We start from the raw sequence: 115,305 nt of genomic DNA, 5'->3' as shown, positions 1-115,305 counted from the left end.
GCCTATGATGTAGCAGGACATGCTATAGATTTAATGCAGGAGAGGTAAAGTATCTTGACTAACAGTAACAGATAGGGAGACCTTACCTCAAAGACACATTCCAGTAATGTGGAGTCCACAGGGAAAGCATCCAGGAAAGTAAAGAGAACTGGAGAAGAAAGATGTGAAGTGGGACACGGGTTCAGCTGCCAGTCAGATAAATAGGAGGGGGAGGACACAGCCAGGCAGGGGAGGGACAAGTATCTCATGGGTCACTACTGAAATCACCATCCAAGGGTGATAGAATCAGAAGATAGTGTGCCATAATGTGTTTAACCCCTAGGTTGACCCTTTTTACCTAGCAAAGGACATTGAGCCCCAAGATAAAACTTTCCACCCAGCAGAGGACACTGAGCATCTGAAATCACTCTTTCCATCCAAAACAAGACATTGAACCTGAGAGACCTTACCCTCCACCTAGTATAGGTCACGGTGCCAATGTGACCCCTTCCACTCAGTACAGCAAACTGAGACTCTCGGGTGATCCCTTCTACCTGACACCAGATACTAAACCTCACAGGTGACTTCCTTGACCCAGCACAGGACACTAAGTTTCTCAAGTCACACCTTCCTCCCAGTTCAGGACACCAAGCCTCAAAGAATAGAAAGGTGTTGTACCTCTGAAGTGAACCATGGGCTGGTTCAATGTTAATCTTATAGAGGGGAGGTATAGAGGTGCTGGTTATTTGGTGTTTGGTGGGGGGGAAGGGGGTATGAACTTTACCGTCTTGTTTCTCTGAGCATGCAGCTGTCAGGCACAAGTCATCTTCTTAATGGTCAAGTTATGTTTGGGCTGTCAGAGGCCACAAGGGATAGAACAGGGGGCAGAGCACGAATGGGGGCACTGGACCCATGAGAGAGGAATAAATTTGCTGCTGAGAGCAAAGTAACTCCTGAGCACTGGCTTTTAGTCAGAACACAAGGGATCTCGGGAGTGGAGGGACGTGTGGCTCTCTACAGTACAGGTTAATGGATATTACTGGACAAGAAGCGCTCAGCCATTGCATTTTAACCCTTCATCATCCAAAACCCCTGAATCCCCACTGTAATGTAGTCAATGAGATTCAATGAGAGACTCCTTTAAAACTATGATAAGACAAACAGAAAAAAAAAAAAAAGAAAATCTATTCTTAAACCCTGACTGTGTGAACAAGGTCTAAGTGAGCAAGTGGCTCCATAGAGGAGTGCTGAAACTGTCTGCTGCTGATCATTGAGCCATCCGGAGGAGCACTGCAGCCATGACACACTGATCAATCAGCCACAGAGTAAGAGTCTCACTTTAGTCACTCATCAATAAAAATGACCATTGTCTACTATAGTGCCAGCCATGGTGAGTGTGCACTGGACCGTATGAAACAGGCTCAGGAGCTAAATCCCATCCATGCACAGTGGGTGTTACAAGTATACTGTACTATAATTCGCTCTGTCACCAAATCGTTCCACAACCCCTGCAATTGTATCCTGAAAGAAAAGATTTTTATTAATTTTGTAGAAGTACTAGACATAACAATCCTATAATTCCTGGACAATCCCTTTACTGCTTTACAGTACTTCATATAGTACATTAATAGGTACTAATTAAAATATATGTTTATACAGGAAAACTAAAAAAAATATATCATACATATGTGTTGATGGAAAAACAAAACAGTCATGCTCACATTAAGTTAATGGCAAAGAGAAGTGAAGAGGGAAGAATTGTTTTGTTGAGGTTTGTGTATAGGGTTGACAGTGGTTGTACTGTACTGCAGAGTATGTATGGGGGTGACTCTAGCTGCAATGTACTGCAAGGGTTGGCAGTTGCTAGCCCAACTGTAACGTACTACAGAAAGTTGACTCTGAATTTACTGTACAGTACTGATCTGCAAAATGCATGGGGATGAACCCCAGCTGTTCTGTACTGTCCTGCAACGTGTATATGGGAGGTAACCTTATACTACACTGTGGGATCTATATAGGGAAGGGGGGGGGGGTGACCCCAAGCTGGCTGCTCTGCTGCAGATTGTATATCGGGGTAATCTTGGCGGTTTTGCACTACAAGGTGTGTATGTTGGTAACCCTGCCTGTTATATACTTTATGGTGTGTAGTGGTGACCCCCATCTGTTCTCTACTGCAGAGTGAATATTTAGGTAACTCCACCTGTACTGTACGGCCGGGTATAAATGGTATTACCCTCAAGGCCAGAGCCTCACGTTGCGAACATGCATCGTTTTGGCTTTTTTTAATGATTCATTGTGTGGAGCCTTAGCCTAAGGTTGTATATGTGGGTGGTCCTGACACAAGTGTACTGCGAGGTATATATGGGGGCCCTCCAGCTGTATAGTAATGCAGAGCGTGTGTGTGTGTGTGTGTGTGTGTATGTGTGTGTGTGTGTGGGGGGGGTGACCCCAGCTGTACTATGCTATGGACAGTGTATTCAGAGGACATTACACAGCTCTGCAGAGATGTTATGGTACTCCTTCCTCCAAATACACCTGCAGACTGTGAGCGCAGACAGGCAAGACTGACAACTGGTAACTGAAGCCGCCAGTTCCTGCAGGTGGAGAGTGAAGCACATCCTGCAGCCACAGAGGACAGAGCTGCTGCCTGTCAGCACCGAGCATGCCTGGGGGGGAACCACTGACAGATCTAAAGCTGAGTAGGATGAAGCCTCATACCTCACCTTCTCTGACTGTTCTCCACAGTGTCTCGACACTGAGCAACGATTTTAGACATTTCTGTCAATCGGCTCCAGAATCCACCTGATTATTTTCTTGCTATATTCACCTACAAACAACTGTCCTTCCGAACAACCAAACTGAAGAAATCCTTGATCAACTTCTCAAAGTAACCTGGAGTAAACCTTGGAGATATCAGTGGAGGACTGAACTGCAGCACCCAGTATCAGGCTACTGCTGCCAAGCCACATAAGATCTTGTAAGGCACAACATGTATGAATATATATATATATATATATATATATATATATATATATGTTATAGAGATAGAAATTACATAGATCAGCTCCTGAATAATTCATTAGTCTGCAATAAACCCCCATGCATTTGTTAGTCTGCAATATGCCAAGGCAGGGTAGGGATTACAATAACAAAAACAGCCATACTCACCTGTCCTAGGCGCAGTCCTCTTGTTGGTCTTCTGTTTCCATGCTCTGTTCTGTTCACTGGCCTCAGCACTCACATGGGGGTAGTCAGGTATGTCATTGCTACAGAGGTTTCCAGTTCCCCTTCAGTGATGACGTACCCAACCGGTGGGCTCCCGTGGCACTGAACACTCATTGTACTTCCTATTCATCGTATCACATCTCATCAAGGCTATGCCTTTGTATAATATACTGGGTATATTTTAAAAACTGTGAACCAAAAGAAATATAACGAACCAAGCGTGGCCGCGCTAATTAGGCATATCAGACCTTGTGGATTTAACAGTCAGTTACCTTTTCTTACGCCTTTATGATACGTAATCAGGTTTTAGCCACCGAATTTGTAGGGCAGCGTCTTTGGCTTACGACTCTTGGGTCGAACGGTATAAATGCAACTTATTCTGAGGGATATACCCTCAAAATGGAGGAACCAGTTGCGCGCTCTTTTCGGTGAAATGAAATGCTGGTACGCTGATGTAATAACAACTTGATTTATTTAAGATAACGCGTTTCGGGGTCCTTTGGTACTCCACAGACACCACCCCTTCATCAGATCTTTAGAAGTGTATACACTTCTGATCGCCGAACACTAAAGATCTGATGAAGGGGTGGTGCCTGTGGAGTACCAAAGACCCCGAAACGCGTTATCTTAAATAAATCAAGTTGTTGTTACATCAGCGTACCAGAATTCCATTCCACCGAACGGAGCGCGCAACTGGTTCCTCCATTTTGAGGGTATATCCCTCAGAATAAGTTGCATTTATATTTTAAAAACTACACAGATTATTTTTATACCCTCTAGATACACCAGGTAGTTGAGAGACATCTAGATTTCCAGTCAGACCAACCAGTATCCTTCCTCTCTCTGCCCCATTTTCTCAATCGCACTGCAGGAGCACCAAACTCCAGTTATCTTGTAACATCTTGCTGCTTGAGGTCTGCTGCTATTGGGCATATATCCCTGGCTAACACAGCTGAGGTTCTATTCACGTCTATGTTCGGGACGCAGCTGACAATGTAAGAAGTTGTGCAGGAAAACCCCAGCTGAGCTTTTGCACCAAGGCTGTGAGTCTTTAGTTATAGCCCTGGCTCTTACCTCAGTATATGATGGTGTTAGGACAAGTAGTTGTCACCCAAAGACGCATTCAGTTAACAGTCATCTGAAGTGTATGGCCAGTTTCAGGCACATGCCCTAGCCTTATCCTTGCACATCCCTGTTCCCCCTCCAGAACATGCAGAGGAGTGGAGTGCACAATCTTGTAGTCCCTGCTGCATTCCTCAGGATCATTAGCTGCACTTAATGTTTTCATCACATACTAATTATGATTTGTTAATAACAACACACGAGCCCAAAGTGAGTAGATAAGATCGCAGGATGTTATCTCATCGGAAAATCTCTCACTGAATATGAGACAACTGCCCAACTGCTCACAGATTTCCAACTGCAGGTGACGTTCTGCAATGTATATATGAAAACCTGACGAGGAGGGATTCCAAGCAGCAATCACCATGGCCAGTCCTTAACCCTTTAAGGACACAGCCAGTTTTGGCTTTAGGACACCTTGATTTCATTATTATGATCTGAAAGCCTTAACCTGATTTATAGATTTTTTATGTTTATTATTTTATACATCTTCTAAAAGCCATCTATTTTTATTGCTGACACAGCTAGTTGATTTTTGCAAGCCGAGCTGTAGTTTTTATTGCCACCATTCTGTGGTATAGACATCGTTTTAACCACTTGTTTCAAGTTATTGGTAGCAGGGTAACCAATAATGCATAAGGGGATATATATATATATAATGCCGTATAAGGCCACATACCCATGAGGAGGCCCCAATGAGGATGATACACGTCGGGAACGGAGTATACAGTATACTTCTTTCTATATTAATTGCAGTATTCATGGTGAATATTGATGTTTATTTCTTTCTGTTGTTCATTACCATATGTCACATACTTTATTTGTCTGTTGTCCATGTAGAACTGTTATTTCTTTTCACTTTGTTTCTTTTTTTTCACAGATTTTATAGTAAAATACATAAATATTATAGGGCCAGGGATAGAGGATACTTTCTGGGATTTTGCACATTATAACACTGCACTTTGGTAAACCTTTTTTCTATATTTATATATCCTACCTATGAAAGGTTTTCATGTTTTTAACTTTGTGTGCTAAATAAAGTTTTGTTATATTTTTGCAATAGAGGAATGAATGCCTCATTTTAGCCTCAACTGTTTTGCTTTTCAAAAATTGAATTCTTGTATAGCATTGACTTGATGTACCCAGAAAGTTATTAATGTGGTGGCCACTATATAAACCTAGTAGTCCGCACACACTTACTTGGCTATTTTCAGACTAATAAAACCTTGGTCTCCTCTTGCTCTGGGAAGCCCAGAGCATCGGTTATTGAAGGCCATAGTATAGCCCTCACAACGCGGCTCAAGAGAGACGGAAAAGATAGAGAGGTTGCTGTTTATTAAAACACAGATTCTTACTGCCTGTTTAGCGAGTGGGCGCTACTACTAGAGAGACATTGAGGCCCACACCTCCCTAGCTAAAACCCTGCGGAATCAACTTCTTCCACTCCCCAAACAATCTGAGACTCTACTGGTACCCTTCACCATTTTACTGATGCTATCACTACGGTGTTCCAAGACTACTTCACTAAACTGTATAATCTCCCATGGTGAGATCAGACCACCCCCAACTTAGCATCTGAATACCAAAAAACATGTCACCTACCTATGCTGCCCCCTTCAGTGTTCGATTCCGATAATGCTTCAATCTCAGATGATGAGTTCATGAGCATCCTGAAGAACCTTCCTAAAAGTAAAGCACCTTGCGCTGATGACGTCACCTACCTTTATTACAAGAGTTTCCAAGCTGACCTTCTACCTTACATGCGACGCCTCTTTAACTAATTTCTCGACGGCGCCCGTCCATCAAACAATGCTCCACTCACACATAACTCTGGTCCCTAAGCCCAACAAAGATCATCAAGAGTACTCTAATTTCTGTGCCATAGCCCTCCTAAATTCTGACTTTAAACTCGTCACAAAAGTTTTGTCTATGAGGGTGCATTCACACTGAGTATACGCTAAGCTCTTTCTGAACGTAAAACACGTTCAGAATGAGCGCATACAAAGCAGATCCCATTCATTCCTATGGGAGCCGGCATACGTGCGCTCTCCATTGAAATGAATAGGCTGCTTTTTTCCCTATTCCTTTCAATGTGATAAGTGCAGAAATGCCAGGTATACCGTCTTGAGTTCCCTCTGGTTAGAAGATCCTACTTCCAGGCTACTCCAACGACCTTGCACAGTCCTCTTGTCCACATGGGCTCTCCATCCCGATTGGGATGCATCTGTTGTCAACAGAGTCCAAACTGGCTGGACTAAGGACCTTCTTTCTTTCAGGAGTATCCACCTTCTGACGGAAAGACAGGTACTGGGAGAAAGGCAGATCCTCTTGTGGAGTCCTCCTAGAGACCTGTTCCAGGTCTTCAATACTTCCGTCTGGAGCGGATGGAATGCCATAAAGCCTAAGGGATCACCCTGGCTGAGGAAGACATTAGGCCTAGGACTCTCCTGGCGGTTCTGATAGATACATGCCGCGTTTTGTTTAGAAAAAGGGCGGCCGCCTCTATTCTCAGCCTCCTTGGGGCGGATAATGAGATCTGCAGAGCCACTGAGTCCAAACAGAAACCCTAGAACCTTCCTCTGGGTGCATGGTACTACCTCGGATTTCTCCCATATGATTAGCCAGCCTAGCCTCTGAAGGAAGGAGATGGCTATCTGTGGACGTTATTGGAGGACTGGAGCTGACTGAGCTTTTATGAGCCAGTCATTAAAATAGGGAACTATGAACAGACCTTAAAGTCTGAGGGTGGCAGCGACGGGAGCCACCACCTTGGTGAAGGTGTGAGGAGCGGAAGAGATGCCGAACGGTAGGTCGGCAAACTGGTAATACTTCTGTGACCGGAAACTTGGATGGCAATCCTGAGGTATTTTCTGTGTGGTCGAAAGATGGGTACGTGCAAGTATGATCATTCCCCAGTCTTCAAATCCTACTGAAGGAGGAACTCTCTCCAGGGCTTCTTTCTGGATATAGTGGAGGAAGGAGCTCTCCAGGATGGAATAACGAGCAACAGGCAGAGGTTGAGTTGCGACAAGTCGGTTGATCGGAGGATGGAAAAACTCGACAAAGTAGCCACGTTATACTACTTGCACCAAGGGTCTTGAATAACAGTCATGACACACGGTCAGGAAATGGGAGAGATGACCCCCAACAGGGACTCCGGTCACAGGGAGTGAGACCCCGTAAAAAAATTTGATATCTTCCTTGGATCCTCCTAAGAGCGTCCACGTCCAGGCCTCTCAAGAAAAATTTTGTGCGCCTCTGTGACTGGGATCTGGGGCCAGTAGATCCACGTCCTTTACCAGAGGCCTCCCATCTGCCTCTGGAGGCTTGGGGCAGGGACTTGCCCTTAGTATCTACGAGACTCTCCATCAAATCGTCCAGTCCGCGTTCAAGGGTCTTCCTGGCTCAAACGGTAGCGCGCATAGTGTAAATTTTGATGAGGTGACAGCCCTCCAGGGCTTAAGTCAGAGGGGTCTCCTTGCCGCAGTGAGGGCCATGTTCTTAGCGGCTATTTTCAATTGTTGACGGGAGGCTTCGCCCATGAAGTCAGCAGCCATAAACTGGGAGGACATTGAGGACAATATGTCGTCCCTAGGGACCCAGGAATCAATAACCCATTCTAGCTGGGCAAGACTGGGAACATAGGCTATCCGCTACAGTAGTAGAGGCTATGGCCACAGATGCCGGAGCTGAGGACGCGGAAATAGCATTCTCTCAGGGTCCCACATACGTCGGTCCAGAAGGTCTTGTAAGTTGGAACCATCATCAAGAGGGACCACCGTACATCGAGAGAGCTTCGCGACTGCCAAATCCACCTTAGGAGGCGGACCCAAAGGATCTAGCTGTGATGAGGCTATGGGGTACAGGGTCTTGACCTCTGACAGTCCTCTATTCAGAAATAGGGACTGGAATTAAGATGAGCTCTCTCAGGATGTTTCCACTCAGTCTCCATGAGCTTTGCCAAAGCTGCATCCACTTGTAAAGGCCCTCTGCTCCCCAGAGGTGGACGGGGAGGCTTCCCCATCAACATCCTGGTCGCCTGACCGGATGGACTTCAGCAGCCTTCCCATCTTTTCCATGGGGAATATAGGTCTGCCGGTACTGGAGCTTCATCATCAGATGAGATTGTCTGATCATCCACACGTAGATGCTCCAGAGATGGAAGGGATGAGCGCCTATCCGTGCGCAATTTTTTTATTTTTTGGAGATATGGGATTTAGAACCCCTATATCCTTGAGAATCCTCCATGAATTCTTTTACCTCAGGAGGAGTGCCTCTGCAGGAGCGACAGCAGAATCAATGCAAATATAAAAACCCCATACAGTTTTTTTTTCTTGATTATCAGGCTAAAGTGAACTCATCCTACCATCAGGAAGAGGTACTTCGCAGACAGCGCAGCCATATGCCTCCTCTTGGAGGAAGACTCCCGTCTTCTGTGGTCACCCGGAGGAGGGGTAGATGACTTAAGTGGAGCCGCTAGCCCACTCAACTCAGGAAAAAAGACAATTAACCACCGGACCACAGGTTAACCAAGACCTTCTAGACTTACGGGACTGCGGCACTTCAGCGCTAGTACACTTCTGTGAGAATACACAGGAATCAATTCTCACCACCTGGGTTGGTTACAAATGCAATTTTCCAGCTACAGGTATCCAACCTAGAGAGAAAAACTAGGTAGCCCCACCGGAATCTAGTAAGGCAGTGCTTCCAGCGCAAACTGCCCTTTAATTAGATCCAGGGTTGGAGGGGGTGTGGCCTACCACTGCATCAGGCCCTCAAACTTAATAACAAACCCTCCCCAGAGGGTTTTAATAATGGTGGTAAAAAAAACCCCAAAACACCGCTCGCCTCTAAGGGAGCTTACAGAGGTTTTTTTTTTTTTTGTTTTTTTTTTAAAGGGACATACTCACTATCAAGAGTAGTCTTTCTTTGAGCACCTTCAGCATACCTCGCCTGGGGCTGTGAGAGTTGCTGGAAATCAGCGATCCTCAAACTCACTGTCATAAGATTAGCTGCTGTTCACATAAGCTGTGATTTAAGGCAGTGGCAGAGGCTCAGCCGAACAGCCGAGCGAGACCACAGAGCCTGATGAGGGAAGAGAAACTCCCCTCACCCCAGCTGTGACTGCAGCCTGGGTAAGCGCACACAGGCGCTGACAAACACCACAGAATGGGAGTTGACAGAGTGCCCATAGCAATAGACATTAATGCTTTAGTTTCTGCACTAAACACAGAGAAAAGCTGAAAGCGGCCCACAATGTCCACCGCTGCAACTGCAGCCCAGGTAAGTGTGCACAGGCGCTGACAAACACAACATAACGGGAGTTGACAGACTGCCCACAGCAATAGATATTAGTGCAACCTGCACCAAAACAAAAGGAAAAGCTGAAAGAGGATTCAGCTTACCTTACTGCTGGCAATGAATCAGACTGCAACAGCTGAAAATATGACTGCAATATAAACCTAAATCTTTCTTCAGAAAGAAAGAAAAAGAAGGTTTGCAAACACCTTCTTCCAAACCATACAGGAGACCACAGAGACCTCCTCCACTTGTCCAACCATCACAGGACACGCGGGGGAGAAGGTTCCAGTACCCTCTTATAGGGCCTAGTCATGCATATTAATTAATTGCTGATTAAAAATTCCGCCTGTCCTACAAGCACGCAGGGGCAGAAATACCCCATATTGTGCTGCTGGTATGATGACAGGGAATACATGGTTAAGTAGGCTGAAGCCCTGGGCATCCAAATCTCACCCAGTCAGTGGCAGATTATTTGTTCCAAGGAGGCTAAGTCCTCTACATTTCGTGAGACCCAATATAAAAAGCATTGGTATCACACTCCAGCTCTGCTCCATAACCATAACCAAAGTATTCCCCTTACTTGCTGGCAGTGTCTAACTATGTCGGGTACACTGTTTCATATTTTTTGGGAATGCCCCTTAATTCATCCCTTTTGGGTGGAAGTCAAAGCCCTTAGTGATGCCCTTTTTATTCAGTGTCCCCTTACACCCTCTTATCTATCTACGCAATTTGTCCCCTAGACACCTGGCTGAAAAAACATTCAAGCTATTTCTATACCTATGCACTGCCGCTAAAACACCCATTGGAAGAATGTGCTCTCGCCTACAGGTACCGCCTTTCTGGCTATTTGGTCACATTGGGATGCTTAATGTATATTAAGAGGTCTCTGACACCTATCCTCCCCTCCTCTTCCCCTTTGTGAAGGATACCGCCTCACCAAAGCCACTTTGGTACACCTGGTGATCACCCTTCTTCCTTACTTTCCACTCACACCCTGTGAGTGTGTCTGAGCCTTATAGGATAATACAAAACTATAATGATGTCCGTGTGCTTGCCGTGCGGACATGATTCGTGCGGGCAGTGTGCGGCATTATAGTGTATGGGGTCCGTGTGCTTCTACAGCACAGCGCTTGCAATTGTGTTTGTATTCCGTTCGGGGAGTCTCCATACACTCTCCTCGACGGAATACAAAAGCAGATGTGAACCAACCCTAAGGGAAAACTGGCCAGGTAATAGCTCACCAAGGCCAAATACATACAGTAATTGTAAAATACATAGCTGGGAGTCTCTTATCCTCACACCCTTGTTCTATGTTGTTTCCCCTATGTCTTTAGTTTTTCATGAACATTCATATACTGATTTATATCTGTACTTGCTTCGTGATGGCACATCAAGTCATTTCGTTGTATTTTTTAACAGTTTTTCTTGTTTACTCTTTTATTAAGTTTGACAAATTTAATAAAAATTACAACTTAAAAAAACCTTCTACCGTATCCTTGCGGAAAATTATATGTCTGTATAGCCATTCTTTTCAGGCAGTACTATAATATAGAGCTCACTGCAGCCCGATTGTGATGAGATGCAAATAGATCCATTGAACTGAATGAGACTACACACTGAGTGGGAAAACTAATAGCATGTCCTATTCTGGTCTATTTTTCCTGACCAGAATTGCACATTTCCATGTGCAGTCCAAGATTTCTTTGGATTGTACACCGAGTTTCTGAATGTGTCAGCATATAATATAACACATTATTTATCTTGTAGGATAAATACATGGATAAAAAAGGTGTCAGAATTATCGCACACTTTGATTCTCCCTCGCTTTCTGCTCCAGCGAGAACCAGACAATCTCACTTGGGCTTTGCACTTTCCATTGCAGAGCAGGGTTATGCAAACCCCTCAACCTCTGGAGGACAAAACAAATGCTTCTGACCCAAATATGCTCTGCAAAAAAGGAGGTGCATGTACCCTCAGGGAGTCCATCTGCACAATTTGTAGGCTCCCTGCCATCTTCCAACATAGATCTGCAAACGTTTTCTACTGCAGCTTCACAAGCTTCTGTCCCAGTCCTCTGTGTTTCTTTGACTGCCAGCTCTGCTCCCTTTGCTGCATACCAGCAAGTGTGGGCAGGCCTCTGACATAATCAAGCTGCCATTGTTCCAAACCACGGCCAGCTCTTCTTCAAACCAAGTGGGACACACTGTGCCGGATGCCTGTGATGGACCTCTCAGGACTGTCCACATTTTCTGCCTGCAGATACCTGTGTCACTAAAGCCATTAAGGAACAAAACTTTCAAAAGATTAGACAACTAATATCTTAAAATATTTAATTTTTTTCAGATCCTGGCCCACAATGTTTGCATCTTCCATGACGGGGCCTTCTCATACTCCATAGTCTCAAGCTGCCCCTGATCACAAGGGTGTTCGTATTAGACACCATTCTGTATCACCAACACTGAGAGCCAGCACAGCTAAAATAAGAACTTATCGTGCCTACCCTCTGCAGTCACCCATCAAAATGCACCAACCTTCAATGTTGCAATTTTATTAAGTCTGGCCCTGCTCTTACAACCCAGATGTAATGGTTATCAGCATATACCTCACCTCTCTGCTTCCCTCCTTGTTTCAGAGAACCCTAAGCCAAAGCTCGCCCCCTACTACAATTTATTAAATGCATCATCATTTTCTGTTATGTCAGATGGAATTAATGCTTGCACTCCAGTTTGTTATCCATCCTGGGGGGTGCATCGTCACTTGCTGGACATTTAACAGAACTGGACTTCACTTTTAGCAATTGCCTTTCCTGGGTACAAGCATTGTCTCATGGTATTTAGTTGCCTCCAGGACATACAGTACGGTCACATCAGGCAACTACAGCAAATAATTTATGCAATAGTTTTGTCTCCTGTATTGTGATGGTTTGACTATTTGTGTTTGATATGCATATATGCAGAATAAAACCTTTGAAAACACCCCGTTTTGGGATGGTGTCAAATGGATCATTTTGCAAATTAGTGAGACGTCTCATCAACTGGGCCCTGCTCTGTTTTTGCTTCACCACTGCGAGTCTCCTGTGCGAACCTATAAGCGCTCACTACTCCATTTCCTGATCCTCGCGGCACGAGCTTCCATTCTTCAAATTTGGGAGTGGAACCTCCTCCTCTTCCTCTGGATTTTGAAGGTCAATGAGATTATGCATATGGGAAGGTGAGGCCTTTAACAAAACTTGGTTTTACTGGCTGGAATTTCAACGTTTGCAGAGTATCAGAGGCTCCTGGGTTCTGGACCCCCTCCAGGGCTTAAATGGTGGACTATGAGTTCTAACCATGGTCCCCCACCACTGGCGTTAGTATTACCAGTGTCTTTGCATCTACATCTGACCTCACATTGAATATCAGGTCCTTCTACTATGGGCCTGACACGTGATGTCCTCCAGACCCTTCTCTGAGTCCACATCTGGTATATTAACCTGTTCACCCTCCCAGTACTCTCCCTGATGTTTTTTTTTTTGCCGTATGAATCAAATAACGTGGCGTATACGATCCAGGCTCCCATTGAAATCAATGGGAGCTTTTACGGCGCCAGGTCACGCGGCACGTTACTCCGTGTGTGGACCCTAAGGTTTGTTTTCAAAGAGCTCACACGCAGGAGGCCATTGTAAATGCCGCCGAACCCGACATAATCCTGTTTTATGTTACATAAATACAACCATGTTCCCCAAACTATTATCCGATCAGGTAACCTCATGTGTACCAGGTTTAGCATGCAAATTTGTTCTAGAACACAGGACAGAACTTATTAGACAGTGTTTAATATGATAAAAAAAAGTCACATACAAAAAGAGGTAACAAATGACATACAGTAACATGCAACAGTTTCTTAAAATAAAAGGAAATAAACAAGACACATAACTAGGATTTTATGGTAACTTGAAAATGTTCAGCTTGATATGACAATTCTAAGATAATAAAATCTCAATGAGATGTAGAAAATTGAGCAATAAAATTTTTTGGGGAAGACAGTATAGCTTTTGGTTCATATTATGTAATGCACAAGATTATATTTGTAGCTTTATAGTATTATGAGATGGTGGAAAGAACTGTCAGCACAGATTTTAAAAAAATACAATAAAAAATCTTGTTACCAATACAATAGATAATACAAAAAATGGTATAGCGCCATGAATCTTAAGTAACATTTCTTCACATCAGATGGCTTCCAAAACATGTAGTTTCTTCAATATTTACTCATCCATATTGGGCTTCACTATCTCCCTCACATGCTGCACACTATGCGCAACCATGGTTGCAAATATGCAGAAGTGCACCAAGTGAACCAAGGTTCGAACATCAATAACATAACATACAACATTAATAAGTCCTTTTCGTTTGGAATATTTATTTAATATTCAGTTGAAAGATTATTTGCAGCATACATGGAAGACTTACCTCAAGTATATGCCTTTTTGATAATGCGGAGGGCTGGCAGAAACACACAGTGGCACAAACTATGTAACCACAGTCTACATTTCCATAACCACACCATTTAGTTTCATGACCATGCTCACAAAAATAACATTTTCAGATAGATACGCCACTACTGCTTCAGATGATATAGCCCTGGCACTTTTGTAGTGTATGACTTTTTTAATATATGGTGCCTGGCAGAGCATCTTTGTGTGCTAAAGGAGTAGAAGATTGCCCCCAGTCTGCACGCTGCCTGCTGTCTTGGTAGAAAACTCCATGTACTACAGCAATGTCTCGGGGCTTCATGGCACTCACTTATGGCTGTGTGCTGTACAGAGAATGATGTTAGATGCTAAGTGTCTGAGGCAAACCATTTATTAGATGTAGACAGAGTGGACTCAGATGAGCAGGCCATCCTCTCTCTCAGACTTTCCTAAGTCCCATTCTGTGAGCAATTCTGAAGAGACTTCAGTGTACAGCAAGTCCCAATCCCACCGCACATCATCCTGCAGAGAAGAACCAGATTACCCCACTATGTCCATCACCTATCAAACTGTCCCAACTCCCCTTAGGGCACTCACCTCTCGAACGTCCACCTCTGGAGACAAGACTTTGGTTAGAAGTTTCAGGTCAATGTCTCCATCCTGGGAAAGCAGAAGAGTTCTAATTATTACAGAAGGAATGTCATGTGCCCCTTACTATAATGGGAAGCCACCAATACAATAACCCCTTCCCGACATCTGCTGTAATAGTACGGCGGATGTCGGGTCTTTAAAATGATGGCTGCTCTGCTGCAGTGTGACCAGGGTTTTTATTTGATCCAGGGTTTTTATACTGACTGCCAGATTTGGAGTCGGGAAGGCATTTTTTCCTCTGAAATAGGGTAATTGGCATGAGCCCCATGGGGTATTTTTGCCTTCTCCTGGATCAACACTGTAGGGATTGTAGGGTTATAAGTTGGACTTGATGGACTAATGTGTTTATCCAACCTCATCAACTATGTAACTATGTATGTGACTACCATAGCTACTAGGACTCCACTGTAGTCTACAGAGGAGACCAGCACTAATGCAAGCAAGGACCACCCCCCAAGGCTTGTCATAGGAATATTACTATTGGGGCTGGTGTCTGGCCAAACTCAATAGTAACACTGCGTAACTCTCAATACAGTGGAACTTGCAATCAAATTAATTTTTATTCAAAAATTTTAATAAAAAGTGACCAAAACAATAGACATTCTCCAAAATGGTATCATTAAAAAGTACAATTGGGCCTGCAAAGAAAGACAACCTACGCATCTCCATGCATGGAAATATAAAAAAGGCGTCCCCTGTGCTGTCCGAAAGCTTACCAGCAACGCCTCCATCTTCTTCTTCCGACCGCCTCTTCGCCACATCATCAGCCGCATTTTTAGCCAAAAGAGCCAACTGCAAACGTCTGTTGGCCATTTTCCTGTAGCCAAACGGACGCCCATGTAAGAGACCACAGGAAAATCGCCAACAAATGGGCAGTCAGCTCTTTCGGCTGAAAAAGAGGCAATCAGGAGAAGAAGATGGAGGCACCGCTGAAGAGTCTTCAGAGAGCACAGGGAACACCCCCTATACTTTTTGAGCAATGAGGAACACCACCTGTACTTTCTGAAAACTCATTTACATAAGGAAGAAATAAGAGATTTCTCAGGAATGGCATCGCGAGATCAGAATAATAAAGGTAGAAGAAGAATAGCCTCTTAAGGCTATTCTGACATGTTCTTAGTTCAAAAAGGAATTCTAATGATAGAATCCCTTTAATCCCTAATAATGCTATGCTGGATAATATAACCACCCTAATAATTTAACCTTAGTGCCCATAAACGTGTAGCAAATCTCTTGTGCTAGGGACTACTCTCTTTTCAGCCCATTAGAATGCTAGGAGAGGGCACAGAACCATCTCAACACCTTATAATCTTGCACAACTAAGGGTAATTGCTTGTGAAGAACTGACTGGCACCTCAAGAGAGCACTTCACAAAAGGGGTCAGCAGAGGGCATTATCAATCACGTCTCACCAGGGTCTGGAAGGCTGCATGTCTCATCAGGTCATTATCCAGGTCTCTGTATGTCATTACTCGGTTCACCTGAACGCTGCAAAGCAAAATAAATGCATATGAGTTAATGGCTACTATGTGAGAAAAGAGGAAGGTAACGTCAGAGTTACTCACCTGGGGGGTGACGCTACCTGAAGTGCCAAATCCTCTTCCTGTACATCTTCCAGATCTGGGATCACAGGAATATCTGGAAGGATTAGATAGAATCCACTAACTGTCAGAAACACAGTGGCATCTGACCCCCTTAAGACAGACATCAGAGTATGCAGGTGAATCTCCTACGTCCCAGCCTTGTGCTACACACTGGGAGTTATATCTGCATTCACCACCCCCACCACTCTGATTCTTTATTCACCATTCCTCTGACACCCACCACCATTTTCATGCACCCACTCACCTCCTGCTTCATCAGAATCATCCAGACTCCGCTGCCTCAGGCGACTGCTGCAGACATAGAGATGACATGCAATCACAAGAGGTTTGTGGTTTAAAGGGTTTTTTCCTAAGTGTTTTAGCTGTCGTCTCTATCCACCACTACACAGTTTCAATAAAAAGTTGGTAGGTGGGCTTAGTCATTGAGATGGACAGCTCAGGTTAGCAGTGCTCAAAGACTGAAATGTACACTAATATTACACTTACCTGATAAAGTAATTTTTCAGCCCTTAATGGGGCTCAGCATCAAAATGCACTTTAAAGAGCTGACAGAGAGTCCATTAGCTGCAGCGCTGCCCATAGACTTCTATGGATTGGCTATCATCTAACACTGTTAGGCTACAAGTTTAAATATGATCTTGGAAATGGAAATATCCCGTTTTCATCATTACTGATTTTCCTCGAGGATGCACTTTCTCGTATATACCTGTATTTGTTCTAGCAACTATGAGAAAGGCCTGGGATGGCTAGAATATTCTCTACCAAATTGCCTTATAAATTACACAAGACCTATGTTAATTACTTTGTAAAGGAATATAAAATCCTTTTATTATTGTGTTTTGACAACGTGGTTCCAGTGTAACAAACAATAACTGTGGGAGAACATACACCACTACATAACATATCTATGAAGTATGGACATGTAACAATGTACACTCACTCTTCCACATCGTCCGTGGTGCGCTTCCCAGATCTGCAGAACAGAAGAATAAGCACGATGATCAAAACTTAACCATAACACATGAAACATGAGAGACAAACAATGCACACAAAATTTAGATTGGGATCAGTGCAAGCCAGGTAGACATGACTGGGATCAGTGCACACCAGTGACATGTGACTTGGATTAGTAGATGGCAGTGACTTATGATTTATTACGCTAGGTTCACACCTGCGTTCTACTCTCCATTCTGTGCTTTCTGTCTTCTGCATGCCAGAAGACGGAAAGCACAGACCGGGTCCGGCCGTGAGCGGCGGTGAGCGTTTTATGCTCTCCGCCGCGAAACCGGATTTTTTAATCCGGACACAGAGTACTGCATGTCCGACTTTGTGTCCGGATTAAAAAAAAAACGGTTTCGCGGCGGAGAGCATTTAGGGAAGTTCGCTTGTGGACCCCTCGAACGGAGATGTAATCCACATAAAAAAGCAGTTACCTTAGGATGCCCGCGGACCCCATAGACTATAATGGGGTCCACCTGGTTTCTGCCCCAAAAGGGCAAAAAATGCGGAGAGGGGAATGGAATCCCCGAACATAGCACAAATGCTAGTGTGAACCGAGCCATACATGTACATCGGAGCAGACCATGGGCAAGGCAGCCACTCACTTTGATGTCCCAGATGACTCATCAGCCCATCCCCCCTGCCGCAGTGGTTTTGGGGGACCCTGAAACAAGAGAATGACAAATATGAAAAGCAGAATTAGACATACCATTTTGGTTTAGACAATTATATGAAAAATAAGACACAATCTAGGAGGCCTTAAGGAAGCGCAACTGCAATCGAAACGGACGTTACCTGCTTATTTTCCCCACAACCTACTTTGTGACCATGTTGGAACTAATTGCTAAATAAAAGAAGCCTTTTTACGGATGGTGAGCGCAGTCTTTGATTCTTTATTCTGTGACATTTGTGGACTGTGGATTCAGCTGAGCACCACTATATGTAGACAGTGAGATCCTACTCTTTCTTCTTAATGAGAGTGATCAGCAATTTTGTTCTTTTTTTGTTTAATCTACAGGATGCAATTGTTACTGGTTTCACCTTTTCCTAATTAACAATGAATAATATGTGCACAAATAATCTGCAGTAACAGTCTGAATACACCCCCAAACTAGTGTTCCCCTACTCTGAATGTTCATTTTAGTCATTAGTATTATACAATGTGTCTTTCAGTGCGCCTATGGAGGCCGTGGTGCTCACCTCTCTGGATGACGTACCCCGTGGAATGTCACTGTCTTCCTGTTGAATGTCCTGAGATGCCCGGGCACGACGTCCCATCTTTATTCCCTGGTGACAGAGAGGTCAGGTGACATACTGGAAGTTAGTGATTGATATGTGATGATGTAACAACATTTACAATGGGTCAGTGTGTGGCTGGGGTGTGATCAGACAGCACTTAGTGGGACGCAGCGAGGGTAATGTGGTGACAGCATTTAGCGTGGACAAAAGACAACTGAGTGTGATGTGTTAGTAAGGGGGTAAGGAGCGAGGGTTTGGGTTGTTGACAGCAGTTAGTAGGGAGCAGTGAAGGGTAGGGTTATGATGCGGTAACAGCAGTTAGTGGTGGAGGTCAGTGTGTGTGTGGGGGTGTGTGATCTATTGAGGACAAATAGTGGGGGACAGTGAGATTATTGAGTGTGGTGTGGTAGCATTTGGTGGGAGCAGTGAGAAATGCAATAGTGAGAGGCTGGTGTGATGGGGTGACTGCAGTTAGTGGGGGCAGTAAGAGGGTGGTGTGATGGGGTGACTGCAGTTAGTGGGGGCAGTAAGAGGGTGGTGTGATGGGGTGACTGCAGTTAGTGGGGGCAGTAAGAGGGTGGTGTGATGGGGTGACTGCAGTTAGTGGGGGCAGTAAGAGGGTGGTGTGATGGGGTGACTGCAGTTAGTGGGGGCAGTAAGAGGGTGGTGTGATGGGGTGACTGCAGTTAGTGGGGGCAGTAAGAGGGTGGTGTGATGGGGTGACTGCAGTTAGTGGGGGCAGTAAGAGGGTGGTGTGATGGGGTGACTGCAGTTAGTGGGGGCGGTAAGAGGGTGGTGTGATGGGGTGACTGCAGTTAGTGGGGGCAATAAGAGGCTGGTGTGATGGGGTGACTGCAGTTAGTGGGGGCAGTAAGAGGCTGGTGTGATGGGGTGACTGCAGTTAGTGGGGGCGGTAAGAGGGTGGTGTGATGGGGTGACTGCAGTTAGTGGGGGCAATAAGAGGCTGGTGTGATGGGGTGACTGCAGTTAGTGGGGGCAGTAAGAGGCTGGTGTGATGGGGTGACTGCAGTTAGTGGGGGCAATAAGAGGGTGGTGTGATGGGGTGACTGCAGTTAGTGGGGGTAATAAGAGGGTGGTGTGATGGGGTGACTGCAGTTAGTGGGGGCAGTAAGAGGGTGGTGTGATGGGGTGACTGCAGTTAGTGGGGGCAATAAGAGGCTGGTGTGATGGGGTGACTGCAGTTAGTGGGGGCAGTAAGAGGCTGGTGTGATGGGGTGACTGCAGTTAGTGGGGGCAATAAGAGGGTGGTGTGATGGGGTGACTGCAGTTAGTGGGGGTAATAAGAGGGTGGTGTGATGGGGTGACTGCAGTTAGTGGGGGCAGTAAGAGGGTGGTGTGATGGGGTGACTGCAGTTAGTGAGGGCAATAAGAGGGTGGTGTGATGGGGTGACTGCAGTTAGTGGGGGTAATAAGAGGGTGGTGTGATGGGGTGACTGCAGTTAGTGGGGGCAATAAGAGGCTGGTGTGATGGGGTGACTGCAGTTAGTGGGGGCAATAAGAGGCTGGTGTGATGGGGTGACTGCAGTTAGTGGGGGCAGTAAGAGGGTGGTGTGTAGTTAGTAGGAGGCAGTGGGGGATTGTGTGTCATGGGGTGACTGTAGTTAGTTGGGCAGTAAGACGTTGGTGTGATAGGGTTGCTGTAGTTAGTGGGGGCAATAAGAGGCTGGTGTGATGGGGTGACTGCAGTTAGTGGGGGCGGTAAGAGGCTGGTGTGATGGAGTGACTGCAGTTAGTGGGGGCAGTAAGAGGGTGGTGTGATGGGGTGGCTGCAGTTAGTGGGGGCAATAAGAGGCTGGTGTGATGGAGTGACTGCAGTTAGTGGGGGCAGTAAGAGGCTGGTGTGATGGAGTGACTGCAGTTAGTGGGGGCAGTAAGAGGGTGGTGTCATGGGGTGACTGCAGTTAGTGGGGGCGGTAAGAGGGTGGTGTGATGGGGTGGCTGCAGTTAGTGGGGGCAGTAAGAGGGTGGTGTGATGGGGTGGCTGCAGTTAGTGGGGGCAGTAAGAGGCTGGTGTGATGGGGTGGCTGCAGTTAGTGGGGGCAGTAAGAGGGTGGTGTGATGGGGTGACTGCAGTTAGTGGGGGCAGTAAGAGGGTGGTGTGATGGGGTGACTGCAGTTAGTGGGGGCAGTAAGAGGGTGGTGTGATGGGGTGGCTGCAGTTAGTGGGGGCAGTAAGAGGGTGGTGTGATGGGGTGACTGCAGTTAGTGGGGGCAGTGAGAGGCTGGTGTGATGGGGTGACTGCAGTTAGTGGGGGCAGTAAGAGGGTGGTGTGATGGGGTGACTGCAGTTAGTGGGGGCAGTAAGAGGGTGGTGTGATGGGGTGACTGCAGTTAGTGGGGGCAATAAGAGGGTGGTGTGATGGAGTGACTGCAGTTAGTGGGGGCAGTAAGAGGGTGGTGTGATGGGGTGACTGCAGTTAGTGGGGGCAGTAAGAGGGTGGTGTGTAGTTAGTAGGAGGCAGTGGGGGATTGTGTGTCATGGGGTGACTGTAGTTAGTTGGGCAGTAAGACGTTGGTGTGATGGGGTTGCTGTAGTTAGTGGGGGCAGTTAGGGCTGTGATGTGGTGATAGCAGTTAATAGGGAGTAGGGGTCATCGGGTGACCGCTGTTAGTAGGGGGGCAAAGATTGGGTTGCCTGCAGTAAAGTGGGGGCAGTGAGGGGTTGGGGTGTGATGTAGTGACGACAGTCAGTAAGCCGTCGGACTGTTACCGTGGATCTCCGGGCCTCCCCCAGCTCCAGCACGTCCTCCATCTTTTCTCCGGTAAACCAAGTTTGTTGGTAACCATAACAACAGCAGGATCCGAGTGGAAAAAACTCAGCAACGTAGCACGCCCACTTCCGGTTGCTCCAACGGTTCCTGGGACGGGAGCGCCCTCTAGTGTGTAGACACATTCGCAGTAGTCACACTCCAGTCCGCAAGCTGCCGCTGTTGGCCTCAGTGCCCGGTGTGGGTCCTGGGACTCCTGGGCATCGTGTTTCGGCCATTGCCGGGTTGGTCTATTGAGTTCTTGTGCTCTCACTTTCCCAATCCTGAAGTCGCCACAGTGGTGGCAAGATGTGAATGGGTCCTAGAGCACCAGAACCTGCGCTTGGTACAGCAGGCGGCATGTACAGTAGCTGAGGTCTGAAGCTCCAAGTGCTCACAACTGTCCGACTGCTGCGACAGCAGATCCCAGAGCTAGTCGGTCATTGCTGAACGATTCCAGGGATGAGTTATTAAGGTCCATTCACACTCAGCAGATTTATTGCAGGATTTCTGTGACTATAACAGGTTTGCACATACAAATAGGGATTTTACTACAGCAAGCACGTGGATTTCTGCAGCCTCCAGAGAATAGGTGTGAAGAGTGTCCAATGTACTGTGCCATAACAGTATTAGTGCTGTAGGTGCATCGCCCAGGTACTTCATTAGTATGGCGCACATTCCTAACACTATAGGGCAGAGTAGTATACCTGTCTTAACCCCTTCATGCCACAGCCAAATTTTGTTTTTGCATTTCCATTTTTTCCTCCCCCATTCCAAGAGACATTTTTTTTTCAGTTCACAGTCACATGATGGCTTAGTTTTTGCAAAATAAATTCTACTTTGTAATGGCGCCATATCAATATCTTGTGCAATGTACTAAGAAGCTGGAAAAAAAAAATCAGAATGAGATGTAATGATGAAAAAAAAAACGCATTTACTCCACAATTTCTTATGGGTATAACTTTTATGTGATTCACTATGTGGTAAAAATGATATATTACCTGCATTGTGCGAGTCAGTACGAACACGGCGATACCAAATGGATATAGCATTTGTAATGGTTTGATACCGTTTAAAAAATTGAAAACTTTTCAAATTAGAAAGAATGTTTGTGTTGCCATATTGTGATTCCTGTAGCTTTCTTATATTTATGTGTATGGAGCTGATTAAGGCATCTTTTAATGCAGGACAAGATGGCCTGACTTTTCTCTAGGACCCAGGGATCTAAGATGTTTTTTCCCTAGAATTATAGAAAAAAATTGGACAAACGGCCACCCACTGGAATGCCATCTCTTGGAGGAGACTAAAGATGATAGCCAGAATTCAGGTTTTCAGACTTTCTTGTCATCTCTAGAAAACCATTGCTTAGGATTCCCTCTTTGGAATCTGGAGTGTTCTTGAAACTGACCCCGTCCGTGACTGTGGAGGTCTTTGGGGAGACTGGCCTCTACGTCGCTGTCTGTCAGTCCTTCCATGATGTCCAATTCCTGGCCAAACAAAACCGCCATCCAGGGTTTTAGCCACAAAGGCTGGCAGGCAGCAGTAGTCAGGGCCATACACTTGGCCGACAGCTTTACTTGATGAAGAGACGATTCATTAAGAAAATCAGCTTTCAGAGAGATACCTTTCAAAGAGGCCAACAAGTCGTCCCAAGAGACACCCAAAGCTATAGCCCTTCTTAGAGAAGGGAGGTCAGCTTATTTTCTTGAGACTTCACTAGATGCAATGCCAAATGAGCATTGTGCTGAGGAAGCCGTATATGCTCTTTCTAGGGAACACTCATTTCCTCTGTGGACTTTCTGTCCCATTTATACCTATATGGAAAACACCAGCATTTTTGAAATCACCATTTTTCTGCTGCATAAGTTTTTCTGCAACAGATTGTAAGCCCTCGCGGGCAGGGCCCTCTACCCCACTGTGCCAGTTGGTCATTGTTAGTATTATATCTACCTGTATATTCTGCGTACTGTATGTAACCCCCAAATGTAAAGCACTATGGAATTAATGGTGCTATATAAACAATAATAATAACCCTATCCACTTTGCAGATACTGTAAAACTCAGTGTTTTTTGCTGCAGAGTCATCAGCATGGACATAACACTGTGTTTTCGTTATGTGGGGACACAGCCTGAGACCCCACTCACCGTGTAAAAAAATATGCAGTGTGCCCTGACATAATTGAGCGGGTAAACGTATGTGTTTATGTATTTGTCTTTACAATTACATAGGGAGGTTGGTACATCCTTATTGAGGAGGGGTTAATTGTTCAACTATTTAAGAATTTAGTAAGCAGAAATACACCCCTTGTACTGCTGTTGGGACTAAGGGAAAACAGATTAACATCATAACCTTCACTTCACTAGTAAACTGGCAGTCACATGCTTCATAGTAAGAACAGCCCACTCTGGTTATTGCAAGCTGAAAATGTAATGGTACAATTGGGGTGCAGATCTTGAAATAGAGGGCACAATGGAGGTGGATGAAGTCACAGGTACAGTACAGATGGTTTACTTTTAAAACCCCTATACCTTACACTGCAATGGAATTTGCAGGGAATGAAAATTTGGGGGAATTTAAAAAGCCTATCATATTTTTTGATGGTCTTGATCCCTGTGCTGCCAGAGAATTAGCCTGATTTATAACAAGGAACAGGGCTTGGCATAAATCAGACTCATTGTACACTGGGACAGCATAGGCTGGTATAGGTTTTGTGCATCATTTACGCCAAAAAACTAGCATAAATGATGATAATTCTGGTGAGGCCCTCTGTATGCGCTCACTACTGCTCCTTGGTGAAAATAGTGAGGGCAGCATAAAGCAGCACGTGACAATTTTTACTTAAATTCTGTTTAAAGTCACAAACCTGAGGCTTGAATTTTTATTTTATTTTTTTTTTTTTTTACCTTACAAACGAGAAGATGGGGCTTATTAAATCTGCCCCTGTGTGTGAACACACGTCTGTGGTATAATTCAGGAATGCAGTCAGCAAGCAGTTCAGTCTCTGTTTTCATAATGAAAAGTGCAGGTCATTTTTCCTGTGTGTAATGGTTGCTAATACGCCTTTGGAATGTGGGGAGGGGCTCTATTCCATCCCAAGCAATGTTTTTTTTTCTGTGTGGGGTGGGCCTCATTTATTCTACATGTACAAACTCTTGAGAGTACAAAAATCACACAACACAACTTTATTTTTAATTTATTTTTTATGTAAACAAAAAATACAAAAATAAAAATCTCTGTTGGGGGAGGACTACCTATGGCGGACATCATGACGGACACACCACCCTTTTCTTCTGCACTTTGCTTGGCATCTTAGAAGGAGGGACTGGTGGTTTAGACTTTGCAAATACAATCTGGGTTCCATCAGAAAGGCCTGTGGGGTTGATGCTTGTGACTGAGGTCTGCCCACTTGGAAGGACTACAGCATCTGGGTCGCTGCTGAGCAGAGCGGTCTTCTGTCCATCTGGTGCCAGCACTCTATAGGAGACAAAGTCACTTACCATATCATTGTCAGCATCCCCATTCCCCAGCGTAATCTGTCATACATACCGGACTGTGCGGGATGCAGACAGCTTCCTGGCTACACCCAGCTGGTTAGTGGCAGGCGGTGCTGGCTGAAGGATGCCACGCTGAAGTTCTGAAACCTTAGAAAATACCGGATTAGGATATGACAAACAATGGTGCATAGTTGGTGGCGTTATTTCCACAAGGCATAGAGAATAAACTTACCTTATCTGGGTTTTGGCTATGCTGTAATGAAATTGGAGAAGCGCTGCTGCTGATGGAGAGGCTCACTGTGCTGTCAGTGTTGTTCTGCAGGTCCCTGTAGAAGACAATGGAGAGATTTTAAAGCATACTTTTAGTTCTATTAATGGGTTAATAAGTGCACCCAAACACCTCTAGCAGTGTTTTGAGTGATTTCTGGGGTTTCTCTGGGAACGCCTAGCATCCTCTGCATTTGTTTACACGATGTAGCTTCCTGCTCCCTTTAGTTGATGCAATCCATTCTGGTAGTTGTAGGCTCCACACTATCTCCCTCTCACTCCCTCCACACTATCTCCCTGTCTTCCTAGCTATCCCGCCCTCTACTAGCCCTTCTCAACTAACTCAGCCCACCCCCCTACCCCATTATACTTAACTGTCTTCTTCCTGTCCAGATTTCCTTCTGCAGGAGAGGGCTCCTCCTCTTTTGTGACTCTGCCAGTGCCTGGGCAGCAGTTCCGGCACTGTGCTGTAAGTCTTCTCCTCATCTCTACTGTGCAGGTGTGGACTGCTTCTTCAGGCTCAACGCTTGCACAACAGAGATAGAGTGTTGGCTTCAAAGCGAAGGCAGGACTCAGGCTCTTTTGCGCACACACAGGCAGATGACACAGAAGGAGGAGAGCTGGACAGGAATAAAATGGGTAAGTAGGATGGGAGGGGAGTAGTAGTGACTTTCCGTTTCCGGAAACTGATAGTCACCGGATAATCAGAAAATGTCCCTGGAGTAGTCACAAGACTGCCCAAGGGATTTGGGTAAATATACATTTTTTCTTAATTATGTAATTTAGAAAGTAGGTGGGGGAGGGGGGGTTAGATTAGTGTAGGAATTCAATTTTATCCCAGACAAACCCTTTTATGTTTGTGGGACAAATTATTCTTCATAATGGTACCATTTATTATTCTGTACAATGTAGTGGGAAGCTGGAAAAAAAAAAAAATCAGAATGGAGTAGAATTGGGCAAAAAGTGCATTTGTGTAACTTACAGGCTTCTTTTCACGGCATTCACTGTGCAGTCAAAATGACATGTCTCTTGTATTCTATCTTTCAGTACAATTCCGGGGATACCAAATCTATATAGTTTTATTTACATTTTAACCCCTTACAAAAACTTTTTTTTTTTTGTTTTTAATCTAAAAGTCACTATATTCTGACACAGGTAACTTTTTTATAATTACATCTACGGGGATGCATAGGGAATTTTTATTTTTTTGCAGATGTACTTTTTAATTATACCAATTTGGGGAATGTACCGTATTTTTCGGACTATAAGACGCTTTTAGAGGAGGAAAATAGGGAAAAAAAAATTTTGAAGCAAAAAAATGGTAAAATATTTAATATATGGGAGTTGTAGTTTTGCAACAGCTGCAAAGCCACATTGACAGGTGACCCTGCAGCTGTACGGGGATGCATAGATTGTTTTTTTTTGCGGGGCCAGAAGTACTTTTTAGTTATACCATTTTGGGGAATATCTATTGCTTAGATCACCTTGTATTGAAAAAAAAACCCGGTGGTTTATGATATATGATTTTCTACTTTTATATATATATTCTAGGGACAGGAGGTGATTTAGAACTTTTATTTATTTCATATTTTTAAAGCTTTTTTTTTTTACTATTTTATTACCCCCCGGGGGCTTGGACCTGCGGTCACTTGATTGCAAGTCCCATAGACGGCAATACAACTGTATTGCCGTCTATGGGTCATTCTGTCTATGTCTATTAGTATTACGGCTGGTCATAGACCCAGCCGTAATACTAATATAGCAGTGACAGGCCCGGGAGCCTCATTAGGCTCCCGGCTGTCACCCGAACAGGTCGGCTCCTGCGATATCGCCGCGCAGGAGCCGGCCTGCAACTTCACAGGTATGGGGCCGGTGGGGACCGGCCCCGGGGGAGAAGGGGCCACCGATACTGACCCGGCATCCGCTGTACTAGAGAGGCGGATGCCGGGCGAGGGATAGACGCTGGCACAGGTGCCGGGGCCTGAGACATCGCTGCGCTCCTCTGCCCTGCATGAAGCCAGCGGCGGGGGGACGGAGGAGCGGAATAGCATCGCCCCTCCCACTGCTGGCTTCATGCAGGGCAGAGGAGCGCAGCGATGTCTCAGGCCCCGGCGTCTATCCCTTGCCGGCATTCGCCTCTCTATTACGGCGGGTGCCAGGCACCACATTTGGACTATAAGACGCACCCTTCTTTCCCCCCAAATTTGGGGGGAAAAAAGTGCGTCTTATAGTCCGAAAAATACGGTATATTGCTTTGATCACTTTTTATGAGAGGCAAAACAGCGATAAAACAGCGGTTCAGAACTTTTGGTTTATTTTTCCTGCTACAGTGTTCACCGTACAGGAAAAATATTTTTTTTATAAGATTGTAGAGCAGGTGCTTTTGGACACAGGGATACCTAATCTGTATGTGACTGAAATGTTTTAGTTTTAATATGTATGAAGGGGAGGTGATGTGAATTTTTTTTTTTTCACTAGCCCAACTAGGGGCTTTAAACCTGCAACCAACTGTATTGCAGTTTATGGGAGTTTCACTATGTTATTAGCGAAGCTGGTCTTAGCAGCCAGAATAGTAATATTACTATTGCGGACCTGGAGGCCTTCAGAAGGCTTCTGGCTGCCAAACTTGCTGTGTGGGAGCTGTCGTACAACAAAGGTATGGGGCCGGTGGGGACTGAGTTGGGGGAAGAGGGTCACACAGCAGTGCAACGCCTGCTATCAGAGTGAGCATTATTTCCGGGTCTCTGCTGTACATTACAGCAGAGAGCAGGTAGGTATGACAGCCATTCTCATCTTTAAAGAACCAGTATCCACCATACTATTTTATGGTGGATGTCAGGAAGGGGTTAAAATGTAAGTAAACATATTTATTTTTTTCAGAAATCAATACTGCAAGTGAAGAGAATAAACTATATAATATATAAAGAAAAGTTCTTGCGTTTTTAAAGGGTGTTTCCCACACAGAATAAAGTCTGTAGGACCTTTGTCCTCCTCCACACTCGACCTGAGCACAGCAGGGCTGAATGTGGGTGGGACTGGTGATGATTGGTGCTCCTGTTCACTTCACTGGTAGCGCCAGATGTAGCTGAGTGTTATACTTTGGCTATCTCTGATGCTTGCATTGGAGTGGGAATGCCACCCACCACCAATCCCATCCTCGTTCAGCCTGGCTATGCTCAGGTTGAATGTGGAGCGAGATAAAGGTCCTGCAGACTTTACTTTGTGGGACAATCTCTTTATATATTTTTCCTGTCTTTGCTTTTTAATGTGAGTAGTTTCATTCCATATTCTCCTATACAAGTAGATTAGCTTACAATGAACTCTATGGATTGGGGGGGGGAGAGAGACAGAGATATGAGGCTGTCTACAGAGTGCTACTCAAACTGTGGTGAGTTACAGGTCCCTGCCAGTGACAGCTGTTGTCTCCCCTGCTGTTGTTGGGGTGCTCCTGACAGTATGGACATGGGGAAAATTTGCTGCAAGTTTGGAAGGTTTTATTTGGGGCAGTGCTCCTGTACTTTGGTGTTTGGTGCTTCTTCTTAGGTATTTTGTGCTGCATAGTGATATTAATTTGGTGCTGTTGCGGTGCGTTTTGCTGCACTGCAGTGTTTGGCATGTCTGGAGAGGTATCTTTCTGCTGGATGCTGGTATATGGCATTGCTAGAGAAGTAGAGCGGTATGTTGTGCTGGAATGTGGGATTTGTTGTTTCTTGGGGTATTATGTATGCTGGAATGTGGTATCTGGTTGCCACAGTTAAATAGTGGAATAAATTAATCAGAGGAATTTTTAAAGTTAGTCTTGCTGGAGTCTGCGTTGGTGTTTTTTGCGCCAGATTTTTTAAATTTAGCCCAAATATTCGATCACTTAGATGCATCTAGAAGTCTGACACGTCTGTCTTGAAATGTTACTCCACTTTTTATACCACCCACTGACATGGAGTGAGTTTGCAACTTGATAAATCTGGCGTACAGACAGCTAGGCAGGATAACCATCCCACTCTCCCACCCACTTTTGAAAAGTGAAGCAGAAATCAAAAAGTCGCTAAATGTATTCAACAAGGAGCTAAATAAAACAGTTCCCAGAATTCTGAAGTGCGAGGTTTGATAAATTCCCTTTATTATGAATTCTGTTTATTGCATTGTGGCAATGCAATTGGCTGGTGAGGCCCAGATTGAAAAAAGATTGAGAAGCCCTGAACTACGGCAGTAAATGAGTCATTTCGCTCAGGATAAGGTTGGATACAAATTCCTGACAACCCTGCTGTGTTGTGAGAGAAAATGGTCTCTGTTTTGAGGAGCTCTTCCTTTTCTTTAATAAACTACAATACATATTTTGTCCTTTTACCTGCAGTATTGATTTATGAAAAAAATAAATGAAACAAATAGATTTCTTTAATAAAATATCTTACAATGTTTGTTAGAATTAGGTTCCATGCTCACGACTGTGCTTTGTCAGTGAGCTAGCTGTGCTTTTCATGGATAGCGCATGGACCCATTAATTTCTTTGGCTGCATACACATGTGTATTATGAACCCGTCTATGCAGCAGACAGTCTGGGGCAAAAAGCAGGCCAGCACCTATTCCTGTCTGTTTTGTGGCCTGGGCTCACTGATAGAAGTCAATGGGGATATCATCTATATGCTGTTTGCGCCGTTCAGTTATGTGCTTGTAGCCTAAATGTGTACTATTATTTATGAAGGAAGGTTTAGTAATTGGTGGTATTCTACTGGGGAATCTGGTGTATCCTCCTATGTATATGAAAGGTTGAACTTGCATAATAAGAGAACTTCCTTCATAACGCCAGGATATAGTTATGTAACAGTCACTGACCTGTGTTTTTCCTCAGTGTGAACAGCTCTTGGCAGGCGGATTCCCACTCTGGAGAAAGCACTGCTGTTAATGTTCATGCGAGACAGCTGAGGAGAGAGACAGACGGTCATTTAATGACTGAATGCACAGCAATCTGGGAAATGATTAAATGAAAATATCCTGAGAAATGTCAGCTATGGGAGCTGCCCTCTATGCCTGAGTGATAGTTCATTAAGAATGCAGGGTAACTACCTTTTCAGACAACTTAGCCTCATTTAATAGAGTATGTGATTCCAATCCAGAATGTAATGCACTTTAATTATAAATGTTGCTGCTTTCTGCCTGAAAAACCTCTCTAAAGTTCCTGCCACTAGGTGTCTCCCTTCTAGCTAATTTGCAGTTTACTTCCTGTTGCCAGGGAAATCCTGTTCATAGATACATTTAAAAAGCAGGATGTTTTTACAGTGAGTGGAAGGAGGAGGGTCTGGTTTCTTCACATAGTGAATGCAGATTCTCCTCACAGTCTCCACACACATCTGCAAACTGCTAAAACAGAACATTTTACAGTATCTAACAGCCTACAATGTAAGAAATATCTACATATGTACTTGTATCTATTTTTGGCTGCTTGGGTGTTTACAGATCGGATATTATTCACAGACAGCAAGCAGCTTGACCGACTCTGTGCACAGATTACTCTTTCCCTGTGTCATGTATGTTATAAGTTGCATAATGCTTACATGTATTTGAAGTCCAGTATTCCAAAATCTCCTATATTATGTGCACATAGGTCTTTTGCCGCTGTTTCATTGCTATTGTACAGTTACTCCTGGCAGATTTACATGATAGTAAACCAGCATCAGAATTGTAAGATGTGCTGCAGCCATAATATGATTATTAGCAGCAGAAAAACAGATAGAACACCATGTATGAAAGTTTATAGAACAGATTGACCAGCCAGACCTTGCATATATTTCAAATTGTAATGAAAACTTAGGTACCCTTTAAGGCTCAGCAACGTTTTTCATATTTTCCATACCACTTTGCAAAATCCCTAACTTTTTTTTATTTTTCCGCTGACATATAAGGGCTTTATATGTACACATAATGACACTGACATGACCCCTGAGTAACAATCAGCGGTCGCTGACTTCAGGTGGAAGCACAGAAGAAAACAGAGCTGCTCCGGAGCGCAGGGATGGTGAGTAACATTGTTTTTTTATGATTATCACCCTCTAAGCCCTCCACTTATTATATACAGGAGTCCAGAGTATAATAGAGACCCCACAGTACAATAATAGCTAGTGAGTGGCGAAAATTGGAATATTATAAACGTTGGAAAACAATACTGTGTGCAGGGGCCACTATGGAACATTATACCGTGAGCAGGGACTACTATGGAACATAATACCTTGTACAGGGGCCGCTATGAGACATTATTCTGTATAACGGTGTGTTTTTGCACAAAAAACACAGGCATTTTGGGGCCACAGGGTGGCTCAGTGGTTGGCATTGCAGCGCTGGAGTCCTGGTGTTCAAATCCCACCAAGGGCATAAAAAAACACCTGCAAGGAGTTTGTATGTTCTCCCCGTGTTTGCATGGATTTCCATCCCATATTCCAAAAAGACATACTGATAGGGAAAAAATGTACATTGTGAGCTCACAATCTACACTTTAAAAAAAAAAAAAAACGCAGACATTTTTTTTGTGCAAAAATGAGCCATGTGAATGCAGTTTTACTTCAAAGTAAAAGTTCCAAGAAATAGCAGTAAACGCAAAGCGTTCTAAAGCATCTGGTAGCAGCACTTCAGTGTTGTGGTTTGTGTTACATGATTTTAATTTTTTAATTTAATTTTTTAATTTAAAATGGCAACAAAAAAGGTTGCCCACCCCAGCACTATACAATGTACAGTGGTGTGATTGGTAAATCAATATTACAATCATATGAAACCCCTTTAAGTCATAATTTGTAACAAACGTCCCTGGCAGTGAAATGGATACATCTACACAGGTGGTCAGACACTTGGCATCAGGGTGAAAAAAAAAAAAATCACTAAGGGCTCGTTCACATCTACACCAGGTCTCCGTTCTGCAGGTTTCCGTTTCCTGCACAAAACAGAGGCAGGAGATGGAAACCTGCAGGACTCTTTCTCACCCATTCATTTGAATGGGTGAGAAAGCTGTCCGGCCGTGAGCGTTTTATGCTCTCTGCCGCAAAACTGTTTTTTTTTAATCCGGACACAGAGTCGGACATGCAGTACTCTGTGTCCGGATTTTTAAAAAACGGTTTCGCGGTGGAGAGCATAAAACGCTCACCGCCGCACCTGGTCTGTGGTTTCTGTCTTCTTGCATGCAGAAGACAGAAACCACAGAACGGAGTGCTGAACGCAGGTGTGAACCTAGCGTAAATGCTTACATGAAACAGCTGTTCATGTTGTATAAAACAAGCTGTTCAGTGGATCAGATGCTATAATTTTTTGTTATAAGCTACCGTTTTGCCTAGGAAGGGGTTAGCACTCATGGATGCACTGTAAGGCTGAGTTCACATGGGGTATTTTGGTCAAGATTTTGAGGCCGTATTCGCCTCAAAATCCTGACCAAAAAGACAGCTCCCATTGAAATCAATGGGAGCCGCTCAGGTCTTTTTCCAGGAGCTGTTTCTTCCGGCTCACGGTAAAAAAAAAGAACAGACATGCTCATTCTTCAGGCCGATTCGCCTCGTGAATCGGCCTGAAGACACTCCCTCCTCCCGACTAGGCCCGTTCATTGGGCCTAATCCAGACCAGAGTGCGGTGCAGCGGCATCCAGTCATGGCTACCCGCCTCAGGTTCCGGACCAAAAAAACCCTGTGTGCACTCAGCCTCACAGATTCAGGTTTAACACTTAGGGAGTTCCCTATTTTAGTGTACCACTCTATAAGGGTCTCCTTTTCCTCTCAATACACACAGTTGTAGTCAGTTCCCTCATCTATTATTTGGCTTTGCAAACCTGCTGCGTCAACTGCCTGAGGTGACTGGAGCTTTGGCGACTTGCTTGTCTCTCTGCCAGCCGCTGCAATGATGCTGTAACTGCTCCCACATGATAAGAGTCTTCCAGCTCTTTTACTCCCCCCGCAGAGCGACATCGAGTCCTCAGGACATTTGGCTGAGCGCTACCTAAATCCAGGGATAAAATGTCATAAATTGAACAGGGAAACTGTAAAGTGGAGGTATGTAATAGAAACAAAGACGACTTCTAGGGAAGTACCTGGCCGTGTGGACCCTGCACGGCTCAGCCTCTGGCTGTAGATCTGAGCTGCGCTTTGGAAGGAGGAAAATGTTCCCAAAGTTGCAGAATGAGAGCGTGGCCCACATGAGACAGACTGTGTTGATGTAGAGGGAAGGTACAGAAAGCTCCCGGCTGACGGAGGACGTGAACTGTGATTGGATGATTTGACACCATGTGCAGCTTCAACCTCTGATAAAGCACTGACCATGGAATGATGTGATTCTGAGGAGACTGAAGATGTTGGTAAGTCTGGCATAAGAGAAAACAATTAGAAGTGTAGAGGATAGCAGATGACTTATGTGAAAGCAAATACACTGAAAATACTGACCTTCCTGCTGAGCAAAAAGACCTGAGGCCTGCGGAACTCTCTGCAGATCTGGAAAGAACATGTACTGAGATGTGACTAGAAGAACAGTCAGCCACACATTTCACTTCTGTCATCTACCTCTAATGGCTGAGCTGTTCACTTTCAGTGTCCATACAATATGTCTCACTCACCTGCCTGTCTAGATCCAATGTCCGCATTGTGCGAGCTCCCCAAGAAAATGCTGGCAGATTTATTTTTATGGGTGTAAAACGTCAGGACCTCTTCCAGTTGCCGCTCACTACAACACAGACATAGGGCGTCAAGCCACTGTTGACAGGTGTTGGATGGGAAAGAGCAGGCTGTAACTAGGAGGCAGGTTTATTTTCCTACCTGGCATCTGCTAGAAATGCCTTAAAACCCAGTGGATTAACCCCAGACTCTCCACTGCTCAGTTGTTGTGTCTCCTGTAACAACATATGGATGTCTCAGCATCAGGAAATATACTTTTCATCAAAGCACAGACCACTGAGAACCTTAGTTACAGTACAAAAAGATAAACACAAACATACAGATAGACATGGAGGACATACACTCACCGGCCACTTTATTAGGTACACCATGCTAGTAACGGGTTGGACCCCCTTTTGCCTTCAGAACTGCCTCAATTCTTCGTGGCATAGATTCAACAAGGTGCTGGAAGCATTCCTCAGAGATTTTGGTCCATATTGACATGATGGCATCACACAGTTGCCGCAGATTTGTCGGCTGCACATCCATGATGCGAATCTCCCGTTCCACCACATCCCAAAGATGCTCTATTGGATTGAGATCTGGTGACTGTGGAGGCCATTGGAGTACAGTGAACTCATTGTCATGTTCAAGAAACCAGTCTGAGATGATTCCAGCTTTATGACATGGCGCATTATCCTGCTGAAAGTAGCCATCAGATGTTGGGTACATTGTGGTCATAAAGGGATGGACATGGTCAGCAACAATACTCAGGTAGGCTTTGGCGTTGCAACGATGCTCAATTGGTACCAAGGGGCCCAAAGAGTGCCAAGAAAATATTCCCCACACCATAACACCACCACCACCAGCCTGAACCGTTGATACAAGGCAGGATGGATCCATGCTTTCATGTTGTTGACGCCAAATTCTGACCCTACCATCCGAATGTCGCAGCAGAAATCGAGACTCATCAGACCAGGCAACGTTTTTCCAATCTTCAATTGTCCAATTTCGATGAGCTTGTGCAAATTGTAGCCTCAGTTTCCTCTCCTTAGCTGAAAGGAGTGGCACCCGGTGTGGTCTTCTGCTGCTGTAGCCCATCTGCCTCAAAGTTCGACGTACTGTGCGTTCAGAGATGCTCTTCTGGCTACCTTGGTTGTAACGGGTGGCTATTTGAGTCACTGTTGCCTTTCTATCAGCTCGAACCAGTCTGGCCATTCTCCTCTGACCTCTGGCATCAACAACGCATTTCCGCCCACAGAACTGCCGCTCACTGGATGTTTTTTCTTTTTCGGACCATTCTCTGTAAACCTTAGAGATGGTTGTGCGTGAAAATCCCAGTAGATCAGCAGTTTCTGAAATACTCAGACCAGCCCTTCTGGCACCAACAACTATGCCATGTTCAAAGGCACTCAAATCACCTTTCTTCCCCATACTGATGCTCGGTTTGAACTGCAGGAGATTGTCTTGACCATGTCCACATGCCTAAATGCACTGAGTTGCCGCCATGTGATTGGCTGATTAGAAATTAAGTGTTAACGAGCAGTTGGACAGGTGTACCTAATAAAGTGGCCGGTGAGTGTATATAGCTTGCAAGAGAATGGGACACAGAAGACATATAAAACAGAATAAAGCAGGTTGTTTGCAGAGTAGATAACATGATGGGGAATGTAGGGGACATATATTAATGTGACCAAGGAAAGAAGATTTGGATGACATAACATGATGCAGGACAGAGAATTAAGAGTACATATATAATGTAATAGAGACGGGACGCACTAAAGTTATATATAATGTCATGGAAGACAGGAGATGAGGGATGCATATATAATAAGATGACGTGTGTGGAGTTTGTACAAAGGTATTAGAGTGTGGAAAAATGCTGCATAGTAAGATTGCTTTCAAAAATAGAAATGCTAATAGTTTATAGTTTTATCAATTATGAAAATGCAAAGTGAATAACCAAAGAGAAAGCTAAATCAAATTTGGTGCGATTACCCTTTACCTTCCTAACAGAATGGAAGAATTGCAGCCACAAAGTCATAACTTCAATGTGGAAACACGGCCAAGCGAATCAACTATGTACGAAAATTTAGGAACTGGGGTGCAGAAAAGTAGCAGCAGCTGCTCTGGACTGAAAAGTCAAAATGTGAATATTTGGCTGTAACAGGAGGTAGTTTGTTTGCTCAGGGGCTGGGGGGCTGGAGAGCTGTACAATAATGACAGAGTCTGCAACACTGACACATGATGGAGATTCCTTGACAGTTTTCACCAAAGGGAATTGGGGATGTGGTCAAGATTAATGGTGTCTTCAACGTTGAGAAATTCAGGTTGATACTTCTCAATTAGGGAGAAGTCTGATGCCAAATGTATTCTACAGCAGCAACATACAGTCAAAGTCATTTAGAACTATCTTCAGGAACAACAAGAAGTCCTGATCTCAACATTATTGAGTTTGTCTGGCAGCACATGAAGAGACAGAAGGATATTAGTAAGCCTGCATACACAGAAGATCTGTGCTAAGTTCTCCCAATATTTTTGGAACAACCTCCCTGCTGAAATCCTTGAAAAACTGTGTGAAGAAAAAAAGGTGGTTACACCGAATATTGATATGATATAGATTTCTGTTTTGTTCATTTGCTTTGTATTTTGTTAATTCCATGGGATCGACACTTCTAGTTTTGTCAGCATTCTTACTTTGCCGCATTTTTGACTACATAAAATCTTTGCACTATACTGTATATATATTGTGATAGAGAAGGGGGGTGTGAAGGACATATACAGTATTATCAAGTGGATAAGGGGATACAAAATACATGTATTGCTCAGAAGAGGAAAGGGACATATAGAACCTACAGTGGCTTGCAAAAGTATTCATACCCCTTTAACTTTTTCACAGTTTGTCACCTTTCAACCACAGACTTAAATGTACGTTATTGAGATTTTAAGTGATAGGTCAACACAAGGCAGCAGATTAATTGTGAAGTCAAAGGAAAATGATACATGGTTTTTAAAATCTTAAGGAAATAAAAATCTGAAAAGTGTGACGTGCAAGAGTATTCAGCCCCCTGTACTCTGATACCCCTAGATAAAATCCAGTGCAATCAATTGCCTTCATAAGTCATTTGATTAGTTAATAGAGTCCAGCTGTGTTTAATGTAGACTCAGTATAAATACAACAAACAGCATCATGAAGACCAAGGAACTCACCAGACAGGTCAGAGGATAAAATTGTGGAGAATTTTAAAGCATGCTTAGGTTATAAAAACATTTCCCGAACTTTGTGCATCCCAAAGAGCACTGTTGAATCCATCATTCAAAAATGGAAAAAGTATTCTACAACTGCAAACCTACCAAGACATGGCCATCCATCTAAACTAACAGATTGATCAAGGGGAGCACTGGTCAGAGAAGCAGCCAAGAAGTCCATGGTCACTCTGGAGGAACTGCAGAAATCCACAGCTCAGGTGGGAGAATCTGTCCACAGGACAACTATAACTTATGCACTCCACAAATCTGGCCTTTATGGAAGAATGGCAAGAAAAAAAAAAACATTATTGAAAGAAAAACATAAGAAAGCAGTACTGTTTGCAGTTTACCACAAGCCATACAGCAAATATGTGGAAGAAGGTGCTCTGGTCAGATGAGACCAAAGCTGAACATTTTGGCCTAAATGCAAAGTGCTATATATGTGGTGGAAATCAAACACTGCTCATCACCCTGAACACACCATCCCCACTGTGAAACATGGTGGTTTCAGTATCATGCTGTGGGGAGACTTTTCTTAAGCTGGGACAGGGAAGCTGGTCTGAGTTGATGAGAAGATGGAGGGAGCTAAATACAGGGCAATCCTGGAAGAAAACCTGTTGGAGGCTGCAAAAGACTTGAGACTAAGAAGGAGATTCAGCTTCTAGCAAGACATTAACCTTAAACATACAGCGGAATGGTTTATGTCAAAGAATAATCATGTGTTAGAATGGTCTAGGCAAAGTCAAGACCTAAATCCCATTGAGCATCTGTGGCAAAAAATTAAAATTGCTGTTCACAGTCGCTCTCCATCCAATATGGCTGAGCTTGAAATATTTTACATAAAAGATGGGCAAAAATTTTAGTCTCTAGATGTGCCAAGTTGGTTGAGACATATCCCAAAAGACTTGCAGCTGTAATTTCAGTAAAAAGTGAACCTACAAAGTATTGATATAAGGGGGCTGAATACTTCAAATACGTCAAACTTTTCAGATTTTTATTTCATTAAAATTTTGAAAACCATGTATCATTTTCCTTCCACTTCACAATTATCGGCTACTTTGTGTTGCTCTAGAACTTAAACTCTTAGTAAAATACACTTAAGTTTGTGGTTGTAAGGTGACAAAATGTGAAAAAGTTTAAGGGGTATGAATACTTTTGCAAGCCACTGTATATAACATCATAGAAGAGGGAGCGTTGCGGACAAATATAAAGTGATAGAGGATGGGGGAACTATAGAATATATATCATCTTACAGCAAAAAAAAAAAAAAAAAAAAGTATGTCTTGAAGAAAAATTTGAGTATTGGGGAATGATTGTGGGTTTAGGTAGACAGACATATCCACTCACCTGGTCATACAGATGGATGAAGTCTCCCAATTGCTTGGCTAATAAAACACGTTTCTCGCGGAAGGGCAAACTTCGACCCGGCAGATTCAAGTTTACTGAATGCTGTAAATTAGCAGCTGCTCTTTGCAGAAACCTCATCACCAACTCCTGAGAGGCACAATATACTATATAATTCACACAAGTCTGGAATTACATACCTGCCCTTGTTCTAGATACAGACACTAAAGTAATATGACTGCCCCTGTTATTTAATGATACAAATATCACTGATTTGCTACAACCCTAAGGGTATGTTCACACGGTGGAAAACAATGAATGGGCCTAAGCAGGAGTGTGTTTCGAGCCGCGGAATCCGCGGGAAGATAAGCGACTTGCCCTGTTTTTTCCCACTAGCTGGAAAAAATTGCTAACAGGAAAAAAAGCGAGAGACTCCCACTGAAATGAATGGGAGACATTTTTGCAGGCGGATTTTAAGGCGGATTCCGTGTCAAAATCCGCCTGCAAAAAACTCTGTGTAAACATACCCTAACAGAATAGGTATTGGGACAATTTTTGCAACTCACCATTTGCTCCTCGTCTTTCGAGGATACTCTATCTGTATCTTGCTCACTCTGTAGACGACTTTGCACCCGCAGTAAATAACCAGAGAAGGCCAAACGAGCCTGCACCTTGCTGCAGACACAGAGACAACCATATTTATGGTGTATACTGCTCAGATAATAAATACACTCACACACAAACATTGCAGCAATATACCTCAGGTTTGCCCCCTCCTGTAAGAGCTGCATAATGCTGAGCCGGGGCGGTAATGCTAGAGCAGTCTGTGAATTTACTGGGGGGCTGTTCTGCTCCTGCACTTCTTCTTGTTCTTCATCTTCTATGGGATCTTCCTCTTCTTCCTCCTGTACACAGCTGTTAGCCAGGCGATGCAAAGCTGCAATATAACACAAGATTTACCTAAGGGATACTTACACTGTCTATCGGCTAATCACAGATGAAGTGGTGGGAGAATGCAAAGCAAATCACATTTGTAATGGATGAAGGATGTACCGTCAATCATAGGTGAAATGGGAGGTGAATGCACTTCTAATGACAGGGGAAATAGGAGGAGCACGTACTATCAATTGCAGGTGAAATGGGAGAAGCACTTACTATTTAAGCTATAGTCTGATGCAATGTTCTATCCTTCAGCCCACTAGTGTTGAGCACAGTAATATCTAAAAAGAGTGAATTCATTCACCCAGTGTCTTCTGCTTCTTATATGACTGCCAAATTTGTCCCCGTGAGGTTATGTGATTGTCAGACTGACCTGCCAATACACATAGTGGACAGAAGTCCCTGTTTCCTTTCTTTCTATGTCTTTGTAAATCAAGAAGGCAATAGGTAGTAATAAAAAGTGGATTTATTACACTGCTAGACTATCCCATACACCTTGCTTTGGATTAAGTTCTGTTCTGACTGTTCTATCCACAGGACCTGGTAAATGGGACACCAAAGAATAGAGAGAACTAAATTTATTTTGTATTATGTCATTCAAAACCTCATGGTGCAAAAGCTCAAGTCAAAGCTCTTACCTGATCTACGTGCCAGCCCACGCTTCCTGGCTCGGCGCAGCTGTAGTGAGACTAGTTTTCGTTCATACAATGCTGCATGGAGCGTCGGTCGGGGATCATTTGTAACTGATCTGTGGAAGATGAAGACTCAATGACATCACAGACCACATTATCAGTACAATGAACTGTGAGCTTGTACCTACTTGTTGGGAAAGAGGTGCGTTGCCAGCATATAATTCAGAGATGTCTTGTGTTCAAGGAAGGATCTGTACAAACATTACAGAATCCGATTAGGGGACAGAAGGATCACAAATTTGCACAAATGTGCAGAAGACTCACCCATACAGCGTCCAAGTATCATGTCTAGGAAATATGCGGACAAAACCGCCACGTCTCTTTTCCTCATCCTGAAGTCTATGTAAGATCTTTACCTTAAAATATGAACAATGAGAGTGAGAAGTGTCAGGAAGGATATGGCGTAGAGCGGCTGGATAGTTTGGAGCCACTTAAATGGAAATTCTAGGGCTTTTTTACTGATGACTTGTCCTTGGGATAGGTCAACTGAAGATCAGCAGGGATCCACCATCCAGGCCACTGTGGATTACCTGTTGAAGCAAAAGTTATGCTGCTTCTGCTTCACAGTCTATGTGATGTCACTTCCATCTATCACATGGCCTGATCACAGCACAGTCCAATGCAAGTGAATGGGCTGGACTACAGTGCAAACGTACAGCGCTGTGCTTGGTAAGTACTGAAGTGGCTGAAGTGCTCACCTTAACTCTGTGGCCTTCTCAAACTGTTGATCGCGGGGTGCCCTGTATTGACCCTCTATCCTAAGGATAGGTCATTAATTATTATGCCTGGAAAACCTTTTTAAGTCTTTTGCTGCACATAATCACTGGGGTGTATGAGCTGGAACTGTACAACAGGGGGAAAAAAAAGGCCCTGAGTATTAATATTGTGGAGGCCAGAATGAAAACATCACTTCAGCTGAAGAGCTCACAATCTGCCATATATACGAACAGCGGGGTTCCTAAATAAAGCCCAAATAGCACTGTTTTAAGAGATACCGGATTGTACTGACACTGACTGACCTCTTCTGTGGACAACCCCAGGACATAGCTTCTACCATTCTTCTCTCTGTTTCCAAGCTGCAACTTGGTGTCAATGTCACTTGCTGAAAGGGGGCGCTGCTGAGGCAACAAACAGTAGTGTTCACTTATGTGTATCTCTTTGATAAAAGGAAGATGTTTATTGTGTGTACAGAAGCAGCTGACCTGTGGCCTTGGGACCCGCTTTTCACGCCCTAGCATCTGCTGGGGATCCTGACATTCCACACCTACAAAGACCAAAGAGATGTCCTGTAAGTTGTAGCATGGTCTCCAGCTGCTGCCTGCAGTACATCACCGATACTCACCAATCAGGGTCAGCATGTCAGAGATCATACTAGCCTTCACTTTCATATCCAGGGGAGCATCACTGATAGCAAAAACAAATGCATTATTAAAAATAATGCCAAACAATTAAGGACACTGGGGTAGGGAAAGGGAAGGCACTCATTACCAGGCTAGAGATGGAGACAGGTTGACCTCAAGAAGCCAAGGTCTGAGATTTCCATCAATCAGCACATCAAATCCATAAAGCTCTACAAGAAACATGAAAATGGGTTATTGCACCCTGAATTACCTGGGGGTGCGGCTCTAATCTTTTACTACCAAGGGCTCACCAAAGCAGTTTCCTCTGTGGGCCTGGAAGGATTTGCAAGCTGTGGCTATTGGAAGTTCCCCTGAGATGACCGTCTTAATGATAAGATCCTCCACCTGAGACATGAGGGCTGCAGAGGATACGTGTATTACAGCTACTCAGTGGCAGAAACCAGTATACGCATTACCAAGAGATACAGGGGGAGCACAGAAATAGTGAGGAGTAAAAGAGATAGGAAGGAATTACAGACCAAGGGGATGGCGCAAAAAAACTGGGAGAAGATACAGAGGAGAAGCGGGCCAGAGAGATGAGAAGGAGTCACAGAGTGGGAAGAACAAGCAAGGTAGAGAGGAGTACAAGAGAATGGGAGGAGCAAGAGTCAAGAAAAAGTAATGGAGACTGGTAGGATTGAGAAGAAAAAGGGGCAAGAAAGACCGCAGGGCCATGGAGATAGAAGGAGCTAAAAACACAGAAAGGAGTCAGAAATAGTCATGAATGGTGAAGCCTGTGCCACAGAGCCACGCACACCCATCATAGAAGCATTTAAGGTATAGGCTGAAGACAAGGTGGGTAGATATCTGTCTCACCAGCTGTGTCCTTCCCTTCCTGCTTTAAGTAACGCAGCATGGCACTCATACTCCATTTGTTCCCATAGTCCTCAACTTCGGGGTCATCGCAGCTAAGACAAATGCGACAAATGTGAAGGAATAGTTTGGCCTCTTTATGAGTCACACTAAACCACCACATACAGCAGCATATACCTCACATAGTCTGCGCTCCTCTTGTTGACACTGTAGTTTGTTAAATGCATGAACTGGTTCTTAATATTCTTGGTGGACCGATCATATCGCACAGTAGCGAACCTAAGACAGTGTACAGAATGAGAGAATGTGACAGAGCATTGAGACCAGAGTATGAAGCACGGCAAGGTTCAGACTATGGAACAAGACAAAACAGAGAGTGGGTAAATGGTAAAGCATGAGCCAAGCCAAGGATCAGAGGCTGACAGAACACTGTTCGAGGACCAGAGGTTAGTACAGCTTGAAATCTTTAACCTACATGTCACTTACCTAGTGAGTCCTTCTTCATACAGATATATGACCAGAGGATCATAGGAAGTGATAAGCACATACAATCTGACATCAAACTTGAACCCTATAGGTAAACAGAATTGTAGTGCATTACATTACATGCATTGGCAATTAACAAGAACAACTCTAAAATGCCCTCATGTTTTCGGCAAAGATTGCTTATAGTATACGGAAAATCTTCCAACCCCTAAATCCCACTTCAGTTGGGAGAAGTCACTCACCATCTATCACCAGAGGGTTACTGATGTACCGAGACACCAGGATATTCTCATCTGCACTGATCTGAGATGGCTGCAACAGAAAAGAGAGACCACTGAAAAAACAGACAGGGCGAAATGAGAGCGACAGAAAGGTCAGGAGAATGCAAGTACATACAGAGTTAACTAAATAAACGCCTCGTCCACGTGATGATGCCACAGGTTTTACAATCCAGGGGCCCCGGTCCTTTGAAAAAGTATCTGTAGAACGACACATTGTGTGATCAGCCACATTACTTTCAACATTTTGACGCTGTGCCAAGATGTGACATGGCACCTGTATTAATAAGTGTCAAGGCTGCAGAGGGTGCACCAGGTCATTCCTCTCCTGTAGTTTCCCAGATCACTTACTGCAGAACTCTTGGTATTCTCCTGGCAGCAGGTAGGTCTGTGGCAGTAGGTTAAAGTTGCGCATTCCATGTGTTTGTTGCATTCGCTGAACATTCTTGTAGAGTCGATCCTTGCGGGTTAGTTCATAGGATCTGTTGCAGAGAAACACTGAGTAATGTAGAGTCATTAAAGAGTCTGGTCAGCACATTTGACGCCACTAAACTACTTAGTGACCAGCACTGACGCAGGACCCTGGGTCAAAGCTGTTCCCCCCCTTCCCCCCACAGAGAGAAATAGCAGACGCATCACACAATGATAGTTAGAACTACAGGGCCTTATTTGTTGTTCTATATGCAACCTCATCATATTATTTTTTCTGTATTCTGTAAAAATTTCAATAAAAACTACAGTTTAAAAAAAAAAAAAAAAAAGAACTACAGGGCCAATGTGCATCTTCACAATGATGGAAGGATACTGCACAAGGCAAAAGACAAGAGTGATCAGGAAGCAAAGAAGATACAGAACAGTCCTCCTTTTCAGCCCAGGTTGTCCTTCATCTCAGGCCTCTCTAGCTTATAGGGATTTTACAACAGCTTTAAAAACATGTCAGAAAGCATATCATGAAGTAAATTTAAAAATTCTGAATAACTCACCTTTCTAATTGTTCCTCCACTGCAACTCCACTGGTCCGATCCCATGGGACTGGAAGTGATGAAATCACGTTCACGGTTGGCATGATAGTCTCAGCCTATCACTGGCCTCAGCCATTACTTGTGCATGAATACAATGTGGCTAAGCCAGTCACTGTCAAAAAGGTCACGTCAGCCATGAACATGAGGCCATCATTTCGGGTCTGGCAAGACAAGAAGCCCTGGAGACCAGACAAGTGGAGCTGAAACCCCAGAACTGCTGTAAAAACTGCTGGTAAACCCCATTAAAAGGGACATCGGGTTATTCTGCATTACAATGTCCCTGCCCCTCATACCTAGGAAAATGGTTGACCTTTTGAAAGCTGGACAAGCTGCGCATTAGGTGAGGTTTTATGTGAGATCCTGTCCACATCAGGTTGAAATCGTTGCTGTTTGCATTGACCTGAAAAAGCATAACATTATTAGAGGTCAGAGGTCATAGGTTTCAATTAATGGGCTCAAAATAGTGCATCTGCTCACCTCCTGGAAGCCATGTGCAGAAAGTATGTTGCGTACTAGGCGGCTGTCTGTGCGCACCATCTTGTAAGCCAGATGGTAGCGCTCTGCAGAAAGAGAAACAGGCACAGAAAGTCAGCCATCTGTATCCAATTCCTCAGTATTCACACTACCAGACTAAAGAGCAATGACAGATTCAGGGGGACAGTCCGTCCACCTACTCACCACCCATTGCACGCAGTGTAGGTTCCTTGGACAGAACAGCTTCGGCATGAAAAACCAGTACAGGGATTTTACGCGGGCCCCCAGTCCATGCAATGCACGAATATTCCCTGTAGGGTAAGGGAATATAATATACAATAGTTTGTGTTGGTCGATATAACACCCCCCCCCCCCCCCCCGCACTGCACCCCTTTCATATAACATGTCCTCAAATCCAGCACAGACTCTGGGACCCCTTTCATATACATCATATTACAAATGAATGTAATGTGTTAGAAGCAAGAAAATTGGTCCCAACCCTCCCTTTAAAAAAATGTATATTTACCCATATTCCTAAGGTGGTCATGTGACTTCCCTGGGCACATTTTCTGATTTCCCAGTCACCAATACCCCCCCCCACCACATCATACTTACAGTGCCTACAAGTAGTATTCAACCCCCTGCAGATTTAGCAGGTTTGATAAGATGCAAATAAGTTAGAGCCTTCAAACTTCAAACAAGAGCAGGATTTATTAACAGATGCATAAATCTTACAAACCAAAAAGTTATGTTGCTCAGTTAAATTTTAATAAATTTTAAACATAAAAGTGTGGGTCAATTATTATTCAACCCCTAGGTTTAATATTTTGTGGAATAACCCTTGTTTGCAATTACAGCTAATAATCGTCTTTTATAAGACCTGATCAGGCCGGCACAGGTCTCTGGAGTTATCTTGGCCCACTCCTCCATGCAGATCTTCTCCAAGTTATCTAGGTTCTTTGGGTGTCTCATGTGGACTTTAATCTTGAGCTCCTTCCACAAGTTTTCAATTGGGTTAAGGTCAGGAGACTGACTAGGCCACTGCAACACCTTGATTTTTTCTCTCTTGAACCAGGCCTTGGTTTTGGGTCGTTGTCTTGTTGGAAGATGAAATGACAACCCATCTTAAGATCCTTGATGGAGGAGCGGAGGTTCTTGGCCAAAATCTCCAGGTAGGCCGTGCTATCCATCTTCCCATGGATGCGGACCAAATGGCCAGGCCCCTTGGCTGAGAAGCAGCCCCACAGCATGATGCTGCCACCACCATGCTTGACTGTAGGGATGGTATTCTTGGGGTCGTATGCAGTGCCATCCAGTCTCCAAACGTCACATGTGTGGTTGGCACCAAAGATCTCGATCTTGGTCTCATCAGACCAGAGAACCTTGAACCAGTCTGTCTCAGAGTCCTCCAAGTGATCATGAGCAAACTGTAGACGAGCCTTGATATGACGCTTTGAAAGTAAAGATACCTTACGGGCTCGTCTGGAACGGAGACCATTGAGGTGGAGTACGTTACTTATGGTATTGACTGAAACCAATGTCCCCACAGCCATGAGATCTTCCCGGAGCTCCTTCCTTGTTGTCCTTGGGTTAGCCTTGACTCTTCGGACAAGCCTGGCCTCGGCACGGGAGGAAACTTTCAAAGGCTGTCCAGGCCGTGGAAGGCTAACAGTAGTTCCATAAGCCTTCCACTTCCGGATGATGCTCCCAACAGTGGAGACAGGTAGGCCCAACTCCTTGGAAAGGGTTTTGTACCCCTTGCCAGTCTTGTGACCCTCCACGATCTTGTCTCTGATGGCCTTGGAATGCTCCTTTGTCTTTCCCATGTTGACCATGTATGAGTGCTGTTCACAAGTTTGGGGAGGGTCTTAAATAGTCAGAAAAGGCTGGAAAAAGAGATAATTAATCCAAACATGTGAAGCTCATTGTTCTTTGTGCCTGAACTACTTCTTAATACTTTAGGGGGACCAAACAGAATTCTGGTGGTTTGAGGGGTTGAATAATAAATGACCCTCTGAATAAACTTTTCACAATTTTAAAAAAAATTAAACAAAGAAATAACATTATTTTTTGCTGCACTGCATTTCACACTTCCAGGCTGATCTACAGTCCAAATGTCACAATGCCAAGTTAATTCCGAATGTGTAAACCTGCTAAATCTGCAGGGGGTTGAATACTACTTGTAGGCACTGTACCTGTCTTCATGTCCTCTTCTTCTGCTGGACACAAAGCATCACTTCCTTCACAGGAGTCAGTGCAATAGAGCACTCTGGGTCTATTGTGCAAATGCAGGCAGACGTAAATAGGAGAAGCAGCGGGCCTCACAGGCATGAGCAATAGAACGGCTCTATTGTTCAAGCAGAAGTCAAGAGAAGAGGAGACAGTGACACAGAAGAAAGTGATCTCCAGGACACAGAAGACAGGTAAGTATGATGGGGTGGGGAGGGGGTTTATTCAATTGAGGATCTTGGAGCACAGGGGGAGTTTTTATATTACTGAGCACTGCTGCATCATCACTAAACATGCGCATCCTACATTAAGCTCCTCCCACTGGGCAGTGTGATTTGATCCTCCCAGTGTCAACTGATGCTCCCACTGCCCAGGGGGAGGAGCTGAATGCAGGATGGGCGTGTGTAGTGATGATGCAGCAGTGCTCAGCAATAGAAGAAAATGTCCCCTGTGCTCCAAGATCTTCATTTGGATAAAGAATAAAAGATTTTTTTTCTATGCATCCCTGGGGCTCTGAAACTTAAGAAAAGTATGGTTTTTATTCTGCTAACAGCATCTATAGCGCTATGGGAGTTATTTAATGTAGCTGGGGCAGTGATAGACTCCCTTTAAAAGACAATTTTCAGGCACTTCCTATCTGCTGCCATTGGAGTAATTTTGTCTAAAAATAAAATCTAGATTTTTTTCAAATGAATGGGCAATTCTCAATTTTAATCTCAGTTTTCACTTAAAGCATAAATAAACGTTTGAACAACTTTTGATTTCTGGCAATATTTAGGTCATTTAATAAATTTATGAATATACTTTATTAACATACATTTTTCCATCCCTTTCCCTTGCTTCTGTATTGACAGCTGTTGCTGCCTTTAAGCTGTTACTGCCTATGGAGTAAGGGACTGCGTAATATGTAGAAAAAATAAGGGTCACTTCTACCAGTTATATCTCAGACACTGTAAAACGTACAAACCTTTAGTGTCATAAAAAAGAGCGGATTCTCTTCTTTCATTTAAGACTAAGGCTGCAATGATGTCTAAGTTATTTCCAGAGATATCACTTTTTGAAAACACAGTCAGGATTAGGATATTTATATGCAGCTGTATAACATATATGATATAAAAGGCAGATATCAGATTCTCAACTTTCATATGATACCAAGCTTTTCATGCCAGCAGTTCATGCTACATATAACATTGACTGTGTTTTTAATTAGTGATATCTCAGATTCAATAGCAAAAAAAAGAAGAAGTGGGATTTACACTTTAAGCTATAGGTCTTAGAAAGAGGGGAAGAAATATGAAAAAAAAAATCTGTAAAGAATAGATTTTAACCTTGCAAAAGTAGTAAAACATAAAAATGAAAAAAAAAAAAAAATCCTACTAACTTTGTATCAATGTAATCGTATCAACCGGGTGAATAACTCTAACAGTGGTGTCTTTCTATTCCTTCACAGAAAGAATTAATAAAAATGAATCAATAATATTTATCTACCCCAAAATAGTGGCATCAAATACTATAACTTGTCCTGCAAAAACAAAAAGTTATAGTTCTACGTATGTGATGATGGAAGAATACAAAAAATGAGCATCTTTCATGACTTAAGAGATGTATCCTTCTTCATACTTCTAGAAAGCCGACTTGAGTGAACCATCAGCTTTGCTGGTAAGTGCCCGATGCTGCAGATATTGGTGCCATTAGCTGAATTCCATTGCCAGCTGTCTAGTGGTATATAATACCGCACATCTCTGAGGACATGAAAGGTCCACTTTTAAGGTCTAAGATGGGACAATTTTTTTTTTTATGCTTAGGCAAAATTGCCTAACCCAAAACAGCAAAATCACAACTAGCATGGGATCTGGGGTTCCTCTATATTTCTATAGATTCCCTTACAATTAGCACAGGCTCCTGGGTTCCTCTATATGTATATACATCCAGTCACAACTAGCATGGGATCTGGGGTTCCTCTATATTTCTATAGATTCCCTCACAATTAGCACAGGCTCCTGGGTTCCTCTATATGTATATACATCCAGTCACAACTAGCATGGGATCTGGGGTTCCTCTATATGTATATACATCCCCTCACAATTAGCACAGGCTCCTGGGTTCCTCTATATATATATACATCCAGTCACAATTAGCACAAGCTCTGGGCTCCTCTATATTTCTATACATCCAGTCACAATTAGCACAAGCTCTGGGGTCCTCTATATGTATATACATCCAGACACAATTAGCACAAGCTCTGGGGTCCTCTATATTTCTATACATCCAGACACAATTAGCACAAGCTCTGGGGTCCTCTATATTTCTATACATCCAGTCACAATTAGCACAGGCTCCTTGGTTCCTCTATATGTATATACATCCCCTCACAATTAGCACAAGCTCTGGGGTCCTCTATATTTCTATACATCCCCTCACAATTAGCACAAGCTCTGGGGTCCTCTATATTTCTATACATCCAGACACAATTAGCACAAGCTCTGGGGTCCTCTATATGTATATACATCCAGACACAATTAGCACAAGCTCTGGGCTCCTCTATATGTATATACATCCAGACACAATTAGCACAAGCTCTGGGGTCCTCTATATTTCTATACATCCAGACACAATTAGCACAAGCTCTGGGGTCCTCTATATGTATATACATCCAGACACAATTAGCACAAGCTCTGGGGTCCTCTATATTTCTATACATCCAGACACAATTAGCACAAGCTCTGGGGTCCTCTATATTTCTATACATCCAGTCACAATTAGCACAAGCTCTGGGGTCCTCTATATGTATATACATCCAGACACAATTAGCACAAGCTCTGGGGTCCTCTATATGTATATACATCCAGACACAATTAGCACAAGCTCTGGGGTCCTCTATATGTATATACATCCAGTCACAATTAGCACAAGCTCTGGGGTCCTCTATATTTCTATACATCCAGACACAATTAGCACAAGCTCTGGGGTCCTCTATATTTCTATACATCCAGACACAATTAGCACAAGCTCTGGGGTCCTCTATATATATATATACATCCAGACACAATTAGCACAAGCTCTGGGGTCCTCTATATTTCTATACATCCAGACACAATTAGCACAAGCTCTGGGGTCCTCTATATGTATATACATCCAGACACAATTAGCACAAGCTCTGGGGTCCTCTATATGTATATACATCCAGACACAATTAGCACAAGCTCTGGGGTCCTCTATATGTATATACATCCAGTCACAATTAGCACAAGCTCTGGGGTCCTCTATATTTCTATACATCCAGACACAATTAGCACAAGCTCTGGGGTCCTCTATATTTCTATACATCCAGACACAATTAGCACAAGCTCTGGGGTCCTCTATATATATATACATCCAGACACAATTAGCACAAGCTCTGGGGTCCTCTATATGTATATACATCCAGACACAATTAGCACAAGCTCTGGGGTCCTCTATATGTATATACATCCAGACACAATTAGCACAAGCTCTGGGGTCCTCTATATTTCTATACATCCAGTCACAATTAGCACAGGCTCCTTGGGTCCTCTATATGTATATACATCCAGACACAATTAGCACAAGCTCTGGGGTCCTCTATATTTCTATACATCCAGACACAATTAGCACAAGCTCTGGGGTCCTCTATATGTATATACATCCAGACACAATTAGCACAAGCTCTGGGGTCCTCTATATTTCTATACATCCAGTCACAATTAGCACAAGCTCTGGGGTCCTCTATATTTCTATACATCCAGTCACAATTAGCACAAGCTCTGGGGTCCTCTATATGTATATACATCCAGACACAATTAGCACAAGCTCTGGGGTCCTCTATATTTCTATACATCCAGACACAATTAGCACAAGCTCTGGGGTCCTCTATATGTATATACATCCAGTCACAATTAGCACAAGCTCTGGGGTCCTCTATATGTATATACATCCAGACACAATTAGCACAAGCTCTGGGGTCCTCTATATGTATATACATCCAGTCACAATTAGCACAAGCTCTGGGGTCCTCTATATTTCTATACATCCAGTCACAATTAGCACAAGCTCTGGGCTCCTCTATATGTATATACATCCAGACACAATTAGCACAAGCTCTGGGGTCCTCTATATGTATATACATCCAGACACAATTAGCACAAGCTCTGGGGTCCTCTATATTTCTATACATCCAGTCACAATTAGCACAAGCTCTGGGGTCCTCTATATTTCTATACATCCAGTCACAATTAGCACAAGCTCTGGGGTCCTCTATATGTATATACATCCAGTCACAATTAGCACAAGCTCTGGGGTCCTCTATATGTATATACATCCAGACACAATTAGCACAAGCTCTGGGGTCCTCTATATTTCTATACATCCAGTCACAATTAGCACAAGCTCTGGGGTCCTCTATATTTCTATACATCCCCTCACAATTAGCACAAGCTCTGGGGTCCTCTATATGTATATACATCCAGACACAATTAGCACAAGCTCTGGGGTCCTCTATATTTCTATACATCCCCTCACAATTAGCACAAGCTCTGGGGTCCTCTATATGTATATACATCCAGACACAATTAGCACAAGCTCTGGGGTCCTCTATATTTCTATACATCCCCTCACAATTAGCACAAGCTCTGGGGTCCTCTATATGTATATACATCCAGACACAATTAGCACAAGCTCTGGGGTCCTCTATATTTCTATACATCCCCTCACAATTAGCACAAGCTCTGGGGTCCTCTATATGTATATACATCCAGACACAATTAGCACAAGCTCTGGGGTCCTCTATATGTATATACATCCAGACACAATTAGCACAAGCTCTGGGGTCCTCTATATTTCTATACATCCAGTCACAATTAGCACAGGCTCCTTGGGTCCTCTATATGTATATACATCCCCTCACAATTAGCACAGGCTCCTTGGTTCCTCTATATGTATATACATCCCCTCACAATTAGCACAGGCTCCTGGGTCTCTCTATATTTCTATAGGTCCAGCCACAATTAGCACTTGCTAAGAGGTTCCTGTATATTTCTATGCATCCATCACACGGCTACGCGGCCGCTCTGTACTTATATATATAATCGTATTACTTGCATACTACCAACCTAATTGACGGGGAGGAGGGTAGAACGTTACTGGGCATATATACGATGACATACTCACCCACATTCACCATCTTCTTCCTCAGCCGGGCACATTGGGTCACTGGGCGCTCGGGTTACCCGGATGGGCATAGCTGGCAGACAGATTACTTCGCTTCTCTCGTTACCACAACAACCACAGCGTCACTTCCCTCACCTCGGTACCAAAACTTCCGACTGCCACCCCCAACATGGCGTGATTAGCTGTGGGCGGGGCGATCGCTTATTCAGCAGCAATGGGTGGGCGGGGATAACTATTTTCCGGACAAATCAGTGAGCGGAGTTGTAACATGTGACATGAGGAGGCGGGGCAGACCTATCAGGTGAGACATAATGATTAGCTTTGGTTTGCAGGTAGCGGGAAGCTGGTTGGAATGAAAGGTGCTGTATACTGATCTATGAGGGCTGAGGTGTGTACATGATATGTATGCAGGTATATAGAGAGGAGATGTTCATTACATTCTGATGTATTACGAGGGATGCATAATAATATACTGATACATAAAGGGGGAGGAGTGCATTATATACTATGGAATATCTATATTATATACTGATATATCGGGGGGGGGGGGGGGGGGGGTACATAATACTGTATACCAGACGTTACATATTGATATATGAAGGGAGAGAGTGTGCATTCTATACTGCTATATAATGGGTGAGGGGGCATATACTGATAGATGAAGGGGGAGGGTGTACATTATATACTATGGAATATGTATATTATATACTGATATTGTATTCTGGTCTATCTATACTGATATGTTATTGTACATTATATTATTAATGTATGAGAAGGAATTATACACTATATGCTCATCTATGGGGTAAATGTATATTACATGCTCACCTATGGGGGAGGGCTATGGTGTGCTGAGCTTTGCCCTCTCTAGTCACTGTGATGTTTTTTTCCCTTCAGGATCTCTCCTTTTCTTCGTGTGCCACATAATCGTGTTTAGGATGAGCCGCTTTCTGGCAGTGTTGCGCAGCTGGCTGATGATGGTCGCTATCATTGCGGCTGGAAACACGCTCCAGAGCTTTAGAGACCACAGTTTTCTCAGTGACAAACTATACACAGGGAAGCCCAACCAAGGTATATATGAGCCTAGTTACTGGGATGAAACTGTACATATGTATAATATACACTATATGGTCAAACGTATTCGGACATCTACACATTACACTTTGCAGGAGCTCATATGACACCTCATTCTAAATTCATAGCCATTTATATAGAATTTATCCCCCTCTGCTCGCAGGCATTGTTGAGCATGACCTTGAACACCGTCGCTGGGAAAAAAAAAATCAAAGTGCTGAACTTCTGTTTCATCTCTGATCAAATGTCTGATTGTGCATGGAAAAAATTTAGACCTACCCTGAAAATAAGCCCTAGCCCTTTTTTCGGAGGAAAAAAATAATATAAGACCTTGTCTTATTTTCGAGAGAAGCACAGTATAACTGTCTTCTATATCTACATAGCACATTTAGGGTTATGTTTTTACAGTGTTTACTGTGTAGTAATGACCCGTTCCTTATATTCTTTGGGTCTTCACGATCATAGGGATAACCAAATTCATATAATTTTAGTTATGGTTTAATACTGTTATAAAAATAACAAACTTTGAAAAATTCCAAAAAATTGGAAGTGCTCTGAGACTGAGTGAGCCCCACAGACAGATAAGTGTATATAGATAGATAGATATTTTTTTTAAATGTAGATTGTGAGCCCCAGATAGGGATCACAATGTACTTTTTTTTTTTTTTGCTTCCTATCAGTATGTCTCTTGTAGAAAGGGAGGAAATCCATGCAAACATGGGGAGAACATACAAACTCCTTGCAGATGTTGTTCCTGGCGGGATTCGACCCCAGCGCTGCAAGGCTGCAGTGCTAACCACTGAGCCACCGTGTTGTCCTGGGATAACTATATAGATATATACACAGACAGGGTATAATAAATATATACAGAGATTTAACTAGCAGTGATTCTGCCTCATAGCATACTTTTGACTTGGGGCTCCCCCATAGCGCCCACTTTCCTGGCCCCCACACAGTATAACACCCCATTTAAACACACAATAATGTCCCACAATGGCCCCCTCTCACAGTATAATGTCCCATAGTGGCTCCTGCATACGGCATAATGTTCCATAGCGGCCCCTCCACACGGTATAATGTCCCATATTGGCCTGAACCAAATTGCCTGGTCAGAAGTGTAGCTAGGGGTTCAGCACAAGGGGGCAGGCAATCACGTCCAAGTGGACCCCCAACTTAGGTATACTGATTATCACCATTATTTGGTGACCGTATAGTGGTATATATCAGCTCTGCAGACGATTTAAGTGACTACATTAGTTGTGACGACTCTTTCATCTTGACCGTCATTCCAGTCTCTGAAAAGTTTGCAGCACAGACATCTTTGGCTCCTTACTTTTGCAGACACCTGACCAACATTGTCCCTACCTGCATACCATCCTGCTGCTTCCCCAATTATAAAATATATTATATAAACCCCCTCCATAATGAATAATACCCCTAAGTGCATCTTTAAATTAATAACTTCCCTGTGTACCCCTGTATATAGCGCCTCTTAAGAATTCCCCATGTGTTTCCTAATTAAAAGGCAAACAAAAGTTAAATTAGTGGGGTTCCAATACCTGGGACCCCCAAGATAAGCTGTTTGAATGAACCTTGGTACATGTGTAAGAGCCATTCTCTGTTAATATAGTATCATACTTCTCATAGTGGTCATGTAATGTAACTACAGCCTCGTCCCTATACACGTCTATGTGACAAGATTGTAATTACATCACACGGTCACTATAAACAGACAGCATGTGATATAAACAGGCGCTACGGCCCCTTCATACAGCTGAATCATCTCTTATTTATGATTTATTCTAAGAATAGATCAGCAAAAAAATGAGCTGGAAAACTTCTTAAGCCTAAGACACCATGTGGCATCCTGCAGCAGAAAAGTGCTGCAGGACATAATGGAACAAAGGCGCATCACGTGTCTTCCTGCAGCCCTTTGCACAGAAAGTTTGCAGAGGTTTCCTCTGCGTACTTTCTGCTTCAAATATATCTAAACCGCCGGCGTTTGCGTGGGTATGCTGCAATTTCCAAAACCATGACTGTTTTGGAAATCACAAAGTGTATTTTATTTTACCACAAAGTGGAGATGGGGCCCCCACTTGAGGAATAAAAACCTGGCATTTCACAGTTCCTGCAAAGTGAATGGGATTCTAGCAAATCCAACCACACATTATGAAAAAATATGTGCAATGGACACGCTGCGGATTACAAAAACGTTTCGGTTTTGGAAATCACAGTATGTCAATTATACCTACAAAAGCACCCTCTGTTTTCTAAGGGAGCGCTCACACTACAGTCGGTGTCCAACAGCTAACGTCCGTGAAAAATCTTGTGCGGACATTAACATCAGACACTAGCTGTGTCCGTGACATTTTGCATTGATTTAAATGGACATCGAGTGCGTTCTTCTACAGTCGGTGTCTGTCCTTAAGTGTCCGTTTCCAAACATGTCTGACTTTTCAAGCGGACGGCAAAAACCTACATGTACAAGCATTTTAAATAGACCATTGTCAGTCTGGGTTTGGGCCAGTTAATCTGGCATGTACCGGATTTCCCCATGCATGGGGCCTTGTTGGTACAACTTTGTCGGTAATGAGAAATAGCTTGTAAATAATCAGTGTTTCACCTAATTATGGATGGTGAAAAATGTTTTAAAATTTGTGAAAGTGTATGGCTTTATTCACAAGTCGATTTTGTATCCGTCTTAACAAAGACAGATCATGTATGAATTTTTTTTGTTTTGAAGGGTATGTAAAATGGTCCATTAAAAAAAAAAAAAAGTATATATCCATTCACTTTTATTGATTTAAAAAATGGTGTTCACTGTGGTGTTTATTTGCAAAGCATTTTTTTCTGCATTTTTTTTTCCTATAATGAAATCAATGAAACACCTGGAAAAAAAACTCCATACCCAGAACATACTGCATTTTTGAAAAAAAATTTAGAGACCTCCCCATCACTTGATGAAAACAAGTGCTACATTTCTCTGATGTAATTGACATGGCATCGATAACTGTCATGCCTCCTGGCACGGGGGAAGGGGAGGGAGGTGGGGTCATGTGACTGAGTAACCACCTCATTCTCTTTTTCCAGTGAATGGCCTGCAGGCTCGGACGTTTGGGATCTGGACACTGCTTTCTTCTGTGATCCGCTGCGCCTGTGCCATAGACATCCGGAATAAAACGTACGTGTTAAGCTGTAATCTGTTGGCTGCTCCAATTCCGCACTGTTGACTCATTGATATGTTTTCTGCTTCTAGACTATATCACATCACCTTGTGGACATTCATCATGGCTTTAGCGCACTTCCTGTCTGAAGTCTGGGTTTACCACACTGCACAAATGACAATTGGAATAATGGCACCATTGATGGTTGCAAGTGAGTAATAAATAGCAGAGCGCGCTGTTGTACTCCCTTGTCATCCATGGTTGTACATTTGCGACAACCTGTTATTGACTGAAACATCATCTCACTATATACAACTCTTGAGGAATCCAGCTGTCTTAGACAGCTATACACCTCTCTCCCTCCTTGTCTCATACTGATCTGTCAAGGCAAAGCAGGGCAGGAAAGAAGAAGCTGCCCCCCAATAAGCAACTAGTGGATCCTGGTTTGAACCTGCTGACCACCCAAACTTTGCACAGAAAAATGACCTTTAAAGAGGACCTTTCACCATATCCGGGCACAGGCAGTTCTATATACTGCCAGAAAGCTGACAGTGCGCTGAATTCAGCGCACTGTCGGCTTTCCCGATCTGTGCCCGGTGTGAAGAGCTTACGGCCCGGTACCGTAGCTCTTCTATGGTCAGAAGGGCGTTTCTGACCATTAGCCAGAGACGTCCTTCTGCCTCGCGGCGCCAATCGCGCTGTGCTGTGGAGCCCCTCCCTCTCCTGATAATGCTCGTCTATGGACGAGCTGTGTGAGCAGAGGGAGGGGGCTTTCCTCCCGGCTCCACAGCACAGCGCGATTGGCGCCGCGAGGCAGAAGGACGTCTCTGGCTAATGGTCAGAAACGCCCTTCTGACTGTAAAGCGCTATGGTATCGGGACTGATAGCGCTTTACACCGGGCACGGATCGGGAAAGCCGACAGTGCGCTGAATTCAGCGCACTGTCAGCTTTCTGGCAGTATATAACACTGCATGTGCCCAGATATGGTGAAAGGTCCTCTTTAATGGGGTGGTCATTAAAGAAAGAAAGAAAAAAAAACAAAAACCTTGACCCCCATCATGGCTTTCTTCTCATTTCATTCCTGGTCCCCCAGTATGATATCTCTTTGAATCGTGGTCCTCAGCATAGTTTACCTTTCTTTCTTAGACCCTAACATTTTATCCCTTTAGAGGGCAGGGGTCCTCAAACTGCGGCCCGAGGGCCACATGCGGCCCGCCAAGCACTTCGGTCTGGCCCCGCCGACAACGCTGGCAGGTGTGCATTTATAATGAAGTTCCTGGGGAGCTCGGGCCAGGCCATGGAGCGCACTTCACTTTACCTATTGGAGGGCACCGCTCCCGATGTCTGTGCGATTTGCTCTGCCTCCAGCCCACTATTTAAAAAGTTTGAGGACCCCTGCTTTAGAGCATGGTCTTTAAAGAGGACCTTTCACCACTTGGGGCACTTGTGGTTTTATAGACAGTGCTCTGAATTCAGCTTTCATATTCTGTGCCCCAGGTGAAGAGCTATCAGGTGCCGGTAAGAACCTGGGAGAATTAATATTATAAATCTGGTTTGTGACTTTGGATGTTCGGATGTTTGGCGGTCAATCACGCAAAACCCGCTCCACCGATTTGGCTGAAATTTTCCACAAACATAGTTAATACACACGATTGCGCAATAGGCTACTTTTGCACACAATAACCCACATACGTTTTCCACACGAACCCCACAAAAAACAAACATCTGACATCACCATCCCTGCAATCTCACACACTTTGGACCATAGCAAGCCCCTAAACTTCACATTACCCCCTACAGCCTAGCCCCTAACCCCACACACTCACATTCACTTTCATCCTCACCTTCACCATACTCCAGGAGCCTACCTCTGTCACTCTCAGGACCAGCCATGTTTGCCGACCCCACCGCTGGGAGGATCCTCAGCACCGCCCACCACACTACTCCACTAGCTTCACAGGAGCATGCTCTCTTTGCACACATAAACAACGTGTTACTAGCACGCCACCATTTTGCGCCTCCACCTTAGGCCGCAGCACACGAAATTCTGCCTCCAGCCCACAACAGTACCCGACGCCGCTATCACCTCCCTGCTGTTTCCTCTGCACGATCCATCCACCAGCTCGACACTGGTAAGTTCACGTACGCCATAGCCCTTCCCTTACACAATCGCGCATACACTGCGCTACCCCCGTCATGTCTCCGGTTCCTGCCAACTTTGCGTCCTCCGCCGCCTTCTCTTACCTGTCCCACGGCTCCTGTCTGTCCCTCGCTACGCAGAGGCATCCTCCTGCTCATCTCCGCCTACACTGGGCTAGGCTGCTGCCGCGAAGGTTCCTATCGCAGCCGCTAGCTCCCACACAGCTCAGTGCGTCCAGGCTGCTGCAGGCTATGCTATGTAGCCTGCAATAGCACTGGCGTGATTATGCAATACATTGCAATGCATTGCATTGTTCAGGACACCCCCTGCTGGTGTACAACGGTATTGTTTTGCAAGCTGCTGGATGCAGCCTGCAAATCTCATTAGCATTAAAATAAAAAAAAAAAACAATACTGTGAAACACACATTACCTATCCCCACCTCCGAAATCCCCCACTCTACTAACTAAACTAAACATTACGCCTGCATACACTCACACTATTAGGCAATGCATTGCATTATTCAGTGCACCCCCTGCTCTAACGCCCATGTATTTGCTGAAAATACACGTCTACAAATACAAGTGTAAGGGTCCATTGACACAGCGTAACACGGCGCTCATTTGGTGCTTATTTTTACGCCGAGCGCCGTGTTATGGGAGCGTTTGCGCCACGCTATTTACGGTGCGCATTTACAGTCGCGTGTACGCAGCGTTAACGCCGTGTAAACCCGATCGTAAAATTTCACCCACGACTCGATTTACACACTTCTACAATCACCGCAGACGAAGTCACGGGTAGCAGCTAGTATACACACACGCACGCACATACTTTTTTTTTCCCCTGTAGGGAAAGGGGGACCTATAAGACTGTTGGAAGTCACTGTAATGTGACATGGATATTATAGTTTCTAAACAGTGTGGTCCATCCCAAAAAAAACATCTTTCGTTTTTCATCAGGTTGTTTTTAGATCCAAAAATCTGTGCTGCTGAATTCAATAACTTATGTCAATCAGAGCTTCAATATTGTGAGACAGTGGCCTATAGACATTGCTGTCTCAGTTTCATCTGCACAAATGTCAGCAGTGTTTCATAAGAGGCTTAGACCAGTCACATAAAAATACATACGCCTATGAGTATTGGAGATATTTGGCATAATGTAGTGTTCATGGGCAGGGACATTTTACACCTCCAGTCATGGCTAACATATGTCAGCTTGAAATAGCACATAATGAGGAAAAATAACAATACCTTTTATGCAGCAATGGCTGTAGTCAGTTTCTTACTGATAGCAATAGTTAAACTTTCATTCTCCCTGACTTTTTTTTTTCATGTGAACAGAAACATGAACTCAGTTGAATATAATTTTCTCTTATCCAGTGTATACCATATCTCATGTTGGCTTCGCTCTTCCTTTTGCCTGCAGGTTTCTCCATTTTAGGGATGCTCATTGGCTATCAGTATGTGGAGGGTCAACCTGAGCCCACGTCCTCCAGCACCAAGAAGAGGAATTGATGAAATTCAAATACCCCCTTGTCACAGAGCTGTTATCTTTCACCTTTAATGCAATACTTGACCAGAGACGTTGGGCCCAAGATGGAACATTCCAGCAGTACATCTTATTCATAGAATTTATTAATGTAAATAAAAAGGAATCATTGCCTCGGGGTTGTGGTTAGTGATTGTCTGGCAGGCCATTCTTTGGTTTTGAGGTGGTTCTTCTCCCAGGTTCAGGTGTCCTAGGGCAGGAGAGGAGCTGGAACCTCGTGCAAGTCTGGCTGACATTGTATAGGTCCCTGTACAAACAAATAATGCAATCGTCATGAAGGTCAGTGGTGGTCAGGTCCAGTCTCCCCACACCACAAGCTGTTGTCAATAAAGCAAGCCAGACTCTCATAAGGCAGCAGTGTGGTTAGTCATAAAGCTGCAGTTCCCCTGCCAAAGCTTGGATCAGTATGCCTAGTGATATAAAATTTGGAGAGAAGCAGCTAAGAGTCCAAGAGCAGATGCCAGCACAAATCCAAACACCATGTTGATATACTCTGCCCCAGCACCATGCATCAACCCTATATAGTGCTGACCCTAGAAGAAAAGCTAGGTACTTACCTATTGATGTTAGGTCACAGAACCGTACTGGAGGTCCGCATTATGGTGTGACACAAGTGGCTGCAACAACATTGGTTGTCACCAGAGCGTTCTACCCTAACAGCTACATGCATAGGTCCCTTATGATGAAGATCTAGAATTCATGGAAAAACTTGTGGGCCATCTTTGTGGCACTTCATTGAACCTTTTCCAACTCCAGGACATCCTTTCTAGTGCCCTAAAATGCATAATCCAGATGGGGCCGTACCAATAGTGCAGCTCATCTTCTGCTGTACAAGGAATTGACTAGAGATATGTGACCTCAAGTACTGGAGGACATTGGACCTTATTATCTTTACAGCATACAGTTCCCAACCCATATTCACATATCTCTGTGCCAGGTAATAACCCCATCAATAAGGGGTTACACAACAAAATCCATTCCTGTAAAAGCAGCAGCCAGTTTCCATGTGCCTCTGCCAACAGAGATACCCCTAGTTATTGATTAGGAGTGGCTGAGGTGGGTTATTATATGCTTAGTTACTTTAGACAATGGGCTTTGAACACTGGCACCATCATGCTGTGAAGGACAGTGTAGTGTAAGATAAGGTGCTTACCGCATGTGCTGCTTCCTGATTTGCCTTCTGCCTACGCAGGTCTGACTTAATGAAGGCTGTGGAGAAGTAAAGGAAGAGGTGAAGGATAAATCCAAGTGGCACTAAGATGCTTGTGTCCATATCATTGAGCACTGGGGCATTCGATTAAAAAAATAATAATAATGCCTTAATCTGTGAAATGTCACAACATGTTACCATCTGTAGTGAAATAACTGTGGCCTCATAGAACATTGCTTGCCTTCCCCACAGTCTGCAGAGATTAGCTTTAATCTCAGGTACTCATGTAGTCATGTTAACAATAGGGTTACAGGAGTATCCCATTCTAATAAAATTATGGCACATTGGGTTTATCAGAACAGTATGATAGGTTGGTATTGGGGTACAGGACTGCCCACTCTGGTTATTGCAAGCTGAAGAACATGTAATGGCGCTATTGGGGTGCAGATCTTGAAAGAGTAGGCACAATGGAGGTGAGTGAAGTTACAGGTACAGTTCAGATACTTCATCTGTATGGTTCCATGTTTTTTTAAGAAAAATCGGGCAAGTAGCATGGACTTGTTATCCCCTCTCCTATCAATCAGAAAGCATACTGTACTTTTGCTCTCTATCACATAGAGCGATAATGTAATATCCCCCTGAGCCTAAACACAGGGGTATTTTTATGTAATAACCCTCTGAACATAACCAGAAAGTTTATTGGCGCTGTGACCCAGATGATTACCATTGTCCAGATCACAGCGCCAAAAGAGTTGCACTAAACACTTACACAACACATGCACAAAGTTATCAATACAGTTTACATTTCACCCTGTCCATACCTGATCTTTCTAGTGTAAAATACACCTTCTCTAGCAATATCTGTTATACATTAAAATGATAGTCATAATGATTATCACTAGATGAACACATCAATATAGGGTGATAAAAAATATATTTTTATGTAAAGTATTTAATTTGCATACACAAAACTGGTTGTATATATGAAATATTAAGTTGTGTTTTTATATATGGTATGATATGCAATCTCAAAAAAGTTAGATTTTAGTATCAGTCACAGTTTGCTAGGTGCAGTATAGATTTTTATCATATTAGTGAATAACAGCAAAATATTGCTCGTCTTCTGAGTGCAAGCTTTTGTAGTTGGTTTATGGTATATATACATTGTGTACACTATGATCTATTATTTTATATGTGTTTCATGTGTGAATGCAAGATTTAATAGGAGTTTTAGGTGCAAATATAGGTTTTAGTACATTTAAAAAAAAAATATATATATTTGTATTTGTCACAAAGTTGTATGAAAGTGGACATGACTTTTTAACATTTCCAGCTGTAGGCTAAGGCGTCGCGGGACATCCTGGAGCAATTAAGTACTGCGGGAAACACCTCGGCAGCAACGCATCATGGTTCTTCCCGTAGCACTTTAAGCAGAAAGTTCGCTGAGTTTTCCTCCATGGACTTTGCTACATGAGGAAACCGCTGGCGTTTCCGTAGACAAAACTGACATGCTGCGATTTCCAAAACCGCGGCGGTATTGGAAATCGCGGCATGTCCGCACTGCAGTTTTTCCAGCAAAGTGGGCATGGGTTTCGCTTGAATCCAATCCACTTTGCCTATACTGTAGAACACTGCGATTTTTCCCACAGCGTTTCTGGCCCTTGGGGCCCCAGGCTGAAAGCAGATTTTTGTTTTTTTCCAGTTCTGTTGATTTTATGAAGACCTGCATGTGGATGTAGGCTTTAGTGATATGAATGAACTCTGCAGATGTTGAACTCTTGTTTTAGGAGGTTTGGTGCATATAATAATTTGTTTGGTTTCCACTTTTAGCAACTAATAGAATTTATTTGAATTTATAATTTTTATAAAATATATATTTTAAATCAAAATTGAATGAAGGTGCCTGTTCCTATACACTGCCAAATGGCATTCTGACAATGCTGCAGGTGTCTACTTTAAGAAAATATATAGGTATGGGGGTTAGTATGATTTTTTTTTTTTTTTAATGTTGCAATTTAGATTTTATTTGTCCATCTCAAAACTGTGAAAATCACCCTGGCAGTCAGAGAAGAGAAAAATCTGTAAACCCCTGACAGTGAAAGGGTTAAAATAAAATGTAAGCATTTTGCTCTTGCCGACGAGACTCCCTGCTGATTAGGCCCATTCATCTGGGCTTAAACAGCAGCAGAAAGCTAGGGCGGAAAATGAAGAGGAATTCCACTTACGGTAATTTTACACTGCGTGAACTTCTGTATTCCCTTTGACTAATCTTGAGCCAATAACCATACTCTGCAGCCTCATTAGTAGGCATTTCCAATCTGTATAGGATTTTATTATTAAGATAGGCTTCTACTACCAATATGGCCACCCGTTAGGCCCACTAAGGCTTTTGCACATGTGCCAAATGGTGTGGTCATATGACTCCAAGGTTCCTTACTATTAGCTTATCTCCTGCAGGGGCACTATAGCCAGGAGAATGCCAGCAGAGGCATGCAGTACGAGGATTATATTCAGCAGAGCCCTATTATGTTGAGCTTGCCTAAGGTTTTATTTTATACAGTTGCACACTGATTTTTATCTATTATGACAAGGCTGGAATATGCACTATTATTATAAGTAATTGTGTATTTGCAAACCATATTGGAGGGTTTTCAACTGAAAATTTTACTTGATGTATGTGAATTGATGAACACACTGTTTACTGCACACTTTATTGTACACAAATTATGTAATGAGTACATTTAATTGATTATCACTTTGTAATTATATAAATATGTTGTGGTTTGTGTTCTAGGACTTTAGTCTAAGGGTCATCAGCCTTACAATTATTGCCCATCACTCAGTGTACCATATATATTATAGGATTTATTTTAAATCGGCACAGCGTACAAAAAATGTTTCCTAGCCCTGGTCTAGTCTATAGATTCTGCTCACCTGCCACTAGTGTTCCTCAAGGATGGAGGAGTTTGGTGTTCTTTGAGTACAGCTTAAGGACAGGGTGTAGAGGAAATCTGTGGTAGTCTGAGAGATTGCTATGGCTTATTATTAGTATAAGCTGCTGTTCTGCCTCCTTTGAATGTCTGTTGTATATAAACAGTGCATGAGGGGGTTCGCATTTATAAACTATTGACTACCTCCAGGGAGAAGTGGTAACTGGTACAGCTAAACTAAAGGAATGCCTGACAGATTGCTATACCCATCATCAATTGTGGTGTAAATTGTATATAGTTGCATACCAGTGATGATGGCTCCAACAAGCAGGAAGCAGCACAGGAAAATATTACCGGGCTTCACATTAAACCGTTCCAAGATCTGACCCTGAGCAGTGGTGAAAATTAGTCCGAACACCTGAGGACAGAGAAGAGACATCACTGACCAGCAAACAGCGTTAAAGGGGTTGTCCACTTTCAGACCAATATTGGGAAACAAATTTTAATGTTTGTACAATAAAAAGATATACAATTTTTCAATATACTTTCTGTATCAATTCCTCTCGGTTTTCTAGATCTCTGTCTGCTGTCATTCATTCTGTTACTTCTAGTGGATATAAGTCTGACCATGGTCATGTGATGAAGACACAGGTATACCGATGATTACCAGGCAGATGTCTGATTCTTGTACTGCGATTATAACAAGCAGCACCTGTGTGCTCATCACATGACCATGAACCATAAATCACATGACCATGGTCAGACTTTTATACACTAGAAGTAACAGAATGAATGACAGCAGGCAGAGATCTAGAAAACAGAGAGGAATTGATACAGAAAGTATATTGGAAAATTGCACAACTTTTTATTATACAAACCATAACATTTGTCTCTCAATATTGGACAACGCCTTTAAAGTTGTGACCAGAAGCACAAAAGAGTGAAGCTGAGGTTTGTACCCAACTATGAAGAGCAAGGGAGGCATGCGCAGAGAAGCTCCGTGAGTTGCAGAGTACAAAGTTAGACTTTAATGTCATGGACAGAATACAGATTCATCCTCCACCTCACTTTGTTCTCTGACCGTATGGTATCACACAGGGAGGGGTCATGCCCTCGGTGTAATTACCTGTAATCATTACAAGTTATACGTGGAAAGCACAGAGTGTCATGTACCACAGTGTGTCCCCAAAGGCGGAGGCAGCTCCACCCACTCTACCTCCAATATCAATTCACTCCAATGAGGCCAAAACAAAGATCATCTCATGATGGGGACGTCAGAGTTGTAATTGTTGCACATACCATCTCTGTAGAGCTCTGCTATGTTAGTTCACATAGTGGAGAATGGCTCTGTAGCACAGATTAGCGCACTCTGCACTGGATAAAGTTCACAAAGCTTCATTGTTGGCCTGGACTCTGAAGAATGTTAGATATGTCTAATCTTTAACACTTTCCCTGCCGGAATCACATGTCATATTTTGCTTTATTTTCTGATAGTGGTTCTGGCACCGTTATGAATGATACAGAGTTCATATCCCTAGATTAGCAGAAGTGCAGACTCTAAAGCTATTGTCCCTTTATATATTTCCCAATCTTCCTATTCTATCACAAGACTTCACAGAGCTTAGCAGTGGTTACACCAGTCACAACCAGGAAATGCTATTACGCAAACAATATACATAAACTGTGACCTGAATACCACATATAGGCATGCACTAATCTATAGACTGCACAATCCCACTCCCATGTATGACAACAACCTCAATATGCAAATCAGCTCTATGGAGCAACAAGGGCATTCAGTTGCTCCAAAGAGGTGTCAACATCCGTACTGTTGACCGCTGCAAAACGTTCATTTGCACATAGACAAAAAGGAATAAAGACACCGATTTACAAGGGGAATTAATATATTGGGTCTGGTGAAACTCCCTTTAAACACCTGCCCCAAAAGCACCCTATTCAATAGCCTGCTTTATCCCACTTAATATACGACCACACTCTAATCATCTGCTTGAATCTACCCCATCCTACCCATGACCTGCATCCCAAGTCAAGACAAGTCTATGAATGACCATGCCATAATCAACAGACCGCATGATTCTGCTAACATGTACGACCACACTCCAATTAAATGATTGGCTGCATCACTATGTATGACATCTTAATAGGCACAACTTCATGACAATGCCAACAATGGGTATGACCATCCGCTAAGCAGCAGACTGTATGATGCCACTCTTTGATTGTCGATACCCTAATCAAAACTTTGTATGACCCCATCCTATAAATTATATATCTCATATTCAAGATTATTATCACATATTCAAACACAACGTCAATATGTCCATTCCACACACCTGAGCAGATACATTCAGGAGACCGGATGACGTTCCCTCTGATTCTGGATATGTCAATTCTGCAGCAAACTCAAAGCCCAGAGGAAGATACCCTGTCATAAAGAACCTGCAGGGAGAGAATACTAAGACATGGAACATCTACTAGAATTTGTTATGTTAGCAGTGCCTACAATTGTAGAGCCCAAAAGGAACAACTGTCACATGAACACATGGTTGTAATGAAAAGGGTATTTCTCTCAGAAATCAAAAATGATTGGGTGTGGAAAATACCTCGGTGGTATTCTGAAAAATTTATCATTACAGTTCAATATCTTGTACCCCCCTATGCTCTCCTCAAAGGCTTGAAATTTCAATCAGGTAGTTAATACTGCAATAAGTGCTGTGCATGACCAGGGATGATGCGTAGCAAACTCAATGGACTCCACCAAACATGTGTAAACACCTATACCAGTCATGGCATCTGAAGAGACATGGAAAACTTTCATGAACTAAAACTGGAAAGTATACTCAAGGTGAAGTAACATGAGTAGCCATGCCTTTCCTAAGGGAGGACAATAACTTATTAGCTACGGATGAAATAGACTAGCATTACATTCTATAATTTGCTTTATGAACAATTATTCTCACATCTTTCTCCATTGTAGATGCACCCATAGTGATCCATTTAGGGCATAACTACTATGTACATTTTTTGATCCAAAATGTATAACCTTACACTTATCAACAATGGAAATTATCTACCATTTTCTTGCCTATTTGGCCAGTTTATTTTGGCCCTCTTGTAGTGATCGGGCATTCTGTACTGTGGTTCTACAGAAATTTGTGCCATCTGCAAATACAAAGACATTTCTACTAAATCCAAATTCGGCAATACGGTCTTCAGTAATGGGATGACAGCAAGGAACATTAAACAGTTACAGAGAACAATTACAGACGGATTCTGTGTCCGTTCCCATTGACACTAATGTAAACAACATGACGGAAGCAATATTCTGTCATGTTTGTTCACTTTTGTAATGGATGATAAAGTCCTGCATGCACAAGTGTTCAACATAATGATTTTTGTATGAAATTACAAGTATTACGGAGCCTGCACACGGAGTTACGCTCCGCTCATTCTGAACGTAAAATTCGTCCAGAATGAGCGCGTAAAAACCAGCTCTCATTGATTTCTATGGGTGCCGGCATACGAGCATTACCCATTGAAATCAACGGGAGGCTTTTATACCTATTGCTTTCAATGCGATACACGAGTAGCCCATAGATATCAATGGGAACTGGTTTTTATGTTCTCATTCTGAACGAATTTTACATTGAGAATGAGCAGAGCGTAACGCCATGTGCAGGCTCCCTTACTATCAAAACCAAGTTATCCCATACTTGTGCATAAATGCTTTTGAAAAATCTAAGTACATGACATCTCCTGGCTACCCCTTGTCCAGATTTCTGCTTACCTCTTCGTTTGACCCAACCTCACCTTCGTATAACCATGCTGGTGACTGGAGACTACACAATGCTCTAAAAACATACTTATCAATATGATGTGTTAATAGACCTTCGAGTCATTTTTTAGCTATAGGAGTTATACTCACCAACCTATAGTTGTCCGAACACAGAGTTAAGAAGTGAAATGCCTCAACCCACTATATTATCAGAGTTGTCAAAAGTCAAACAGCTAAGGACGTAAGTCAATGTGCCTATAGTGTTAGAAAAGCAATATTCCTATACATTATGGTTGGATGACGCATGGGTGAAACCTTAACTGCAGCTATTTCCTGGCTATGGGTCTTGTATACTTTTTGAATATTTACCTTGAAAAGAAAACTGATTATAATGAAGTGTTTTTCTATGTACTCAAATACCACTTGCGATTTGTATAGGTGTTCACACGTTTCAATTCAAGTTGCCTCAGTGTCAAGGCTGTGGCATGCACAGTGTACATTGTGGCACTGCCTGCCCAACTCAAACTTCAAGACTTTAAAATGAATTTGGGAACAAAAGTCATTGAGCCAGAACAATATTTTGTGAATAAACTACCACTAAAAGTTCCACCACAAAACATTTTTGATTTCCAAAAAGTACTTCATAATACCCTAATATACACACATCTCTATACGACTCATACTTACCCCAGACACCCTGCTGTAATGAAGACAAGCCATAGATAGTTGAGATCCAAGGTGAATGTGAACACCAGCATCCCCACCAATGAGAAAATGTATACACCCAGGGTAGTCTGTCTGAAGAAGAGACTCTGTTATTGAACTGTAAAACACCACACTGCGCTCCTATGTTTTCTCATGGTCACCCATACCTCCTCAGCCTCTTACACACCCCCTGCCATTCTCACACTTAACCTGTCTATTCATACTCACCCCTCTGCCCAATTTACTCAGTTCCTGACCTTCTGCACACTCACCAGCATGACCTCAGCAGTCTCAGCATTTTTACTACAGCCACTTCTGCAATTCTTACACTAACCCGACCCACCCAATCACCTCCAAACTTACTTGTAAGTCTTTGTCCTGTCCAGCCAGAGGCCAGTGACAAGCGCTCCACACATTCCTGCTACAGTGATTGTCAGACCAATGCGACCAGCATTTACTTCTTCTCCCTGTATAGAAGATCAGATGTTGAGAAGCAGCTGAACTTGCAAGAGTGCACACATTGCAACTAGCTACTTACCGGGTAGTATTCTGTCACCATACGGTTCAGTAGGGTAGACAGGGAGTAGAAAGCTCCGGTGTTCAGCCCTGAAATTATAGAGAAAGCCACTTAGTGAAGTAATAGCCTCTACCTAGCTAGTGATCTGATGAGCCTCCAACAAACTAGAGGTCAAATTTGCCTCCAATAACATAGAGGCTTCTGAAAAGACTCACCATAAGACACAACCAGCAGAATGAAGTTTCGGTTTTTCAGGAGGCGCCAGATGGAGAGCTTGTAGGAATACTGACCATCAGTATTAGAGTGATGAACAGCCTGAGCCAAAGTGGGGGGCAATGGGGGGGCATCCTGAAATACTGAATACAATATACAGAAATAAGGCATGGACCAATGCCAAATAGCTTGGCTGCTCAGTCGTCGTCCCCCCGTCCAAAAAAAAAAAAAAAAAAAAAAATGTCCTGCACTAACCCTGCAAACAGTTACCCACTATACCTACATGTTATTCAGTATCTTTACTCTTCCTCTACTGTCATCACACACAGGTCTACACTACACCTCCGTGCTGTCCAATACCTACTATTCTTGTACTGTCTTCACATACACAGAGCTCTACACTACACTTCCATCCAGTCTTGTATTTCTACTATTCTTGTACTGACCAGGACTGTAGAGTTGGAACCAATTTTGCCTGGAGTCATAACAAAAAAAAAAAAAGTTATCAATTCAGACTTCATGACAATGATAATCTATTATTGTATAATTCCTTTTCTGCATAGTTTACTACATATTTGCTTTAATAGGAATTTCAATCACTAACTTTTTAATGAATTAGACAATTCTTAGTGCTTTTGACTGACATTGACAGTCAGCAATTTATGATGGAGTCTGAGTTGATGGTTTGGCCTATTGACTCCACAGCCCTTGTACTGATCTTACACCACCCATCTATTATGTCCTGTATCACTATTATTCCATTACTGAAAACACACACACCTCTCTATGATCTTCATATGATCCTGTAGGTCTGCTACACCTCCATACTTTTCTATACCTCTGCTATTCTTTTCCTATATGAACAGCACACCCATCTCTATCCCTACATATACACAGCTCTACACTGCATGTCCATGTAGTCCTGCTATTCCTCCATTACTCTCAAACACACAGCTCTACACTGCACCACTACGGTCCTTACACACACACACGTGTAACACCTGTATGCTGTCTTATCTCTCTACTGCTCTTGTACTGAACTCATACATAGCTGTACACTACATATACATGGTGTCCTGTAATTCTACTCTATATTACTTAAAAAATTAGTTGATGCGCACCAAAAATTACCAGCGCGAAGAGAAGACTTGCTAAAGCCGCTGTCCCGTAGAACATGATACTGATGTGATAAGAGAGCTGCTCCTTATCGTCTACATTGGGAACTAGAACAGGGGGTAAAAGGAATCCCACTGCTACACCAAGCTGTAAAACAGAGAAACCAGATGAGCACGAAGCAAGTAAAGATACCCAGTTTAATAGCTGACAAATAGAGATCCCGGCTGCTGCGTTCAGAATAGGTTGGAGGGTCAATTGGATTAAGAGGATATCAAGGAGTAATAAGGTCCAGTACTGGAGGCCAGAGATGTGCACTTATTATGAAAGGACAAAATGTGGTTAGCACAGACAAGGATGGAGATGAAAGACAAGACATCAAATACCGCACAAAGATGCAGAAGGGTCTGGCACTGCACCCTGAAGAAGCCACAAAGGAGCTCACAAACCCCATACTAAGCCAGATGAACCAAGGGACCAGAAAGGTGGGAAGCAGGGTGTAGCAATGCTGGCACAGAGAGGAACCATTACATAGCAAGTTATTCTGTTATTTCACATAACCCCTGGATCGACTAAACAAAGAGGACATCCTGTCCTAGAATGCCCCAGATCAGCGGAGGTACTTACCTGATTGCCAAACACTCCAACAGAACAGGCTGTGGAGACTTCAGAAGAGCTGAACCACACAGACGCTATGTGTGACGGCATCCCCAGGATGAAAACTTGTGCTGTTGCACATATCAATTGTCCAAACAATGTTACACCAAACAGGTCAGGTCGCGCACTGCCTGTCTTTATCCAGGCACCTAAACAGTTGAGTCCTGAGCCAATGAGTGCAATAAGTCGCAGGCCACGAGTTTCTAGCAGCCAAGCTACAGGGAATATAAGTGGGATGTATGCCAGCATGTAGGACATAGACAGCCAGTCAATGGCAAGGCTGCTGACGCCATAGTATTTGATAAAGATGTTGCTGATGATGCCATACTGCAGCCACTGGAAAGCATTACACAATGAGTATGAGCTGAAAAGCAGCACCATGAACCATCGCCGCTTATAGAGCTTGGTCACATGACCCTCACCTGGCTGTAGAGAGTCCCCATTAGAGACCCCCTCAGGAGCAGCACTCTTCTGTGTGCTATCATTTGTGGGGTGCAGCAGATCATTCCCCGAGAGCTCCTCTTTCACCTTTTTCGCCATTATTGCACCACTCAGAACATCCAACCATCCCCAGATAATTGGACGCGACAGCTGACCCTCCGGTTATCCGAGCTGCTGTCTTTCACACTCTGACCCACTGACTAAAACAAAAACAAGTCTCCCCTCCCCCTGAGGTCTTTCCCACTCCGCCCCACTCAGAGAGTCTCTATCATTACTGTATGTCTCTCTTCAATGCTATGTGACAGTCTCTATTCTCTGTGTCATTTTCAACCTCTCTTATTTGTGGTCTATATTACAGTCTCCCTGTGTCTCTTCTGTTGTCTATATGACAGTTTCCCAGTCTTGCTCTCTCAGATGTTGCCTAGGACAGTCCCCCCTCTCTTTTCTTGTCTATGTGACAGTGTCCCTCTCTCTTCATATGTGACAGTCTCCCTCTCAGTCCTGCAGTCTCTCCATGGGAGTCTCTCTGTACATCTCCTCTATGTGGTAAGTTTAGGTCACATGCTGTAGTTGACGCTTCCTCTCTTATGTTCCCTATGAACTATGTTTCAGCAGAGCCACTGTCTATCAGGTCTCCTGTCCTTGGTTTTTCAGGTAGTCCTCGCTAGTCGTCCCTGTCGGTCTCTCAGCTTGTTCCTTGGTCTCTCCGCTCCTTCCCGCTCTCTCACGTCGTGCTCTCCTTCTCCTCAGGTCTCTCCAAACACTTTCTCTAGGGTTTTACTGTACAACTAAAAGTTTTCAAGTCCCGGCATTCCCTCGCCCCACCCCCGCTTGTGATTGGCCAGACATTGCTAGGGAATTTAAATCTACCCCGTATAACACGTGGCCCTCCTAGACCACGCCCACAGAGCCCGAACTACTTAGATCCAATAATAAAAAGGCGTTGTGCAGGGACCACGTGACCTCCAGTGTAGTAGTAAAGTCCGTGTTCTGTCAGTGACGTGTCGTATGTACAGTACATAACTCCATGGCGACAGCTATCTGTCCTGCTTCACCCCCGAAACTGTCATGTGATGTAGGAAAACAACTAGTGTGGAGCTGTGTAAGGAGGTGGGAGCTCCGGCCCGCACTTATCATGGCCATCTCTACTGCTGGAGCCCTCTTTGTGATGTAGAAAGGGTTTTGGGTCTGTTCAGGCTCCAGGGCCCAGCAGTCATTGCCACCTCTGCACCCGCTATGGCTACACTACTGGTGTAATAATATAGTTTATTTATAGAGCACCAGCATGTTCCACAGCATGTTACAAATGGTAGGATTACAGTGCAGGCAATGGAAGACATTACAGTAATAAACAAATCCACACAATAAGAGTGAGGGCCCTGCCTGACGAGCTTACACTAGAAGTAATGTATGTGGTAGGAACCTCTGTTTGCACCGGGTCCAACGCTTCCTGGTCCTTCTGGGACCGGAGCTCTGACTTCCAGTGTCAGGGGGTTAGGCGGCAAGCTGGAAGCTATTTAAAGAGGTTGTCCCGTCACAAGGATCCTATCTATAATGCTTGTAAATGTGAATGTAAGACTTTTCCTAAATACACTGCTTCAGCAAAACTGCTTTGTTTGGCCACTATCTCACTTTATTCATTTTTTTGTGGCCACAGCCCTGACCTAAGTCAAGTGATGTGTCTGCCTGCTCTCAGGGGGGAGGGAGGAGGGGCTAAGTACACGGGAGCGAGCCTGGAGGGGGGGGGTAGTTTACCCTTTGGGGGACAGGTGAAGCCAGCAACATCGCTATGTGCCTGCCCTGCATGAAGCCAGCAGCGGCAGAAGCGATGCTGTTATTCCGGGGCGGGGGGGGGTGGAGGAGCGGAATAACAGCATCGCTTCTGCCGCTGCTGGCTTCATGCAGGGCAGGCACATAGCGATGTTGCTGGCTTCGCTTGTGCCGGCATCTAACTCCCCAGCATCCGCTGTAATAGGCGGATGCTGGGGACTGTTAGACGCCGGCACAGGCACATCGCTATGCTTCTGCCCTGCATGAAGACAGCAGCGGCAGAAGCGATGCTGTTCCGCTCCGGGGTCACATATGCAAAGCCAAGCGGCAAGATGCCGCCGGCCCTGCGTGCGCGCTCATACACCAGTCTAGCCTTCACAATGCTAATACAGACCCGCAGGGCGTCAGGTCTGTATTTGCATTGTGAAGGGTAGACTGGTGTATGAGCGCGCATGCAGGGCCGGCGGCATCTCGCCGCTTGGCTTTGCATATGTGACCCCGCCCACCAACGACGAGACAAAGCCGGAAGACAGAAGATTTTAGAGGAACGAAGACGGGTAAGTATGCGACGTGGGAATACCCCTTTAAGTCTGACTGTGGCAGTTTCCCTGGTATCAGCTCCGCTCTGCTTTCCTGTCTGCCCCTGACCTTGTTTCCTGCCCTCCTATAATATATCTGCTATTTGCCTCCTGTGTATCACCCGACTTGCCTGAAGATCACCTCTCCTTGACCTTCAACTCTATACCTCGTGATCTCCTGTGTATGACCCGGCTTGCCTGACTTCCCATTTGCTTCATCCTTCTGTATCACGTGACCTTCAGTGTATGACCCAACTTGTTTGACTACGTCCTGCCTCATCCCTGCAAACTGCGTGACCGGCTAATACAACTACTCTGTGGTGCGTCCACATACCTCCCAACTGTCCCGATTTCCGCGGGACACGTCACCGAAATCGTGAATGTCCCGGTTGGGGGGAGGTATGTTCCGATTTCAACTCAAATCTGTGTCCAGAAGACGCAGATCTGAGTTGAACACATACTCGGCTAAAGCAAGGAGCTGTCACATCTCAGCTCCTTGCTTCGCCGCTGCACGCCGGCTACTGGCTGTGTAGACGCAATATGATGACGTCACATCGTGCCTACAACTGTGTGCGAGAGAGAGAGGCGCAGAGAGAGTGGCGGGGGAGCGAGGAGAAGGTAAGTGTAATGTGTACACTGAGGTGGAACGTGAAACTGGGGGCAGATGAAGGAGAGGACGGCATGACACTGGGGGCAGAGATGTGGGGACATGAATCTGGGGGCAGAGATGGAGGGGACATGAATCTGAGGGCAGAGATGTGGGGACATGAATCTGGGGGCAGAGATGGAGGGGACATGAAACTGGGAAGAAATGGGGGGGGACATGAATCTGGGGACAGAGATGGAGGGGACATGAAACTGGGGGCAGAGATGGAGGGGGCATGAAACTGGGGGCAGAGATGGAGGGGGGCATGAAACTGGGGGCAGATGAAGGGTGTATATGAAACTGGGGGAGAGATAGAGGGGGGACATATAATTTACGGGTGACTGTAGGAGGATTATACTGTGCGTGGGCACATGAAAAATTAATGAGAATGGGCAGAGTCAACACAGTGGGCGGGGCTAAATTTGCCACGGTGCGCTACGCGCGCCGCACATTTTGTCCCTCATTCGGTTCTTCAAAAGTTGGGAGGTATGCTTCCACCATCTTCTGGCAAACACCTATTACTGCACTCAATTCTGCTAACTAGCTTCATCTGTTTTTTGGGTTTCTGGGGCCCGCTGTGATTTGGGGTGTGCTGTGCTGGACAGCTGGTCCAATCCATCTCCACCATCAGGAGCTCTGGCAAAGACCTCTGGGACCTGGTGCTGCTGCAGTTTGGAGGGCGTTGAATGCTCAGTGCTGTTTTGCCTCAGTGTACAGAGGAATCTGGTTGCCCAAGACTAATTGTCCGTTCTATACTGTATTTGGTTCCTATCAGTATGTAGCCAGTAGGGTGGGATTTATGAAGACGATGGTCTTGGTAATGTCTTTGCGTGCTGCGTCATAATCCAGGACTGCGGACATAATCATTGGACTTTAGGACAAGTCATAGCTAGCATAAATTCCACACCTTATTTGAACCAGTAAACTGGCATAATCTGAGAAGGCTGTCGGCCTGCCAATGCCATGCCCCCTTTCAGGCGAGACTGACGCAAAAAAAAAAAAAAAAAAAAAAAAGCACAATTTTTTGCAAAAACAAAGTATAATAAATGCCACCCATAGCAGCATAATAGTGAGTACAGCCCTGGAGTACAAAGATGCAGTATGTAGCTCAAAATAAGTGATGTTCAGTACAAAGTGACTCCAAAAGCACTATAGGGAGTGCAGACTAGTACAGGAAAAGTAGTGGATGTAGAGTGCCTCCACCAGCAGGATAGTAAGTACAGCTCTGGAGTATATAGTGTTGGGAAGGTAGCTCAGTTGAAGCAGTGGTGTGGACCCAAGCAGTCAGAGAAAGGAACACAAAACTGTAGCAAACAGGTTTATTTAAAAATAAACCCAGCAAAATAAATAAACCTTTACATCAGGCACAAAAATAGGCAAATTAAAATACAGCCTGAAATTCCAGCAAAACAGTGTGAAACAAAATCCTGCTTGTCTGAGCATTAACTAACAATAAATACTAACTGTACGTGTGTCTTACTACCAGCCAAACAAATCAACAAAAAGAGCACAATACCGTCTCAGCAGTCCCTCAGTGTCAGGACAGACCAGCCACTTCCTTCCCTCTCTAGATCGGCTCTGAATTGCAGGCTCAGCAACCTTTTATGGCCCAGTAACGACACCTGGGACTGAAACCTATTCTAGACCTGCACTGGACCACACATAAGTCAGAAATCTAGAAGAGATATACTGGAACTCCAGCACTCTGCCTGTCACCTTCTCACAATAGATACAGGATGTCATTTTGATCAGTACAAGATAAATAATGTCATTTAATTGTACATTGGATTAGAATGATCAATTCCTCTACACCAGTTTTTTGGAGCAGAGATGATATTGTGCCACACATTTGGCACAACGCCCTTTCATGTGCCAAATGTGCGCCACATCCCCCATTCTCACCACGTTGTGGAGCCAGTCAGGGACGCCTCAGCCCAACATTTTTATTATAACTCAAGCTAATTTTCTGGAAGATAGAAAATGATCTAGACCAACCATTCTTTAAGACAGAGATGTGAACCTGATACAGCCCTTCACAGGGTGATTCATGCACACACGCGCACACACACACACACACATATTAGTATATAGATAGATAGGTATTAGTATATACATATATATCATTAAAAAAAAAAAAAAAAAAAAAAGACAAAAGCTTTCTGCAGGTTATAAGATTGGGGACTGAACCCAGGACATGATGCATATAAAACAATCTAAACTGTCTCTCTTCTGACTGGGCAACAAGGTTTATTAGCTTCAATGAGTGTCTCGTACCTTATTAACCCTTGCTTAACAGTGACATTTTCCGATTATTGTTTTTGACTCCCTGCCTTCCAAACTCCATAACTTTTTTATTTTTCCATTCACAGATCCATATGAGGGCTTAATGTTTGCGGGACAAATTGTTCTTCGTAATGGTACCATTTATTATTCTATACAATGTACTGGGAAGCTGGAAAAAAAATTCAGAATTGGAGAAAAATGCATTAGTGTTTTACAGCGTTCACTCTTAAGCTAAAATGACATGTCACCTTTATTCTGTTCCGGGAATACCAAAGCTATATAATTGTATTTACATTTTAACACCTTAACAAAAATCTAAAGGTTTGCAAAAAAAAATTTTTTTCTAAAAGTTGCCATTTTCGGACACCTATAACATTTTTTATATTTCTGGGTCTCTGATTATTATAGTGTGGTGTCTAGACCCCAGGGTATAATATAATAATAGCATTGAGGGAGTCTGGGCCACTTTGGAGCATTATACTAGGGGGGACCCTCTGGAGAGCATATTGTATTCTGTGGGGCCACTGTGAAGCATTATACTGGGGCGGGGGACCCTCTAGAAAGCATGTTATATACTGTGGTGCATTATACTAGGGGGTCCTCTGGGGAGCATGTTATATTCTGTGGGACTATTGGGTGGGGCATCAGAACAAGTTCCTCTGGTGGATCTAAGGCCCTTCAGTCCACCACTATATAAGGAAGAACTATTATATATAAGGGGGCTCTTATTTACTAGAGAGGAACTATTATATATAAGGGTGGGTTACTATATTATAAGGGGGAAACTATTATATATAAGGAGGCTATTATAAAGGGAAATTATATACACAGGGGACTATTAGGGTAAACTTATTTATAAGGGAGGAAGTATTTATAAGAGACCTATAAAAAGGGGGAAATTATTCTATATGGCATCTATTATAAGGGAGAGCTATTATTTATTAGATGGGAACTATTTATAAGGAGGGTATATTGTTAAGTGGGCTTATTTATAAAGGTGGCTATTAGTGATAATGTGGATTATTATTTATAAGGGTAACTATTATTTATGAGAGAGCTTTTATTAATAAGGGGGAACTATTTATAAGGGAGCAGTATTATTTTACAGGATGACTGTTACTGATAGGGGGGAACTATTACAGATAAGGGAGAATATTACTGATACAGGGAACTATTTATTATTTATAAGGGCACTATTACTGATAAAGGTGTAATATTATTTATAAGCAGGGACTATTATTTATAAGGCGGCACTATAATAACTGTTGACTAGGTGCAAAAATCTATTAGGCGGTACAAAGGTGCTCATTTGAATTGTGAGTGGGAAAATGGGGCTTGTTATTACTGTTTTGGGGGCAGAAAAGAGACATTATTAATTGCCACTGGAAGACAATGGTGTTGTTTATGTATCAGCATTTGGAGCCCCGCTTTTAATTTTGCCCAGGTTCACACGGTCTAAAACCAGCCTGCCTATTGCTAACCTTGAATCTGAGTTCTTTGTAGACGGCTCTTGATTTGCAAAGGATGGCAAATTCTACACTAGACATGCCATGGTCACTGAACACAAGGTAAAACAAGTAGAGCCATTACCTCCACATGTCTCAGCTTAAGAAGCTGAATTAAAAGCAGTCTCTGAAACAGTGTGCTATGCCTTTGTTATAGCATACAACTGTGGCCCGATCTGGAGAGCAAGAGCTTTTTTTTACATCTCTTGGTAAGGCTATAAAGGATTCCCAGGCTGTTCAGGAACTGAAGGAGACCCTGCTGCTATCCAAACAGGTGGGTATAGTCAAAATTAAGGCACACACCAAACTAGCTGCAGAAAAGCCTAGGAAATACGCCTCAACATACGGTAGGTGGACCCCATACTGGACTAAAGCTTTCAGCTCTCTTTTCATGTTCTAAAAACACTGCAGAACTAATCTAGCCTGAAAGCACAGAAGTCTTGGGAACAATAAGGAGAAAAAAAGAATGAACAAGGCTTAATGGCCAGTGGTAAGAGATTATGATTACCAAGATCATTGTTCCATAGATGGTGCAAGCAGCTCATTCTCAAGTACACCATTCAAAAACAGCCATGTATGACCTGGTGTGCAAAAGATGGGTAGCTCCAGGTTTTATCACCACTGCAGCTACATATGTGCAAGTCTGCATAACCTGGAGACACAATGTAGGACAAAAAGTAAAAGGTTCCTTAGAAACACACTTCGAAACTCTTCTACCCGTTCTAGAGACTGCAGGTTGACTATATACAGTTACCAAAGGTGGACAGTGTATGAGTACATGCTTGTGTGTATTGATCCCTTTTCAGGATGGCCTGAAGCATTCCCAGTACAGAAAGCCACTGCACTGAGCCCTGCTTGTGGAGGATCCTCTTCCCATCTTTCTTAGCCTTACACTAGGTTCACACTAGTGTTCTGCATTACATTCCTCGGGTCTTCTTGGGAACCGAAAAACGGAAAGGTAACCTGCTGACCACATGGACTATAATAAAAGGTGAAAAAAAGCAAAGAGAAAAGTCCTGCTTGCTGGACTTTTCTATCTGCATTTTTTAAGTGGGTTTGGGGACTGAAACCCCAAACGAATAGCGAACGCTAGTGTGAACCTAGCCTAAGTTTGTCACTTGCATTTACACTAGAGATAAAAATTAGAGAACAACAATCCAATTTCCCAAATGTCAAGGTCACTGTGTAGTCCTATTTGAATATATACAAACAAGTAAAAGAGCACTATTTTAAGCACATTTGATGAGTTACAGATATCCTTAAGCACAGTATAAAAACTTCAATGTGTGAGAAGATGACAGGAGTGCTGGAGTCATGGTATATCACCCCCAGATTCCTGACATATATGTGGTCCAGGTTAGATCTTGAATAAGCTGCAGCCCAGGTGTAGGCCATAGGCTCATTACTGGGCCTTAAAAGGCTGCAGACCCTGGAGTTCAGAGCAGATCCTGGGAGGAGAGGAAGTGGCTGGGTCTGCCCTGACACTGAGAGCTTTGTGTTCTGGTACAGTGTTGTTTTGGTTTATTCGTGTGGCTGGTAGTAAGTCACATGTACAGCTAGTATTTTCTGTTTAGTTAGTGCTCAGACAAGCAGGTTTTTGTTTTGCCTGGAGTTAAGGCTGGATTTTATTTTGCTTTTCCTTTGCCTAATGTAAAGGTTTATTTATTTTGCTGTTTTTTGTTTTGTTTTGTTTTTTTAAATAAACCAGTTATTGCTGTAAGATTTGTGTCCCTGTCTCTGGTTGGGTCCTCACTACTGCTTCTACCGAGCTACCTTCCCCACAAAATGTCATATCTGAAAAGAACACTTTCAGATACCTCTCAGTTATTGGTGTTAATCTGGCACTAAATGCTTATTTGCTTAGTTATCTGACACACCCTATATAGCTGGTAGTCTAACTTTCCAGTTTTAGCACTCCATACAGTGGTACCTCACATTAATCTCTTTTGGCTTAATGAAAAACGTACAATCATAATGGAGAAAGTACAAGCCAATTATATAAATAAACAGTCTAAGCAATAATAAAAAAGTACAAATATTTGTTAAATCAGTAAATAATTACCATTAAAATCATATATATACAGCAGGGCAGATGGAATTTTCCAAAACACAAGAGAATGACACTAGGAATGAAAGACATAAAGCGCTATGCATAATTGCATAATAGCTGTTATCGGAACCCAAGTGGTTCCAGTCTCAGATTCTCAGGAGATGTCCAAATTAATTAATTATTACGAGCTCGGAAAAGAAAGATCACCAGGACAACATGTGTTCTCTATGATAATTCTCTCAAGTCTATTGAGGCTGCCCATGGGATTATAAAAGGAAATAATGGCTTCATGCCAATTTGCTCATCACACAATACATCATATGAAAATGCATGTTATAATTGGTTAAAGAATAAAATGGGCGTTTGCACATGATGAGCACGTAGACAACACATTAGTTAACACATGAATATCTGTGTCCACCATCTTGTGCACCTGCCAACACTGGCTCATTGTCAGTAGACCTTGGAATGTTTCACAATAAGGCCTAGCTCTTGTATCTTGTTTCCCACATGAAGGGAGTATGGGAGTGAGGCAGACACCGGACCATCTTATCAGGAGACCTTGATAATAAACTGTGAGAAGAACTTGCTTAACAATAAGGCATTCTAATGAATCAGTTTCTCATCATATACTGAATATATTCTCTTAAAGCCATGGACACAATTACCATTGATTATTGATCTGCAAGCCATTTTCTAATATTTTTCCACCACAATAGCATAATATCGAATTCAAGGTAAGTATAAAATAGATGGACTATATCAATGGTGTAGAATACCCCTGTAGATAACAAACAGTAGTCATATAACCTGCACTTAGGCTATTCAAAGTATCGGTGTATAATCTGCACACTACAAATAACAGTGCAGGATAGGCCTAGTAGTGCATATATGCTAGAAAGTAAGCAAATAGGGGACACAGTGAAAATATCATGATATGAAAGAATCATTCATTAAATCATCATGTATAATACATCAGATCATATTCTAATGTCCGACATAGCAACAAACCATAGAGTCCAATAGTAATCATACATTTAGTTACCTGAAGTCATGTTTAAAGTTAAAGGATGGTTAGCTAGCGCTCCCAGGGATGTAAATGACGTGTAGAAGGACCACCCCTACGCGTTTCGCCAAAAGCTGGCTTCCTCAGGAGGTGTGACTTTACCTGGGACAGATGGCATCCTTTTATAGGGGGAGAGATGAGTGGTAACGGCGCACACAAGGAGGTCCTTACTTATATCCCTGGTTTTGTCGCCGTGCTCCAGTGGTTGAGGTATATCGACAAAATGTTTTTCATCTGGCAGGGCTCGACGTCGCAGTTGGATGATTTTCTACACTCCTTAAATTCAAATGATTTAAAGGGGCTCTATCAGCAAAATTCTGCAGATAGAGCCCCACATATGCGACTGCGCATGCGCCCGGGCTAATTTTTTTTTATCAGTGTCCGCGAGCAAGCGCCGGAGGAGGACGGGACCCGAAGACGTCAGAGGAAGAAGAGGCGGGGAAGAAGAAGACGGCGCACCCTGAATGCCCGCCCAGGGTGCACGTTCCGTAAGTAGAGAACATTCTTTTTTAAGTTATTATTTTAAAATGGGGGGGTAGTTTAATTTAACTTTTACAGTGCCTGAATAGCCTTTTTAAAGGCTATGCACGCATATGTGGGGCTCTATCAGCATGATTTTGCTGATAGAGCCCCTTTAAACATTCGGCTTATGTGGGTATACAGTAGGACAAAAGTGGATTTTTTTTTATCTCTCTATCTCTTGTGACCCAGAGGGTTTTATTTCCACTAATGTCTTTAGGAAGAAAATATCCACATCCTCCCACTATTACAAAATAAAACAGGCCATTCCAACAGGCCAGTTTCTTTGGTTAAAACGTATATGTTCTGTTTGTTACTTCTTTAACAAAACGCAATAATTGAGCATCTGAATCGGCTTTGAATAGCCTAAGTGCAGGTTTTATATGACTACTGTTTATTATCTACAGGGGTATTATACACCATTGATATAGAGTCCATCTATTTTATACTTACCTTGAATTCTATATTATGCTATTATGCATAGCGCTTTATGTCTTTCATTCCTAGTGTCATTGTCTTGTGTTTTGGCAAATTCCATCTGCCCTGCTGTATATATATGATTTTAATTGTAATTATTTACTGATTTGTTTAATAAATATTTGTATTTTTTTTTTTATTATTGCTTAGACTCTTTATTTATATCATTGACTTGTACTTTTTCCATTAACTTTCCAGTTTTCACTGACTTGACAAGATGTTGAGCTGTTCTAAACTGTCTGAAACCCTTCGGATCAGGTTGTCCAGATGAAGACCAAGGGGATGGCCCTATCAACCATAGCAAAAGAAGCTGGTCATTCCCAAACTGTGATTTCTGGAATATTGCATCTTTACAACTTCACAAGCTCAGTCAAGTTCCCCAAGAAGGCTGGTAGTCCAGGAAAGACAAATGCAAGAGAGGAGAGGATAGTGCAGAGAATCTCAATGGGCAATCGGCTCAACATTACAGCTGGAATTGCTCAACAGTTCAGCACATACAGTGTCTCGACATTTAAGAGCATTTGGACTGAAAGCCCGCTCTGCAGTGACCAAACCTCTCAGTAGAAAGACTAACTTTTGTGTGCACAGAGGGGAAGTGTCCAAAGTTCACTTTAGAGATGAAAGCAAGTTTAATTTATTTGGGTCTGATAGGAAATATTATGTTTGTCCACAAACTTGGGAAAGGCTAAACCCAAAGTCTATAAAGTAGTCAATGAAAGGTGGAGGAGGAAGTAACATGGTTTGAGGAATGTTTCCGTAGCAGGCGTTGGGCTTTTTATACAGCTACATGGCAGTGTGAAAACAAATGTTTATCAATGCCTTCATTGACAACATATGGGTCCTTCCCTGTGTTCATCACTCAATCACCCAGCATGTTCAGGAACTACAATGCCCCTTGTCACACAGCAAACTGGGTGATAAGGGGCATTTGAAACTGATAACATTGAAATAATGAATTGGCCAATCCAGTGTCCTGTTCTAAACCTAATAGAAAACCTCTGGAAAAACGTTGTAGGCACAAAGTTACGGCCAAGAAACCCACTGCAGTCATTGAATGCTGGATGAGACTGGAGAATCAGTGAACCAAAATCACATCGAGCAGAGTCAGAGACTAGAGAAGTCATTTGGCCACAAATGTGCTGAAGTCATTGAAAGCAAACGCCTCTACACTTTCTACTAATTCCTGACTGTTGCAACATTAAGAAAATGTAGTTGTAATCTTTCTGTGTGCTACGGTCATTGCTGTCCTCTAATTCTAATCATTGTATTTTCTGCAAAATAAAGTTTTTGTTTGCTGAAGCGCTTTGGTTATTTAGCAAAACATTGTCCTACTAGCATGGTATAGACACAACAAAAAATTCCAAAAAACACAACACAACATGGTATAGACACAACAAGAAAACTGTTGAGCAATGAAGATTACATTATTTCTGAAAAAAATCAAGTGTCCTCAAATCAATCAAATTGTCCTGTAAATTTGGTATGTTGAGTGTATTCTGCTGTACTGGTGAATTTGGACAGCACTCATGGGGTGCACGCTTTTTAACTTTCCTCTTTAATTGTCCTCAATCATCTATACCCTGCCTCATAAGCCCCCAACCCTTTCTTTTTCTATTTTCTTCCTCCCCTACGACTCCTGCCTCGTTCCATGACACTTATGTGTATGACACTTTATATGTATGCAGTGTAGTGGATATGACCTGAATTGGGTAACATGGGCCCTTACTGTATGGGTATTTGTAATTGGGGCATCTACCATATAAGGGCCTGTAATGTGGGCATTTACTGCATGGTGGCCTGTAATGGGGACACTTATTGTATAGGGGTCTGTAATGGGAATAGTATATGTAGTGTTGTAGTGAGGATGCAGGTCTTCTGTAATAAGTCCACTATGAGATGGTTACTTTTATAGATCAGAATGCTTCCATCATGGCTCCCTGTCTAACAACTCCTCCCCCTAAGCTCAGCTCCTCCTCCATTACTACCTCACTGTTGCTAGGCAGACAAAGCAGAATAAGTAAGCAGAACAGAACATACAGAACATACTTATAACAACACCACAGTATACTGTATGGGGGCCTGTAACAGTGACAATATACTGTGTGGGAGACAATAAAAGTGGCAGTATATTTTATGGCGACCAGTAATGTGTTGGGGATCAGTAAAGGGTGCGTTATACATTGTGGGGAGCAGTCAAAAGGACGCTACAGCGACCCCTCTTTCCTAGTTACACCCCTGTCCCTGTGGTTTAGATTCCAAGACTAAGAGTACTAACTAAGTAAGAATAAGAGGCTGACTCCCCTTGTGTCCCCAGTATTACTATCCTACCAGCTGCAGCTTTATGTATTATTTATTATATACAGCCCACTTTCAAAAAAAAAAAAAAAAAAAGATGTTGTTTTGAAATTTTGCTCCTTAAATGTCAGGGGCTTTGATGTAACACAAAAGAGGTCAAGGTGCTATACCACGTGCACAAGCAAAGGGCTCATATGTTATTGTTGCAGTAGATGGACTAAAATGTGACATGTGCCTCCTATTATCACTAGATACTTTTCTCATCATTTCATAGCTCTAACCCAGTTGGTAAATGGAAGGGAGTTAGTATTGCTTTGCAGAAATCTTTGCAAGTTATGGCCATCTCCCACCACTCTGATACTCAAGGTCAGTACCTCTTCCTTAAAACCGGTATCTTAGAGAAACTATTTATGCTTCTGACCTTTTATGTCCAAATCAGGGCCAGGCACAAGCATGTAAGTCCTGTCTCACTGCCCTGGTGGAATTTGATGAAGATTGCGTGCACAGTTTTATTACACGGTGGCCATTTTCGCTTCAGTTTTTACACAGGCCTGTGTGTTTGTAGCGCCTGTATATTTTGCTATCAGTTTTTTGGTCCTATAAATACCTCTGTGCGCCTTCTCTTAATGTCCCTGGACGAATCTAGTCGGTTTGGGCGAAATGCGCGTTGGGAGTTATTTTGGCAGTGTTGGTAGATGCATCATCATGTGATATAATTTCTCTGCTGGCGTTTTCACTAGTGTTATGGGGTAGTCATGTATGGTATACTGTTTTCATTTTCATCTATTCTATGGTCTTTTACATCTTCATTTGTGGTTACCTTTATACTATACATATATATGTTATCAATGTGCTTTTCTTGGCCAGCTTTTGTTATTAGCTTGGTATTTCTGGTACTTAGACCTTCCAAGTCCCCCTTATATGATTTTTATTATCTCATTTATGTATCCTTGTGTTTTTTTTTATCCTGGATATTAATAAATTTACATTGTTTTATATTTTGGTGTGTGGGCTTTTTTGGTTGTTGATACTGTGGTTTTTCCACACATATGGTGTATTATTAGCCTCTTCTGTATATTATTTGGAGGTACACTGTAAACAAATTATAAATGAATGAATAAATAGAGAGACATTAAATGCTTCCAGAAATAAATATTTTTAAGGTTGGTTGGTTATAAACAAATCAAATTACAATTGGGCCTGTGTATGATATACTTTAGATTGTGGGAAGAATATGCAAATCTGTCTTCCATGATGTATGGCTGAGGTTCTGTCTTCCTAATTACATCATGGAAGACAGACTTGCACATCCTCAGCTAGTGCCCTCTATTGGTGTGCACATACTGAGACACTATCTTCCTGATTACATCATGGAAGACAGATTTGCATATTCTTCCCATTATCCCTTGCACAGTGGAGAGCTAATGGCTTAATAAGACTCCACACACCTATATGGTGGTCTCTCCCTATGGAGTGACGATATCCCCCCGATACTTTAGATTGGTTATAAACCTAATCCCAGACTCTGCAGTTTCCAAATATACTTTTGCTTGGCTGAAGCCTCACGTAGCGCGCCACTGCGGCAACACATCGCGTTTTTCCCCCAGTACTTTTCACAGCAAGGAAACCTCTGCAGACTTTCTGCTTCCTGGGGCAACACAGTGGCTCAGTGATTAGCCTTGCAGCACTGGAGTCCATGGTTCGAATGCTGCCAAGGACAACATCTGAAAGGAGTTTGTATGTTCTCCCCATGTTTGCTTGGGCTTCCTCCCATACCCCAAAGACATACTGATAGGGAAATATGTAGATTGCGAGCCCTATATGATTAATATACTGCAATTTCCGAAACCGTAATGGTTTTAGAAATCGCTGCGCATACTTTTTCCACAAGGTGTGGGATTTGCCAGAATCCCATTCACCTTGCAGTGACTGTAAAAAGCTGCAGACACGTGGGGCTCCATTCAGCTTTCGAGCCCACTTTTCATCTAAATTGATGTTTTTCATAGAAATGTCTACCAATTTGTACCAGTTAAGTTTCCATTGTACCTTGTACTTGGCACACTCTCTATAGTTTAGTCACTAGTTCTGATCATTTTTACATTAGGACCAGAATGCGCACTACTCTTGCTGCATTCAGTGTCGCTGTGAACTATTCAAAAGCTCGCTGAGCATTGCTCACTATTAGAGGATAAGAGCTCATATTCTTTTTCTGTTGAATGCATTTTATTTCCTATTTTTAATGTATGGGTATTTTCTAAATTCATTTTTTTTAATTTATATATATATATATATATATATATATATATTTTATTTCTTTGTACAGGTATTTATTTTTTTTAACGGATAGCGAAGCTAAACAGTTAACAATTACACTATAGGGCAGTGATGGCGAACCTATGGCACGCGTGCCAGAGAGGGCACGCAGAGCCCTCTATGCTGGCACGGTTGCGGTCTCCCGGATCGCTCAGTAACGGGGAATCCGGTACAGGATTCCCCGTTAGTGAGCAATCGCTGCTTTCAGCTGGATGTGCAAATGCACATCCAGCTGAAAGCTGTCAGTGTAGGCCGCGCGGTACGCACGGCCTACATTGACTATACAGAGTGTGACCTCTGCACTGGTGCGGACATGATGACGTAAGTCATCAGCGCCCGTAGTGAATAGGTGAGAGAGAGGACGCCTGGCGGCCCTTCAGGTAAGTATATATGTGTATTGTCTGGGGAGGGGGCTGCTCTGGACCATTTTGTGCTGTTGGGTAGAGGGAACTACTGTGGAATATTTCATGCTGTGTGGGGAGGGGGCTACTGTGGAATATTTCATGTTGTGTGGGGAAGGGGCTACTGTGGAATATTTCATGCTGTCTGGGCAGGGGGCTACTGAGGACCGTCTCATGCTGTGTGGGGAGGGGGCTACTGTGGAATATTTCATGCTGTGTGGGGAGGGGGAACTACTGTGGACCATTTCATGCTGTGTGGGCAGGGGGCTACTGAGGATCATCTCATGTTGTGTGGGGAGGGGGCTACTGTGGAATATTTCATGCTGTCTGGGCAGGGGGCTACTGAGGACCGTCTCATGCTGTGTGGGGAGGGGGCTACTGTGGAATATTTCATGCTGTGTGGGGAGGGGGCTACTGTGGACCACTTCATGCTGTGTGGGGAGGGGGCTACTGTGGACCACTTCATGCTGTGTGGGGAGGGGGCTACTGTGGACCACTTCATGCTGTGTGGGAAGGGGGCTACTGTGGAGTATACAGGTATAATCCCTTGGGGGGGGCCACCGCGGGGCAAATTGTACTGTCTGTGGGGGTCATTGCAGGGCAGATTGTAGTGTGTGGGGGGGCCACTGCGGGGTAGATTGTCCTGTGTCTGTGGGGGCCATTGCAGGGCAGATTGTACTGATTTTGTTTTGTTTTTTTATGTAGATTGTGATCCCCACATAGAGCTCACAATGTACATTTTTCCCTATCAGTATGACTTTGGAATATGGGATGGAAATCCATGCAAACACGGGGAGAACATACAAACTCCTTGCAGTTGGTTTTATGCCCTTGGTGGGATTCGAACACCAGGATTCCAGCACTGCAAAGCTGCAGTGCTAACCACTGAGCCACCGTGTGGCCCCCTGGCAGATTGTACTGTCTGTAGGGGCCACTGCGGGACAGATTGTACTGTGTGTGTGGGGGCCACTGCAGGGCAGATTGTACTGTGTGTGGGGGCCACTGCGAGGCAGATTGTACTGTGTGTGTGTGGGCCACTGCAGGGCAGATTGTACTGTGTGTGTGTGGGCCACTGCAGGGCATATTGTACTGTGTGTTGGGGCCACTGCGGGACAGATTGTACTGTGTGTGTGTGTGGGGGCCACTGCAGGGCAGATTGTACTGTGTGTGTGGGGGCCACTGCGGGGCAGATTGTACTGTGTACAGACCTTTCAGTACAAGCTCTGTAAAGCCCAATTCACACGACTGTAATTTGTGAGTCCGCAATTGTGGATCCAAATAGTTTTAAGGTTAAATTGCCGTGTTGGCACTCCGTGATAATTTATTGGGTTTTTGGTTACAGTTTGGGCACTCGGTCTCAAAAAGGTTCGCCATCACTGCTATAGGGTAACAAACCTAAATAACTTCTTGAACAATGAAATCATTTAGGCCCAATGTTGCAAAACGCAGCTTAAAAAAACACTGCAGAAAGAAATGCAGCGAAAACGTTGTGTTTTTTGACGAGTTTTTGTTGCGTTTTTCCCCTAAATAAATTTAATAAGAGAATACTTGTGTTTCCACAGGTAAAATTGACATACTGCCATTTTTGCGCTGCATTTTTTTTCCAATCTATGTGGACGAGTTTAACCAAAATCTCATTTTCTTTGCTCATATTGTAAAATGCAACATTTTTTCCTGTTGCATTTACACAACAGCCAAAATCACTACGTTAGCCTAAAAAACAGATGTTAGTATCCCTTGGTGAAAATATGGGAAAGATACAATGTTTATATTTTAAAAAGGAGAAAGGTTAGGGGGTACAATATATTACAATCTATATGTGCTTCACTGTAACAATTTCAGGTTGCTGTCATGTGATTGGCTGCTGTCACAATCTGTCTCCTTTTACTTGAGCAAAACTGATGTCACAGGAAAGTGAAGAAGGCAGAAAATCTCAGAAGAGGTAAAAGTTTGTTCACAAAGCACTTTTATGTGACCATCATGAACTTCGGACAGAAAGTGAGGGGGTGGTGCTGGAGGAGGCGCAGCTTCTAATAGAATGATATAATCATGCTTCAGAAATAGTATTCACTGCATTATGATCATAAATAATATTTATCGCAGGGATAATTGGTTCTGTTATCAGAGGGCAAGTCCCGAACAGTAGCCCTGTATGGATGGAGAAGAGGGCTATGAGCTGCTTTAGAAGTCCCATTCATTTCATTGTGCTCATCATAAATAGTTAAATTAGTTGTTATAACAGAGGAAGTTCCTGACCGTACCCACATGAAGGATCTGTGCTCAGAGCTGACTGCCTCTACGTGCAGCATTAGGCCTTGGCTGTAGCAATATTTAAAAGACAGATTATAACCTGTAATTGTTAAAGGGGTTTTCCCATGAACATAACCATATTAAAAAATTTTTTAACACCTTCCCGACATCCATCATAAAAGAATGGAGGATGTGGGGTTTTTAATTATGGCTCTAACGAAAGACACCCGGCGCTTATGCCCACACCTTTAAAGGTATACCATTTATGAACAATTACAATGTCCCATCCGATAGTAAAGCGTTCCTTGTATAGACGCATGGGCAAGTCACAATTGCTCTGATAGGAGCTAGTAATAGCTAGTAATATGGCTGCCTCCTGTGGCATAACTAGGAATGGTGGGGCCCTGTGGCAAACTTTTGACATGCTCCCACCCCCCACCCCCCCGAAGATCTCGACCGTGCCCCTCCTACGCATTCCTGCGTGCTCTATTATGCCCCATAGTGGCCCCTGCACACAGTATTATGTCCCTTAGAGGCCCCTGCACACACACTATTATGTCCCTCAGTGGCCCCTACAGGACTAAATACTGTCACGTCACCCGCTGACCGCTATACCAGGACAATTGTGGATAAAAAGTCTGGCCATGTTTATTACAATTTAGTAACTCCATGTGCCTCATATTAACCCTTGTGTACCTCACATAAGAGTTACTGATGTGTGAGAGACATGGAGGTAATAAAGTATCTTCATTATTATTACCTCCATATGTCTCACATATTAGTAACTCTTATGGTGAGGCACACAGGGGTTAATGTGAGGGACATAATGGGGTTAATTGCTATTAATATGAGGCACATGGAGTTACTAAAACAAAATTAATCACCCCAAATGCCTGATATTAATAAGCATAGTAACCCCAGTATGTCCTGTGTACTTGTGTTTTCTTTTTTTAGTTTCACTTTACTGGAGCTTCTTCTGCTCCTTCTCTTGTGTGCAAGACGGCAAGAGCTCGGCAGGGGTCCATTTTCTGTATAGGGATAAGCCCTGCCTCCTGGGCTCTCCTCAGCCCTCTCATTGGCGGGCAGAGGACAGCCAGAGAAAGGGAGGGGGGGGGGTAGAGAAAGCATCCTGAGAGCACTGAGTGGAGCCAGACCTGCAGCTCCTGCGGGTTGCTGCAGCTTGGGACATATACTTTCCCTATATTAATAGGGAAAGTATTCCACCAACAGGGGGCCCCTGCATGTGCTGGGGCCCTGGGCAATAGCCAAGTTTGCTCCCCCCTAATACCGGCCCTGCTTACCTCTCCCGGGCTGCCAATCATTCAACTCGGGAATCCAAAAAGACTCCCCCACCCCCACCCCACCCCACCCCCCGAGTATAATGATAGCAGCGGTAGCGGCTGTCACCGGGCCCCCTAATGACCCGGGCCCTGTGGCAGCTGCTACCACGGTAGTTACGCCACTGGCTGCCTCAGATGGTGCTACTACTCAAAGCAAACGGTGTCTTTACAGTCTGACCACGTATCGAAGACTTCCTGTTCAGTACCAAGTACATCCAGCAGGGGGTGCAAGGTCCTATACATTACATATAGTATTATACAGAGCATATTTTATTGGTAACTTGTGTGTAAACGACAACCTGAGATTCCAATTTTGTGTATGTACATGGCTGGTGACGCAGAATTAAGTACATATAATATCAGACATTAGGGTTTGAGGTGCCAGGCTCTTTCATGCAAACAAAAGACGAACAAAACATAGGACAGAGTTGAGACACACTCAACGTTGCAACAAAATAAACTTTATAAAGAGTGCGAGTTCCATTCACATTGACCATAAATATGCTTTAGTGCAAGAGCTGACACTCTGAACAGACATATATTATGTGTTGAAAAAGTGCTTCATTTCCCAGTTCATGCACAGATCACCTGAGTCAGTGCTGGTAGCGGGGGGAAGAAGCAGCATGTGCTGGAAAGGGTACAGGTTTCTGGGGGGTGAGGGCACACACAGACTGGTGACTACTCAGGACACACGTCAGATACTTGAGCTCGTCGCGCAGACAACGGATTTCCCTGCGCAGTGCTGCGTTCAGCCGCTCCAGGTTCTCACTCTCCTGGGAAATGACAAGATCAAGTACTGAATAAGCCACATGAACAAACACTGCAAAAGGTGTCCATCAGCCTACTAGTATACCCTAACCACACGGCTGTCACCTTGTTCCACTTCCCATTTCAGCATCTATACCTTGCTTATTCCCCACATTGTGCCAGTTACTGTAGGCTCCCCACACTTCTGCGCCTCGTGCTCTGACATACATCTTAGCCCTCATCACCCCCTCCCTGAACCATACAAGATAGGAACAATAATACTGAGCAATGATAGTGGATGCTCCAGCTTCAGTATTCAGATAGGCACCTTTTACACAAGCTGAAGAAATGATAGTGTGTACTCACCACATGTAATGTGTCTGCCTTCTGTGTCTGCCGCTGGCGACTCTTTTGTGCTGCAATACGATTTTTTTCCCTTCTCTGAACTTTCTTCATATCATCAGATGAGTCCTGAAAAAACAGAATATGACATGTGAGCCCTACATCCCATAAAGCAGTACAAGATCAGAGGCTGTGGTGTCAGTACCTGTTTGCTGCTGGAGGGGGAGCTGACATAACTGGGCTCATTGCTGTCAGAATCAGGGTGCATGTCCCGCTGCACTAGCTGCCCGTCTCTTCTGTTGTGCTGCCTGCTTTGCAGTCAATTTCACATCAGTCTCCTCCCTGCTGCTGTCACCTTCCTCGTGTGGTTTTAGTATCTGGAGACCTAAGCTTCAAATGACATGAAGGAAACATTTCTAAAAGGTCAAATGACAAAATACACAGAGGGACCAGGGCAAAAATCACCCAGGAAAACCCCAAAGCCCAAGCAAGTAGTGGGGGGAAGTTGTGAGAACCAGCGCAGGAAGTGAGAGGAAGGAGCATGACTTCCACCCTGCAGAAAACAACCACTTTCCATCCACAGGCAGAAACACATGTTAAATTGTGAGCAAAACATGTAGAGACAGAATACATGTAAAATACTGAGTGAGATGTGTAGAGACAGACTACATAGCAAATACAAAGCAATATGCGTAGAGAGACCAATAACACAGAAAAATACATGGTGAGGACTAGAACACAGTAAATACACAGGAAAACAAGAAGAGAGCAAAGATAATAATACTAACACTGACATACATCTGGACAAATACTGAATCTTAGTGAAACTCAGCAGAATAAAAGAGTTAAAGGGGTTGTCTAGGATTTAGGTTTCAATGGCCTGCCCTTAAAGAGGTTGTACAGGCAAAAATGGACATCCAAATTATTCTTTAATAGGCCAGGAGTGGTGCTAAAAATATATAAATCATACTCAACTTTTTCCCGGTGCTCCGGTCCTGCAGTTCAGTTGTTGTCTTCTGGTGGAAGTACCTGCCACGCGTGCCCACTGACACCAACCAGCAAGCTCATCGGCCTCAGGAAGGGAACCGGGGACATCACTACCTCAATGGTCACATGAGGCCATCAGCAGCCCCAGCAGAAGGGGACCGCGATGTCACAGCCAGCAAGAGATTCCAGAACAAGAAGGCAGCCGAAAATATCTGCTCTTGGAGGGTCAACAGGCATCCCCTGCACTGATTGGTTGTATTGGGTGACTTCCAATGCCCATACTATACACAACAAGGAGACAGAAGCAATTGACATTAATGGGAGTTAAGAGGCAGTACCCGGGCCTGGCCAATATACAGGAATCAGAATCATCAGCTTCCATCTCTACGTTGTGTATAGTATGGGCACCCAAAGCAGCCCCATACATCTAATGAGTGGGCCTCAGAATAGGTAAAAAAAAACCTAAATTGTGGACACAGAGTCAAAATCGATTTGAAACATAACTGCCATTTCACCTATTTTATATATGAATAGAAAAATATATTTTAAACTTTTTTCAAATATTCTTTAACAAACTTTGTCTAATTTTATTTAAAAATCCTGCCTCTAAAGCAATAGTAATGTTTTTCTCTGAAAATAAGCCCTAGTTACTGTTCATTTAAAAAAAAAAAGAAGTATCCAAACAGCTCTACATGTAAAAAAGTAAATAGAATACAGCAGAAGAGATACAGTAGACCCTTCATCAAGGAAAGCAGACACCCACAAAAGAATTACACCCCCAAGAGAATCGCACATTGACTTTAAAGGGAGTTATCTGCACAAGATGGCACTAGTGAGAGAGTTCTCCACAACAATAACTGTTAACTATCGGTAGTGCTGGGCTCTCACACACAGATCGGGTAGTCCCGCTGGCATGACTATGTTGTTGCTACTTCCGGTCACCAGGGGGAGCCAATTGCTGCACTTGGCTGCAGTGAAATGCTGCTGCAATGGCAATGGGCCTTAGGAGTGTCACAGATATGTGTGTGACAGCCCATCCACTATTAGCACTTGCCAACTTTAAAGTGTTTTGGTTGTAAGGAGGTCTGGTGAGTGGATTGTTGTTCATGGAAAAAAAAAACAACACATACCCTGAAAATAAACCCTAACCTATCTTTTGTTGGAGAAAAAAAATAATATAAAGACCCTATCTTATTTTTGGAGAAACATGGTATGAGTGTTGCTAATTAAAATCTATCTTCAACATTCCATTACTTGCTCACTAGGTGCGTCAGAATGGCAGCTGTACTGTTAGGGCTAGTTCACATGGGGCACGGTATGGCGTATTTTGGTTCTGATTGTGACGATAGTCGCGGCTTCCCATTCCGGAGTTGGCCCAAATGAACGGGCCTAGCGCGAAGGGTGCTGCTGCAAGGCTGATGCCGCGGCTGATTCAGCCGCGGAGTCCGCCTGAAGAAAGGGCAGCTCGCTTTTTTCCGTGAGCAGGAACATGCCGCTCACGGAAAAAAGTAAGCTAGCGGTCTACATAGACCTCTATTGTGAGGGGGCGGATTCTGACGTGGATTCAGCACCAAAATCCATCCCCTCTTGCCCCATGTGAATGAGCCCGTAAAGGCTAGCAGTAATAGCTGAATTAGCATGGGGCAGGTAGAGGAGGGACGGGATGAGAAGCCTCTCTTTGTATGTAATGTTGTGTATTCAACATGTGCAGTACAGGCTGAAGATGGATTTTCTTTACCAGCACCTAGTGTCTGTAAGCCAACACCTGGGTCAGATTAAAAAAAAAAAAAGAAAAGAAGAGAAGCATATTTTTTTTTTCTGTATAGCTTATTAGAGATGAGCGAACACTATTCGAAACAGCCGTTTCGAATAGCACGCTCCCATAGAAATGAATGGACGTAGCCAGCACACGGGGGGTTAAGTGGCCGGCCGCTTCCATTCATTTCTATGGGAGCGTGCTATTCGAAATGGCTGTTTTGAATAATGTTCGCTCATCTCTATAGCTTATCTTTGTGTAGTATCCACTCCTGGTTTTGGTTTACTGATGTGAATAAATCCTAAGTAGAGACTTCAGAGGCAATTTTTTAATAAACTAAGCCAACAGATCTATATAAAAACAAATTGAAATGACAAATTACTCTTCAAAATTTACCATAGTTTGCAGTGTGTAGCTGCAAACTGGATCACGAAAACTCATGAGTAGAGATGAGCGAAGTTGTCAAAAATTCGATTCTGCTGCTTTGCCAGATTTCAGAAAAAAAATTTGATTCTATCCAAATTAATTTGTGGAGAATAGCGTTAAAAAACATCTATTTCCTAGCTGCAGAGAGTCTGTTATGGTCTAAAACACTGTGTCTTGCTGTAACATGCATAGGGAGTCTGTTATGGTAGTGAAACAATACAGTGAGTCAGTATGGCATGCGCTTCACTGGCTTCGCTCTTAGAACCACAGCACACTTCACTTATTTGGCCAGTTACGGGGCCAAAACTGACAAACTAACTCAAGTGTTAAGTTAGCCTTACACATTGATGTTAGTGCCAGGTATAAAGAACGCACTCCTTTGACCCCCTCATCTACTGATTCCACACAGATGTCTACACAACCTATTCTAGTAAACAGAAAGTAGCACATCACAAAGGATGAGTGGCCCAAAACGCATCCCACAGGTTCCAAGTAGCACAAAACTTCACATCTTCATTGATAAGCACAGCCGTCAAATACTCCAGTGACCGCGCGTTCCTGACCCGAGTACAACTCTGAGTGCTGAGGGGTCCAACTGATGCCAGTGCTTGGCAATCAAGCACCTAGCAGAGGTGAGAAGAAGTAAAAAGAAGCGTAGGGCATGTTTGCGCAGTAAGACGGGTTAGATGAAGGAGATAGGTCCTAGGAGTCAAGGGAAAACTAATCCCCATCACCCATCCCAAGAGATCCCAAATCTGGCACTAGTAAGGCTGGAGGTAAGAACAGGACCAAAACAAATGGAAGATATGCACAGGGCGGGCACCAACATGTCAACAGCAAACTGAGACAGACCTATCAAAGGAATGGATAAGAGCTGGCGTATGGTTCCAATGCATCAGCATCTTGAAAAAATTCTCATCGTGGACAACACAACTCGAAGTCTTAGACGCCCGTGACAGTGTTGAGGTAGAAGCATCATGAGGAGGCCACAGAGTGGCAAGGTGACATAATGTGGAGGAAGCAGCAGTGTGAGGAGGCCACACAGTGCCCAGTGACAGAGTAGGGGGGGTGGCAATAGTGTGAGAAGGCTATGCAGTGCCCGTTTACATAATGTGGAGGTAGCAGCAGCCTTAGGAGGCTATACAGTGCCATGGTGACAGGGTGAGGAGGCCACAGAGTGGCAAGGTAATTAATATGAAGGTAGCAGCAGCCTTAGGAGGCCACACAGTGCCCAGGCCAGGGGTTAAGAGAAAGTTTGTGAACGAAAAACTTGCCTCATAGAAAGATCTGACGATTGGATGAACATTTTGAACATGGTTGACTTCTTCTCCAATGATGACGGTGTGTAATTTTTATTAAAGATTTTCCAAATACAAGAAAAAAAAATACAATAAAGAAAAGATTAAACAGTAAGAAAGAAAGGGCAGATACCCACAGACTCCAAAGAGCAAAATACAGACTCCAGAGGGTCTATCCAGAAGAAAATATTAGAAAAAAAAATAACAACCAGACAAAAATAAATAAACAGGGAGGGGAAGGACAATGACGAGACAAAAAGACAAAGGGAGGGAACAAGAGAAAAGGAGGGAGAAAGGGGAGGGAGACCAGAATCAAAAGTCCTGTAGCATACAATAAGCATCCTAAGGGTGCCAAATGGACAGAAAAGCATCGAGAGTGTTGTTAAATCAAGAAACTCAAGGCTCCGCACATCCTTCCTCCTGGCCAGCAATACAGATCCTGTGGGAGGCATCGCACCCTTCCAATCCTTAGCCATGAGGGTTTTAGCTGCCGTGCAAAGATATAGGAACAATCTGGACATCCTCCGGCCCAAGGGGGCAGGCCAAGGAGGCAAGTAAGTGGGTCAAGAGGGACCCCTTGAATGAAGAGGGAAGCCGTGAGATCCCTAGCCTCCCTCCAGAAGCCGACGGCAAGAGGACACGTCCAGATGTGATAATGTGCACCCACTGTGGCCTGACAGCGCCAGCACACTGAAGGAAGGGCATGGTTCAAAGCATGAAGAAGAGCAGGGGTTATGATATCAATGCATCAACAGTTTATATTGGACCTCACAGAAGATGTTCATTTAGTATTGAAATCACCCATTTTCATCAAATGTATGAGAATCTTAAGTGCAAACAGATTTACTTTCTGAACTCATACTTTCCTTTTGTCCTTTTCAGAAACAAAATCCAAACTTTTAGGCTACAGACTCACAGTGAGGAAAAACAGCTTTTTTTTGTTACAGATTATGGTACTGTTTTTTTTTGGGCAAAGCCAGGAGTAGAATGAGCAGAAGGGAGAGGTATAAAGTGCTTCCTTTATAGTGCTCACTTTTTTTTTCTTTTTTTTAATGTAGATTGCGAGCACCACATAGAGCTCACAATGTACATTTTTTCCCTATCTGTATGTCTTTTTGGAATATGGGATGGAGATCTATGCAAACACGGGGAGAACATACAAACTCCTTGCAGATGTTTTTTTTTTTTTTTTTTGTCCTTGGTGGAATTTGAACACCAGGACCTAGCGCTGCAAGGCTGCAGTGCTAACCACTGAGCCACCGTGTGGCCCCTATAGTGCTCATTCTTTTTGTAGCTACTTTTGGATTTGGTTGGGAAAAAAAAACCCAAAACAAAACAAAAAAATCTGTTTGTCCTAACCTTTTCTAAATCAGATGATGTAATTCTATTTTATTTTAAGGCAAATCTTATTCCAAACTAACAAAACCCCTCACTGCCATGTTGTAAATAGAAATCCAGAAGTTTACGTGGTTTGGCCACAGTTTTTCTCTTTTTCAGAGGGGAATCAAGATGGTGCCAGGCCTTACTCCAGTGCTACCTCCAGAGCTTCAACTTCTCCACATGACTCCTCAAATGAGCCTCTTACCTTTTCTGCGCCTCACAGGACCCTGCCTGTTCCATCGGCACAACAACTTTTGGACTCCACGGGTACACAGTCCACCCGGGGCTGTCTTGAACAGGCCTTGGCCTGTAAAAACCAATCGTCTTCACAAAATGGTGCCTCTGCATCTCCTTCTCTAGACGCTGTATCTTCTACTACAACCAGTCTGGCTAAGCAGAAAGCTAGACTAGAGGATAACGACCTTCAAGATGGCAAGGCAAGCCATGACGCACTGTGCAACTCCCCACATAGATTTTATTGCTGATATTCCTGCTTCAGAGAACCTGCTAACTGAGGCCTCCATAAAAATCAAGCTAACTGCATTTTGTAAATTGGGTCATTCCATATCAAATGATCCAAATATGTTTTTGGGTTTTTTTTACCAGACGTCTTTAGTTTTTTTTTTTTTTTTTTTTTCATTTTTATGAAGTACAACTTAAGTTAATTACAAATTAAAAGTTTTGAATTTTTTACTTCATCCGTTAATTTTTTACAGACTTCTAAAGTTTCGAAAAAGCGCAAATTTTGGCCTGGTATGGCTTTACATTTTTTATCATATCTTGGGCTAGAATTAAGATAAAGAGGTGGGAGAGACATCATATTTCTCAGAACAGTACCGGCTTCCATTTGATATGTCACAAGACAATGTTTCTTTATATTTTGTTTTGGAGAAATCAAATTCAAAATTTCGATGCACAATTGTGAAAAAAACGTAAGTTTTAAATTGTGAAAAAATGCATGTGTGTTACTTGTGTTCTTGGTTATACTTGTACAGGGTTTCAACTTGGGACCAAATTGGGATCAATTTTTTTTATTATCGTGGCCGCAAAATAACGCGGCGTATACGATCCTAACTCCCATTGAAATCAATGGGAGCATTTACGACGCGCAAACTCTCACGCCATATACGTGCTAGATCACGCGGCACGTTACATCGTGTGAATGCGCCCTAAGGGTGAGAGGGAGGTAGTGTGGAAGCTATACAGCAGGAAGCCACACCTCTGGTAAACAAATGTAGAGGAATGCATGAGCTCTCAGAAACAATACTGAAGGTATATGGGTGTACTTACTAACCTATTAAAAGCACTAACAGGCCTTAAAAAAAAATATTAAATTTTTTTCTTGCCCCCCCCCCCCCCCCAAAAAAAAAAAACAAAAAAAAAAAACAAACGTTTTAATATTTGGGTGTCATGCTCCCTAGGGATCTGACCTTGTTATGTAGATTGAATTTTAACCCTTCGTTGCAAGCTGTTATATCAGAGCTGAATTTTTGGGAACCTTTACCAGTATCATATTATGGTAGCATTCATTTAAGTTGACTCTCTTCCTAGATTATTATATTACATATCCATGCTGTCGCTATTGCAGAGCAGAAAGAACCTTCATTGAAGTAAAGTGTTTCACCAAATTTATTTGGCAAAATAAAAATAAACAAAACAAAAACTACACTTACACTAATGAAGTTATACAAATCTAAAAAGAAACAGGAATGCGTTTACCATGTATGGAATATTATGGACTGGCAATCCAATACTGTTCAAAATATTTGAATCTCACTATAGACTAATAATTCTCGGACAATACGAGTTTGGTCTCCTTCCTACAAGCCCCTATTGCGACCATTCCCACAGGTTATCAACATAATCCAGTTTTAATTACTACCTATAGAGCATGGAGAGGTTTATAGAAAAAAAAATTGTGTTTAATGTTTTATGCTCTCAATGGTTACAATCGGCCCATTAGCTCGATTTTCAGGAGGATAGGGTGCCCTGGTTGGAGAATGGTTTAGGGTAGGCCTTCAACACTTATGTGACCTATGTAGGGATGACACACGAGTGGCACGTGAGCCTCATTTCCCTAGCACTGCAGTCCGAGTCCTCACTGAGTTGTTTCAATCGGACCAAACATGGCCGAAACGAATCGGCTATTATTACACTGTGGGGTCTCCACCACAGCGTATAATAAGCAGAGGGTCAAGAGAGGTGAGAAACATAAAAAACAATGTTACTCACCTTCCCTGAACTCCGGATTGGCTCTGTGCTCTGCAGGTGCTTCTCCCTGAAGGAAGAGACGACTGATAGAGCTTCAGGGGTCACGTCCAGCATCATTATGCGTAATGACACCGGAGGTGACCAATATGATCCAATCAGCAGTCGCTGAAGTCAGGGAGAAGCGCTGAAGAGAACACAGAGCCACTCCGGAGCACAGTGAAGGTGAGTAACATTGTTTTTTATGTTTGCCGCCTCTCTTGGCCCTCTGCTTATTTTACTCTGGGGTCTGAAGAGAACACACAGTATGATAATAGCTAGTGAGAGGCGAAAATTGGAATATTATAAAAGTTGGACACATACGTTCAGCACTACTTGGGGACTGCACATGTCCTTTCATTGCTTCTAATCGGAAAGTACAGCTGCACCCCAGGAAATAGCAGTAAATACATGCGCCCTGAAACATCTGGTGACAGCACTTCTGTGTTATGGTTTGTGATATATGACTTTACTTTAGGGGTTGTCAGACTTACAATTATTCACCAGCACTCCGAAGACCTCATCTTTGATTTTTTAATTAAAATTGGTATGCCTACCCCTGCTACAGGTGGCCATTTCTTGCAGTAGGGAAAAAAGGGTTACTACTTGTTGAGAAATAAAGAGCAGATCATCATCTGCAAAAGCTTAAATATTAAAAATGCAAACCTCCTGATCTCAGACCCCAAATGTTCAGATTACAACGAATTGCTAGAAGCAGGAGTTCAATGACTACAGCATAAAGGAGATGGGAAAGTGGACATCCCTGACGGGTGCTATCGTGGATGGTCAAGGGGAGGAGAGGGTGCCATTGACTCGAATGCCCAGTATTTCCATCCTTCTGTTGCCAGCAGTACAATCACATTCACAGGTATATTTGTGTCACTTGGCCTGTTCTTCGTGTACTATTCTTAACAATTCTGGAACCCTCCCACCCATACACGAAAAAAAAAAAAAAAAAATTGCTCTGTGTTGCCATGACAATTTTTGTACTCTGTAATCTGTATAGAGGTGAGGGTTGATAAAAAGTAAGGCTTCCAAAGAACAGCAATTCTGACAGTGTTCTTTATTTCTACAGCTGTCACCAAAAGGGTAAATAATAGGATATCGAAGGAGTTAATTGGCTGGGACTGGAGTTATTCTTAGCTTCCCACTACTGCACATTGGTGCATAACGCACTCCAACATGTTCTGCTCCTAAACAGGCCCCACACTGCCACTGCAAATATCCACTTTACAATATGGATACTGCTAAGGGGTTCAAATTTTCATCCATCCTACAAGTCCACAAGAGAAAAATAGCCCATTATTGTGCTTTTAGATCCAAGACAGAAATATTGGAAATCAAGCATGCTAAAAACATACATTTGTTTTTCACAGTAAATAGATGCGTTTTTTTAACCTCATTTCTCTGAATTGTACATTATTGTGGAATTTATCAAAAATAAAATGAGCACAATGTATAAAGAGCCAAATACAACAAGCGATGAACAGACGTAGAACATAGCCAAGTGGTGACACAGACACATTAGAATGTGATGGCATCACTGCTACAGTAGGGGAGATTTATGAAACGGTCTAAAAGAAAACTGTGTCTTTGTTCATAGCAACCAATTACAGCACGGTTTATTTTCATATTCTGCTATGGACCACAATGGCAGTTTTAAAGAGGACTTTTCATCACTTGGGGCACATGCGGGTTTTATATAACGCTAGAAAGCAGACAGTGTGCTGAATTCAGCGCACTGTTGGCTTTCACAATCTGTGCCCACGGTGAAGAGCTATTGGTGCCGGTATCGTAGCTCTTCACAGTCAGAAGGGTGTTCCTGACAGTCCGACAGGAACGCCCTTCCTCACAGCATCGCCTATAGCGCTGTACAGTGTGAGAGCTGATAGTGCTCGTCCATAGATGAGTACTGGGGGAGGCGTTCCACTCCGCTCTCACAGTACAGCGCGATAGGCACTGCTGTGAGGAAGGGCGTTCCTGACTGACTGTCAGTAACGCCCTTCTGACGGTGAAGAGCTACGGTAACAGCACTGATAGCTCTTCACCAGGGGCACAGAGCGTGAAAGACGACGGTGCGCTGAATTCAGCGCACTGTTGACTTTCTAGCGGTATATAACACCGCATGTGCCCCAAGTGATGAAAGGTCCTCTTCAATAAATCTTCACAATACTTCCATGATAACACATAATAGCTCCACTACATGCAAGTAAAATGGAGCGTCCTGCAGTACATTTATGTGGTGCTGAAATACCTCCACCTCAACACTCAGTATTATTTGGGTTAAAACCTGACAACGAACTAGGCATCTGCAACAAAAGAAGGAAGATCTAGATTAAAGTTTTATCCTACGTTCGTAGAAATAAAGTCAGCACAACTCCAGTAACATGTACACAAGGCATGACACAATAAAACTTCACCCACATATCTTTTTAATGTGAAAAATGTATATCCAAAATAACAGCAGGATCTGCAGATTATTGCACACCATGAGGGAAAGGGGCATTAATAATCTGCCCAGGGATGGCCCCAAAAAATTTGTACGGACCGAAGATGTTCACTACAAATCCAGGAACTGCTGTGGGGAAAAGCTGGAAAATAGTCCTACAATACATTCCCAAAATATTGCCACCCGTGGGAGAGAGAAGTCAAAACACCAACCCAAGCTGTTCACTCAATCAATTTTTTCGCCTTAAAAAAGCGTCGGAGATAGAAGACCTGCCAGGTAGCGAGACCCATCAGGCAGCACATAGAGAAGATGCTGAAGTAAAGCACACGGACATTTGTGGACTCTGAAAGACAAAAAAGCCATCAGATATCTAATGGTGATCATGGATGGAAACAGCCATATTAGGATGAGCATACTGCAGTTTCTCACCATTTGTATCTCTCATTTCCTCTTCTCTCTTCTTCATATAGGCAAAGTCATTGACGATGGACTCTGACAGATCTTCCAGACGCCGCAGCTCCACCTCAAGTGGTTTCAGCTTCTCCACTTTAGCAATCTAAGACAGGACGCTACAATGAATATGGTGGCCAGAAGCAGCTTCACAGGATGAAACAGGACATGCACCTACCTCCTCATAATTCTTGGCCTCCACACCATGTTTCATGTTCAGAATTACCATTTGATCTGGAGCACGTCCAGCACCTGGGAATAGAACAGCATTCAGAACTGGCCCCTCATATCACTCTGTACCCACCTTTTAACCAACTACCCACCTGCGGGGTGCTTGCTTTCAAAGCAAACCTCAAACATGTCGTACTCCTCTGTAGTGAACGCAAATTTCCCCTTTGTGGCATCTTCTTTGGAGTAAAGGATGTGGCTGGAAGAGTCGGTGATCTACAAGCAAATAAAAGGACAATTATGATATATACACCTCCACCAGTGTAAAGGTTAATATGTGACCCTTGAGAGCAAAAACCACACTTACCCTCCCTAAAATAATGGTTTATATTCTGATAAAATCCAATATCAGACTTGCATAATACAGGAGAGTTATAGGGAGTCATTCTCAACAGTTCACCACAGAACCTCAAAATTAACATGAGCAACCCATGTCTAGCTCACAAGGAAGGAACAATGTGTTTCACACATCCCCCTCCCAGGCTCCAGTCACTGCTCCCACACCTGGATGTTCACAACAGTATAAGTATGCAGCTGATACCATTCCCACAAAGCCAGGAGAAGGGACAACAGAGTACAGCAGTCAGACCCATCAAACCAGCACAATCAGCAGCTTGGACACCCCTCCCCTTTTCACCCAAAGCCATACAGTGTGCAATGACAGAATAGACATGCTGGAGAACACCATGCCATCTCAAGATATTCCTTGCCCTACCTACCAGCAGCCTGTCAAAATCTTACATGTCATAGTAGATGGGGAATGCATGCCGATATCTTGTAGGCTGCTTACACAGAAACCGGTGCAGCAACAAATTTGTAGAACGATACCAAACATAGCACATGGAAATATTCACGTGCCACCAAAGACGCATGAATTTCCTTCAGTGAGTCCTGATCACAAAATGAGCAGGTGTAAGACCTGTCCTGAGTATTGCCCCAGGTTCACAATAATACAGAAGTGTGTGTGGGGCCATAAAAAAGATAATGGGTCTGTGTGCCAGCCTTAGACGTCTTACAGACAACCAATGGCCAGGTCAGTGTGCTATCCAGGTTTTTTGTAGATAGCACACTGACCCATTCATTTCTATGGGCCCACAAACATGACTGTGTACTACACGAATCAGTGTGCGGGCTGACAGTCTGGACCACAAGACTCATGGCAGGTCCTATTTCTGCCTGGCTCGGCCGATGCCATTCAATCATGGGCAGTGGCCAGTAGATGGTTGTCTGCAAGAGGCCTTAGGCTCCATACACATGAATGTGTGCATTGTCAGCAAGTTGCTAGCTAGCACACGGACCCATTATATATAGATATATCATAGCATTAACCAGCTGTGCCATTCAGCCACAAAACTCAGCACATGCACACGAACGTATGTATTACGGCCTTAGGTGGGTGTACACTATGAGGTATCTGCATAGCCGATATATTGGGGACTGGATGCTCGGGGACGTATTTTGGGACATTTTCAATATTGCCTCGGCCCTTACCTTGAGGCGGACCTGGCCCTGGCCGTGCGGCTCCGACACGTCGTACTCGCCTGTGACCAGTACGTCCTTATGAATCTCTTCACGTAAACATTTGCGACCGTTGGGCGGAAGCTGAAACGAAATAGGCCTCACAGAGCCGCAGGCCAACAGCAGCAGAGCCGGGAGCAGCAGCAGCCGAGAAGCCATGTAGACAACGTTGCCAGGTACAGAACAGAGACAATCACACGGCTCCAGCAGCCATTACAAGTGAACTTCCGCCCAGGCCGGTTCTGATGTGGTTACTGATTATTGGTTGCTCGGAGTCATGTGATATGGACGGAGTGAGAAGCCGCCATCTTCCTGAAGACCAAAAGGTGACATCCTAGCAAAGAAAGTGGCCAAGAGAGACCGACCGCAATTCTGTGACCTCGATAGCGGGCGAGGCTAAGCCCTTGATTGGTTGCTCTCTTTCGTCTGAGACAGCTGGGCAATGGCCTAACGTCAATGCTGCTAGGGGAGGAGACCTGCATATTACTACTTGTAGAGACGCTGTGCCTCTGCCTCAAAGCGGCTCAGAATTTGGACAAATGTGTTATGGATGACGTATAACTAAAATCCATTTACTGTCATCATAACCGCCACAGCACCATGTCTAGGTTACCCTGACCTGCTTCACATCGCCACACAATGGCTAGAGATAACGTTTCATTTCCATCCGGACCAAAGCTTGAGTCAGACTAATTCATTACCAAGTGGAAATGCATATTGGCTTAAAATGTTGTTTGTGACAGAGTGAGGACCCGAATAGGACTCGTCTCTCAAACCATTCCGCCTTAGGCTTTATTCACACTTCATTACAAAAGGGCGGTTTTTAGAAGGGCAATCACACAGATAGGATATGTCATCATCAGTATTAGAGGAGTAGTGGTCCGACACCGGGACCTCCACAAGGCACCAGTACAAAGAGCGGGATTCGCTTTATTGTTTACACACTGTGGCCCGAGCTGCTCACTCACCGTACAAACTAGTGCTGAGTGTAGGTACTGCGGCGCTGTCCCATTGTATCTATGCGGCTACAGTTTGTATGGCGAGTGAGCGACGCAGCTTGCGGTATACTACAAAATGCACTGTCTCTGTATCAGTGACCTTTGGGGGTCCTGGGTGTCGGCCCCCCGTGGATCTAATTGGCTGTCTTGAGGATACGCCATCAATGTTTTTATTATTATTTATACAGCACCATTAATTCCATGGTGCTGTACATTATATTCAGTGGCGTAACTAGGAATGGTGGGGCCCCGTGGCAAACTTTTGACATGCCCCCCCGAAGATCTTGATCGAGCCCCTACGACGCATTCCTGCGCGCTCTAGTATGCCCCATAGTGGCCCCTGCACACAGTATTATGTCCCTTAGAGGCCCCTACAGGACTAAATACGGTCACGTCACCCGCTATACCAGGACGATTGTGGATAAAAAATCTGGTCATGTGCATTACAATTTAGTAACTCCATGTGCCTCATATTAATAGCAGTTAACCCCTTCATGTCCCTCACATTAACCCTTATGTACCTAACAAGAATTACTGATGTGTGAGAGACATGGAGGTAATAATAATAAAGTATCTTCATTATTATTACCCCCATATGTCTCACATATTAGTAACTTATGGTGTATTCCACCAACAGGGGGCCCCTGCAAGTGCTGGGGCCCTAGGCAATAGCCAAGTTTGCCGAAAAGACCCCCCCCCCCCAAATATAATGATAGCAGGGGTAGCGGCTGTCAATGGGCCCCTAATGTCCCGGGCCCTGTGGCAGCTGCTACCACGGTAGTTATGCCACTGATTGGAGTGTATACTACTGAACTGGTAATCGCAGAATTGATAGTATAAGTCCTCTACTGGGACAACAGAAAATGTAAACTGAAAAAAAAAAAAAAAGTTCACCAGTGTTAAAAAGAATTCTTGTCTGTCTGTTCTCTAGTGCAAACCAAACAACTGGACCGATCTTCACCAAATTTGGTAAAGAGATACTTCAGGTATCCGGGAAGGTTTAAGATGAGACTCCAACTCGCTCGGACGTACCATTGCTGAGATACAGCATTCCAAACACAATGCCCCCCCGGCACATGACCGCCGGCATGTGTAATACGTGTATTGCAGCGTATATCTAGTGAAGCAGTGATCAGCAGATCACTGCTTCAATCCCCCATGGGGACAGAAAAAAGAAAGTGATAAAGTAAAAATAAAAAAGTTTAAATAAGTTTAAAATAAATTAGAAATAAATAAAGCCCCAAAAATCCCTTTTTCCCCATATAAAATGTTTTATTATGTAAAATAAAGAAAAATAGAAAAAAAATTACATATTTGGTATCACCGGCGTGTCCGTAATCACCTCAACAATAAAATTAAAACATTATTTTATTAACTCGAACGGTGAACGGCATAAAAAAAAACGTAGAAAACTGCACAAAATAATGATTATTCACCACCTTTCCCTTAGAAAATATTGAATAAAAAGTAATCAAATGGTCAGATGAAAAGCAAAATGGTACCAATAAAAAGCAGAGGTCATCCCGCAAAAAATAAGCCCTCAACCAGCTCTGTCTACCGAAAAATAAAATTGTTATGCCTTTCAGAAGATGGCGATGCAAAAATAATTGATTTTTTCCCCTAAATTGAATTTTATTCTGCACAAATAGCAACGCATTAAAAAATAATATAAATGAGGTATCGCCGTAACCGTACCGACCGGCAGAATAAAGGTATCATGTTACTTATGCTGTACGCTGCACGGGGGAAAAAATAAATGCTAAAAAGCAATGCCAGAATTGATGTTTCCTTTTACATCCCACCCAGAAAGAGTTAATAAAATGTAGTCAATAAGTTATAGGCACCCCAAAATGGTGGCATTGAAAAGCACATCTAATACCACAAACACCAAGCCCTCATATGGCCACATTGCCAGAAAATAAAAATCTAGCTTGTACAATGTGAAGACAAAAACCCCAAAAGTCGCCAAATCATTAGGACATAGGTGGCTGCGACTAGAAGGAAATGTATAAGCTGTGCGAGCGTTTTCAAGGGACCCCCCCATATTTAGAGGTTATGAGAGAAAATACACCAGCGCTGATCCCCCAGAATGCCCCTCTTTCCCCTCCGTGTCATAGGAGCTAGTGGGAAAATAGAATGGGATTTGGTGTACCCAATTTACTCCGCACAGCATACATATTCACTTCGGGGTTACTAATGCTAACTACATCACTTGATAAATTCTTTGAGGGGTGCGGTTTTCAAAATGGGGTCACTTTCTAGAGGTTTCCACTGTTCCACCTACAACCTGCAGTAGTGACCCCTTCCCCTCACACCTTCTCCAATCTCTGTCGCCTGCTGTCACTACTTACCTTACTAAAATATTTAACCTCTCTCTCTACTGGAATCTTCCCATCCTCCTTCAAGCATGCTGTTATAACTCCGCTATTGAAAAAAACCCTCCCTGGACCCAACCAGTGCTGCTAACTATCGACCTGTCTCTAACCTCCCCTTCATCTCTAAACTCTTGGAACGCCTGGTCTATTCTCGTTTAATCCGTTATCTCTCTGCTAACTCCGCGCTCCTTACTCTTCTGAAATGGCTCTCACAAAAGTCTCCAATGATCTACTAATGGCAAAATCCAATGGGGACTTCTCTCTTCTTATTCTTCTGGACCTCTCTGCAGCTTTTGACACTGTTGACCATCAACTCCTCCTCACTATGCTCCGCTCAGTTGGCCTCAATGACACTGCGCTCTCCTGGTTCTCCTCTTATCTCTCAGACCGCACTTTCAGTGTATCATTTGCGGGCTCTGTTTCCTCCCCTCTTTCCCTTGCTGTTGGGGTTCCTCAGGGCTCGGTCCTAGGCCCCCTGCTCTTTTCTATCTACACAGCCCCCATTGGACAAACCATTGCCAGATTTGGCTTCAGGTACCATCTTTATGCTGATGACACCCAATTATACACATCTTCCCATGACATCACCCCTTCACTCATACAGAGCACCAGTGACTGTCTCTCTGCTGTCTCAAATATCATGTCCTCACTCTATCTGAAACTAAATCTCTCCAAGACTGAACTACTACTGTTTCCACCATCTAATAGATCTGTCCCTGATATATCCATTGCAGTCTCAGGCCTTACTATAACTCCTAGGCAGCAGGCCCGCTGCCTCGGGGTCATGTTTGACGCAAACCTTTCCTTCACCCCCCCCATATTGAATCACTCGCCTGCTCATGTCACCTCCACCTCAAAAACATCTCCAGAATACGCCCTTTCCTTACCAGAGATACACTAAAGATACATTGTCTCTCTGATTCATTCTCGCCTTGACTACTGTAACTCCTTACTAATCGGTCTTCCCCTCACTAAACTCTCCCCTCTACAATCTATTCTGAATGCAGCGGTCAGGCTCATCTATCAGGCTAGACGCTACAGCGATGCCTCGGGTCTGTGCCAGTCACTACATTGGCTGCCTATTCATTATAGAATAAAATATAAAGTTATCACCCTCATCCACAAGGCTCTCCATAATGCCGCACCTCCCTACATTTCTTCCCTCATCTCTGTCTACCGCCCAACCCGTGTTCTTCGCTCACTCAATGACCTAACACTTACATCCTCTATTATCAGAACCTCCCATGCTCGTATACAAGACTTCTCCCGAGTTGCACCACTTCTCTGGAATGCTCTACCCCGGACAGTCAGATTAACTCCCAATTTCTACAGTTTCAAACGCAAACTAAAGACACATCTTTTCAGACAGGCCTATCACAATGTCTAACGTAAACCCTTAACCGTCCTCTGTCCGCGCTCCCACATTACCCCACATGATATGATGTAATCTCAGGATAACTTTATAGGTCCAAGCTCCATCCACATGTTACAGGACACGACTGTGTTGACGGCTCATAAAAGTCTTATGTTTATGTAATGACAGTCACCTCCATTACAAAAGTGTCTGACCTCTGCATAAGCAATACCGCCCCTGCTACCTCATGTCACGTCACCCCCTCTACCTCATAGATTGTAAGCTCTTGCGAGCAGGGCCCTCAGTCCCATTGTGTGAAATGGCTTTCTTTGTAATGTATCTTTCTGTCTGTATTTGAACCCAACAAATTGTACAGCGCTCCGGAATATGTTGGCGCTATATAATTAAAATTTATTATTATTATATTATTATTTTGACTCCTCAAGGGCTTTGTAAATGCGACATGGTTCCTGAAACTGATCACAGCCAGATCTGCCCTCTAAAAGCTCCTTGGCGCGCCTTCCCTTCTGCGACTCGCTGGGCGTCCATATATTAGTTTACACCCACAAGTGGGGTACTAAGATACTTGGGAGAACTTGCATAACAAATTGTGTGAAGCGTTTTCTCCTTTAACCCCTTGTGAATGTGCAAATTCTAGAGCTAAACTATAATATTAGTAAAATAAAATTTGAAAATTTCACCTCCATTTTGTATTAATTCCTGTTAAGCACTTATAGGGTTAAAATACTTGGTATAGGTTGTTTTGGCTTAAGGGGTGCAGTTTTGAAAATGGGGTGATTTATGGGGGGGTTTAATACAAGGGTCTTTCAAAACCCCTTCATAACTGGATTAGTCCCTTAAAAAATGTTTTTGGGAAATTTCTTGAAAATTTTGAATATTGTTGTTTCACTTGTAAACCTTATAATGTCCTTAAAAAATAAAAGGGTGACTAAAGTTTGATGCCGACATAAAGCAGAAATCTGAGACATGAGATTTATGATATAATTGTGGCGGTCTGACTATCCGTATGCAATGCATATCATTTCAAACTTTATTTTCATTTCTTACTTTTCATTTCAAAATTTCCACTAAATTTCCTATTTTTTCATAATTAAACACAAAACATATCAACCAAAATTTACTACTAACATGAAGTAAGTGTTATGAAAAAACAATCTCAAAATCACTTTGGTAAGTTAAAGCATTCCAAAGTTATTGCCACATAAAGTGACACATGTCAGTTTTGAAAAATCGAGCTTGGTCAGGAAGTCAAAAAGTGCCATCGGTGGGAAGGGGTTAATAGTCCCACCATGGGAAATTTCTGAGTTACAGCAGCATAGATAATACAATAATACAAAAGCTCCAAGGTAGAGGCATTACAGTGACAATAGGTACAGATAAAAAGGTAAAAAGGATATCACAACTTAACCGGTTAAGGACCTGGCCCAAAAGTATGTTAAAGACCAGGCCTTTTTTTTTCAAAACTGACATGTGTCACTTTAAATGGCAATAACTTTGAGACGCTTTAACATAGACAAGTGATTCTTAGATTGTTTTTTCGTAACACATTGTACTTCATGTCAGTAGTAAATTTTGGTCGGTATGTTATGTCTTTGATTATTAAAAAATATGAAATTTGGCGATAATTTGGAAAAAAATGCAGTTTTCAAACTTTGAAATTGCATGTCTTTCAAATAGAAAGTCATACCACCCAAATTTTTTCATAAATATAATTAACCATGTCTTTCATTTATGTAGCAATCAAATTTTAATCACTCTTTAATTTTTTTCAGATATTATAAGGCTTACAAATCAAGCAGTAATTTTCAAGAATATTTCCAAAACACATTTTTCAAGGGACAAGTTCAGTTCAGAAGGGAACTTGAAAGGCCTCTGTAATAAAACCCCCCCATAAGTCACCCCATTCTAAAAACTGCACTCCTGAAAGAATCCAAAACAGCAGGTAGAAAGTTTTTTAACCCTTTCAGCATTTCACAGCAATTAAAACAAAATGGAGGTAAAATTTACATTTTTCAATTTCTATCACTAATATATTCATTTAGCCCTAGAATTTACACATTTACTAAGAGTTAAAAGAGGAAATGCACCCCACATTTTGTTGCACAATTTCTTCCGAACACGACAATACCCCATAAGTGCTGTTACCCTAATGTACGGGCACACAATCGCTCTCAGAACGGATGGAGCGCTAATTGGATTTTGTAGGCCAGATTTTGATAAAATAGTTTGCAGGCACCATGTCCCATTTGCAGAGCTCCCAAGGTGCCAAAATAGTGGAAACCCCCCAAATGTGACCCCATTTTGGAAACTAGACCCCTCAAGGAATTTATCAAGGGGTATAGTGAGCCCTTTGACCCTACAGGTGTCTCACAGATTTTTTTACCATTTAGACGTGAAAATGAAAAATTACTTTTTTCATAATAAAATGTTACTGTAGCCCCAAATTTTTCATCTTTACAAGGGGTTAAAGGAGAAACTACACCCCATATTTTGTTACACAATTTCTCCCGAACACGACAATACCACATATGTGCTGTTACCGTAAAGTACGGGCACATGGTCGCTCTCAGAACGGATGGAGCGCTAATTGGATTTTGTAGGCCAGATTTTGCTAGAATACTTTTCAGGCACCATGTCCCATTTGCAGAGCTCCCAAGGTGTCAAAACAGTGGAAACCCCCAAAATATGACCCCATTTTGGAAACTAGACCCTTCAAGGAATTTATCAAGGGGTATAGTGAGCACTTTGACCCTACAGTTGTTTCACAGAATTGGCCCAGCAAATTGGAAAATGACATTTTTTGCTATAAAATATTGCTTTAACCCAAAATTTTGCATTTCCACAAGGGGTTAAAGGAGAAATTGCACCCCACAATTTGTTACACAATTTTTCCCGAACGTGACAATACCCCATATGTGCTGGTAATCTAATGTACGAACGGATGGAGCGCTAATTGGATTTTGTAGGCCAGATTTTGATAGAATAGTTTGCAGGCATCATGTCCCTTTTGCAGAGCCCCCAAAGTGCCAAAACAGTGGAAACCCCCAAAATATGACCCCATTTTGGAAACTAGACCCTTCAAGGAATTTATCAAGGGGTATATTGAGCACTTTGACACTACAGTTGTTTCACAGAATTGGCCCAGCAAATGGGAAAATGACATTTTTTGCTATAAAATGTTGCTTTACCCCAAATTTTGCATTTCCACAAGGGGTTAAAGGAGAAATTGCACCCCACATTTTGTTACCCAATTTCTCCCGAACGTGACAATACCCCATATGTGCTGGTACCCGAATGTAAGGGCACACGGTTGCTCTCAGAATGGATGGAGCGCTAATTGTATTTTGTAGGCCAGATTTTGATAGAATAGTTTGAAGGCATTCAATAAGTGCTTTAGCATCTTCTAAGAGTATCCAGATTTTTTGTGAAATGTTGAAAAAGATGCAAAAAAATGTAATTAGTATTTTTGTTCCCCAATGTATTCATCTAGGGCAGGGGTAGGGAACCTTTGGCTCTCCAGCTGCTGTGAAACTACAACTCCCATCATGCTCCATTCACTTCCATGGGAATTCCAAGAACAGCAGAGCAAGTATGCATGCTGGGAGTTGTAGTTTTGCAACAGCTGGAGAGCCGTACGTTCCCTACCCCTGATCTAGGGGTATAATTTAGGGAATTTAGAGTTTATAACAATAGGAATTTGCAGGTTTATGCAAAAGATGGGGCTCGGTGGCAATCACAAAATTAGAAGTGGAATTTTCTGGGGAAGAGCTCTAATAATGAAGAACAGTGTGGTATCTCTCAAAGCAAGGGACAATACACAGGCCTGGTTTTGAGGGGCATGAGGGACAATGGTAACGGGTATCTCTGCGTCGCCCATTTTTGGTGCAGACACGGCATTTTTTTTGCGCGTTAGCTCGTGTTGTTGTGGAGGGAAGTAGACTAATAAAATGCCTTTCAGTGAGTCGTTTGACATCTTCAGACTGGGGATTCTCTATGGGGTCCTGAGGGTCAAAAAGGAGGTTGTGAATTATTTTCTCCTGGAAATCCAGATATTTGTCGGTGCCTCCCTTCTTTTTATAAAGTAAAAAGGCATTTTGGATTCCAATTTGAAAGAGGTAAATGGCCACTTTTTTGTACCAGGTTTTGGTTTTTCTTTTTACTAAATAGGGCTGTAAGATTTGATCACTTAAATCCACCCCCCCCATGTGTTTGTTGTACTCGGACACACTTATCAGCTTATGTTTGTCTGCTGTTGCCCCTCTTTCCCTCACTGCCACTGTTCCTGTGGGGTGTATTGTGCTCAACACATATACATCTCTCCTATCTCTGTATTTCACCGCCAACAGCTCCTCACAAGAATAAGGACTCCCCCTTTTGTATGCCCTTCCTCACTAGCTGCTGCGGAAAACCAATTCGGTTTTTGCGCATGGTTCCACATGCTCCTGTGCTTGCACAATGCAAGTGTCTAAATAGGGCCACACCTGAATAAAAGTTATCACAATACAAGTGGTACCCTTTGTGTAGCAGGGGCTGCATTATCTCCACCACTATTTTACTACTAATGGGAAAATTTGGAGGGCATCCTGGAGAATTAATTTTTTTATCTCGTCCCTCATATATTCTGAAGGCAGCGGTGTAGCCAGAACTGCTTTCGCAAAGCTTATATAGCTTTATGCCATATCTTGCCCGTTTGGAAGGGAGATATTGGCGAAAGCTCAGTCTACCGTGAAAACTAAGGAGGGATTCGTCCACACTGACGTTTTGCTCTGGGGTGTAATGTTGTAAAAAGGAGTGGTTCAAATAATTTATGAGGGGTCTCAGTTTGAATAACCGATCATGGTTTGGATCATCACTTGGGGGGGCCTGTGAATTATCACTGAAGTGAAGGAACCTCATTATTCGCTCATAGCGAAGCCTGGACATGACTGCCGAATATATTGGGGTTGACTGTGTGGGACTTTTTGACCAATATGATCTGATTGAGGGCTTTTTTACAATACCCATATTTAGGGTGAGGCCCCAAAATTTTTTCATTTCCACCAGATCTGTGGGTGTCCAATCTTTGGCATGGGCAGAGGAAGGTTTTTGGGTTATGTACTGGGTGGCATATAAATTCGTTTGAAGGACAATTTCATTGAGGAGGTCATCGCTTATAAATAAACTAAAATAATTCATGTGGGTAAATTGGGAATCATCCACTGTTATGCCAGGAGATGCAGTAAATGGGTGGACTCTAGGGGCAAAAGATGGAGCAGGTACCCACTGGAGGGAACGCACATCAATTAGTGGGAAAGTGTCACTGTCTGCTGCCGCACTGCTAGTTCCGGCACCTTCACCATCTGAAGAGTCAATGTCATCAGGGAGAACATCCCCTGAAGACATATCTGAAATGACACTTGTATTGTAATTTTCATTGTCTGCAAATGTTTCAGTGTCAGACGCATCTGATGCATCTGACCAAAGAATGGCGTATGCCTCCTCACTAGTATAAAACCTCCTCGCCATAATGTCACTGATTGCGAGCCCTCTTTGGTAGAGTGGCTGTAAAGCGCCGCAGAATATGTTAGCGCTATACAAGTCACAGATATATATATATATATATATATATATATATATATATATATATATATACCTATATGGCGGGTATATATATATATGTATATATAAAATTTATATGGTAGATATATATATATATATATATATATATATATATATATAGTGCTAGAGAGCTGATTATTGTGAGCCCTCTTTGGTAGTGGCTGTAAAGCGCCGCAGAATATGTTAGCGCTATACAAGTCACAGATATATATATACCTATATGGCGGGTATATATATATGTATATATATATATATATATATATATAAAATTTATATGGTAGATATATATATAGTGCTAGAGAGCAATTTATTGTGAGCCCTATAGGGTACGGTGACTGACACTTTCTGTAAAAGCGCCACAGAATA

At 43.3% G+C, this 115,305-nt stretch overlaps 6 protein-coding genes across 9 annotated transcripts; 1 reads left to right on the top strand and 5 right to left on the bottom strand.

Annotated features, from left to right (window-relative positions):
* Positions 1-13,547: 13,547 nt before the first annotated feature.
* Positions 13,548-21,423, bottom strand: IFT43 (intraflagellar transport 43). Of its 2 annotated transcripts, none has more exons than XM_075280661.1 (9): positions 21,304-21,423; positions 18,534-18,620; positions 17,939-17,997; positions 17,275-17,307; positions 16,579-16,622; positions 16,296-16,368; positions 16,143-16,218; positions 14,678-14,740; positions 13,548-14,602 (listed from the first exon to the last, which is right to left on the bottom strand). In XM_075280661.1, exons 1-9 carry the CDS (start codon positions 21,343-21,345, stop codon positions 14,495-14,497), a joined length of 585 nt encoding a protein of 194 aa, XP_075136762.1. In that variant the 5' UTR covers positions 21,346-21,423; the 3' UTR covers positions 13,548-14,494. The 2 variants fall into 2 exon arrangements, with proteins under 2 accessions (XP_075136762.1, XP_075136761.1); XM_075280660.1 differs by having other exon boundaries at positions 13,551-14,602; positions 16,579-16,625.
* Positions 21,424-24,577: 3,154 nt separating this feature from the next.
* Positions 24,578-51,956, bottom strand: TTLL5 (tubulin tyrosine ligase like 5). Its single transcript, XM_075282310.1, has 30 exons — positions 51,825-51,956; positions 44,616-44,722; positions 44,415-44,497; positions 44,231-44,337; positions 43,267-43,397; positions 43,034-43,116; positions 42,880-42,949; positions 42,638-42,722; positions 42,329-42,430; positions 42,155-42,246; positions 41,590-41,697; positions 41,427-41,508; positions 41,281-41,342; positions 41,141-41,202; positions 40,958-41,056; positions 40,203-40,294; positions 40,067-40,129; positions 39,885-39,994; positions 39,067-39,244; positions 38,874-38,982; positions 38,311-38,457; positions 33,877-33,950; positions 33,678-33,784; positions 33,508-33,555; positions 33,159-33,428; positions 32,901-33,067; positions 29,933-30,018; positions 25,068-25,161; positions 24,888-24,982; positions 24,578-24,815 (listed from the first exon to the last, which is right to left on the bottom strand). Exons 1-30 carry the CDS (start codon positions 51,893-51,895, stop codon positions 24,605-24,607), a joined length of 3,195 nt encoding a protein of 1,064 aa, XP_075138411.1. The 5' UTR covers positions 51,896-51,956; the 3' UTR covers positions 24,578-24,604.
* A 182-nt stretch (positions 51,957-52,138) lies between these two features.
* Positions 52,139-59,768, top strand: ERG28 (ergosterol biosynthesis 28 homolog). The gene is made up of 5 exons (XM_075282309.1): positions 52,139-52,212; positions 52,722-52,895; positions 55,989-56,079; positions 56,155-56,273; positions 59,628-59,768. Exons 2-5 carry the CDS (start codon positions 52,763-52,765, stop codon positions 59,714-59,716), a joined length of 432 nt encoding a protein of 143 aa, XP_075138410.1. The 5' UTR covers positions 52,139-52,212; positions 52,722-52,762; the 3' UTR covers positions 59,717-59,768.
* Positions 59,769-59,818: 50 nt separating this feature from the next.
* Positions 59,819-72,053, bottom strand: FLVCR2 (FLVCR choline and putative heme transporter 2). Of its 3 annotated transcripts, XM_075282307.1 has the most exons (11): positions 70,802-72,053; positions 70,183-70,324; positions 69,064-69,204; positions 68,870-68,937; positions 68,695-68,798; positions 68,314-68,424; positions 66,185-66,290; positions 64,137-64,248; positions 60,904-60,959; positions 60,308-60,367; positions 59,819-59,997 (listed from the first exon to the last, which is right to left on the bottom strand). In XM_075282307.1, the coding sequence occupies exons 1-10, from the start codon at positions 71,369-71,371 to the stop codon at positions 60,317-60,319; spliced, it is 1,461 nt and encodes a 486-aa protein (XP_075138408.1). In that variant the 5' UTR covers positions 71,372-72,053; the 3' UTR covers positions 59,819-59,997; positions 60,308-60,316. The 3 variants fall into 3 exon arrangements, with proteins under 3 accessions (XP_075138408.1, XP_075138407.1, XP_075138409.1); XM_075282306.1 differs by lacking the exon at positions 60,308-60,367; XM_075282308.1 differs by lacking the exon at positions 60,308-60,367 and having other exon boundaries at positions 71,254-72,053.
* A 19,305-nt stretch (positions 72,054-91,358) lies between these two features.
* On the bottom strand, positions 91,359-92,255 carry BATF (basic leucine zipper ATF-like transcription factor). Its single transcript, XM_075280659.1, has 3 exons — positions 92,060-92,255; positions 91,879-91,983; positions 91,359-91,538 (listed from the first exon to the last, which is right to left on the bottom strand). Exons 1-3 carry the CDS (start codon positions 92,120-92,122, stop codon positions 91,359-91,361), a joined length of 348 nt encoding a protein of 115 aa, XP_075136760.1. The 5' UTR covers positions 92,123-92,255.
* A 10,108-nt stretch (positions 92,256-102,363) lies between these two features.
* TMED10 (transmembrane p24 trafficking protein 10) lies at positions 102,364-104,837 on the bottom strand. Its single transcript, XM_075282305.1, has 5 exons — positions 104,567-104,837; positions 103,171-103,291; positions 103,026-103,099; positions 102,827-102,953; positions 102,364-102,740 (listed from the first exon to the last, which is right to left on the bottom strand). The coding sequence occupies exons 1-5, from the start codon at positions 104,750-104,752 to the stop codon at positions 102,619-102,621; spliced, it is 630 nt and encodes a 209-aa protein (XP_075138406.1). The 5' UTR covers positions 104,753-104,837; the 3' UTR covers positions 102,364-102,618.
* Between the last annotated feature and the right edge of the window lie 10,468 nt (positions 104,838-115,305).

This window comes from Leptodactylus fuscus, chromosome 7, assembly GCF_031893055.1.
Source record: "Leptodactylus fuscus isolate aLepFus1 chromosome 7, aLepFus1.hap2, whole genome shotgun sequence".
Taxonomy (NCBI): Eukaryota; Metazoa; Chordata; class Amphibia; order Anura; family Leptodactylidae; genus Leptodactylus; species Leptodactylus fuscus.
The sequence above is the reverse complement of the archived record's forward strand: the minus strand, read 5'-3'. Positions and strand labels throughout refer to the sequence as shown.

Excerpts from the sequence above, each read along its gene's own strand:
- TMED10 (XM_075282305.1), bottom strand. The coding sequence starts at position 104,752 with ATGGCTTCTCGGCTGCTGCTGCTCCCGGCTCTGCTGCTGTTGGCCTGC. Across the intron at positions 103,100-103,170 it reads TGAAAGCAAGCACCCCGCAG|GTGCTGGACGTGCTCCAGAT; the intron begins GTGGGTAGTTGG and ends TTCTATTCCCAG. Across the intron at positions 102,954-103,025 it reads AGGCCAAGAATTATGAGGAG|ATTGCTAAAGTGGAGAAGCT; the intron begins GTAGGTGCATGT and ends GTCCTGTCTTAG.
- TTLL5 (XM_075282310.1), bottom strand. The coding sequence starts at position 51,895 with ATGCCCATCCGGGTAACCCGAGCGCCCAGTGACCCAATGTGCCCGGCT. Across the intron at positions 33,556-33,677 it reads CATTGGATCTAGACAGGCAG|ATCTGCAGAGAGTTCCGCAG; the intron begins GTGAGTGAGACA and ends TGTTCTTTCCAG. Across the intron at positions 30,019-32,900 it reads TCAGGCAGTTGACGCAGCAG|CTGTCTCGCATGAACATTAA; the intron begins GTTTGCAAAGCC and ends CTCTCTCCTCAG.
- ERG28 (XM_075282309.1), top strand. The coding sequence starts at position 52,763 with ATGAGCCGCTTTCTGGCAGTGTTGCGCAGCTGGCTGATGATGGTCGCT. Across the intron at positions 56,080-56,154 it reads ATAGACATCCGGAATAAAAC|ACTATATCACATCACCTTGT; the intron begins GTACGTGTTAAG and ends TTCTGCTTCTAG. Across the intron at positions 56,274-59,627 it reads GGCACCATTGATGGTTGCAA|GTTTCTCCATTTTAGGGATG; the intron begins GTGAGTAATAAA and ends TTTTGCCTGCAG.
- FLVCR2 (XM_075282306.1), bottom strand. The coding sequence starts at position 71,371 with ATGGCGAAAAAGGTGAAAGAGGAGCTCTCGGGGAATGATCTGCTGCAC. Across the intron at positions 70,325-70,801 it reads TTGGAGTGTTTGGCAATCAG|CTTGGTGTAGCAGTGGGATT; the intron begins GTAAGTACCTCC and ends TCTGTTTTACAG. Across the intron at positions 59,998-60,903 it reads ATCAGGAAGCAGCACATGCG|GGACCTATACAATGTCAGCC; the intron begins GTAAGCACCTTA and ends TTGTTTGTACAG.
- IFT43 (XM_075280660.1), bottom strand. The coding sequence starts at position 21,345 with ATGGAGGACGTGCTGGAGCTGGGGGAGGCCCGGAGATCCACG. Across the intron at positions 18,621-21,303 it reads GGGAGGCCCGGAGATCCACG|GGAATAAAGATGGGACGTCG; the intron begins GTAACAGTCCGA and ends CTCTGTCACCAG. Across the intron at positions 17,308-17,938 it reads GAGTCATCTGGGACATCAAA|ATCTGGGAAGCGCACCACGG; the intron begins GTGAGTGGCTGC and ends TCTGTTCTGCAG.
- BATF (XM_075280659.1), bottom strand. The coding sequence starts at position 92,122 with ATGCACCCTGATTCTGACAGCAATGAGCCCAGTTATGTCAGCTCCCCC. Across the intron at positions 91,984-92,059 it reads CCCCCTCCAGCAGCAAACAG|GACTCATCTGATGATATGAA; the intron begins GTACTGACACCA and ends CTGTTTTTTCAG. Across the intron at positions 91,539-91,878 it reads AGGCAGACACATTACATGTG|GAGAGTGAGAACCTGGAGCG; the intron begins GTGAGTACACAC and ends GTCATTTCCCAG.